The sequence below is a fragment of the Oncorhynchus clarkii genome, chromosome 12, assembly GCF_045791955.1.
Source record: "Oncorhynchus clarkii lewisi isolate Uvic-CL-2024 chromosome 12, UVic_Ocla_1.0, whole genome shotgun sequence".
Taxonomy (NCBI): Eukaryota; Metazoa; Chordata; class Actinopteri; order Salmoniformes; family Salmonidae; genus Oncorhynchus; species Oncorhynchus clarkii.
Genome location: NC_092158.1, coordinates 76,349,513 through 76,491,427, shown reverse-complemented (window position 1 = coordinate 76,491,427; position 141,915 = coordinate 76,349,513). Strand labels below are relative to the sequence as shown.

The 141,915-nt window shown below is 41.9% G+C and overlaps 10 protein-coding genes, 1 non-coding gene and 3 pseudogenes across 18 annotated transcripts in view; 8 read left to right on the top strand and 6 right to left on the bottom strand.

Annotated features, from left to right (window-relative positions):
- LOC139421330 (caspase recruitment domain-containing protein 10-like) overlaps positions 1 to 5,305 on the bottom strand; it is a 13,773-nt gene extending 8,468 nt beyond the window's left edge. Inside the window, exons 1-2 of the mRNA XM_071172101.1 lie at positions 5,193 to 5,305; positions 1,761 to 2,003 (exon numbers count right to left, since the gene is read on the bottom strand). Of these exons, the coding sequence (XP_071028202.1) occupies positions 1,761 to 2,003; positions 5,193 to 5,199 (250 nt within the window). The 5' untranslated portion in view covers positions 5,200 to 5,305. The remainder of the gene's footprint in view (positions 1 to 1,760; positions 2,004 to 5,192) is intronic.
- A 17,194-nt stretch (positions 5,306 to 22,499) lies between these two features.
- LOC139421329 (cdc42 effector protein 1-like) lies at positions 22,500 to 32,385 on the top strand. The gene is made up of 3 exons (XM_071172100.1): positions 22,500 to 22,762; positions 26,636 to 29,347; positions 30,438 to 32,385. The coding sequence occupies exons 2-3, from the start codon at positions 28,894 to 28,896 to the stop codon at positions 31,076 to 31,078; spliced, it is 1,095 nt and encodes a 364-aa protein (XP_071028201.1). The 5' UTR covers positions 22,500 to 22,762; positions 26,636 to 28,893; the 3' UTR covers positions 31,079 to 32,385.
- Positions 32,386 to 34,841: 2,456 nt separating this feature from the next.
- On the top strand, positions 34,842 to 40,918 carry LOC139422542 (GTPase IMAP family member 4-like; annotated as a pseudogene).
- Positions 40,919 to 42,929: 2,011 nt separating this feature from the next.
- Positions 42,930 to 43,742, top strand: LOC139421327 (interferon-induced very large GTPase 1-like; annotated as a pseudogene).
- A 106-nt stretch (positions 43,743 to 43,848) lies between these two features.
- Positions 43,849 to 51,730, bottom strand: LOC139421328 (galectin-2-like). 3 transcript variants are annotated; one of them, XM_071172097.1, is made up of 6 exons: positions 51,560 to 51,730; positions 51,251 to 51,346; positions 45,498 to 45,597; positions 45,012 to 45,091; positions 44,400 to 44,571; positions 43,849 to 44,134 (listed from the first exon to the last, which is right to left on the bottom strand). In XM_071172097.1, exons 3-6 carry the CDS (start codon positions 45,510 to 45,512, stop codon positions 43,988 to 43,990), a joined length of 414 nt encoding a protein of 137 aa, XP_071028198.1. In that variant the 5' UTR covers positions 45,513 to 45,597; positions 51,251 to 51,346; positions 51,560 to 51,730; the 3' UTR covers positions 43,849 to 43,987. The 3 variants fall into 3 exon arrangements, with proteins under 3 accessions (XP_071028198.1, XP_071028199.1, XP_071028200.1); XM_071172098.1 differs by having other exon boundaries at positions 45,498 to 45,569; XM_071172099.1 differs by having other exon boundaries at positions 45,498 to 45,537.
- Positions 46,930 to 59,815, top strand: LOC139421325 (PRKCA-binding protein-like). Of its 4 annotated transcripts, none has more exons than XM_071172092.1 (13): positions 46,930 to 47,129; positions 47,809 to 47,878; positions 50,933 to 51,044; positions 51,271 to 51,399; positions 52,405 to 52,471; positions 53,120 to 53,209; positions 54,614 to 54,667; positions 54,760 to 54,822; positions 55,024 to 55,157; positions 56,973 to 57,065; positions 57,193 to 57,243; positions 57,374 to 57,518; positions 58,077 to 59,815. In XM_071172092.1, exons 2-13 carry the CDS (start codon positions 47,838 to 47,840, stop codon positions 58,334 to 58,336), a joined length of 1,239 nt encoding a protein of 412 aa, XP_071028193.1. In that variant the 5' UTR covers positions 46,930 to 47,129; positions 47,809 to 47,837; the 3' UTR covers positions 58,337 to 59,815. The 4 variants fall into 4 exon arrangements, with proteins under 4 accessions (XP_071028193.1, XP_071028196.1, XP_071028195.1 ...); XM_071172095.1 differs by having other exon boundaries at positions 46,947 to 47,129; positions 47,813 to 47,878; XM_071172094.1 differs by having other exon boundaries at positions 46,952 to 47,113; positions 47,813 to 47,878.
- A 648-nt stretch (positions 59,816 to 60,463) lies between these two features.
- On the top strand, positions 60,464 to 69,774 carry LOC139422541 (phospholipase B-like 1; annotated as a pseudogene).
- trnar-ccu (transfer RNA arginine (anticodon CCU)) lies at positions 63,378 to 63,450 on the top strand. The gene has a single exon. It is a non-coding gene; the product is annotated as a tRNA-Arg (tRNA).
- Positions 69,775 to 73,461: 3,687 nt separating the features above from the next.
- LOC139421324 (guanylyl cyclase C-like) lies at positions 73,462 to 90,998 on the bottom strand. The gene is made up of 27 exons (XM_071172091.1): positions 90,245 to 90,998; positions 89,970 to 90,082; positions 86,069 to 86,136; positions 85,620 to 85,838; positions 85,293 to 85,411; positions 85,005 to 85,101; positions 84,802 to 84,907; positions 84,525 to 84,681; positions 83,812 to 83,897; positions 83,578 to 83,695; positions 81,810 to 81,891; positions 81,291 to 81,393; positions 80,962 to 81,024; positions 79,786 to 79,857; positions 79,276 to 79,380; positions 78,933 to 79,019; positions 78,492 to 78,624; positions 78,221 to 78,358; positions 77,875 to 77,963; positions 77,694 to 77,785; positions 76,711 to 76,869; positions 76,048 to 76,240; positions 74,887 to 75,061; positions 74,639 to 74,737; positions 74,400 to 74,494; positions 74,235 to 74,311; positions 73,462 to 74,123 (listed from the first exon to the last, which is right to left on the bottom strand). The coding sequence occupies exons 1-27, from the start codon at positions 90,453 to 90,455 to the stop codon at positions 73,919 to 73,921; spliced, it is 3,261 nt and encodes a 1,086-aa protein (XP_071028192.1). The 5' UTR covers positions 90,456 to 90,998; the 3' UTR covers positions 73,462 to 73,918.
- A 4,223-nt stretch (positions 90,999 to 95,221) lies between these two features.
- LOC139421321 (phosphomannomutase 1-like) lies at positions 95,222 to 108,129 on the top strand. The gene is made up of 8 exons (XM_071172086.1): positions 95,222 to 95,650; positions 97,732 to 97,849; positions 98,667 to 98,743; positions 98,972 to 99,063; positions 102,103 to 102,202; positions 102,591 to 102,666; positions 104,880 to 104,995; positions 105,341 to 108,129. Exons 1-8 carry the CDS (start codon positions 95,570 to 95,572, stop codon positions 105,461 to 105,463), a joined length of 783 nt encoding a protein of 260 aa, XP_071028187.1. The 5' UTR covers positions 95,222 to 95,569; the 3' UTR covers positions 105,464 to 108,129.
- Positions 107,913 to 112,117, bottom strand: LOC139421323 (cold shock domain-containing protein C2-like). Of its 2 annotated transcripts, none has more exons than XM_071172089.1 (4): positions 111,971 to 112,117; positions 110,230 to 110,578; positions 109,894 to 110,016; positions 107,913 to 109,676 (listed from the first exon to the last, which is right to left on the bottom strand). In XM_071172089.1, exons 2-4 carry the CDS (start codon positions 110,409 to 110,411, stop codon positions 109,502 to 109,504), a joined length of 480 nt encoding a protein of 159 aa, XP_071028190.1. In that variant the 5' UTR covers positions 110,412 to 110,578; positions 111,971 to 112,117; the 3' UTR covers positions 107,913 to 109,501. The 2 variants fall into 2 exon arrangements, with proteins under 2 accessions (XP_071028190.1, XP_071028191.1); XM_071172090.1 differs by having other exon boundaries at positions 110,230 to 110,581; positions 111,971 to 112,095.
- Positions 112,118 to 112,464: 347 nt separating this feature from the next.
- On the bottom strand, positions 112,465 to 121,434 carry LOC139421322 (DNA-directed RNA polymerase III subunit RPC8-like). 2 transcript variants are annotated; one of them, XM_071172087.1, is made up of 7 exons: positions 121,239 to 121,434; positions 120,852 to 120,966; positions 120,563 to 120,659; positions 118,412 to 118,498; positions 116,359 to 116,422; positions 115,931 to 116,147; positions 112,465 to 113,417 (listed from the first exon to the last, which is right to left on the bottom strand). In XM_071172087.1, exons 2-7 carry the CDS (start codon positions 120,960 to 120,962, stop codon positions 113,367 to 113,369), a joined length of 627 nt encoding a protein of 208 aa, XP_071028188.1. In that variant the 5' UTR covers positions 120,963 to 120,966; positions 121,239 to 121,434; the 3' UTR covers positions 112,465 to 113,366. The 2 variants fall into 2 exon arrangements, with proteins under 2 accessions (XP_071028188.1, XP_071028189.1); XM_071172088.1 differs by having other exon boundaries at positions 121,244 to 121,429.
- Positions 121,435 to 122,924: 1,490 nt separating this feature from the next.
- Positions 122,925 to 133,264, bottom strand: LOC139421320 (aconitate hydratase, mitochondrial-like). The gene is made up of 16 exons (XM_071172084.1): positions 132,943 to 133,264; positions 131,273 to 131,415; positions 130,753 to 131,011; positions 130,146 to 130,238; positions 129,741 to 129,899; positions 129,458 to 129,608; positions 129,189 to 129,293; positions 128,953 to 129,044; positions 128,736 to 128,841; positions 128,359 to 128,516; positions 128,076 to 128,261; positions 127,700 to 127,978; positions 127,252 to 127,443; positions 127,002 to 127,134; positions 126,471 to 126,592; positions 122,925 to 126,351 (listed from the first exon to the last, which is right to left on the bottom strand). Exons 1-16 carry the CDS (start codon positions 132,976 to 132,978, stop codon positions 126,220 to 126,222), a joined length of 2,346 nt encoding a protein of 781 aa, XP_071028185.1. The 5' UTR covers positions 132,979 to 133,264; the 3' UTR covers positions 122,925 to 126,219.
- A 1,308-nt stretch (positions 133,265 to 134,572) lies between these two features.
- Positions 134,573 to 141,438, top strand: LOC139421319 (protein Tob2-like). The gene is made up of 2 exons (XM_071172083.1): positions 134,573 to 134,787; positions 136,443 to 141,438. The coding sequence occupies exon 2, from the start codon at positions 136,720 to 136,722 to the stop codon at positions 137,932 to 137,934; it is 1,215 nt and encodes a 404-aa protein (XP_071028184.1). The 5' UTR covers positions 134,573 to 134,787; positions 136,443 to 136,719; the 3' UTR covers positions 137,935 to 141,438.
- Positions 141,439 to 141,915: the final 477 nt, after the last annotated feature.

Here is a 141,915-nt window from a genome sequence, read left to right as displayed (position 1 = left end):
TGAAAGCTGCTCATGTTCCAGGTAATCCCTTTGTCATCTTTTCCTCTCTAACCTCATCTCTCTGTATCTTCCTCTCTCCCCGTCTTTTTCACTCCCCATCTGTCTACCTCCTCCTTTATCTCTCCCTCGCCTTTACCTAGCTAGTGCCCACTCCTTCAATCCTTTTATCTTGATCTCCTGCCTCGTTACTCATACCTGTCTCCCCTCCCTCTGTCTCTCACTCTCACTCCTTAAAACTAGTTTTTCAACCACTCCACACATTTCTTGTTAACAAACTATAGGTTTGGCAAGTCGGTTAAAATTCCAGAAAATGTCATGGCTTTAGAAGCTTCTGATAGGCTAATTGACATCATTTGAGTCAATTGGAGGTGTACCTGTGGATGTATTTCAAGGCCTACCTTCAAACTCAGTGCTTCTTTGCTAGACATCATGGGAAAATCTAAAGAAATCAGCCTAAAGACCTCAGAAAATAAATTGTAGACCTCCACAAGTCTGGTTCATCCTTGGGAGCAATTTCCAAACGCCTGAAGGTACCACGTTCATCTGTACAAACAATAGTACTCAAGTATAAACACCATGGGACCACGCAGCCGTCATACCACTCAGGAAGTAGACACGTTCTGTCTCATAGGGATGAATGGAGAGAAAAGTACAAATCAATCCCAGAACAACAGCAAAGGACCTTGTGAAGATGCTGGAGGAAACAGGTACAAAACTATCTATATCCACAGTAAAACGAGTCCTATATCGACATAACCTGAAAGGCCACTCATCAAGGAAGAAGCCACTGCTCCAAAACCGCCATAAAAAAGCCAGACTACGGTTCGCAACTGCACATGGGGACAAAGATCGTACTTTTTGGAGAAATGTTCTCTGGTCTGATGAAACAAAAATAGAACTGTTTGGCCATAATGACCATCATTATGTTTGGAGGAACAAGGGGAAGGCTTGCAAGCCGAAGAACAACATCCCAACCTTGAAGCACTGGGGTGGCAGCATCATGTTGTGGGGGTGCTCTGCGGCAGGAGGGACTGGTGCACTTCACAAAATAGATGGCATCACATGGAAGGAAAAGTATGTGGATATATTGAAGCAACATCTGAAGACATCAGTTAAAGTTAAAGCTTGGTCAAAAATGGGTCTTCCAAATGAACAATGACCCCAAGCATACTTCCAAAGTTGTAGCAAAATGGCTTAAGGACAACAAAGTCAAGGTATTGGAGTGGCCATCCAAAGCCCTGACCTCAATCCTATAGAACATTTGTGGGCAGAACTGAAAAAGCGTGTGCGAGCAAGGAGGCCTACAAACTTGACTCAGTTACGCCAGCTCTGTCAGGAGGAATGGGACCAAATTCACCCAACTTATTGTGGGAAACTTGTGGAAGGCTACCCGAAACGTTGGACCCATGTTAAACAATTTAAAGGCAATGCTACCAAATACTAATTGAGTGTATGTAAACTTTTGACCAACTGGGAATGTGATGAAAGAAATAAAAGCTTAAATAAATAATTCTCTCTACTATTATTCTGACATTTCACTCTTAAAATAAAGTGGGGATCCCAATTTATCGAAGACAGTACATTTTTACTAGGATTAAATGTCAGGAATTGTGAAACTTAAATGTATTTGGTTAAGGTGTATGTAAACTTCCAACTTCAACTGTACCTTTTACACTCTTCTCATTCACTTCCATAATTTTTCTCTCATTCTCCCTCTCTTTTTTGCTCCCACACAATCCCTCTCCCTCCCTCTCTCTCACCAGCCTTGCTGATACGTAGTGGGTACTGGATGGAGTTGAGGACCTCATCCTCATCCTGCTCGTCGATGACCTTGCACTGCCTCAGGTAGGGGGTGAGCTTGGCTGGGTTCAGGATGCGGGTCAGCTTGTGCCTCACCCCCTCCACCCTGTCCCACAGCTCCTCACAGCACTCCTCAGAGAACGGGGACACCGGCCGCCCCTCTTCCTGTCCCGTGTCATAATCCTTCACCCATACTGTGATGCCTGGTACAGAGAAAGTAAGTTAATACAGGACTGGTTTGAAAGAGGAGCCAACATTCTGTGTTATAAAGAGAACAGGCTCAAACTATGTTGATAATACAGTTTATGGCCATTGTCTGCTGCATTGTGAGAAGTAGCAAAAGGAGGTGCTTTTCTGGCTGTGCTCCAAGGAAAGCTGGAGGGGATTATTTTGCAATTAACATACAGAGCATTCGGAAAGTATTCAGACCGCTTGACTTTTTCCACATTTTATTACGTTACAGCCTTGTTCAAAAATTGATTTTCCTCATCAATCTACACACAATACCCCATAATGACAACGCGAAAACAGAGTTTAAGAAATGTTTGCTAAAAAACAGAAATACCTTATGTTTGATTTGACATTTTGAACATTGAGATATTAAATAAATGATGGAGAAGAAGCATAGAATAGTGAAAGAGACTGGGTTTTATGTCAGAAGTTAATGGTTCTCTGTAGAAAGACATATGGCTTTGGAATGTGTTGGGTGGATGGGAGGAGAGCAACATGTTGATATAGGGGAGAAAGATAGACATCTGTGGATTAGGTGAAGGAGGGGTTGAGGTCAGGAGGTGAGGTCAGATCCCCTGAAGGGAGTAATAAGGGTTTAGTATCCTGTTACTCTTTTCCTGTAGAACCATAAGATGTAAGGATTGGAGAGAAGGAGGAGTGTCTTAAGTGGGATATATATATCTGTGATGGGATAAATGTTGGGTTGTCTGAATTACAGCTGTACAGAACCTTTGGGAAGAATTAAACTTGGTTAAAGCTTATCTAGTGTCCTTGAGTTATTTACTCTCAAAAATAAGAACCTAACACTTATTTACATAAGTATTCAGAACCTTTGCCATGAGACTCGAAATTGAGCTCAGGTGCATCCTGTTTCCATTGATCATCCTTGAGATGTTTCTACAACTTGATTGAAGTCCACCTGTGGTAAATTCAATTGATTGGACATGATTCGGAAAGAAGCAACTGTCTATATAAGGTCCCACAGTTGAAAGTGCATGTCAGAGCAAAAACCAAGCCATGACATCAAAGGAATTGTCTGTAGAGCTCCGAGACAGGATTGTGTCGAGGCACAGATCTGGGGAAGGGTTCCAAAAAAAATCTGTAGCATTGAAGGTCCCCAAGATTGCAGTGGCCTCCATCATTCTTATATGGAAGAAGTTTGGAGCCACCGAGACTCTTCCTAGAGCTGGCCTCACGGCCAGCAATCAGGGGAGAAGGGCCTTGGTCAGGGGGGTGACCAAGAACCCGATGGTCACCCTGACAGAGCTCCAGAGATCCTCTGTGGAGATGGGAGAACCTTCAAGAAGGACAATCATCTCCGCAGCACTCCACCAATCCGGCATTTATGGTAGAATAGCCAGATGGAAGCCACTCCTCAGTAAAAGGCACATGACAGCCTGCTTAGAATTTGCCAAAAGGCACCTAAAGGACTCTGACCATGGGAAACTAGGTTCTCTGGTTTAATGAAACCAAGATTGAATTGTTTGGCCTGAATGCCAAGTTTCACGTCGGAGGAAAACTGGCACTATTCCTACGGTGAAGCACAGTGGTGGCACCACCATGCTGTGGGTTTTTCTGCAGCAGGGACTGGAAGGCTGGTCAGGATGGAGGGAAAGATGAACGAAGCAAAGTACAGAGAGATCCTTGATGAAAACCTGCTCCAGAGCGCTTAGGACCTCAGACTGGGTTGAAGGTTCACCTTCCAACAGGACAACGACCCTAAGCACACAGCCAAGATAACACCGGAGTGGCTTCGGGAGAAGTCTCTGAATGTCCTTGAGTGGCCCAGCCAGAGCCCAGACTTGAACCCGATCTAACATCTCTGGAGAGACCTGAAAATAGCTGTGCAGTGACGCTCCCCATCCAACCTGACAGAGCTTGAGAGGATCTCCAGAGAAGACTGGGAGAAACTCCCCAAATGCAGGAGTGCCAAGCTTGTAGCATCATACCCAAGAAGACTCCAGGCTGTAATCACTGCCAAAGGTGCTTCAACAAAGTACTCTGAATACTTATGTCTGAATACTTGAAAATGTGATAGTTCAGTTTATTTTTTTAATACATTTGCAAAAAAATCTAAAAACCTGTTTTTGCTTTGTCATTATGGGGTAGTGTGTGCAGGTTGATGAGGGGGAAAAAATATTTAATTGATTTTAGAATAACGCTATAATGTAACAAAATGTGGAAAAGGTCAAGGGGTCTGAATACTTTCCGAATGCACTGTATAACAGGCTGTAGGATTAACTTCCAGTACTATGAACACATTTGATGGTGCATTTATCTGCACCAATGATTTACTCAAGTTTCTCCTGGTGTTGCACAAGGTTGGTTGGTGGGTTGTAAACAATGATAGGGACGACATTAAATCTGTCTCAGAGTTCAAGAATGCAAACACTGATGTGATTCATATCACACACTTAAAAACCTACTGTGATAGCAAACAAAGACCTCAACTACTGAGGAGCAGTTGTGCCATCTCCCTGGACTAAGAAAAAACACGTTCAAATAAGACTCTCTACGCGTTTAGTAGCACAGATCAGATCATAATCTAATTCCGTAATTGGGTGTAAATCCACTTCCCTTACTGTAGTTCAATAACCAAAATAGATTTTTTCCAACTCAAGGCGCCGTGTCACAGCTGACACCCCATTTTTCCTGAATAAGTCTAAAGCAACATAGTATATGTTTTAAAGTTAGCTATTTACCAGCAATGAGGGGTAAGTAAGTGCTCCATAACCACACCCCCCTTGCTCACATATAGGCTAACAGACAGACAGGTCGAGACACATCTGTGTCCTGTGGAATCTTTTCCTGACATCTCTCTTTTTCCCATGTAGGCTACTCATGTAGTCCATAGAAAACATGAGATACTTTTTATCAAGAACAACTTTTTCCCAGAGCAGTGTCAACATCTCAAAATAAAAATAAACACCCCTCAGACTACTTGGCAACATGAATATTTACTACATTAATTGACTGGAGCTTACAATACTAAAAATAACTGTGACTGACAAGACAATAAGGAGGGCGAAGTGTCATTCAGTGCCGCAACTTTTCACCCCCGATTGACTCATCTAACTTTATCTGATAAAGTCAGGTAAGAAATCTTTAAAAAAATACATTTAAATAAACATGACAAGAAGAAATCTTAATTTCCCACTTACCACTCATTGTCAAGGATTGATCGTGTTGTAAGCAAACTCCTCAGACAGATATTCCACTTTTCGTTTTGATCAATCATAAAAGGATGAATGAGTCCATAGAAACGTAAACTACTATTCCACTATGGCTATGCTATTGCATTGAGAAGCTAGTTGTGTTGTACCTGGGACACAGTATCACACCCCTCCCCAACTTTGCAGTCCCGCCTCCTCACAATTGTCTGCACATCCCATATTCCACCAATCAGCAATTGTTCACAACTGTCCTGATCATTCCAGATGACCAAACCAGGATAAATTTCCAACAACCGGATGTATCCGGTTTTCAGGGATACAGCTAATTCAACATAGGCTTCCTTTTCTGCTGAAAACCGGATGTGGTACTCCTCTCAGGCATTTTCTTTTAAGCCTGCTACTTTAGGTTAAGGCCAGGTTAACCCAAATACTGTATCTCTGGTTAACCCAAGGGAAACATTTTCTGTTTGAAGAATGAGAAAGTGGAGGAGTTGGACCGTTTTTGTGCCCAAAGTCAACTGTTAAAGCTAATTTCCTGCAATAAAGTGGCCTTGGTCTTTGGAAATGTACATTCCTGTGCACACAGTGTATGGTTAACTTTAAACAAATCTTGTTAAAAAGGAAAGCCTACCATAGTTCAAATGTAACCAGCCATCAGTAGGCTAGAGCACAACTTCCATTTCAACAGGCCATACAGATCTAAGATCATGAAGATCAGTCATTTTTGCTGTTGAACTTTTAGAGTTTACTCCCTTCAACTCAATTAGGTATTAAAGCTGCTTTGAAGAGGGGCTAGAGAAGGGCTTTCCCACAAGGTGGAGCAATCCACCCAGTGCTTTACAAAGTTTCTCAGTTTAATTCACCTTTCTTTCTTTCGTCAATGTCTTTGGAAGTTCCATTGCTCACACCAATAACACCAGTTGTTTTTATTACATCTTTGATTAATTCTATTGAATATATAAGACAGTTTAGTCCTATGTTATGTTTTGTTAGATAGCTATACCCTGGGGCTCTTGCCCGGCATGTGACTCACCCTGGCCTGGTCCACTGAGCACTGACTTATTCATGGTCTCTCTTTTACTACAAGATCTTGAATCATGGTGAAAACCTATTACCTATAACTGCTGTAGCAGTCTACAATAGAGGGACCACGCCTTACACACACAATGACCAATCATTTCAATATTATGTAATTGCTTTTGAAAGGCTGCTGCTACCTTAGAAATTATATTTAGATAAGCCCACTTAACGCGTACAGTTAAGTGTGTTAGCGCTTACAATTCGACAGATACTGTGTTACTACAACAGAAGTCAGCAGTGACATTGCAGAGGCATTCAGGCTGGTGCGTCTGGCCTGGGCACAGTAGGGGGGTTTAAACTGGGAAGGTGTTAACTCCCTGTACTCTATCTGTGTGGAGCACTTTGTTGTCTGTGTAAACCCTGATCAAAATTGTTTATACAATTCTAATAAAAAAGATCATTACAAAAAAAGGCTAAAAAATAACATTTAATAATAATAAATTAACTGGGAATGTGTCTCTCAGTTACAGTGCAATGTGAGACAGGAAATGTGGGGTGCCTGACAAACGAATGTGTCTTTCTCTTGACACACTGAAAGGAAATGTCAACCTACCCTCGGTTCCTGGGCCTCCCCTGAATAAACAAGCAGACCAGTGTCTCAGAGCTGCTGGACTGAAGCAGGGCCTACAGCACAGAAGCCAAAGCACTGGGGCCTACAAACAAACAAAAACATACGTTACTTTGTTTTTAGATATCCATAGGCACTTTAATGTTCAGAAATAGATGTTTGAAACAACTTTAGCACGTCTTCTCCCCATCTCTCTTTCATTTTCATATTTTCTCAAAGCCCTCCCCTGCTTCTCACATTCAGAAGCACTACGGCCACAGGCCAGGCCCAGAGGGGACATCATTCTTCTCATTTCTGAGGTGACAGAAACAGAGAGGGCATTGAGAGAGCCCCAGAGCCCAGTGCTGCAGTGGTGGAATACGTTGTCCCAGTCCAGCACAACCACACTGGCCTTCACCCAGTAGACCCACAGCCCCATCTCTGACTCGGGCCTCACTGTCGGCTCTGCTGCAGCAGAATCAACCCTTTGTCCCCACAAAGAATGTGTCTTTCCTCACTTTTTTGGGGATAACAGAGAACAAAAGAGGGATGGGTGGCATGAGTAAATTCAAATCTTGCTCTGTAATTTATTCTCCTCTAATTGTCCCCATATGATGTGGAAGAGATTATGCATTTTCCTGTTTTAGATTCAGATCAACACAAAAGATGCAACAACACCAAGGAGGATCCAGAGTGTCAGAGTGTAAGGAATTGTTTATTTAAACAAACAGAAGTCTGAGGAAAAACAAAGAAGAGAGAAAAATAGGAATGCTTCTGTACAGAGAGAAAATTCCTCAGCCCATCAGAGGAGGCTCTCTTTGGGCATTATGCACTGTTTTCAAAAGTTGGAGGGGCTCTCTTTCAATGGATTCACCCCGAGTGATTTGTGATTCAAATAAGTCAGCTGGGTAGTGACATCTTTCAAAAGCCATTAACTCTCAGATAGAGGCTGATGATGAGGGCAGGGCCCACTGTGATGGTCAGGTGTCTCAGCAGCCGCTCACTCCAGTCCAGATAACACAGCAGCTTCTAGCATTCTGGCTGTCGCCAAGCTCAGTCAGTCAGAAAAATAACGATTTCCTGGAGACACAGTGACTGCTCCTCAAAAAACGCCAATGCACTTCACTAAGGCATGCGTGCCTAACTGTGGAAGCACTGAGAGTAAACAGGAAAGGAGCAGGCGTTTCTCAAGATCCCGTGCTGACCCCCCTGCATTTCTTGATGTCTATACAAAGTTGGAGTGAGAGAACACAGCACTGTGAAATAGGTTAGCACTCTCACTTAACCCACATTATTTCCTAAGTCCTATAATTAGTAACAATTATAGTCTGTATAGTTTTTTTTATGATTGGGTAGGTCTCACAAGCTCAGAGGAAACAGGATGTTTGCTGAGGGGTGAGTGACTGTCACTGGCAGCTTCTTTGTTTTGCTTTGTCAACGGCTGCTCAGCCAGCAATTACGAAACACAGATATACTTCACACAAATGAGTTCAGTCCACTTTCTTGCCAACAAGTTCAAACCCTGTGGTGAATAATAAAAAATAAAAATACAGGGTTACACACTTAGAAACTAGGTTTCCTCAAGGATTATTTGGTAAGGGTTTGTGCCCTTTAATGGTTCTTTGCAGTTCAGGAAAGGGTTAGTTTATCTTTTTGTGATAATTAAAATGTAGTGGCGGCAGTTCATTTGAATATTTTGGGGTGTGGTTTTACCGTGAGTGAGAGTGTCATTCCAGTTGATCTAACCTGTTGTGTTTATGTTTATTATGACTATGGCCAATAACGGTGTCTTGTGAAAGACTCACTCACGTATGGCCTTGTGCCAATTGAGAACTGTTGACTAAATCAGTTGTTCTCAATTCTTCCAAAGCTGGCATGCCTGATCCAACTGGTCAAACAACACAATAATAACACCTATGGAATTTTAGCAATATAACATGCCTAATCAGAATTTTAAAAACGTGCATGGTTATCCAAAAGGTTCTTTGTAGAGCCTCTGAGATTGAGAAATGTTCTTTATTTAACTGTTCTCCATAAAGGTTTCGCTATGGTTCTTTATAGAACCATTAAAAAGGGTTCTATCTAGCACCCAAAAGGGTTATAACCATAGCTAAACTCTGCTGTATGTATATGAGTATGGTTCTTTATAGAACCTTAAAAAAAAGGTTCTATATACCACCAAAAAGGGATCCACTTTGGTTAAAAGCCAAAGAACCCTTATTTTGCACTATATATATATACTTTTTTTTGTGTGTGTAGGTCATAGAACTTCCATTAGAACAGGGGCTTCTTTGGAACAGTGTGTGAATGAACTCTGTCAATCACCAAAGCACCATTAAGAAGCTGATAGCTGCCAACTGAAATATAAAGGAACTGGCCACGGATCAGAGACTTTGAGCCAGCCAATGTCAAATTGTTAAAAAATCTAAAATGGATGAAAGGATGCAATTAATTTAAAACATTTCAGTGAAGACCAAAGGTATCTGTACATGTCCCACTACTGGCAACTGAGTGAGAGATGAAAGGTTTGAGAAAGGTTCTTTATATAAGAACAACTTCTCTCCCTCTCCTTCCATGGTTCTCCTCACTATAAATGTATTTTTCAGTCAGAAAAACCATCCAACACCATTAAACTCAGCCCTTTGTGTTTTGTAGATCTAGTAACCATTCCAGGACATTCCCTCTCTCCTAACCACAGAACACTATACTGGGATCTGGGCACAGAGCCATGGGTAGCAGAGCAGCCACATCCACAGACCTGTCTGTGTTTTCCATCAGGCCCTGTGTAGCGCAGGACGCAGACTGTAACATAAAGCCCAGTTAAAAATGGAGCATATTGGCATTAGTGGTTCAGTTTGTATAGTTAGAGAATTTGCGGAGGGATCATGGGTTGAAATTCGAGGCCTTATTTGTCTTAATAACTCCCTCACTCACACTTAGAGACACACCTAAAAGAAAACATCCCTCTACCCAAAATGTACACACCTTGCACATGCACACAAATGCACCACCCAACATCACCTTATTCAATATTAGCCTCATGCCAGCTATATCTTTATCACTTTCTTTCCAAAAACATGTGGTTGTCATTAACCTTTAAATTATAGGATGTACAGTGGGGGTAATTTTCATCATAGGTACACTTCAACTATGACAGACAAAATGAGAAAAAAAATCCCAGAACCACACGGGGGGACCTAGTGAATGACCTGCAGAGAGCTGGGACCAAAGTAGCAAAGCCTACCATCAGTAACACACTACGCCGCCAGGGACTCAAATCCTGCAGTGCCAGACATGTCCCCCTGCTTAAGCCAGTACATGTCCAGGCCCGTCTGAAGTTTGCTAGAGAGCATTTGGATGATCCAGAAGAAGATTGGGAGAATGTCATATGGTCAGATGAAACCAAAATATAACTTTTTGGTAAAAACTCAACTCGTTGTGTTTGGAGGACAAAGAATGCTGAGTTGCATCCAAAGAACATTATACTTACTGTGAAGCATGGGGTGGAAACATCATGCTTTGGGGCTGTTTTTCTGCAAAGGGACCAGGATGACTGATCCGTGTAAAGGAAAGAATGAATGGGGCCATGTATCGTGAGATTTTGAGTGAAAACTTCCTTCCATCAGCAAGGACATTGAAGATGAAATGTGGCTGGGTCTTTCAGCATGACAATGATCCCAAACACACCGCCCGGGCAACGAAGGAGTGGCTTCGTAAGAAGCATTTCAAGGTCCTGGAGTGGCCTAGCCAGTCTCCAGATCTCAACCCCATAGAAAATCTTTGGAGGGAGTTGAAAGTCTGTGTTGCCCAGCAACAGCCCCAAAACATCACTTCTCTAGAGGAGATCTGCATGGAGGAATGGGCCAAAATACCAGCAACAGTGTGTGGAGACTTACAGAAAACGTTTGTCATTGCCAACAAAGGGTATATAACAAAGTATTGAGAAACTTTTGTTATTGACCAAATACTTTATTTTCCACCATAATTTGCAAATAAATTCATAAAAAATCATACAATCTCATCTCATTTTGTCTGTCATAGTTGAAGTGTACCTATGATGAAAATTACAGGTCTCTCTTATCTTTTTAAGTGTGAGAACTTGCACAATTGGTGGCTGACTAAATACTTTTTTGCCCCACTGTATGTAGCATGCATGGCTATCTAAATGTAAGCACTGCCACACATATGAACTGCATTTATAGACAGCTTTGTTGACCACTCAGACTTCATAAAACATTTTGATTTTATAATGTGCCTTTTCATGTTTTCATGTTTAGTGTTGTGTTAAATGGGTTTAGACACATTTTCGAAAAAGCACTCAAACAGAAATGGAAAGTTGTGGCAAGGCCACACAATAAATACTGACGTTTTTCTCTTTCCTATTAGAGGGACTCCCAGTAACGTGGAAAATGGAACAGCAATACTTGGCTGACCAGTTACAGTCGCATCTGAAATTATTGGCACATTTGATAAAGATGAGCAAAAAAAGACTATATTATAAATTATACATATACTGACCTATATTGTATGCTCCAAAAAAATGTTTTTTATTTTTATTTGGTACTTATACAATTGAGAAAAATATTTTGTTTAAAGGCCCAGTACAGTCAAAAACACGATTTCCCAGGTTTTATATATATCTCCACACTGAGGTTGGCAGTGTAAGAGCTGTTTGAAAAGACCGCTTGAAAATTTCCCCTGTTTTGGTGGGATGGAGTTTTGGTGACATCATCATTAATAGACCATTAAGAAAGAGAGTTCCAAACCTCTACCAATGACAGCTAGTTTTCAGTTTCCCCCAAAAAGAGAAGTGTCAAAATTATTAGCACCCTTGTTTTCAATACTTTGTGCCCCCCCTCCCCTTGCGAGGACAACTGCACTTAGCCTTTTTCAAATAAATTGCATGAGATTGAAGAACACATTGGGAGGAATCTTAGACCATTCCTCCATACAGAATCTTTCCAGATCTTTGATATCCAACAGTTTGCACTTATGGACTGACCTCTTCAATTCAAACCACAGGGTTGGTGTTCAAGTCCAGAGACTGAGATGGCCATTGCAAAATGTGGATTTTGTGGTCAATTAATAATTTCTTTGTGGATTTTGATATGTGCTTATGGTCATTGTCTTGCTGGAAGATCCACTTGTAGCCAGGTTTTGCCTCGTGGCAGAGGCAACCGGGTTCTTTGGCTAAAATGTCCGGGTACTTGGTATAGTTTATGATGCCATTGACCTTAAAAAACTCCACAGGACCAGTTGAAACAAAACAGCCCCATAACATCAAACATCTACAACCATATTTTACAGTAGGTATGAGGTTCTTTCCTGCATATGCATCCTTCTTCGGCATGGCCAAAGAGCTCTGTTTTCATCTCATCTGGCCATAGCACCCAATTCCAATCCAAGTACCAATGCTGTTTAGAAAACTCCAGTTGTTCACATTTGTGTGTGTGTGTGTGTGTGTGTGTGTGTGTGTGTGTGTGTGTGTGTGTGTGTGTGTGTGTGTGTCAATAAAGTATTTTTATGGCAACCCTTCCAAATAGCCTATTGGCATGAAGATGGTGTCTAATTGTAGATTTGGAGAATTGGCGACCCCAAAATGCGACCAAGTTCTGTAATTCTCCAACTGTGGCTCTCGGACATTTCTTTTCTTCCTGAACCATCTTCCTCACTGTGCATGGGGACAAGATACACTTGGGTCCAATACCAGGCAAGTTCACCACTGTTCCAGTAGTTTTAAACTTAATGTTGCCCTAATTGTGGTAAGTGGTATACAGTGCCTTCAGAAAGTATTCATACCCCTTGACTTATTCCACATTTTGTTGTGTTACAACCTGAATTCAAAATTGATTAAATAGATTTTGACAAAGTTAACATATTTTTTGACATTTTAGCAAATATAAAATAAATAAAAAATACAGACATATCTTATTTTCATAAGTATTCACACCCCTGTGTCAATACATGTTAGAATCATCTTTGGCAGCCATTACAGCTGTGGGTCTTTCTGGGTAATTCTCTAAGACCTTTGCACACCTGGATTGCACAATTTTTGCACATTATTCTTTAAAAATTCTTCAAGCTCAGTCAAGTTGGTTGTTGGTCATTGCTAAAACCGCCATAAAAAAAGCCAGACTAAGGTTCGCAACTGCACATGGGGACAAAGATTGTACTTTTTGGAGAAATTTCCTCTGGTCTGATGAAACAAAAATAGAACTGTTTGGCCATATTGACCATCATTATGTTTGGAGGAAAAAGGGGGAGGCTTGCAAGCCGAAGAACACCATCCCAACCGTGAAGCACGGGGGTGGCAGCATCATGTTGTAAGGGTGCTTTGCTACAGGAGGGACTGGTGCACTTCACAAAATAGATGGCATCATGAGGACAGAAAATTATGTGGATATATTGAAGCAACATCTCAAGACATCAGTCAGGAAGTTAAAGCTTGGTCGCAAATGGGTCTTCCAAATGTAGAATGACCCCAAGCATACTTCCAAAGTTGTGGAAAAATGGCTCATGGACAACAAAGTCAAGGTATTGGACTGGCCATCACAAAGCCCTGACCTCAATCCTATAGAACATTTGTGGGCAGAACTGAAAAAGCGTGTGCGAGCAAGGAGGCCTACAAACCTGACTCAGTTACACCAGCTCTGTCAGAAGGAATGGGCCAAAATTCACACAACTTATTGTGGGAAGTTTGTGGAAGGCTACCCGAAACGTTTGACCCAAGTGACCCAAGACCCGAATGTGATGAATGAAATAAACTCTGAAAAAATAATTCTCTTTACTATTATTCTGACATTTCACATTCTTAAAATAAAGTGGTGATCTTAACTGAGCTAAGACAGGGAATTTGTACTGGGATTAAATGTCAGAAATTGTGAAAAACTGAGTTTCAATGTATTTGTCTAAGGTGTATGTAAACTTCCGACTTCAACTGTATATATTTCTTTGGAGTATACAATATTGCTCAGTATTTGTATTATTTATTTTATATAGTCTTTTTCTGCTCATCTTTATCTACGGGGGCAATCTCTTTATCAGAGATAATATGCCAATGAGTGTGTGTCTGTTACTGTGTGTGAGCACGGGCATGCAAATGCATTTGCATGTGCGTATTAGAGAAGCAAGACATAGAAATGTCTCCGAGTGGTCTAGACCCTCAGTCACAGGTCAACAGTTAAAGGTCACACAGGGACATTTTTCATGACTCTTGACGGCAAACATCCCACTCCTCACATTCCCTTGGCCCAAGAGAATCCCCCTAAATCTGTAATAAAGTCAGCAAGCAGGCACAGAAGTGTCATCTCTCATGAGGATCATGACAATGGGAAGAGTGTAGTGGTGACGGGATGGGAGGTTGCAGGGTAACAGCAGGATATGCTGTTGTATTAGTGTGTGTGCATTTTATCTGTTATAATTAGGTGAGTGACACTATTTAGGAATTGTGTTTGTACGTTAATGTTTTAGACAGACATATTTTCATACTTCAGTATACTGTGTAGGGGAACGTCTCACACAATGAACCACAGTGCACTAATGCATCCAGCACAACCGTTGAAGGACTGTTTTGATGTGTGCGTGTCTGGACCATGAATGTGTGCATGTTTAGGCGCACAATGGGCTGTTTCATGCAATGGACTGTCTCGACCAGACATCCAAATACAGAGAAAGGGAGAGGGTATGAACCCCTGTGTCTCTATGACTCACCCATGACTCAAACTGGAAGACTCCACTCCACTATTGTCCCCTCTTTTCAACTGGGTTCCTCTGACCCCGTCCGCTCAATCCCCCCCTCTTCTTACACCTTTGACTGGTGAAACCTGGTTCTATAGTTTCTTTGGTGTGTCAGTAAAATTTACAGTACCACTCAAAAGTTTGGGGTCCTCTAGAAATGCCCTTGCCACATTGAGCCTGTAATCGAACCCACAAATGCTGATGCTCCAGATACTCAACTAGTCTAAAGAAGGCCAGTTTTATTGCTTCTTTAATTAGAACAACAGTTTTCAGCTGTGCTAACATAATTGCAAAAGGGTTTTTATAATAATCAATTAGCCTTTTAAAATGATAAACTTGGATTAGATAACACAATGTGCCATTGGAACACAGGAGTGATGGTTGCTGATAATGGGCCTCTGTACACCTATGTAGATATCCCATTAAAAATCAGCCGTTTCCAGCTACAATAGTCATTTACAACATTAACAATGTCTACACTACATTTCTGATCAATTTGATGTTATTTTAATTGACAAAAAAAAAAGCTTTTCTTTCAAAAACAAGGACATTTCTAAGTGACCCCAAACTTTTGAACGGTAGTGTATCTGTTGATTGGTGTGTTAAAGTGAGCATCTCATACTATAAGTGCATATGAGACTATTTACCTTTGATAGAGAATATGTCTTTGAAAGAGTTCTAACTTTTAGAATCCCCCTGTTTGGTTCTTTGAGGAGCTCTGACTGCAAGATATGCCTAAATTATGCTTGAATTTCCTTGGAAAAATTGTACGGAAAAAGACGTACTGGAAGAAGGAAAAGTAGTGGAAGGGGAAGGATTGCAGGATACCTTAAGGGCTCGATACTGTGCCGGATCATCTGTCAAGTCATGTTCAGTGTATCATCTGACCCCGGAGACACACAGGGCTATATATAGCCTGGCTCGTAAAAACACAGAGGTGAATTTCAGAGTCTCACAGCCTCTCAGTGTGTGTGATTGAATTTTTCAATGTGTGTCTCTGCATGAGTGTGCATGTCTGAGTATATGTGTATTTGTGCACACTCAAGTCAGTCTTCCTGTTTTAGCCTGACAGGAGCGGTGGCTGGACAGCACAATGATCCATTGTCTCTGAGCCAAGCATGGCATCCTGACCGGTCAGAATTCACGGAAATAGGGGTGCAGTCTAAACAAAAACAAAGGCCGGAGACTTTGACCCACAGTTTCTTAGTATGTACCCCTAACCCAACCTTTACATACATGACCCTTTCAACCACAGACACACAGACACACAGACACACAGACACACACACACACACATACACACACACACACACATGCACACACACACATTTGTTTTACTATCCTTGCGGGGACCAAACAATTAATTCCCTTTCAAAATGATATTTTCCCTAACCCCTAAACCTAATCCTAAACCGTAGCCTTAACCCTAACCCTAACCCCTAACACTAAACCTATCCCTAACCCCTCAACCTAATCCTAAACCGTAGCCTTAACCCTAATCCTAACCCCTAACACTAAACCTATCCCTAACCCCTCAACCTAATCCTAAACCGTAGCCTTAACCCTAACCCTGACCCCTAACACTAAACCTATCCCTAACCCCTAAACCTAATCCTAAACCGTAGCCTTAACCCTAACCCTGACCCCTAACACTAAACCTATCCCTAACCCTAAACCTAATCCTAAACCGTAGCCTTAACCCTAACCCTGACCCCTAACACTAAACCTAATCCTAAACCGTAGCCTTAACCCTAACCCTGACCCCTAACACTAAACCTAATCCTAAACCGTAGCCTTAACCCTAACCCTGACCCCTAACACTAAACCTAATCCTAAACCGTAGCCTTAACCCTAACCCTGACCCCTAACACTAAACCTAATCCTAAACCGTAGCCTTAACCCTAACCCTGACCCCTAACACTAAACCTATCCCTAACCCCTCAACCTAATCCTAAACCGTAGCCTTAACCCTAACCCTAACCCCTAACACTAAACCTATCCCTAACCATAAACCTAATCCTAAACCGTAGCCTTAACCCTAACCCTAACCCCTAACACTAAACCTATCCCTAACCCCTAAACCTAATCCTAAACCGTAGCCTTAACCCTAACCCTAACCCCTAACACTAAACCTATCCCTAACCCCTAAACCTAATCCTAAACCGTAGCCTTAACCCTAACCCTGACCCCTAACACTAAACTTAACCCTAAACCTAAGCCTATACCCTAACCCTAATTCTAACTTTAATTCTAACCTTAACTCTAACCCTAACCCCTGAGCCTAAAATAGCCTTGTCCTTTTGGGGACTGGTGAAATACCCCCATAATTTTCCTTGTTTTACTATCCTTGTGTGGACTTCTGGTCCCCACAAAGATAGTAAAACCAAACACATGCACACACACACATGCACACACACTGTCTCTGTCTGGATTGGAGTCAAACTGAGGAGATCCTCTTCCTCCTACACAAAGAGGACAAATAAATCTGAAGGGGAAATGTATGTGACACAGTGAATGGGTTCATATACGCTAGTACTAGGAACCTTCAGTGTACCAGAGACCAATTGAGTCTGTCAGAGCTATGATCCCCCTCTTCCTATTTTACCACAGACTGTGCAATGCCATCCCATCCATAGTGTGGTTATGACAGAGCGGTAGCTGCATAATTCTCAGACCCTGCAGGGAAACCCTTGACTCTGGGTCCGAAGAGACGTTGCCCCAATGGCACCACCATGGTCTCCCTGAATCCCCCTCGTACATCCCTCCCCTCCCCTCCCTGGCTGTCCCCTACGTTCCAGGAGAACATCTGGGTTTCATAAGGGATTCTAACTCCAGCCCTGCTCTCCACAGCTCTCCTAATGCACTTTAATAGCACGCCTGGCAAGGTAGCGCTGGAAGAGAGGCAGAGGAAAATACAGAAATGAACCATTTGTATTTGAAAAATATGTTGATGTATTTTTCCATATCCCACCAGCTTTGTACTGTATGTTTGATTGACTGTTCTAGATACAGGTTAGTGGCTAGTTTTAGTAAGGGCTGAAGAGGCTTTGAACAGACCAGTAGGGGACTGGAAAGCATTCATAGACACACATTATGCCCCCTGCCCTTGGTCATGCTGCTCTTGGCTCATGCTGTACTAAAGTATATTCTTGGTATTGTTTTGTTTGGCCGGCTAAAGAGATGGTCGATGCAACATAATTCAAAACTGTTTTCATTCCGGTGATCACACACAAATAATTCATCTTAACTGAGGGATGTGGTCTGCGGAGTGGTGACTGATGCATACTGGTCTGCCACTTCGATTTATGCTCTGGGTGCAGTGGATAGATGATTGTATGAACATAGTGCAGCATCAGCACCACTACTCTACACTATGACTTTATTAAAGATAACCCACTATACATAGACATCAGTTCAAAGTTTAGTTTTGATGAACATTTCATTGAATTGTCATCTAATGTGAATTCAACGTGATATCAACAAAAATGTTAAATATGTAATTGGATTTAGGTTAAAAGTTTTGGTAAAAAAGACAAACATTCCCAAAATGTCTTTGCGTTTATGACTCTTTGCAAATTCAATTAGTTTTATCCGTTTTACATGTTGATTCAACGTCACTGCATTGAATTTCGTTGAAATGATGTGGAAACAATGTGGATTCAACCAGTTTGTGCCTATTGGGAAAGCACGTTTAATGCCCACAAGTATTTTGATGTACTTGCAACAGTGAGCACTCAATTGGAAACATGTGTGGTAGAAATGAGCAATACAGCATCACACATTAAACAATAACTTTAGTATGACAAACCAAATTAAGTAGTTGTTCCTATTACAATCAACTAACAAAACGCTCATATCTTACAATTTAGCGTATTTCTACTGTAGTTAAACCATATACAGTAAGTTAGTGAAAGTGTTTCTTGGCAGACTGTAAAAACTGTGTGAAAGTAATTTCCTGAGGAGAAATCCCTTTTCTGTCTGAGAGACTTCTCATCCTGTTTTACTAGCCCTCCTTCCCCTCTACCTCCCTCACTTTCCTCCTCTCATGCATACCCAAGGCCTCCGCTCCTCCCTGCTCTATCTTCCTTCATCTTTTGCTCTCCACGCCTCTATGTCCGTTCATCCTCTTTTTATGCATGTCTCTTGGCTCTTCTTGTTTCTCTCTCATCTTTTTCTCCCTCTCCCTCCCTTGTTTCCCTCATTTTATTTAGCTCATGTGGCTCCCCTTAAAAGAAATGGAACACTGGTTGACAGAATTCCGAGCTTTCTTTTGGATGTGAAATTTCTGCTCAGCTCCAGCTCTCTCTCTCTCTCTTTCTGTCTGTGTGACTGGCATGGGTCCAGCTCTAAACCCCCTCTAGTTTCAATCTAAAATGTCTAAATCTCAACAGGAAAACAACAACAGTGTCAGCCTGAGGCCATCAAAGCAAATCACTCTTACAAACAGAGATACTCAACACTGTGTACATTCCCATGTGTGAGTGCTGTGTACGCAGCGGCGACTGTGGGTGTATATGACTACAAGAGGATCCTATAATAATAAGCAGTTGTGACTGTTCCCAGGCCAGTGTGTGTGCGTGTATATGCTAGCGCATTTGTGCATTTGTGCGCATGTGTGTATATTTTATCAGCATATGAAAGTGAAAAGCCCTCCAGTTTCTGAACTCGGCAGATTCCCGTCTTAACCTCGGGGCTTCTGGTGTGAAGAGGGCCTGCTGTTCCCAGGCTGCATTTGTACTCTCTGCATCAGGGTGTCAGATGACATCACATTGCTCATTTGTCACCAGCAATCCCCTTCAATCCCTTCGATTCTAGGGTCTGCATGATTCCCGTCTTAACCTCCGGGCTTCTGGTGTGAAGAGGGCCTGCTGTTCCCAGGCTGCATCTGTACTCTCTGCATCAGGGTGTCAGATGACATCACATTGCTCATTTGTCACCAGCAATCCCCTTCAATCCCTTCGATTCTAGGGTCTGTCACACTTCAGGTGGTTTGTTTTGGGGATGCATGCGAATGCACACTCATCTCATTACTGTAAATCATGACAAGACAACTGGTATTGCATAGATACCTCATCAAAACATATTTTGCACAGTAAAACATATTGGCACAGAACTCACGTACAATTGAAAGGAAACACATGCATCCATGCATGCACATGTAACAGTATAACTTTAGACCGTCCTCTCGCCCATACACGGGCGCGATCCAGGGACCCTCTGCACACATCAACAACAGTCACCCTCGAAGCATCGTTACCCATCGCTCCACAAAAGCCGCGGCTCTTGCAGAACAAGGGGAACTACTACTTCAAGGTTTCAGAGCAAGTGACGTCACCGATTGAAACACTATTTAACGCGCACCGCGAACTAAGATAGCCGTTTCACATCCGTTACACTCACAAACAAGCACACACACACATTCACACACTCAAAAGCCGCCTGTGGAGCTTAAAAATATATGATCCCCTAAGTGGTCACAAAGGAGCCATCAGTCCTTTTCAACTCCTCTCTCATTCCCACTCTGTAAACAGTGTGTGTGTGTGTGTCTGTGTGAGTGCGAGTGTGAACTGTGGAGATCATACTCCATTAGTACCCAGCCACTGTAGGCTACTATGAGGCAGATCTAATGAGCCACAACATCACACAGGAGTGTATGAAGAAAAGCATAGACGTATGGATAAATGACTAAACAAGAAGTCCAAGAGAATAGCACTTCCTAAAACAGGAAAATGAAGGAATAGATAGAAATGCAAAAAGAATGCATAGACATGCAGACCAAGACCCTTTATTCTGTATAATTTGACTGATCTATGTATCCATTTACCATGTGTTACTACTGTATGTGTTATGCATTATTAACTTGACTGACCCTTGACTGACTTCAGTTGCTTCAGTAAGTGGTTGATTGGATTCTGGCCTGCTGACTGGTTTATGAGTGAAGTGGGTCAAGTGGGAGCACCGATATCATCATGAGGGATCAGGACCTGAAGAACATGGGGACAGAAACTTCACAGCCACCAAAAACTACGCAGAATCAGTCAGAACTCACTCTGTGACAGTCAAGTCTACACTAAAAACATTAGAACAACAGTGCTGTACGTGCCAATGCCTCAACCAGCATAAAGGGTATCCCATAAAAACAGTCCTATAAGTTTGTCAGACTTTGCCACTGTACAAAGATATCCTGAGTGATTCTGAACATCCCAACGATGTGGATATTGTTTGTTCTCACCCTCAGATCATCAGTTCATATTTTACTTCAACTTTGCACCAAGGCTTCTGGGGTTCGTGGATGTGCCTGTGGTTTCACTGACGCCCACTTCAGGAAGGCCTGGCAGCTGGAGAATTGAACAAATAGAGACTAATGGCAGGAGAGGCTTTCATAGTTGCCTGGGAAATAAGTGATCAGTGGAGAAATCCATTTCCCATGAAGGGGAATGTGCCGGAACCTCAGAAGCCAATAGGGAGGGATGGAGAGAGGGAGGGAGGGAAGGAGGAGTGGGTGTAAAGGATGGATTTGGGGGCTGATGAGGTCAGAAAGACTTCTGTAAATGTATGAGGACTACCAGATCCTGTTGACAACAGCTGCAGAACATAAGTATCTCTAATTCTGAATGAGAGCATGGAGGGGAGAACATGAGAATAGGTGATTAAAAAGGTGAGGATTAGAAAGTTGAGAGGGTACAAAAAGAGAGGAGAGCGATGGAAAATGGCAAATAGTGTGTGAGGAATTAATTCTATGTATGAGAAAGTGTGAGAGGGAGAAAGAGTAAAAGAGGGGGTTGTAATCTTGCCATCCTTTAGGGACCAATGTCTGTCCAGGGTCCAAAACTGTCATGCTCTTTTTTGTTGAAGAACCGGCATACTCAGCCCAAGACTGTTTTCCTTGGGATAGAGTGGAGTGGGAAATTGTGAGGGAGAAAAATAAGGAAAAGAGGGAGGGAGGGAGCTGGGAGGGTTGTATGAGTAAGGGAAATCAAGGTTCCAAACTATGCCTCATCGTTCTGGTCTCAGAGTGTCTTCGGTGTCTGACATCCTTACACCCCCTCTTCTTTCTGCCTTCTAACTTCAGCCCAGTGGTATGTGGTTTTGTGTTTTGGGGACAGACATGAAATGTAGCACTTTGACCCCCAGACACTCCAGAGCTGCCTGCCTTCCTGCTGATCGCCTGATGTTTTGAGAAACAGCCAACAGCCCAGGTCACCAAGGCTCAAGGAGTTTTACAAGATTAGCCCAATCACTAACCACTTTGGAATTTGGAAACTATTTGTTGGCACATCAAGGCTTTGTCGATTCTTGGGCATTCCTGACGAGGCTGTATCCTTTTGGAGTGTCCAGCAGTGCCCCCCCTAACCCCCTCCATCTAACTCCCTGTTCCAAACTCTTGCTGGCTGGGATGGATGGCAATGCTTTGTAGACATCAAGACCTACAATCTAGGGAAAAAAGGGTTCCAAAATGGTTCTTTGGGTGTCCTCATAGGAGAACCCTTTTTGGTTCCAGGAAGAACCCTTTATGATTCCATGTAGATACCTCTATGGAAAGAGTTCTACATGGAACCCAAAAGTGTTCTACCTGGAACCGAAAAAGGTTCTTCAAAGGTTTCTCTTATGGGGAGAGTCAAATAACCATTGTAGGTTCTAGATAGCACGTTTTTCAAGAGTGTACAAATAATTAGTGTCACGTTTTTGTATTGGACTAAAAAACATCCTTCAGGAACTAAAATAAAGAGAACGTATCAATTGAATTTAAAAGGCGGAGTTGATTAACAACCACATTGTATTTGTTAATGAGAAAAGAAAACACAATTAATTTATGCATCATAAAGGCGCTTGCTGCTGCAACAGTACAGCGATTACTGTGCATAAATGTTACAAGACTTCCAAGTCCCCTCCCAATTTATTTTTTACGGTGAACGTTTGTTGAAGGCGTCATTCAAATCCTGATTTTACAACTGTTTGTCACTCACGTTCCTGCGGCGCAAACATGTATCTCCTTCCCATCTTCCAGCGAAACAATTTCTAAGCAGCATCGCAACACCTCTGCACAGCACATTATGGACTTTACTGGAAACCTTTTAATACACCGAAGCATATCAAAGAAGACAAGGGTGGCACACATTGAAAATACTATTTTCTATATACCTTTTCCCTTTATAGTGTATGGAGCGATAGCGAACTTTCAGCGGATTTTATGGTAAGATTACATCGGAATAAATGATTACACTGTCTGTACTTCGTATGGAAATGACTTTATTAACATATATGTATCCTAACTGCTGATACATTATTATAGGCTAATGCATAAATAAACTGTAAAGTAAAGACACATTGAAACAATTTGTTTTCAATTTAGTTGCTGATGGTGGGGGTAATGTACTGGTATAAATCACGTTGATCGGTTCCTTAAATTTTGTATCAAATCTGTAACGTATAGTAATTTTCTACATCGAGACAAGGTAGACTGTCGGATATTCTAGACGGGAGTTGGGATCCGTTGTGTGCCTGGAGCGCATAATTGTGTGTGTAGAGAGAGAGAGAGAGAGCTGACAGTGGCGCATAGCTGGGGACAGAGGGACCAGTACACAAGGTGACAGCAACCGCCACTTAGTGAATGTTCTCAGTCCAAAATATCATTAGAAATTCACATTGTTATTGTGTTTCAGTGATTATAATTTCAAGTAGGCTACAGGAAGGTAGGCTAATTATTTTGGAGTCTGGGACTATCATCTCTTATGCATTAATGTTTTATTGTGAGTGTCTGTGTGCGCGTGTGTGTCACCAACAAGGGAAGCTCTGGAAATCCAATCTCTGTGGGAGATAAAGTTGTCTTTGTGTTTTGATATTTTCTTTCTGGCCCATTACATACTTACATTCTCAACATCCCCAGGTGCATACTGTAGAATGAACCTAAAACCAGACCACTCATCTTGGCTGCATGTACATGTTTAAGAAACTGTAAATAAGGGTTAACTTACAAAATGAGGTCCAAGTTGATTAACATTGATTGATTTCCTCTGAATGTGTGCACCCCTACATCAGGGAATTACTACCCACTGTCAGTATTCAGCATGATGTGTAAATAGAACAAGGGTAACCAAAAGCCTAATTCATTGTCCTGTAACACTTTGAATATGTAATTCTAACTCAATGCTCTCTCATATAAATTCTATAGGGGTTAATTATTTCACAAACAGGTGTCTTAAAATCTCTGTGGCTTTCAATTGGACCCCAAGAAACCCAATACTTTGAAACAGTGAAATCAATTGGCTACTGCTGGTGTGTCATGGCACAACTGTACTCAGATCCTGCCAGCATCACAGGCCAGTGAATAGTGAGGCTTACCTCACACAATCACTCTGCTAATAACTGATCTGAGAGCAGCAAGAAGGGAGCAACATTTCTGATGGTATTTCTGTAAATGGCCTCTACTGATGTTTGCTATGTGGAAGTTTAGAGAGCAAACACTCTCTGGTCTGGTGGTCTAACATGCTATTGAAATGGAATAGGAATGTATTTACACTCCACTGTTGTTCTGACTTATTGCCCTTCTGTTGTGTTAACATACAGTAAGTATGGTCAAGAAGACACTGGTTAATGACGAGAGAAAGTGTTGGCAAATGAACATCTTTGGAGATTTATTTGAGCATTAGGCAATGCAGTGTTGAAATGTTGCAATCTACTGCATCAAGGGAATTATGGGGAGGGAGGACTATGTACACACACACACACACACACACACACACACACACACACACACACACACACACACCACTAGGGGACCTGGCAGACCTTCTATAGCCACGTCGCAAAAGTAGATCCTCGTAAACTAAGTGACAGTATTTGGAGTCATGCGTCTTAACCCACAGCCTGGTGGTGCAATACTCTAAAACCGGGATAATCAACTAGATTCTGCTGTGGGACGATTTTTTTCTTGAGCAGAAGTATATTTTTAGAATAAAACAAAATAATTTCAAACATTGCTTACATTTTGTATATGGTCATGTTTCTCTCTATAATGTGTGGGAATACCTGCAAACAGATTTACCAAATTAAAATCACTAGGAGCTGATTTCCTCCATCAATTATTTATTTTTTTCATAAATCTTGGGGGGGGGGGGGGGGGGGGGCCCGCGGGTGCGGTTGAAAGGGACCAGGACTATCCAGTGGAAGCAGCCTCAGAGCTGACCCACTGTGGCAGGACCGTCCCAGTGCAGAGCTCAGTTCTGCAATTTGCAGGCTTTGTGGTACCAGCTGTTCCTCTGAAAACTAAACCCATTTACTGGGCAAGCAGGAGGACACCGAGAGAGAAAAGAAGAACATTTACAAGAAAGGGAGATTAAAAGTGTTTCCATTCAGAGCTTTAGGTCCTTTATTTGACGGCCATAATGAAGCGCGCCCGGCTGTCTTCCCCTCACACACTGCTCCCATTACAGTTTCAGATCGCCATGTCTCCCATAGTTTAGATACAATCAGACAGGCTGCCCTCGCCAGCCTTGCGGCATAACTCATCTTGTTTACGGATGTGTGCCGGTACAATTAAATAATAAATATAATGTTTAGCAGAGCCCTGTGAGTCTTTAACCAGTCCATGTACTGTATAAAGAGCCTGCAGTGGATTCCTGATTTGCAGTATAGGGTTTATGAGCACAGGGGCATCTAAAAGCTCACAGAAAGTTGTGGAAGTACTGATAAAGAGAGGGAGAGATGGGACCGTGTAAAATGTCAGGGTAGGAGAAGGAGGGAGCCATTTAGTGTGAGATTAGAAGAGCTTGCAGAGGTGCTATAAGAGACAGAGACACCCACTGTGAACGATAGGAGTGGCAACTAGCCAAGGACAGGCATCCCTTACAACAGATTGGTTTTGACGCACCAGGCAACCAGCCAGCATCGACCGTCCCTCCTCCCTGTCACTCGCACGCTACCGTAGCATGACGACTAATCAGCCTCTTAATTGAATTGCAGCTAATCGTTAATGAGAAGACGAAACAGTACAGGCGCCAACGACAAACATCCTCAGTCCTCCTTCCCCCTTTCCTTCCCTCACTATCCTAAGCCCGAGTAGCAGCAGCCACAGGTGCCTCTACTCTAACTCCTGTACTCCAACTGAGACACCATGTCACACTGACAGGCCGTGACACTAATCCTCAGAGACGCTGTGGAGCAGTCAGCCAAAGCCACATGGGGCTAAGTTAGGTGTTCACTTCCTCAGCATGCAGGAAGAACATGGCAGACTAGAGTAGACCTACATAAACATGGCTACCTTGTACCTACACAGTCCGGAAGTGCCTTAAATACAGTTAGTGGTGTAAAATTGGAGGTATATTGTAACTCTAGAATACAGAATTATGTCATTCCGCATTGTTCCTAGGGTGTCAATTTAGTTAAGAGGGTTTGAGACAAACCTGACAATTAAATTAAGATTCTATAAAGCAGGGATCACCAACTAGATTCAGCCGCGGACTGATTTATTTTCTCGAGCGGATGGTCAGGGTCCCGGAACATAATTACAAATAATTTGTAGACTGCAAATTGACCGCAAGAAGCCTGAAAAACTATAATGTTTGACCAAAACATAATCACATTACATTTGAATTAAATCACACATCTCTCTATTGTACTTGGGAATAGTTTGGAACAGACTTCCAAAATCACTTAGAGCTGATTTTCTGGTGTTTTTACAGTCTTTTATGCTTTCTTTTGCTCAGAAAACGGGAGGACGAATAAAATCACCTGACCTGCAAGTTGAACCCTGCTGTAAAGACCTCTGTGTGAAGTGGTCTTGTTGAAATGGATATATTGCATTTGGAGACTGGCAATGACATGCAAGGCTCTCTAAAATGTGTTGTGGTGCTCTCTTATTTTGGAAAACAACTCACATACCAAAAAAACAAACATTTTATGACCTGTTGGCCGTAAGAAGTGACTCATGAGCCAAAACTGGGTGAAAAGAAGCATTCCCAAAATAAGTCAATGTAGATGTTCAGCAACCGGACACATTTATGTGACCCCATTTATGTGAGTGCTATTAATGGTTGCATTTTCTCTAACTCTGTAACTCTCTGTGAAGTCTTCTCCAGGCAGCCCTGACGTGGTCTGAATGAAGAAAAAGAGAGGAGCCACTTACCTGTATCTCAAAACACTATCTGGATTGTGGGAGGCAGAGAACGAGAGAGGAGAGGGAGGAATGGAGGGAGGGATTAGAAGCTAATCCAGGACACAGCCAATCCCAGAGGAGCTCATTTTCTTCCAAGACGCAGACAAAACAGTCGCACGGATTACTGCACTTTAGTGTATTGCCTTTTTTTAAAGCATTATCCCTTTTTGTATGGTGTTTCATTGTCCCTAAATGCCTGGTGTCCCGGGCCTGTGGTAAATTTGCTGAACTGTACAACAAAGGATAAAAGAGAACAACAGTCCCGGTGAGAGGGGAGCGAAGTGACAGGATGTCCCATGGACTGTGTGGTGCCACACGCAGATAAAGCGCTTTAGTGGAGACGACATGTGTGAACGGACCCCCTGCTCTTTCTGCTGGGTCTCAGAGGGACTGAAAGCTGAACACCCCTGTGGACGGTACATTCAAGATTACATTTCTATGAGGGAATACTAAAACGACTGAGCGGCTAGTGAGTGACAGGTTGGAGATATTTTAGTTGTTGATTACAGGGGAGTATAAGGTGAGGTTGCTTTCAAAGCAGGATTACAAATTCGTTTCTGGAAACACTTACTGTATCTGAAGGGAAGAAGGACTTGATTGAGGAGACCTGCGGCAGCCTAGAAACCTCCATCACTAACGGGCAGGACCTGAGTTGTCAGTTAAGTGACTAAGTATCAAGTGTGTGTTTTGGTATTTGAGTGCAGTGTGTTCATGTGTGTAGGTGCATTAGAGAAGATTATTAGCTGACAATCAAAGGTGTCAGCCTATTGAGTCACTCCTCAATAAGCCACATCTAAAGTGACCTGGTTGGTGAGAGTTGTTGTCTTGGTGTTGTGTTGGTGTTGAAACCTGTAGTGGTGAGAAGAGAAAGCACTGGGTGATTGTGAAGTGGTAATAGAGGTTGTTTTAAAGCTGACACAATCCCATTACAGTTCCTTAACAAGTTATTTATAATCTCCAACAACTTTATTGGACAGAGCACACAGGGCCAAGCAGCTTAAACATAACCACTTTCAGATTTATAACACAGCCTGACTCCTATCTACTGTAGTGTGCCAAGTCGAGAAGGAATTTTAACTAGGTTTACAGAAAACATAAATATTTCTTCTCATTTTACGAGGATCTCGTAAACCTCTGGCAAGGTGATTAGTGTCTAGACGGGTGGGATGTTCGTTAATTGTTTGTAAACAAGACCTTGGATGGTTTTCACAGAAAGGGGTCTCTAGGTAACAGTGCTGGCTGTCCAGCCTTGACAGAAGCCATTGGTGCTCATTTTAAATGAGGTAGGTATAGACTTCAGTTTGGACTGATCCTAAAAAGAGAAGAACAAAAATATTTTTAAGTTTAAGGACCTGTATATTTTTGTTGCTGAAGGGAAAGGTGCATTTAAGTGACCTAATTATAGAAATTGTTGTGCACGTCTAATATTGATTTAGCTCTAGAAACGTTCACAGGTATGAGCTTGCCAACAGAGAGAGCATCATAGTTATACTGTTAGTGTTCACAAGCAGAAACACAAGTTCAAAAGAGTGAAATGTATTTTGTCTGATGGACAGAATATGAGCATATCTTGGTATTCTCTCAATCTTTCACTGCACAAATACTGGATGAGTTATGTTTCACTGTCAGTATATATTTGATAGCCGCAACTGGATATATTTTCTGAACTGATATTCAAAAACCCACCGTCTGGAAAAAGCCTAGTGGATCACAAGCTCTCAGACCACATAGGCTGTGGTTATTCCAGAATCCCTGGGATGTGTCATTCCTCCTCTTTTTATTCCTCATGACTGAAAGCTACTGGGAAGGAGGACAGGCCTCTTTGAGGCTGGAGTCATTCTAAAGCACGGAATTGGCCCTGAGAGAGAAAGCTTTGAATGTTGACTGACTCCAATAGATAACCATCATTCAGCTGAAAACTTCAGTGGGACTTCCTAAAGCCAAACTGCAGGCTTTACGCTCGATGAATAGCTGGCACTTGCTGCCGTGTGGAGAATGTATTCTACACACATTCTCAGCACACAATTTGTGTTTTTCTTTTTTTTAAGGATCCAGAAAGTTGTTTAAGTGTCTTTTAACACTCCTTTTACATTGGAAAAGTTGACAGATTTCTTACTGGATTTATTATCCCTGCGATTAATTATATTTAAAGGGTAATCATCTCTGCTACCATGAGTCTGGGAAAACTGCCAGGGATTAAAGGCCTAGGGTCGGGCTCTCAGGGGAAGAGGCGCTTTAAGAGCGAACTCTCCGTGGAAATGATCAGCCCACCGCTCCCAGACTTTCGCCACACCATGCACGTGGGCCGTGGTGGCGATGTGTTCGGAGACACCTCCTTCCTTAGCAACCATGGGGGCAAAGGGGAATCAGTGAGCCCCGATTCACCCACCAGCAGCACAAAGACCACCAGCTTCTTCTCCCGCACCCTGAGGCATGTACGCCGGTCCCCTGTGCCCCGTGCCAGGATCGGTTCCCGTGATCTTTCACCCCCACCGCCTCCTGTCTCACCCATCATCAAGAACGCCATCTCACTGCCCCAGCTGAACATTGACATGCCCAACGGCTACCAGAGGGTGCTGTTCCCCAGCTCAGAGAGCTCCCCAGATACCTCCCTCTACAGCTACGGTAAGAACATCTGTAAAGGGAAAAAGCACATATTGCACGCACGCACACACACACACACACACACACACACACACACACACACACACACACACACACACACACACACACACACACACACACACACACACACACACACACACAGGTTGCCATTTCCCCTTCTCAAATCACCAAACAGTCAACAAACAGATTATTTTTTTCTGAGTCATCTGCAATTACCTTGGTTACACCTGTGCACAATTACACCTATAAACACAAACAAACACAGCTGGGGAGAGAAAGATACCGAGAGGGCATTTCCTGTCATCTTTAGTGTTTGTGTGCTGCTTGACTGCACCGCATAAACCCAACACTCATTTCCCTTTTAAATCACTGCTGGTACAGCAAAACTGTGTGTGTGTGTTAAGGGGTAGGGTTTTTTAGAATAGTATGTGGGATGTCTGGAATTCCCCCCAGCCACTGGAATAGTTACCCAACTCAGATGGAATGTACCCAAATAAAGAGCACCAACAGAGGGCACAGAGAGCTTGATGATCTGGGGGATCTGTGATGTACATGTTAATTTGTATATTCTGGTCATTTCTTTAGCTCTTCTTTCTTTCCTCTCCTGTCCTATTTTCCTCTCATTCTTTTTCTAGTCCCCACATCATCAACTTTTTTTTAAACTTTAAGTTCCTTTCTCTTTCCCTCTCTGTTATCCTCTTTATATATCTTTCTGGGTCCTCCCCTCACTTCTCTTTCAGTAGCGGCTGAGAACTGTTCACTATGCATAAAACCAAGCCCCCCCCCCCCCCCCAGGGAGCATTCAGAACCAGGAACCAGTGAAGTCATGGCACTGTGGAATGTGTGTGGGTTGGGCTGGTGCTCTGAAAACACTACCTTGCTTGTTTTATACTGTCACCCTCTGGCGATTGTGGCAAACTGCAAGGCTCCCTGACATGATTTTCAATGCACTTATTTGATATTTGGTTTCTCTGTCTAATGAAAGTAATTGGATATTATTCTGTAGATGCATTAATAGAATAGACAATGGCCTTTTTCAAGTTATGAACTGTTTTACATTTGAATATGTTTGTCTCCTTCCTGTCTGAAGGTCTGCAGTCTGGTTTCGTCACACTACCCCGCCACTCCCGCCTTGATAAACAGCTGCAGGACGGCACCGGTCTGTTCGCTCAGAACTTTAGCTGTGGCTCGCTCCCAGACAACAACAGCTTCGCGCTAACGCGCTCCGACTCCTTCACTTCATTCACAGTGGACCTTGGTCCCTCCCTCATGAGTGAGGTTCTGGGAATGATTGACATCCCCGGTTGCCTCACTATGCCCAATCACAACTGGGAGTTGGGGGAAGAGGAGGAAGAGGAGGAGCAGAGCTCTGTGTTTGAGCTGGCTGTGCAGAGCCCCATGCTAAGCTCATCAAACCCTTCCATGTCAAGCACTCCGCTCAAAGTGAATGTGAACAACAGTGGGCGCTCTTGCAGCTCAGTGTGGGCAGAGGGAGAAGAGGAGGATGAGAGGGCTCTTAAGACGCCAGATGCATCTATGGGGTCTCCTACACAGGTAGAACCAGTTATGGAAGCTGAGAGGTTCCAGAGAGCAGCTGACATGCTGGCGCGTCACTACGGGGGAGGCTCCTTCTCCAGGAGTCATCGCAGCGATTCTGCCTCCTCCTCCTCACCCCTCAGCCAGCCTAAAGTCCCCTACGCCTTCCCTGAGGAAGAGGAGATCAAAGTCTGAAACATTTACCAAATGTCTACCATTGTGAGGAGAAGAACCCATTTGATCATTAGACTACTTACTAGGTGACCTTGGTTCTGAATCCTTGCACTCAAGACCTTCAGAGGGATCCATGTTTTTCTATAAACCTTTTACATGAATGATTTGAATTGGAAAGCTCCTCCTCATAATGATAAGAGCTCTCTTGTCTACCATCTAACAACTGGATCAATACTGTCTCTTGTTCAGTTCTAGAGAAGCTTGTGTAGAGTTTCTCAGACATGATCTGACAGCAACATTGGACAGGGTACATATAAAAACAACCTTTAAAACATGACAGGTTTCATTATATCGTCATAAGAAATATACCTTATACTAAGCAGATTCCATTAAACTGTCATTCAATTCTGGGATGGAACAATCTCTTGATATTGCGCAACTCTGTGCTATAGCAGCTGCAGTACAACAGTCACACAAGATCCCGTACAACAACCAGAAGGAAGGACACAGTGATGAGCCGAGGCTGTGTCTGTCAAAAGCACTCATAGTGGTCATTCACAAAAGTAAGGAACATAATACGTTTTATTTTTAGAAGACAAAGGTAGGATTTCCAGCCTAATGACACACTCCTTCTGTGAAAAGGATTGAAAAGGGAAATAAAACATAACTGTCTGCAAAACTATTTGTCACAGTATGTGGATACTAAAGGGACAATACATTTTGTTTTGTTTGATTGTGTTTCTATCCACCTGACCTAAATTGACATATCTTCAGTGAGTTCGGTGGTCACAGTTTTTACTTTCATTTAGACCTAACACAAAGCCAGTTTCATCATTTATAATTTCCTGAGAAAAGTTTGAAAGGAATAAAGCTTTTCTCACTAATATCTGGAATAATATCTGAGAGTGTACTGCATGCTAAGGTGGAAATGAAGGGTGTGCCCTGTAAAATGTATCAAACTAATTTGGGTTACACAGCCCTATAATCGTTTAAACCTATAGCTGCCTTACAGTGATAGTTATTGTCAAGTACTTTTTCCAAGTATGTTTGTTCTCAGTGTTATGTTCATACATGTGAGTATACATTTTTTTTTAATAACAAGGAAATGAATGCATTGTCATACATGAAGGTAATCAAATTAAGTTGAATATTAGCTATGTTCATAAGACTACAGGCACTCTACTTAAAATTACCAGTACAGACTTGTATGTGATGTCACATATGAATACAGTATGTATACGGAATAAAAAATATGACTGTATAATTTGATCCATTTATCAGTAGCTGTCATAGCAGTCATATTCTTAATAAATACGTTTTTTTAATAAGCATTGGTTCTGTCCTTTTTGACACATTGAGGGGATAAAGAAAATATACAGAAACAAGCAGTGATTTTCAAGCAGGAATGGATATTCACTATAGACCAGAGGTAACTTGATTCAGCCGTGGGACGATTTATTTCAGAGTGAATAGGGGGCCGGAATATAATGATAATCATTTGTACACTGCAAATTGACCACAAGTAAGACCAGATAGATATTGTATTTGGAAATAACATTATCATTTCATACCATACATTTAGACACTATCACATGTCTCTCTCCTTATTCAAGGGATATAATAAATAAATAAATAATTTGTACTAAAAACTACATTAGACATACAAATAAGGCAATACTATATTGTCCCTTCATTCAGATGTAGAAGCTAAACACTCAAATTCCACTTTCTGAGATCCCAATGACTAAGAATGAGGACTCCATGGCACCTGTTGTATAGGACTGGGCAGAGCTGATTTTAGTTCAGAGCAGAGGCACTGCATCTCTTCCTCTCTCTCTGTCAACTACTACCTGCACACACACACACTTGAGGTTATCTTGGTGCAAGTAAGATGACATTTCACAAAAGCATTCACAGACAAGCACATGTATGAACACAAATGCACTTTTACATCTGCCCACCACAGCCACACACACACAATGCTATGCAATTTCTCGGAGCAAACAAAACTCATTATCCTTGTAAACCTGCTTTATAAAGGTGAGTCATTCAGAACAAACTCTGTCTTCATCATGTGACAGGGTGGGGGTATGCATTCTCAAAGGTCTACAGTTGAAGTCGGAAGTTTACATACACCTTAACCAAATACATTTAAACTCCGTTTTTCACAATTCCTGACATTTAATCCTAGTAAAAATTCCCTGTCTTAGGTCAGTTAGGATCACCCCTTTATTTTAAGAACGTGAAATGTCAGAATAATAGTAGAGAGAATGATTTACTTCAGCTTTTATTTCTTTCATCACATTCCCAGTGGGTCAGAAGTTTACATACACTCAATTAGTATTTGGTAGCATTGCCTTTGAAATTGTTTAACTTAGGTCAAACGTTTCAGGTAGCCTTCCACAAGCTTCCTACAATAAGTTGGGGGAATTTTGCCCACTCCTCCTGACAGAGCTGGTGTAACTGAGTCAGGTTTGTAGGCCTCCTAGCTCATACACGCTTTTTTAGTTCTGCCCACAAATTTTCTATAGGATTGAGGACAGGGCTTTGTGATGGCCAATCCAATAGCTTGACTTTGTTGTCCATGAGCCATTTTGCCACAACTTTGGAAGTATGCTTGGGGTCATTGTCCATTTGGAAGACCCATTTGCGACCAAGCTTTGACCTCCTGACTGACGTCTTGAGATGTTGCTTCAATATATCCACATAATTTTCTGTCCTCGTGATGCCATCTATTTTGTGAAGTGGACCAGTCCCTCCTGTAGCAAAGCACCCTCACAACATGATGCTGCCACCTCCGTGCTTCACGGTTGGGATGGTGTTCTTCGGCTTGCAAGCCTCCCCCTTTTTCCTCCAAACATAATGATGGTCATTATGGCCAAACAGTTCTATTTTTGTTTCATCAGAGCAGAGGAAATTTCTCCAAAATGTACGATCTTTGTCCCCATGTGCAGTTTCAAACCGTAGTCTGGCTTTTCTATGGCGGTTTTGGAGCCAGTGGCTTCTTCCTTGCTGAGTGGCCTTTCAGGTTATGTCGATGTAGGACTTGTTTTACTGTGGAAAAAAAATAATTTTGTACCTGTTACCTCCAGCATTTTCTCAAGGTCATTTGCTGTTGTTCTGGGATTGATTTGCACTTTTCGCACCAAAGTACGTTCATCTCTAGGAGACAAAACACGTCTCCTTCCTGAGTGGTACGACAGCTGCGTGGTCCCATGGTGTTTATACTTGAGTACTATTGTTTGTACAATGAACGTGGTACCTTCAGGCATTTGGAAATTGCTCCAGACTTGTGGAGGTCTACAATTTATTTTCTGAGGTCTTGGCTGATTTCTTTTTATTTTCCCAGAATGTCAAGCAAAGAGGCACTGAGTTTGAAGGTAGGCCTTGAAATACATCCACAGGTACACCTCCAATTGACTCAAATGATGTCAATTAGCCAGTCAATCAGAAGCTTCTAAAGCCAAGACATAATTTTCTGGAATTTTCCAAGCTGTTTCAAGGCACAGTCAACTTAGTGCATGTAAACTTCTGACCCACTGGAATTGTGATACAGTGAGTTACAAGTGAAATAATCTGTCTGTAAACAAATGTTGGAAAAATTACTTGTGTCATGCACAAAGAAGATGTCCTAACCGACTTGCCAAAACTATAGTTTGTTAACAAGAAATTTGTGGAGTGGTTGAAAAAACAGTTTTAATGACTCCAACCTAAGTGTATGTAAACTTCCGACTTCAACTGTATACAACTTTTAAATTAGGTCAAATGTATACTGCATCGCACAATGAATGAGTTTTGTTTCCCTGCGTTTGTAAGTGCCATTGCATTGAGCGCAGCTTGTAGTTTCCATCCGGTAGAGGTGTTGTGCGGTGGTAAATGTTGGTACATTTTGTCAATTTAAATTTTGGGGTGGTAAATCAGAGTTTAACAATTGTGCTCTGAGATTTCTGTCCCGTGAGAATATGTCAGAATGTACCAATATTTGCAAACGATGTCCCTTAATTTGTTCAGAGCTCTTGATTTTTTTTATTTTATTTTTAATTTTACCCCCTTTTTCTCCCCAATTTCGTAGTATCCAATTGTTGTAGTAGCTACTATCTTGTCTCATCGCTACAACTCCCGTACGGGCTCGGGAGAGACGAAGGTTGAAAGTCATGCGTCCTCCGATACACAACCAACCAAGCCGCTGCTTCTTTAACACAGCGCACATCCAACCCGGAAGCCAGCCGCACCAATGCGCCGGAGGAAACACCGTGCACCCGGCCACCTTGGCTAGCGTACACTGCGCCCAGCCCGCCACAGGAGTCGCTGGTGCGCGATGAGACAAGGACACCCCTACCGACCAAGCCCTCCCTAACCCGGGCGACGCTAGGCCAATTGTGCGTCGCCCCACGGACCTCCCGGTTGCGGCCGGTTACGACAGAGCCTGGGCGCGAACCCAGGACTCTGATGGCACAGCTGGCAGCTCTTGATTTTAACCTTCATTTACCTAGGCAAGTCAGTTATGAACAAATTTTTATTTTCATTGGCGGTCTTGTTCAGGGGCAGAATAACAGATTTTTTTACCTTGTCAGTTCGTGACTAGATCATGTCACGTTTCGGTTACAAGGCCAATGCGCTAACCACTAGGCTACCCGCCGCCCCACTCTAAATAGCAGGTAGTAAAAATGCTTATTTTCTTCTTTCCTTTTTTATCTGACCATTTGTGTACCCACTCTCCTTGAATTTACTTTGCATCTCAGCCATATTTCTGTCGAAATCTGATTGTTTTTTGCAAATTCTTTTGATTCGACAGAATTGGTTGTAGGGAAAACTGTTTTTCAAGGGAACAGCTATCAGCCCTCAACAAACTGTTACGGTCAGTAGGTTTCCTGTATAGATCAGAGTACAGAACATTATCCTCACACAAAATCAGAAGATCAGGGAAACGGATTTGGCGTGTGCCAGACTGCATATTAAATCTCAGGTGCTCAGAACAAGAGTTAAGAAAAGCATGGAATGCCTGGAGCTGTTTTTCATCACCCCTCCATAGAACAAAAATATCAATGATCCGTTTCCATATAATAATGTTAGGCAATACATATTTTTTTGAGTATTGAGTACTGTTTCATATACAAATTAGCATAGTTAGGAGCCAATGGATGATCCCATAGCAGTACTCTTGGTCTGAATGAAGAAATAATTTATAAACATTGAATAGTTTCTAAACATGTGTGAGTACTATTTCAGTAAATGTTATAATGCATGCACTGGAAGGTAGTTCGTTAGGGTAAGGTTGCAGAAGAATATGTTACATGGTTTCAATACCGCCCTCGTGTGGAATATTAGTGTATAACGATTCAACATCAAAAGTAACTAAGTATTCACAGGGAGAGAATCAAGAGATTCAATAATAGAGATCATACTGCTGGTGTCCTAAGGAGGGGAGCTGTTCTGCGAGTGGTCTAATAAAAAATGCCCGCTACAATAGCATGCTCTGGAGGTTTAGTAACATTCTTGTATAATGTCGACAAAGTATAGAAAGTGGCAATTTTAGGGTGATGAATAGCCCAAAAGTCGTGTTATTTTTTTTGGTGAAACCTTGGGTTTGAAGTAAATGTAATCTGATCACTACCTTTTAATTTACACAGTAACTATAACAAAATACTTGTAGAAATGTTTGTACTCAAATGATGTAATCCAAATATGTATTTTGATACTCCCATGATAATGATTCATCCACTACAACTATTTCTATAGTTGGAACCTGAGGGCATTGACATCACAGACAAAGATGAAGAAAAGACAGACTTCACAACAATTTCTTCTAATTTCCCACAAAGCAGTAAGATAGGTGGGAGCGTTTTAGTTAACCATAATTTAATACTCACAGTATATCTTTGATTTAGAGATACTTCTCTAAATTGCTCTTATTATTATGCACTATATTTTTGTGACACACCTGATAATTGCATTGATTGGTGACATTGATTCTGTTGGCTCTATTCTCAGCTGGTGCCAAGGCGGTTATTGTCAAACAGTTAGTTAGTCAGTTAGTTAGTTAGTAATTTTGGCTTGTAAAAACTGGCGCTCTGGCATTTTCCACCTTTTGCACCAGGGTTGGCAATTTACCTGTCTAACATCAGCTCGTTTGCGCAGGGGTGGGAGGGGTGGCAGGTGGGGACATTTGAGAACCACTCAAATCACCTCTTTCCCCAAACGCAGATGATTACAGCATGGATTTAGTCAGCGGTGGCCATAAGGTGCAATGCCCATGTAAATATATATTTTTTTGTACATCTTAATCACCAAAGATTTATCAAAACCATGTTTGTGAGCAGCAAAACAGTGAGCGGACATTCCCTTTTTATCTATGTATTGGACATTATTTTATCCAGTTCCTGTTATTATTTTGGATGTGCGTAAAACCCCCTCCATGGACATGTGCCCACCATGGATCGAGAGATGCGATGATGCCGGTGACCCTAGTATTTAGAAACGTTTAAGTTATTTTCCTGTACAATTTTTTGTTTTACGCTTCATTGCATTCAAAATCAGGCCATCAATAGGCTATCCTACTACAACAAAGTCTGGTTCATCTGCGTCTGTGCATATTTTAATGGCCATGCATTAGTCAAGCAACCTATCAATAAAATGTTTTAAAATTGGTTTTAAAATGGTCTACTCATCAGTGCCAGAGGTTTTTGCCCGCATGCTTTTGTATAATTCACACACTGTACCTGCGCCGTTACACTCAAAAGCCACTGAATTGGTGGAACTTTTGATTTCACCTAATTTTAACATTGTCATAAGAAGCACATGTTGAACTTAATAAAAAAACTAGTTTTTCCATCTCAAGAGGTGACAGGGTGAATGAAAGCTTGTTGTGTGTAACAGGGAGTGGCAATTGAATGCTAGCTTATATCTTTTTTTAGTTAACAATTCTAACCTGTCTATCAATGGGTAAAGGGTTGACGTGTTATGCTCGACCTGCTCAGTTTGACCACAAAACACCAGAAAATTACCAAAAAGAGTAGAACCAGTTCGTTCAACTGCTTTTACACTATGATTTGACTATGATTTTCAATGTCTCTTTTGAAAGGAATTATATTGAAAAAGGAATAATTTCATCATTTTAATATAAGAGTTAAGTTCATGTAACAGGGACCTAAATGAATCACTAATCACATGAAATAAATAATTATATTCCCGAAATGACTTTGTCAAAGCTACAAAATAACTAGGGCTTTACAATGATGGTGAACACTTTGAGACATGTTGGGGTTAAGTGGATTCAAATCTTCCTAGAAGTCACAGAGCGTGCATGGAGGGACATGTCAAAATGCAGAATTTTGGCACTTTAGCAAATCTTTATTAATATTCAAAAAAATATGATTTATTGCATTCTCCATGTGGTCTATATGAAAGGGCACTTAAATTTAATATAAACGGCTTATAAAATGCAACATTAGTGTACAATATCAAAGGGTTATGGCTCTTTTTGTAGAATGACCCACCTGCATACTTCATTTCGCGTGTTCAAATATCCATCCACATTTTCAAAGAACGCGTCTGGTCCGATTACCAAAGCCATGCTCCTTCAAATGTATTTAAATGTTTCAGTCCTATAACGCCATATCAACGGCAAAATTATCTTGCCTATTGAGAACCTTCCTCGCACATGAAATATTTCTGGAGAAGTGCGACTGTGATGTGTAAAGACATGTATACCTACCTACATGTTGAAGCCAACTAGAACAATGTGGATTGCAAATAACATTTTTAGCTAAACTGGATGCATTTTATTGTTGCTATTATTCGTTACTGTATGCTATTTAATAATTGTATCAATCCAGAATATTGCGTGCCTTCCAGACGAATAGGAGTTGATTATAATGCAAAGACGGTTAATAATCTACACAATTTGAGACAACGCATGCAGTATAAAGCCATGAAGAACGTTGATTGGCCTGCGAGTGGTCAAGCCCTTGTCACACCTACAATTTATTTATTCATCCAAACCCTGCCCTTTTGCGTCACCAGCTATTGAAATATTTCTGCCACACCCACAACTTGACAGCACTGCGTGATTGCACTAAAAGTTACCATTGTTCGATTTGTTAAAATAGAACCATGTGAATATGAAATATTGAAATGTCGTAACAAAAAACAACTCTCCTGTCTCCGTCCATACCTAACAGACGTTGAAAACGAAAGTAATGATTTGGTGGATCGTTGTGATGAAAGTTTAATCCCCACTTGCACAATTCCTTCGGCTCATCAAGATCAAGATACCATGGTTCACCTGGATCACATTACTGACACCCATATTTAAAGAAATGTGGATAATGTTGACACAGTGAGCAAAAAAGCTGTCAGAAATATTGCAACAGCAGTGTTTATACTATTGTTAAACCATTGGGGGGGGTCATTGAATGTTGAAGATAAGTGATATTGCCTGTACAAGTAAGGTTAAACCTCTTTCAAGAAGACTTGGCAATTTGGACCAACATCTCTCAGTAGTTAGAGCTTTTGTTTTAAAGCACTGCAACTATTTCTACAGTTGGAGCCTGAGGCCCTTGACATCACAGACATTGAGAGTGAACACAGCAGAGACAATCAAGACTGATAAAGAAAAGAAAGAAATCATGACATCTTCTAATTTCCCAGAAAGTAGTAAGAAATGTAGTCATTTAGTAGATGCTCTTATCCAGAGCAACTTACAATTAGAAGTAAGACAGGTGAGATTGTTTTGGTCAACCATCATGTCATAGCATTGTAAGTGATTTACAGCTACTAACTTACAGTATGTATATTTAATTGTTCTTAATCCTTTTTCAGTGACACCTGTTCTGACAATTGCATCGATTGGTGGCACTGATTCTATGGAGATTGAATCTGGAAATCTCCTTCTTGGTCAAGATGATCTACCAGCAGCAGAACTCTCACAGATAGCACCCAGGATGCACCGAGGATGTATGATTTGTCCCGTCGTAGTGTTTCTGTCATCAACATGCTGGGCTTGCAGAGTTCTGAACTTACCCAGGAGAATCACAAAGGTCCACTTGTGCATAAGCAGGGTATCAATGCTGTCCTCTTACTTCTACCATTGGGTCAGCATATTTATGAATTCAAAATGGGAGTGGGGTGGCTGGAAAGAATGCTTGGAGAGGGAGCCCTTGCCTTTACAATAATCGTCTTTACCCACAAGAATGAGCAAGACTTTGGGTTGGGTGATCTAAAGGACAACAATGATCTGTTGAACCTCATAGAGATGTGTGGAAATAGGTATCTCACCTGCAAAAAGAGTATGAATGATCCAATCGAGATTTCAACATTACTTGAACAGACCGACCTCATGGTGTCTGAAAAGGATCCATGCTGCTACACAGGATACATGTATGATGAAGAGATCAGGAAACGGCAACCAAACAGATTGGGGTGACTGATCACAAAGCGAGGAGAAAACTTTTTTCAGAGAGCACAGTGTGCTGTGCACTGTGCGCACTGTGCACTCACACCAGTTGATGAATGGAAAGAGACATTTGTTACAAAACACCAAAAAGTGTAATGACATTTGGCGATTGTCATTGACCACGTTTACATGCAAATCAAATCAAATCCAGCTTTATACAGCACATTTCAGAAATGGAATGAAACGCAATGCGCTTGACAGGAAAAAACTGAAAATTAAAGCTGCAATATTTACTACACAACAAACATAAGGTAAAAAACTAAAGAATGACACAAACTGAACAACTAAAAAGCACCCTAAGGAAAAGCAAAGCTAAAAACATATGTTTTAAGATCTATTTGAAATATGTCCACAGTTTCGGCCCCCCTCAGGTTCTATGGGAGGCGCTCCATGCCTCTTGGTCCTAGATTTGGGGATAGTTAAAAGGACAGTGCCAGAGGACCTGAGGGACCTACTGGGTACATAACTTAAAAACATGTCTGACATGTATTGGGGTGAACAATCGTGGATTGATTTAAAAACCAAGAGAAGAATCTTAAAATGAATTGTAAAACTCACAGGCAGCCAGTGGAGAGACCTTTAAACCGGTGTAATGTGTGCTCTCTGTCTGGTCTTGGTCAGTACCCGTGCTGCAGCATTCTGTATGTTTTGCAGTTGACCAATGGCTTTCTTGGGTAGACCAGACAGGAGAGCATTACAGTAGTCAAGCCTACTTGTAATAAAAGCATGGATGAGTCTCTCTGTGTCAGCCTGAGAGAGAAACGGCCGTACCTTGGCAATGTTCCTCAGGTGGTAAAAAGCTCTTTTGGTCACATTCCTAATGTGTGACTCAATGTAGTCCAGAATCGAAAATAACACCAAGGTTTTTTACCTGATGTTTTATCTTTATTGCCGGTGAATTCAAATGTGCGGCTAGATCCTCTCTCTGTGCTTTGGCTCCAACAATAAGTACCTTGGTCTTTAACTGAAGGAAGTTATGAGCCAACCAAGTATTTAAATCACTAATACAGTCTAATAATTTATCCATGGAGCTAAAAAATCCTCTGTTGACACAGAAATGTAAGGTTGTGTATCGTCTGCGTAGTAGTGAAAATCAATGCTGTGCTTTCTGATAACACTGCCAAGGGGTAACATATATAAACTGAACAGTACCGGACCCAAACTTCGAAACTTGTGGAACACCACATGTGATATGTATTTTCTCTGAGTTATGTTCACCAAGGGTCACAAAAAACTCTTGACCGGTTAAATAGGTATAAAAACCAATTTAGAACCGGAGAGGCCAACCCACCTCTCCAGTCTGTCCAGAAGGACATCATGGTCAACAGCATCAAATAGTGTACAAGGACAGAAAGCTGTTTGGCATCTGTGTTGTCTCTATAATAATTTACTGCCTTAACTAAGTCTCTGTGCTGGGCACAATAACCACATTGGATTTTTTAAATGTTTAAATACAGTTGGAACGTAAAAAATAATTTAGCTGTTTGAACACCAATTTCTCCAGAATTCTGCTTAAGAATTGAAGGTTGGAGATTGGCCAAAAATGGCTAAAAGCTGAAGTATCTAGATGATCTTTCTTCAGAAGGGCTTTCACCATAGCAGTTTTTAGTGCACACCAATATCCCGTTATTATTCTGGATACTTAACTATTCTGTTTTTGAGTTGAGGCATATGAACATCATATCCTGTTTCCAATAACCCAAAAAGCTTGTATCCCGTTTATGAGAAACCTGGATAAAATGCCTGGGATATGATCATCTTAGACGGAATACTGTGGCATGTAAACATCTTATCCCGTTTACTGTTATTTTTCACAGTCTGTGCAGGCTCAGTTTCACATTAAATGGGTGTTGTGTGATGTTTTCATCTGATTGTCAAACAAATCACTTCAAAAAGTAGGTTTGATCCACCATACTCAATTCATAATCATTTATTTTGCTGATACTCATACTGCACCGTATTGCCTACTGGCTATTTTCACCCTTAATTTAGACAAGTTTCAATGACAATGACAGTTACGTGCAAGAAATAGCAACTCATGTCAAAGAAAGCATAAAGGAATTTGAATCTAAGATAAGAAAATATGCATTCAAAAAGGAATTTACAATTGATCTTTCACTTCATGTGTGTGAGCTTGCAGGAAGTAAGTTAGCAGATTCACATAACAAATTCAGAAGCAACAATGATGCCCTTACTTACCTGGAGCAGAAGAGAACACAATACAACAAGATTTCCAAGAGACACTGCAAAGGTTCCTCATCTGCAGCTGTGATTGGTGAGGGAATTTGCAACACACTGAAATAATCTATTGTACAGGCGGTTTATGACCAGACGGCCATTGACTTGGCTGGAGAAACGCAATTAAGCCACCCACCATTCAGTGGAAACAGGCCTAACACAGAGAAACACATCCTGACATCACTGGCGGAGGAGAACTTTGACAAGTTCATGACCTACATTCACAACCCAAGGAAACACTTTGAGAAATTTATGAGAGAGAATGTAGAGAAATATATGCTCACAGAAAGGTCCAAAGTCCTTGCCTTGATTGAAGGGAACATAACAGCTAAAGAGCAGCGTGTGAGCCATGCATTGCATACAGCAACAAGACGGTCAAAAACAGGAATGGAGACAACAATGTGGCTTAGAGAGCTTTCCAGGGCTCTAAAAGATGATCTGAAATTAGCAGAAAATCATTTCAGGGATTTCTGTGACATAACCGACTTTGACTTCTTCGAAGAAGAGGTAAGGGAAGGTCTTGCCAACAGAATCATGGAGATCAACAGAAGCCTCAGCAATGTGTCACTCCTGGGCATGAAGCAGTTCAGGGAGAGGCCAGGTGAGATTCTGATCAAACATTTTTGTGATTGCTGCTGGGTACGGTGTCCCTTCTGTAAAGCCATCTCCACAAACACCAAGTGGCATCCAAACCGAAGGATCACAATGTCCCTTTTCATCGCCCTAAACTAATCAATGGATGCCACTTCAAGGACACAGTAGAATTTTGGATAGATTTTTGTACAACTTCAGTAACAAGTAATGGCCGGTTTTACCCATCCCATGAATCAGAAGATAAATATATTTTGAAAGAATACTGAAAAAAATGGCCCAGGATTTGCTGATTGGAGCATCACACCAGACCTCTCTGAACTTCCATACTGGAAGTGGTTTGTTTGTCGATTTCAAGAAGATCTGGAAAGGTATTATGACCTAAAATTCCAGGGCAAATAGTTCCATAACCTCATCTTCATATTACCCTTGAGTTTAGTGTACGTGAGATTGTGAATATTATTGCAACAAATATACCATACTATAGGGAAAAAAAGATAAACAGTGATAGACTGTGGTCAACCCAGATACATATTTAATATGCCAAACAGTTCACTAATACATATATTAGAACAATGATTTGATGAGTGTCATTGCTCCTGTCCTAACCCATTGATCTAACTAAATCACCCCTCATATATTGGGGTCTAGTAGATTTTGAAAGAAGTAAGTTTGAGGTCTCCTTTGATACGAATGTAGGTAATGACATGTAGGCCTTCACGATTGGGGAACTGGATCTCCTGTCCATCAGGCATCTCCACTTCAAACATGTCGCCTGTCAGCTTCAGCACAATCTTGAGAGGGAGAAACCCCATTTGTTTACATCATTAGTGTTGTAGCACATTCACCCTTACACCCACATGGCCAATTGCAACGAACAAGCTGGACTAAGCATTAGCGCTAGTTTCCTTAAAACGATACTAGCGGGAGATTACATGGACATAGGCCCTAATTGTTTCTGTTATATTGAACACCTGAAACATTATGCCCAAGATTCTAAATGTTTGTAGTCAGGACCAAACCCCCCTCCCTCCATATTTTCAACCTCCATTTTCACACCTTGAATGTAGAACCCCTTTGGAGTGGATTGTGGATCTCTCTCTTCTCATCACCCCAGCAGCCGGCAATCTTTGAGTTGCACACGAGCACAGTACCATCAGTGTCATCATTGAAGCGTGGGTTAAAGTGCAGTGCCAGGTCATCTTCATCACAGCCCAGGTCGATCTGGAACCTGGATATGAGAAATCCAGAAACCCTAATACATGTCTGTCTAACATGAATTGATTTCACACATACAGTATACCAAAACAAAACCCTTCTCTGGTCCGTCCTCTCCTCTTTCGAGCAATAATTTGTGAAACTGGTCGTTTTATTTTTATTTTTATGCAAAAGATTAATTTATGGGTCCCTCTGTGTGATAAACACACAGAAAAACAGTTAAATGCAGCTCCCAAGTGGTGCAGACACTGCATCTCAGTGCAAGAGGCGTCACTGCAGTACCTGGTTCGAATCCAGGCTGCATCACATCCGGCTGTGATTGGGAGTTCCATAGGGCGGCTCACAATTGGCCCAGCATCGTCCAGGTTTGGCCGGGGTAGGCCGTCATTGTAAACAAGAATTTGTTCTTAACTGACTTGCCTAGTTAAATAAAATGAAAATGTTTAAATGTACCTCTCAGCCTCATCCATAATCCTCCCCTGTACTTTGAACTGGTCTCCAGCTCTCAGCTCCACATGCTTCAGCTCAAGTTCCTATGAAGAACAATATAATTAAATGGAGTGCTTTTGAACATAAGGTAAAAGTGATTTTGTATTTTAATATGACATGTTGGGTTATAAAATATTTAATGACTGACTTTTAATAATCATTGGAATCACAATGTACGGTGCATGCATATATTTCTTTTTCAACAATTACCATGTTGTCAAAACATAATCAAGACTCAAGGGCCTGACCTTTTAAATGAATTCACTCAGCAACACATATCTGAGTGCAGTAAGCATGTAGGCCACTATGGCTGCGTTTACACAGGCAGCCCAATTCTGATCTTTTCCCACAAAAGATAAGATTTGGACTGCCTGTATAAACACAGCCTCCTCAGTAAGTAACTATGTGGAATAAAAGTATCAGCCATGCATGAAAGTTAATGAGACTTACCATTGGCATTGCCATGTTGTCACTGGTGGCGAAAGGGGCCCTGAATGTGGTTTGAGTTGCAAGACGGACGGACTGGGATCAGACAAGATAGCCTTATTTACTGAGATACAGAGAGTAAAATGTTAGTTGGAAGTTTGAACTATCCTTTTATGTGCGCAACCCTCTTCGCACAGGTCACTCACTGATCAGCATGATAATGAGGCATGATTAATGATGATTCAATAAATAAATAAAAATGATTCTCACTCATTCCCTAATACTAGGTTATTAGAAGAAGCTTGGTGGCAGACTGGCAGTGAAGATAGTTGCCTACTAAACTGATGCTTTTACTCACATGGAAAAGCTTGATCTTTGATCAAAGTCAATCTGATCAGTAATCAACTGTGTAGTGCTGCACTGTATATTATTATCTGGGTGATTTGAGCCCTGAATGCTAATTGGTTGACAGCCTCTAGTGGTGCTGTAATGACATTAAAGTAAATGACTGTCCAGTGAAAAATCTCACTTTTAAAAGCTCATGCTGTGTTAACTCATACCCAAATAATGTTATCAACTCATATTTTACTCTTATTTTGTGGCCAAAGCATACATTTCAGAAGAAAACACACTTCAAACCCCACCTTAAAGTTGAATCTCAAACAGACCGTTAAAAAAAATGCTTGCTATTTCCTCATATGACGTGATGTCACGTTTTTGACCCAGACGTCTCATTGGCTCATTGGCTGAGCTGGCTATTAAGTCGTTTACTTGTCATTAATATTTTTAATGACTGGTATACGCCCACAGCGTTCTGTTGTTTCAAACACAGAAAATATGCTTTTAAACATAATTTTAAAAATGAAGGAAATAACTATACAACTAATATTGTAATTAATTATAGGTCATATTTAATAGAAATCTGGAACCACTGGACAGTTAAAGTGCATGATCTGCCCTTAACAAATACAACAGTGAATAGATTTTATGAATCAACAGTATATTCAGATATATGTGCTGTGAAAGTGTGACCACGTCCCTACCCTATCAACCTTTTAGTCTTTGAATGGTCTTCCAAGTGCAAAAAAACACAAAAACGCATTTTAGAAAAGGCATCAGGTAGAATAAGTAGATGAATCCACAAATACAATTTTATACATATCTTAAATTACAGCGTGTTCATGAATTTTATGATATAATATTGAAATCCAGTCCAAAACAGTATGGTCCTATCTGGAATTCTGGAATTCTTGGGACCTCCCTACCCCATTGAAGTAGAAACGTTAAATGGTTAAGGTAAGGGTTAAGGTTAGGTAAGGATTATGGTTAGGGTAGGGGTTAAGGTAAGGGTGGGACGTCCCAAGGGTTCAGGATAGCGTTGTTTTGCATGTCACTGTTAAATAAATAAAAATATCTTTGGGGAAAGAGGAAAAGGGAATCAGTGACAGTTTCCGCTAAATTCCCGGAAGTGACGAGAACAAGTAAACAGAATCCTCTTTTTGACAGATGAATAACCCGTGAAGTGGTCCGAAGAAATAGAAAATAATCTAAAATAAAATGTACATTTAAAGAAACATTCCCCAGGGGCATGAGATAAACGTTTGTGTTAAGATAACAACGCGCGTCATCAACTGTCGGAGGTATCAACTGTCGGAGGTAAATAGCTGGCCAGTGGCCACCTTTCTTTTTAATCATGCTCATTTGCAATATACATACTGCTGACATCTGCCAACATTGGGTAGCCTAGCTAGCATGTAGGCTAACCAGAATTTAGGGAAGTGGCTAGCTACGGTGCAGCGGTCCAAGGCACTGCATCGCTGTGCTAGAAGCGTCACTACAGACCCTGGTTCGATTCCAGGCTGTATCACAACCGGCCGTGATTGGGAGTCCAATAGGGTGGCGCGCAATGGTCCCAGCGTCGTTAGGGTTTGGCTGGGGTAGGCCGTCAGTGTAAATAAGAACTTGTTCTTAACTGACTTGCCTGGTTAAATAAAAGCCTAGCTAGGCTTGAACCAGGACCGACTAACTGTGCTTGTGGAGACGACGATCTCGTCATATTCGTCGTCTACTAAAGCCCAGGTACTGGTTCAAGCTAGGCTCAGCTATTTACCGTTGGCTTCATCATTAACTGATAAACTAATTCCAATTTCTTGCCAGCAAATAAAAGGAAAGATTTCTAGTTATATTTGTTGCCCACATATTCTGTTACACTTACTGTGTCAGCATTGGCAACCTTAACCCTTGATGGAATTTTGTTTGACATAACTAGTTAACTTATTTTTTTAATGTCTTTATAGACTAAGATTAATCAATGCCATTCTTGTTTTCCTCTTAGCCAGATTATACAGGATAAACAGTCCTGGAATGTTCACAGACATGGACTATGAGTTGGAGGAGGACAAACTGTAAGTAAATATGATTTGCATCCTTTTCAAAAAGTGAAAACAGGTTTTTAGAAATGTGTGTGTGTGTGTGTATATATATATATATACTGCTCAAAAAGATAAAGGGAACACTTAAACAACACAATGTAAGTCAATCACACTTCTGTGAAATCAAACTATCCACTCAGGAAGCAACACTGATTGACAATACATTTCACATGCTGTTGTGCAAATCGAATAGACAACAGGTGGAAATTATAGGCATTTAGCAAGACACCCCCAATAAAGGAGTGGTTCTGCAGGTGGTAACCAGGCCACTTCTTAGTTCCTATGCTTCCTGGCTGATGTTTTGGTCACTTTTGAATGCTGGCGGTGCTTTCACTCTAGTAGTAGCATGAGACGGAGTCTACAACCCACACAAGTGGCTCAGGTAGTGCAGCTCATCCAGGATGGCACATCAATGCGAGCTGTGGCAAGAAGGTTTGCTGTGTCTGTCAGCGTAGTGTCCAGAGCGCTACCAGGAGACAGGCCAGTACATCAGGAGACGTGGAGGAGGCCGTAGGAAGGCAACAACCCAGCAGCAGGACCGCTACCTCCGCCTTTGTGCAAGGAGGAGCAGGAGGAGCACTGCCAGAGCCCTACAAAATGACCTCGAACAGGCCACAAATGTGCATGTGTCTGCTCAAACGGTCAGAAACAGACTCCATGAGGGTGGTATGAGGGCCCGACATCCACAGGTGGGGTTGTGCTTACAGCCCAACACCGTGCAGGACGTTTGGCATTTGCCAGAGAACACCAAGATTGGCAAATTCGCCACTGGCGCCCTGTGCTCTTCACAGATGAAAGCAGGTTCACACTGAGCACGTGACAGTCTGGAGACGCCGTGGAGAACTTTCTGCTGCCTGCAACATCCTCCAGCATGACCGGTTTGGCGGGGTGTCAGTCATGGTGTGGGGTGGAATTTCTTTGGGGGGCCGCACAGCCCTCCATGTGCTCGCCAGAGGTAGCCTGACTGCCATTAGGTACTGAGATGAGATCCTCAGACCCCTTGTGAGACCATATGCTGGTGCGGTTGGCCCTGGGTTCCTCCTAATGCAAGACGATGCTAGACCTCATGTGGCTGGAGTGTGGCAGCAGTTCCTGCAAGAGGAAGGCATTGATGCTATGGACTGGCCCGCCCGTTCTCCAGACCTAAATCCAATTGAGCACATCTGGGACATCATGTCTCGCTCCATCCACCAACGCCGCGTTGCACCACAGACTGTCCAGGAGTTGGCGGATGCTTTAGTCCAGGTCTGGGAGGAGATCCCTCAGGAGACCTTCCGCCACCTCATCAGGAGCATGCCCAGGCGTTGTAGGGAGATCATACAGGCACGTGGAGGCCACACACACTACTGAGCCTCATTTTGACTTGTTTTAAGGACATTACATCAAAGTTGGTTTTCCACTTTAATTTTGTGTGACTCCAAATCCAGACCTCCATGGGTTGATAAACTTGATTTCCATTGATCATTTTTGTGATTTTGTTGTTAGCACATTCAACTATGTAAAGAAAAAAGGATTTAATAAGAATATTTATTTCATTCAGATCTAGGATGTGTTATTTTAGTGTTCCTTTTATTTTTTTGAGCAGTGTGTTTGTGTGTGTGTGTGTGTGTGTGTGTGAACAGAAATACCTTATTTACATAAGTATTCAGACCCTTTGCCATGAGACTCGAAATTGAGCTCAGTTGCATCCTATTTCCCATGATCATCCTTGAGATGTTTCTACAACTTGGAGTCTACCTGTGTTAAATTCAATTGATTGGACATCATTTGGAAAGGCATACACTTGTCTATATAAGGTCCCACAATTGACAGTGCATGGCTGAGCAAAAACCAAGCCATGAGGTTGAAGGAATTGTCTGTAGACCTTTGAGACAGGATTGTGTCAAGACAGAGATCTGGGGAAGGGTACCAAAAAATGTCTGCAGTATTGAAGGTCCACAACAACAGTTGTCCCCATAATTCTTATATGGAAGAAGTTTGGAACCACCAAGACTCTTCCTAGAGCTGGCCGCCAGGCCAAACTGACCAAGAACCCGACGGTCACGCTGACAGAGATCCAAAGTTCCTCTGTGGAGATGGGAAAACCTTCCAGAAGGACAACCATCTCTGCAGCACTCCACCAATCAGGCAGTTATGCTAGAGTGGCTTGACTGAAGCCATTCCTCCAGTAAAAGGCACAAAACAGTCCACTTGGAGTTTGCCAAAAGGCACCTAAAGGAATCTGATCATGAGAAACAAGATTCTCTAGTCTGATGAAACCAAGATTGAACTCTTTGGCCTGAATGCCTAGCATCACATCTGGGGGGAACCAGACACCGCTCATCACCTGGCCAATACCATCCCTACGGTGAAGCATGGTGGTGGCAGCATCATGGTTTGGGGATGTTTTTCAGTAGCAGGGACTCGGAGACTAGTCAGGATCAAGGGAAAGATGCGCAAAGTACAGAGGGATCATTGATGAAAACCTGCTCAGGACCTCAGACTCGGGCGAAGGTTCACCTTGACAACAATGACCCAAACCACACAGTCAAAGACAATGCAGGAGTGGCTTCGGGACAAGTCTCTGAATGTCCTTGAGTGGCCCAGCCAGAGCCCGGACTTGAACCTGATCAAACATCTCTTGAGACCTGAAAATATTGGGAGAAACTCCCCAAATACAGGTGTGCCAAACTTGTAGCATCATACCCAAGAAGACTTGAGGCTGTAATCGCTGCCAAAGGTGCTTCATCAAAGTACTGAGTAAAGGGTCTGGGGTATTATACATTTGCCAAAATGTCTAATAACCTGTTTTTGTTTTGCCATTATGGGGGTATTGTGTGTAGATTGATGAAGGAAATAAAACATTTAATACATTTTAGAATAAGGCTGTAACGTACCAAAATGTGGAAAAATTGAAGGGGTCTGAATACTTTACAAATGCACTGTACATCTAATCTAATTGGCTTTGACAGCGCTTGCTTTCCCAAATCATATTGTAGACACTAGACAGACAATGTATTAACAAGATCTCCGATTATTCTTCAACAGGGGGATCCCTACAGTCCCTGGGACTATATCCCTGAAGAAGGATGCTCGGAACCTGATAGGGATCAGCATCGGGGGTGGGGCGCAGTACTGTCCCTGTCTCTACATTGTACAGGTATTATGTACCTCTATACTGTACCTCAGTCCATTAGAGCAGTTGTTTGGTTCAGTAGCTATGTTTCCAGAGTGTTAACTAAATCAGGAACATTAGATTATAGATGCATTGCATAAACCATTATCTTGAACTTTCTTAAAGCAGTTTGTTTTAAGGCTCTGTGCTCTTATGGCTTGGTTTTTGTCATTTTTGGATATATTCTTTACCTGTAACTGGGATCTCTCAGGTCTTTGACAACACCCCTGCTGCTCTGGAGGGGACACTGGCGGCTGGCGATGAGATCACAGGAGTGAACGGCAAACCTGTGAAGGGCAAGACAAAGGTGGAGGTGGCAAAGATGATTCAGGCTGTCCAGGTACATTAAGAGGGCTTGGAATCAGCTTTTCAATCAATTTTTGTTTGATACTGCAAAAGACTACAAACCAGTTAGTGTATTTCCTATAGTTAGTTTTTTGTTAGCCACACAACCCAAACCTTGTACCAACACTGACAAAACTAACAAGACTAACACTTACCAGTAGATAAAAATAGAAAGTCCAAAGCCACAGTATTTAATTCTGGATTCTGTGTTTTTTAGCAGTAAATTACCAGTCAGTCTGAAAAGGACTGTGGTCACTATTCGATGTTAAATAATAGGGACACCTCCGATCGCTCAGCGGAGCAAGTGAGAACAGGACAATAGCCAGGAGTTTGGACCCTCACGTCACCAGTGTGGAGTGGCAATGTTGTTTTTAAATCCATTGTGACGACACAGGAAGCTATGCGAGTTCAATGACTACCCCACCATGGTCTGTGCTCAGGATTAGAGAGATGGGGAGAGACGCTCCACTGTCTGTATAAAGGATTAGTATGTGCCATTGTAGCCCTTAGGCTTTGCTGACTCTTTCATTTTTTTTGCATGCTATGCCCACTGAGTTGAAATTGTCACAGTGGTATTTATTGATATTACTTGCAAACGTTGTGCAGTTTTATCAGAGAATCTGTCATTCATATGTTTCTACACTTGCAGAAGCACCTTTGTTTAGCTTAAAGACTGCTATATTGTGCAGTCTTGTCCTTCATGATTTTCAGTTGAAATTAGTTGCAGACACACTTTGTACACATGGATTGTTTGGCAATACCTTGTTGACTATAACCTGCATGTAACGCGAATCCCCAGACTAACTAGGGGAGAAAGCCAATGTTGGGTAGATCTAGCAATACTGTATTGCCTGGGGAACTCCATAGGCTATATATTTTAGTTTGAGTAATATGATCCCTGGGGGAAGTGTCTGTGGATTTGCATAATGGTTTTTATTATACTGAGATGGTGTTTGAGTGACTGTCTTATCTCTTCCATTCATTCCTCTTGTCTTTGCAGGGAGAAGCAACAATCCACTACAACAAGCTGCAGGCTGACCCCAAACAGGGGAAGTCGCTGGACATAGGTAACAGTTGCAGAATACATCTCTAAAATATACAGGTAATTTACAAAATAAAGGAAACACCAACATAGTGTCTTAATAGGACGTTGGGCCATCACAAGCCGCTAGAGCAGATTGAATTCTCCTTGGCATAGATTCTACAAGTGTCTGGAACTCTACTGGAGGGATGTGACACCATTCTTCCACAAGAAATTCCATAATTTGTTGTTTTGTTGATGGTGGTGGAAAAGGCTGTCTCAGGCGCCGCTCCAGAATCTGTTCTGGGGTTGAGATCGGGTGACTGGCAGGGCCGTGGTATATCATGAAACATCAACAAATTGAGCAGTCTTTTTCACTGAAGCTCTTGTCAAACTTGCCCCAACAATCATCCCTCTTGCAAAGTCACTAAGATCTTTTCTAGCGATGGTAGCCAAAATATTGGGGAACTGGGCCTGCCCAGCATTTTTATACATGACCCTGCATATGACGGGATATTAATTCCACAACTGTGTGGAAGCACCTGCTTTCAATATACAGTACATTGTATCCCACATCTACTCAAGTGTTTCCTTTATTTTGGCAGTTTCCTATATATGGGTAGAGTACCATTCTTACCCACCAGACCGACAGATGCTACCATCATAGTATGTTTCTACATCTGGTGTGTTTTAGTGCTGAAGAAGGTGAAGCACCGCCTGGTGGAGAACATGAGCTCTGGTACAGCCGACGCTCTGGGGCTCAGCAGAGCCATACTCTGCAATGGTGAGACTGGGACAAAACACACTGTCCATCCGTCTGGCCATGTTATACATTTCTATTATTTCTGACTTTACTTTCCTCATTGCATACACTTGAAGCCAATTACAGTCAATTGAAGCCAATTTAGTTGATATCAAATCAAATGTATTTATATAGCCCTTCGTACATCAGCTGATATCTCAAAGTGCTGTACAGAAACCCAGCCTAAAACCCCAAACAGCAAGCAATGCAGGTATAGAAGCACAGTGGCTAGGAAAAACTCCCTAGAAAGGCCAAAACCTAGGAAGAAACCTAGAGAGGAACCAGGCTATGTGGGGTGGCCAGTCCTCTTCTGGCTGGCCACCCCACATAGCCTGGTTCCCCCCCCCCCCCCCCTTGGGTTGTGCCGTGTGCCGTTGTGCCGTCATCTTCAAATAATATTTTTGCAGGAATCTCCTTGCGAATGATTTTGCCGAAGATTGTATCACTCCCGGGCTGGGCAACCTGAGCATTTGCTATCTCCCCCCCCCCCCCCCCCTTGGGTTGTGCCTGAAGTTTATTTAGTGCTTTATCCGGGTAGCCGGAAAGTAGAGCATTGCAGTAGTCTAACCTAGAAGTGACAAAAGCATGGATTAATTTTTCTGCATCATTTTTGGACAGAAAGTTTCTGATTTTTGCAATGTTACGTAGATGGAAAAAAGCTGTCCTTGAAATGGTCTTGATATGTTCTTCAAAAGAGAGATCAGGGTCCAGAGTAACGCTGAGGTCCTTCAGTTTTATTTGAGACGACTATACAACCATTAAGATTAATTGTCAGATTCAACAGAAGATCTCTTTGTTTCTTGGGACCTAGAACAAGCATCTCTGTTTTGTCCGAGTTTAAAAGTAGAAAGTTTGCAGCCATCCACTTCCTTATGTCTGAAACGCATGCTTCTAGCAAGGGCAATTTTGGGGCTTCACCATGTTTCATTGAAATGTACAGCTGTGTGTCATCCGCATAGCAGTGAAAGTTAACATTATGTTTTCGAATAACATCACCCTTAAGATACTGGCCCTGTCCGAATAACTGTACTAGCGTACTACATACTTAAACTATATACTAATTTCGGCATTTGATCTCGTAGAATTCACTTGCCTTTTCTGACTCGCGTGTTTAACAAAAGCTGATAATCAGATAAATTGATGCGCAGTACCAAAATGAACGAATGGCAGGAGTCAACGCAATCACGTATTAGATGACTCATTCGGAGTACTATTTAAAATATGTCAACTTTTTTCAGATACTATCTAGTATGCTAGTATGGGTATTCGGACACGGCCACTGCATAAGCTCTGTGCAATCTCATGATGACTGATATCATCTGGACCGGAGAGGGGCACTATGCTACTACTGTAAGTGTCCTCATACTAGGCCCTTTTCGTTTTCAGATGGTCTGGTGAAGAGACTGGAGGAGTTGGAGAAAACAGCAGAGCTGTACAAAGGTATTTTTTAAATGATTAATGTTATTATGTGTGACATTCTCCATACGTTCTCCCCTCTTCATGCACCACAGTCCTTGTTTGTCTCTTTACAGGCCTGATGGAGCACACGAAAAGACTGCTCAGAGCCTTCTTTGAACTCTCTCAGACACACAGAGGTGAGTTGCCATGCCTTGAAACTACACAAACATTATGTTAAACTACAGATCTAGACACAATATAACCATGTACTATGATCATACTCAAGCTCCCTCACACTGAAAGCGAACAGGTTTGTATTTACAGTAATGTGTTGCATGCCATGAGACTGGCTGATGTTTGATTGTTCCACTCTCTCCCTCTGCCTGGACGACCCTCAGCGTTTGGGGATGTGTTCTCTGTGATCGGGGTACGGGAGCCTCAGGCTGCAGCCAGTGAGGCCTTTGTGAAGTTTGCTGAGGCCCATCGCAACATGGAGAAGTACGGTATCCAGCTGCTAAAGACCATCAAACCTGTGAGTAGTAGAATAAATTAACAAACAGTCAAATCAATACACAAACCATTAACAGGATTCATATGCCAACACCCAACAAGCTTGCATTCACTCCTGCATATACCTAGATTAGATCACTTCCATCCCCACACATCCATATACAGTGCCTTGCGAAAGTATTCGGCCCCCTTGAACTTTGCGATCTTTTGCCACATTTCAGGCTTCAAACATAAAGATATAAAACTGTATTTTTTTGTGAAGAATCAACAACAAGTGGGACACAATCATGAAGTGGAACGACATTTATTGGATATTTCAAACTTTTTTAACAAATCAAAAACTGAAGAATTGGGCGTGCAAAATTATTCAGCCCCTTAAGTTAATACTTTGTAGCGCCACCTTTTGCTGCGATTACAGCTGTAAGTCGCTTGGGGTATGTCTCTATCAGTTTTGCACATCGAGAGACTGAAATTTTTTCCCATTCCTCCTTGCAAAACAGCTCGAGCTCAGTGAGTTTGGATGGAGAGCATTTGTGAACAGCAGTTTTCAGTTCTTTCCACAGATTCTCGATTGGATTCAGGTCTGGACTTTGACTTGGCCATTCTAACACCTGGATATGTTTATCTTTGAACCATTCCATTGTAGATTTTGCTTTATGTTTTGGATCATTGTCTTGTTGGAAGACAAATCTCCGTCCCAGTCTCAGGTCTTTTGCAGACTCCATCAGGTTTTCTTCCAGAATGGTCCTGTATTTGGCTCCATCCATCTTCCCATCAATTTTAACCATCTTCCCTGTCCCTGCTGAAGAAAATCAGGCCCAAACCATGATGCTGCCACCACCATGTTTGACAGTGGGGATGGTGTGTTCAGCTGTGTTGCTTTTACGCCAAACATAACGTTTTGCATTGTTGCCAAAAAGTTCAATTTTGGTTTCATCTGACCAGAGCACCTTCTTCCACATGTTTGGTGTGTCTTCCAGGTGGCTTGTGGCAAACTTTAAACAACACTTTTTATGGATATCTTTAAGAAATGGCTTTCTTCTTGCCACTCTTCCATAAAGGCCAGAATTGTGTAATATACGACTGATTGTTGTCCTATGGACAGAGTCTCCCACCTCAGCTGTAGATCTCTGCAGTTCATCCAGAGGTATCATGGGCCTCTTGGCTGCAACTCTGATCAGTCTTCTCCTTGTATGAGCTGAAAGTTTAGAGGGACGGCCAGGTCTTGGTAGATTTGCAGTGGTCTGATACTCCTTCCATTTCAATATTATCGCTTGCACAGTGCTCCTTGGGATGTTTAAAGCTTGGGAAATCTTTTTGTATCCAAATACGGCTTTAAACTTCTTCACAACAGTATCTCGGACCTGCCTAGTGTGTTCCTTGTTCTTCATGATGCTCTCTGCGCTTTTAACGGTCCTCTGAGACTATCACAGTGCAGGTGCATTTATACGGAGACTTGATTACACACAGGTGGATTGTATTTATCATCATTAGTCATTTAGGTCAACATTGGATCATTCAGAGATCCTCACTGAACTTCTGGAGAGAGTTTGCTGCACTAAAAGTAAAGGGGCTGAATAATTTTGCACGCCCAATTTTTCAGTTTTTGATTTGTTAAAAAAGTTTGAAATATCCAATAAATGTCGTTCCACTTCATGATTGTGTCCCACTTGTTGTTGATTCTTCACAAAAAAATACAGTTTTATATCTTTATGTTTGAAGCCTGAAATGTGGCAAAAGGGGGCTGAATACTTTCGCAAGGCACTGTATGTGTATATATATATATATATTAGTGAATCAATGAATCATGTTCCTCTCTCTGTCTCCTGTTTTGTAGATGCTCCATGACCTGAACACCTACCTTCATAAGGCTATACCAGACACCAAGCTCACCATCCGCAAATACCTGGATGTCAAATTTGAGTACTTGGTGAGAGCAGACCCCTTATTCAAAATGTCAACATTGATCAACTAAAAACTGGGCCTAAACTGTACTGACGCGTTTATTTCTAATGTGTTAGTCATTGGCTTAAAGGTTAATCCATTTTGTGTTCCAGTCTTACTGTCTGAAAGTGAAGGAGATGGACGATGAAGAGTACAGCTGCATTGTGGGTACCTTACCTTACTTCCTATGCCTGTAGTCCACACAGAAATACTGATATATCAATGAGTAACAAAGTGGATCTCTGTAGCGTGTTTGTGATTTAGTTTTTCTTATATACCTGTGTGTTTCCTTAGGCGATGGGAGAGCCCATGTATCGCGTCGGCACCGGGAACTACGAGTACCGGCTTGTGCTGCGGTGTCGACAGGAGGCCCGTGCTCGGTTCGCCAAGATGAGAAAGGATGTGCTGGAGAAGATTGAGCTACTGGACCAGAAACATGGTTTGTTCTCTCTGTTTGTCTACCTAGGAGAATCATGCTCTCCATTAACGCTCTGTCCAGCTACCTGTAATAAGTGGACAGAGTATCTCTCCAAACAGTATCTCTCTGTTTGCCCATTACTAATGGATATAAAAGCCTTTCCACAGGGCAAAAACTGGGTATAGCAACGTTGTTTCCACGTGGAAAACTGATTGGATTTGCAAAATCATCAACGCAAGGGAATTCAAATAAAATAAAAATTCACCCAACTTTATAATAATTATTTTAGATTGTTGGATTCAAGTTAGTTGCAACCTCAATCAAATGTAAATCAAAACTAGATGTTAAACTGACATCTGTGAACATTGTGGGTAAATTTTATCCAATGTATGATCAGTCCCTCTCTCCCTGCTTCACGATATACTAATGTATCAGGCTGAGCGTTTCTCGGCACAGATGGCCTACTAATTGTAAACAACTCTTTCTTTGACCTCTGCACTGCTAGGAAAAACCAGATCTGTCTAAAGTATGGTATAAAGGTAGGGTGCGTGTTAACATCTTTCTCCCTTCCTGCTTCAGTCCAGGACATCGTGTTCCAGCTGCAGCGTTTTGTGTCAGGCATGTCGCGCTACTACGACGAGTGCTACGCCGTGCTGAAGGATGCTGACGTTTTCCCCATCGAGGTGGACCTCTCCCGCACAATGATCAACTACGGCAGCCAGTCACGCTCCTTCACAGAAGAAGAGGAAGAGGAGGGGGGGGGAGGAAGTGAAGAACAGGATGGGGGTGCTGGCAAGCAGGCTGAGAACGGTGCTGAAAAACTGATTGATGATTATTGAGAGTTAATATGATTGTTTTCTGGAGCAAAATTCCACCTACGTCTATCAACTGCCACTCTGCATTTATTTAGCAATGATTAGTTATATGTGGAAATGGTCAGCAAAGTCATCACACTGGAAAACACTACTGTAAATTGCTGCTATTCAACTGTACTGGAACTAACTATTGCAACCTACTGTAACCAATACCATTTCCACAACTGACAGCCATCACTGTAACTAACTTTTTGGGGCTTGAATTGATTCAACAGGTTTTTTCTGGGTCAATTTATTCTGCAAGTTTATTTCTAGTTCCTACCAAACACGCATATCATCGTGTTCCAGCTGCAGCGTTTTGTGTCAAGCATGATATTTCCTTAAAAAAATGTTATATCGTTGCTAAATGAGTGCAGCATAGTATGTTACAGAATGATTGGGCAAAGAGTATTTTTATCTACAGGTTTTAAGAGGTGCTGATGCTTCAGTTTAGGAGTGTTTATATGTTTGGGGTGCCTTCAGTCTCATTTGAATCATATGTGAATAGACGAGTCTATTCTCAACAAGTGGCCAGTCCTGTCTTGATGAGATGACAGTGGTTAAATGCTGTTCCCAATAAAATTATGTAGTCATTTGGGGCGAGCACATGACTAAGAGTGATCATTAACCAGGGCTGGCCACAGACCAAAATAGGACTCATTTTCCATTGACACAAGCCCTGATGTTACAAGTTTAACAGTCCCACTCAATATTTTGCATTGTATCTGCACTAAACCACATGAAATTTTAATGAACATAATGAGGTACAAATCACTTGTAAAGGATGAGTGTGCAAGGGCAAGGTTCAGCCCAAACCGCATTTTAAACTAGATGAAGGAACCTCGGTCAAATTAAATGTTATAATTCCAGTGTGTTTTTTGTTACTTGACATTTTCTGTCATTGTTAAGGATTTCTCTGCCTCGCTGCTGCACCCAATGCTAGATTCTCATCCCCACTACAGTTTAATAATCATAAAACAAGTGCAGTAGAGGGCTGTGTTCTTTCAAATTGGAATGTATTTAATCAAAGGGACCTTTGTTGTCTTTATGTTTTGATTTGTCAACTACTGAACTGTATTGATTTTGTGCTGAAGCTTTAATCTGGTTACATTGCTACTCTCGCTCAGTTCCACAAACAAAGTGAACCTTGAACATTATACCAATTTGATATTTTTGTGGAAATTGTTTATATTTTGCTCTGTGCTTCATATATTATTCAAATACAGTATGTATTCATTGTGAAAACCATGGGCTCATAAAGGATTTACAATATTAAGAATATATCAGAATTTACATTGCTGGAGCTTCCAGAATGTCTTATTTTATGAAGATATTGAATATTTTTTATTTCTTATGGGTGTTTTAATCTTGTGTTGAGCTCTTCTGTCTTTGTTTATGTACATGTTGTGTGGCAGAAGGATACATTCATTATTCTGATTGAATTAAAGTTTCTGCAAAAAAAGATTTGGTAAACATTCTGTGTGTAAAGATAAAAAATATAACTGGATTGTTTGGATCACATGTTTACATGTGACCTTCTTCGCACGCTTTGAGGATAACACAGAGCCCCCGACGCAGCCCGCTACGAAGGACTGTGTGCTCTCCTTCTCCGTGGCCGACGTGAGTAAAACATTTACAGTGGCTTGCGAAAGTATTCACCCCCTTGGCATTTATCCTATTTTGTTACCTTACAACCTGGAATTAAAATAGATTTTTTGGGAGTTTATCATTTGATTTACACAACATGCCTACCACTTTGAAGATGCTAAATATTTTTTATTGTGAAACAAAATAAATACGTTATTTTTTTTAAACTGAACTTTTCACCCTCCCCAAAGTCAATACTTTGTAGAGCCACCTTTTGCAGCAATTACAGCTGTAAGTCTCTTGAGGTATGTCTCTATAAGCTTGGCACATCTAGCCACTAGGGTTTTTGCCTATTCTTCAAGGCAAAACTGTTCCAGTTCCTTCAAGGTGGATGGGTTCCGCTGGTGTACAGCAATCTAAATCATACCACAGATTCTCAATTGGGTTGAGGTCTGGGCTTTGACTAGGCCATTCCAAGACATTTAAATGTTTCCCCTTAAACCACTCGAATGTTGCTTTAACAGTATGCTTAGGGTCATTGTCCTGCTGGAAGGTGAACCTCTGTCCCAGTCTCAAATCTCTGAAAGACTAAAACATGTTTCCCTCAAGAATTTCCCTGTATTTATCGCCATCCATTATTCTTTCAATTCTGACCAGTTTGCCAGTCCCTGCTGATGAAAAACATCTCCACAGCATGATGCTGCCACCACCATGCTTCACTGTGGGGATGGTATTCTCAGGGTGATGAGAGGTGTTGGGTTTGCGTCAGACATAGTGTTTTGCTTGATGGCCAAAAAGCTCAATTTTAGTCTCATCTGACCAGAGTACCTTCTTCCATATGTTTGGAGAGTCTCCCACATGCCTTTTGGCGAACACCAAACGTGGTTGTTTATTTTTTACTTTAAACAATGGCTTTTTTCTGGTCACTCTTCCATAAAGCCCAGCTCTGTGGAGTGTGCTGCTTAAAGTCGTCCTATGGACAGATACTCCAATCTTCGCTGTGGAGCTTTGCAGCTCCTTCAGGGTTATCTTTGGTCTCATTGTTGCCTCTCTGATTAATGCCCTCCTTGCCTGGTCCATGAGTTTTGGTGGGCGGCCCTCTCTTGGCAGGTTTGTTGTGATGCCATATTCTTTCCATTTTTTAATAATGGATTTAATGATTCTCCGTGGAATGTTCAAAATGTCAGATATTTTTTTATAATCCAACCCTGATCTGTACTTCTCCACAACTTTTTCCCTGACCTGTTTGGAGAGCTCTTTGGTCTTCATTGTGCCCCTTGCTTAGTGGTGTTGCAGACTCTGGGGTCTTTCAGAACAGGTGTATAGATACTGAGATTATGTGACAGATCATGTGGCACTTAGATTGCGAACAGGTGGACTTTATTTAACTAATTATGTAACTTCTGAAGATAATTGGTTGCACCAGATCTTATTTAGGGGCTTCATAGCAAAGGGGGTGAAAACATCTGCACGCTCCACTTTTTTTTTTTTTTTCATTTCACTTCACCAATTTGGACTGTTTTGTGTATGTCCATTACATGAAATCCAAATAAAAATCCATTTAAATTACAGATAGTAATGCAACAAAATAGGGAAAACTTCAAGGGGGATGAATACTTTTGCAAGGCACTGTAAAAGTGTTAACCCTCGCAAGGCTGCCGGCTCAGACGTCATCCCTAACCGTGCCCTCAGAGCATGCGCAGACCAATTGGCTGGTGTGCTCACGGGCATATTCAATCTTCCTATCCCAGTCTGCTGTCCCCACAGGCTTCAAAATGGCCACCATTGTTCCTGTACCCAAGAAAGCAAAGGTAACTGAACTTAATGACTATCGCCCCGAAGCACTCAACTCTGTCATCATGAAGTGCTTTGAGAGACTAGTCATAGTCACTAGTCATATATCACCTCTACCTTACCTGCCACCATAGACCCACTTCAATTTGCTTACCGCCCCAATATATCCACAGTCGATGCAATCGCCATCACTCTGCACACTGCTCTATCCCATCTGGACAAGAGGAATACCTATGTAAGAATGTTGTTTATTGATTATAGCTCAACATTCAACACCATAGTACCCTCCAAGCTCATCATTAAGCTCGAGGCCCTGGGTCTGGACTTCCTGAGGGGCCGCCCCAGGTGGTGAAGGTAGGAAACATCACCTCCACTCTGCTGATCCTCAACACAGGGGCCCAAAAATGGTGCGTGCTCAGCCCCCTCCTGTACTCCCTGTTCACCCATGACTGTGTTGCCAAGCACCCCTCAAACTCAATCATCAAGTCTGCAGACGACACAACATTAGTAGGATTTATTACCAATGATGACGAGACAGCCTACAGGGAGGAGGTGAGGGCTCTGGGAGTGTGATGCCTGGAAAACAACCTCTCACTCAATGTCAACAAAACAAAGGAGATGATCGTGGACTTCAGGAAACAGCAGAGGGTGCACCCCCTATCTACATCGACAGGACTGCAGTGGTGAAGGCGGCACAACAGAGCCTCTTCAACCTCAGGAGGCTAAAGAAATTTGACTTGTCACCTAAAACCCTCACAAAAGTTTACAGATGCACAATTGAAAGCATCCTGTCGGGCTGTATCACCGCCTGGTATGGAAACTGCACCGCCTGCAACCGCAAGGCTCTCCAGAGGGTGGGGCTGTGCTTTGGCAAAGTGGGTGGGGTTATATCCCGCCTGTTTGGCCCTGCCCCCAGACCCCTCCTGTCTCAGCCTCCAGTATTTATGCTGCAGTAGTTTGTGTCGGAGGGCTAGGGTGTTCTTCTCCTGGCTTATCCGGTGTCCTGTGTGAATTTAAGTATGAGCTCTCTCTAATTCTCTCTCTCCTTTATTTCTTTCTTTCTCTCGGAGGACCTGAGCCCTAGGACCATGCCTCAGGACTACATGGCCTGATGACTCCTTGCTGTCCCCAGTCCCCAACAGCCATCAGACTGTTAAACAGCCATCACTAGCACATTAGAGGCTGCTGCCTATAGGCATAGACTAGAAAACACTAGTCACTTTAATAATGTTTACATGTCTTGCATTACTTATCTCATATGTACTGTGTTCTATGTTATCTTAGTCACTTAATAATGTTTACATATCTGGCATTACTCATCTGATATGTATATACTGTGTTCTATACTATTCTAATGTATTTTAGTCCATTCTGCTCTGACATTGCTCGACCATATATGTATATAGTCTTAATTCCTACTTAGATTTGTGTGTATTGGGTATATGTTGTGTAACTTGTTAGATATTACTGCACTGTTGGAGCTAGAAGCACAAGCACTTCGCTACACCCACAATAACATCTGTTAAACACGTGTATGTGACCAATACATTTTGATTTTATATGATGCTATGCTTGTTAGGAAAATGAACGTTAACGAATTACTCTAAATCTAAAATGACACGCCCCCGCGTATTTGCTCGCACTCGCCCCAGTGGCCTAATGGATAAGGCACTGGCCTCCTAAGCCAGGGATTGTGGGTTCGAGTCCCATCTGGGGTGTACTGTTCTTTTGCGTCAAATTTCCTTTTCCTTCATTGGAATTAGGGTTCGATCGTTAATCGTATTCTGGATGATGTATTTGGTAACGTATGTACATATAATGTAATGACTTTAGTGGAGTATACTTGTTTCACATTGTAGGCTGATACAATGGGATCTTGCTTCTGGTGAGAAATCCAAGATGGAGTGTAACCAATCGAGATAAATTGTGTGTCATGAACAACATTCCCGAGAGCAACAATAGTGGAATCGGCAGGTTCGTATTTGAAATAAAAATCCGTCATTGTAACGGATGTAAACTGATACAAATTGTGAAAATATGCCATAATTGGACTAGATAATGCTACACAAGGTTGCTACACATGTTGTTATATAAATTCAACAAAAAAAGGATTTGTTTATTTGAAGAATATATATATTTTTAATGTGGATATATTTTAATTTAGAATTGCATTGGGCGCATAATTACAGTTTATGCACTGTACAGCCTAACCTATGGATTGTGCACCCAGACATGGGGTATCAGCCTACTCAGTGACACTCACAGAACACAACTGTGAAGAGTTTACACACCAAAAATCTACACAGTAGGCTGAATAGCGTGGTGAATTCCCACAGTCAAAGTCCTGCAATAAGAGTTAAGATGCTAATATTTGTGTAAACTCATTTTAACATTTTTAATTTGTTGTTTTTATTTAACCTTTATTTAACTATAGTTGTGTTCTGTGCGTGACACTGAGTAGGCTGATACCCCATTTCATGGGTGCACAATCCATGGGTGCACAATCCATAGATTAGTAAATACATTATTTTCTTTAGGAATGTAGTGAAGTAAAAGTAAACGTTAAAAAAATATTAATAGTGAAGTAAAGTACAGATACCCACAAAACGATTTAAGACGTACTTTAAAGTATTTTTACTTAAGTACTTTACACCACTGCTGTACAGTGCATATAAGTATGTCCCCAATGCAATTCTGAATTGAAAGACATCTGCAGTGCAATTTCAACTAACTTTTTAGTCAAATTAACGAATAATTGTTTTTTTGTTGAATTTATATAACAACATTCCAAACTTGTTTAGCACTATCTAATCCAATTGTGGTATAATTCCACTATTTTTATCAGTTTGCGTCAGTTTCAATTAGGAACTTTTATTTTGAAGGCAAATAACTGATTCCACTATCGTTGCTTATGCTAATATTGTTCAAAACACGTTTGTGATAAATTCCCCACCGGCTCCAACATTAAGGAAACTATAAACTAGAACCAGACTTTCAGTTCCCCACTGTTTTTATTTTGTGAATAGTGTGATTTATTCAGGTAACATTCATCTGTAAATCACGCATTTAAAATCTGTATTTTCTTCGAACAGAAATGAAGAGGCTGTGTCTTTTGTTTTCTTTCTATGTTGCTGCGACTTTGTGCTGACAGTAAAAGTGAAACATTGTAGCCGAAGTTATTTTGTGAGCTGTATTTGATTACACACTGCGAATGCGTGTATACGTGTAGGCTAGACGAAATAGGCCGACATCTCAGATAGTGAAACTTACAGTGAAACGTAAAGGGTTGTACTGTGGTCGAGACAATTTGTTCCATTAAGTGCAGAAATGAATCCATTTAAATCAATGATAAACCCAGGAGTTTCCAAAGCTTGTGTTTCTGTAATGATTAATTTCATTTTATTTTTTCATGAAAAAAAACTAACTTTTTGGCTATCCTGCACAAATGGAGCTAGAAACATAAGTATTTCGCTGCACCTGCGATAACATCTGTAAATCTGTGTACACGACCAATACATTTTTACTTGATAATGTCAATAGAAAGAAATACTCTAATGTTTCTGTTGAAAGTTGACATGTGTATATTGCCTGCTTTACAGAGTTGAAAGCAGCCACAGTGTACTGGGATGCTACACATAAGACTGTCCAACTGAAAGAAGGAGTGATAGAAAAAGAGGGGGATGCATATGGATACCTCAATGACAGCCTCTCAGCCTCTGTTATAACATGCTTCAGAATTCATCAGTACAGAAACAGATACTGTGAGACCACCCTCTACTCAGGCTTCCTGGTGTCTCTGGATGACTTCTACCTCCTGGGCAGTGGCCTGATGATGACCCAGACCACCAACAACGTCTTCAACACGTCCCTCTTCTCCCAGGTCCCGCCCCACAGCCTGCTGGCCTGGCAGAGGGTGCGTCTGGCCCACACCCTGTCACACACTGGGGAGCAGTGGGCCAATACCTTCTCCCAGGTCACGCCCCAAAGCCTGCTGGCCTGGCAGAGGGTGCGTCTGGCCCACTCCCTGTCACACACTGGGGAGCAGTGGGCCAATACCTTCTCCCAGGTCACGCCCCAAAGCCTGCTGGCCTGGCAGAGGGTGCGTCTGGCCCACTCCCTGTCACACACTGGGGAGCAGTGGGCCAATACCTTCTCCAGATACAACTCTGGTGAGGGAGGTGGATGGCACAAATGGTATATGTTTCGCACTGCGTCCAACAACAACATTGACGAATACGCTGATTCGGTGAGCGAGTTCATTAGGAAGTGCATTGAAGATGTCGTTCCCATAGCAACGATTAAAACATTCCCAAACCAGAAACCGTGGATTGATGGCAGCATTCGCGTGAAACTGAAAGCACGAACCACTGCTTTTAACCAGGGCAAGGTGACCGGAAACATGACCGAATACAAACAGTGTAGCTATTCCCTCCGCAAGGCAATCAAACAAGCTAAGCGTCAGTATAGAGACAAAGTAGAGTCGTAATTCAACGGCTCAGACACAAGAGGTATGTGGCAGGGTCTACAGTCAATCACGGATTACAAAAAGAAAACCAGCCCCGTCACGGACCAGGATGTCTTGCTCCCAGGCAGACTAAATAACTTTTTTGCCCTCTTTGAGGACAATATAGTGCCACTGACACGGCCCGCAACCAAAACATGCGGACTCTCCTTCACTGCAGCCGAAGTGAGTAAAACATTTAAACGTGTTAACCCTCGCAAGGCTGCAGGCCCAGACGGCATCCCCAGCCGCGTCCTCAGAGCATGCGCAGACCAGCTGGCTGGTGTGTTTACGGACATATTCAATCAATCCTTATCCCAGTCTGCTGTTCCCACATGCTTCAAGAGGGTCACCATTGTTCCTATTCCCGTAGCACTCACTTCCGTCATCATGAAGTGCTTTGAGAGACTAGTCAAGGACCAAATCACCTCCACCCTACCTGACATCCTAGACCCACTCCAATTTGCTTACCGCCCAAATAGGTCCACAGACGATGCAATCTCAACCACACTGCACACTGCCCTAACCCATCTGGACAAGAGGAATACCTATGAGAGAATGCTGTTCATCGACTACAGCTCAGCACCATAGTACCCTCCAAACTCGTCATCAAGCTCGAGACCCTGGGTCTCGACCCCGCCCTGTGCAACTGGGTACTGGACTTCCTGACGGGCCGCCCCCAGGTGGTGAGGGTAGGTAACAACATCTCCACCCCGCTGATCCTCAACACTGGGGCCCCACAAGGGTGCGTTCCAAGCCCTCTCCTGTACTCCCTGTTCACCCACGACTGCGTGGCCATGCACGCCTCCAACTCAATCATCAAGTTTGCGGACGACACTACAGTGGTAGGCTTGATTACCAACAACGACGAGACGGCCTACAGGGAGGAGGTGAGGGCCCTCGGAGTGTGGTGTCAGGAAAATAACCTCACACTCAACGTCAACAAAACTAAGGAGATGATTGTGGACTTCAGGAAACAGCAGAGGGAACACCCCCCTATCCACATCGATGGGACAGTAGTGGAGAGGGTAGTAAGTTTTAAGTTCCTCGGCGTACACATCACAGACAAACTGAATTGGTCCACCCACACAGACAGCATCGTGAAGAAGGCGCAGCAGCGCCTCTTCAACCTCAGGAGGCTGAAGAAATTCGTCTTGTCACCAAAAGCACTCACAAACTTCTACAGATGCACAATCGAAAGCATCCTGTCATCCTCCGCCCACAACCGTAAGGCTCTCCAGAGGGTAGTGAGGTCTGCACAACGCATCACCGGGGGCAAACTACCTGCCCTCCAGGACACCTACACCACCCAATGTCACAGGAAGTCCATAAAGATCATCAAGGACAATAACCACCCGAGCCACTGCCTGTTCACTCCGCTATCATCCAGAAGGCGAGGTCAGTACAGGTACATCAAAGCAGGGACCGAGAGACTGAAAATCAGCTTCTATCTCAAGGCCATCAGACTGTTAAACAGCCACCACTAACATTGAGTGGCTGCTGCCAATACACTGACTCAACTCCAGCACAAGCATTTCGCTACACTTGCATTAACATCTGCTAACCATGTGTATGTGACAAATAAATTTGATTTAAAATCTTGTCCTGGTTTATCCCTCTGATAATGGTCTACAGTACAGTAGTTTCCAATGCATTTTTTCACACATTTCTTCACTCTCCCTCTCTCTCTATGCACCTATAACAACCAGTACATAATAGTGGACATGAGAAAAGTGACCCTGGGCCACAGTATAGAGGATGGGGCTCTGACAGTGGTGGAGCAGATTCCTGGCCTTGTGGAGTTCTCTGACCAAACTCGGGCCCTGCGCAGGGGTGTGGAACACGGATATGGATATAGTACTGCCAATAGATGTACATCTTAAGCATAAACTTAGCAGGGATAAAATCCATGGGGGAGTTGGTAATTGAGCAAGATCTTCCTCTCCCAGGTTACTGGTCCTCCTATAACGTGCCTTTCCACCCAAAGATCTACACCCTGAGTGGCTATGGGAATATGTGTGAGGAGTACGGGGAGGACTTCTTCAATGACCTCTGCCCCCGGGCCAAGATATTTCCTCAAACACATCATGAGATACAACGGTGCGCCTACGTTCCTTGCCTTTACCTGTGGCCATTTCTTATTACTCTGGTTAGCTTTTAGTTATTTCCTTTAGTTCATTTCCTCCCGACATTCTCTCAGCTCTCACTTTCAGTAGCTGTTAGCCGTGTTCCTTTCTCTTCCAGACTACAAAAATGACCCCTACTCCAAGGGTAGGTCCATCTGTTGCCGTAATGACCTGAGGAAGAAAGACCCCAGCCCAGGAGGATGCTATGACACCAAGGAAGAACTTTAACTAGCGTTCATTCAGTTCGATCTCTAAATATTTTACGATAATATAATAAACATCTGTCTCTGTCTCTCTCTGTAGGTGACTGATTTCCACATGGCGCAGGAGTTCAGAACGGAGGCGGGGACCGTCACGACACAGGGCGACCTCCCTCCCTTCTCCTGGGAGAACTTCAATAGCACGGCTCACCAGGGTCTGCCAGACCACTACGACTTCCCCTTCATCAGCATGCAGCCTGCACTCTTCATGCCCTGAGAGAGGTGCCATAGAGGAGGTCAATAGCCTACCTACTTTTTTCTTCATGCACTCAGTTGGCCTATGTCTTGGACGTTGACTAAGAGTTGCTTCTGTACTTCCCGTCATTTAGACATATTTTGAAACACGCTGAATCAATGTAGAAAATGACTGAAGCCTGCTTTGTTCGGTGCCAAATACTATATTTTTTAATTCAGGTCAATGGCCTAAACCTAGATTCAAATTCAGTACCATTTGTATTATAATCAAATCCTGACCTTGAAACTAATTACAGTTCATGTTGTCATATGTTGAATTCACTATATGATAATATCAATGCTATTCTCAGGGCTCTTAATCTCATGTTTCATGTATGTTGCATGGCCTGCTGCTACGGTGGGGGTTTCTATTTTTATACATGGAAGAATATCTTTCAACTTTGTACTTGTTTGATATCTTGGAAAGCTGCTCTTCAGAAATGTATTTTCTATGATCGTTGTTAATAGATTTGAACAGTGCCCATAACTTTCATATCTTTATTCACTTTTATGTGCACCCTCAGCTGAACACATCTTATCCAGTCAAATATGACTTTTTCTGGTTTAAATTTGATCTCTCTCGGGACACATTGGTGATTCATCCTTTCCTACAAAAGGAAGAACTGAAACATCTGTTGAGGGACTCTTCCCCCCATTGCCCTTTCTTTCCCCTCAAGCCTTTCTCTCTGTCTGGTCCAAATGGTTTCACTGTATGTTATTCTCTTGCTCGCTCTTACTCGCTCTTGCACGCATGCACGCACGCACGCGCGCGCACGCACACACAGCTCCATGAGGACAGAGTGAGGCAGCAGGTTTCTCTAGTGTGGGCATTAATTACATGACCAGGCATCAACATGGCAAAGAAGACCTGTAATCCGGGCACAACCTGCTCGTCAGCTGGACAAGTCCTCAGCCAAAGCCAGACACAGGTGAGTTTCACTGCTCTGGTTTGTCTAAGGGCTCTATTCAATCAGTATCGCAGAAATTCAACATTACAGCATGGAATTTAAAGACAATGTACCCACTTTAGCAGAGACTGCATTCAAGGTAAACGCTGCAGATGTCGGCGCAATAGGAAATGACCTTTACATTTCTACAGCGATACAGATTGAATAGAGCCCTGATCTTGGTTGTCCTCACTTTTTGTCTGCAAGTGCTTCTTTTAGGAAAAATATTTATTTCACTGGCTTCTCTATAGTATGGCATTGATATGGCGCTATATATCCTCCCCATTGTCTTAGCGATGGATGCAGCATAGTCACTGGTAAGCAGCATTGATACAGTATTATGGGGACTTTGTCATCCTTTTCCACCAGAATCCCAACCTGTAAAATGGAGTAGCGATGTTCCTCCCCAGTACTACCTGTCTGGATATCAGTGGTAGTCGTAGTGAACGGCTCCATCCTGGCAATGTTTCTAAGGTTCATCATATACAAAATGCAGGCAAGGCACAATCACACTGCAGGTAAGGAATGCCATTTGGGCTAATGGAGAATATGTGTATTTTTATGTGTGTTTCACAGCAAGTGTTTTGTTCCGTGCTTTCATTTGAGTGAAGTGGGGTTGAAGACAAATTAAGCATGAAGCTCCTCTAGTTTCTGTTCCCCTCTGATAGGCTCTCTGGGGACTGCCCTACTGTCTATTTAACTATTAACACATATCCGTTGGTTTTTGAGGACCAAAAAAGTATTCTTCACACCCAACACACACAACACACACACACACACACACCCAAATGGCAGCAGTTTCAACTACATGCGAGTACACCACTGAATGGTAATGAGATTACTAGGTTAGCTCCATTACATTCAGGGATACATGCCCTGAATACCAGCCCTCATTTACATCCCTCCTGCTCACATTTCGCTCTGTGTTGAGCTGGATAGAAGACATAGAACAACCATTTAACTTAACAATGTTTGGAATTGGGTGTCAGGTAGAGGGCCGGCATTTAATTTTTTTTTTTTTTACCTTTTATTTAACTAGGCAAGTCAGTTAAGAACAACTTTTTATTTCAAATGACGCCCTAGGAACAGTGGGTTAACTGTCTTGTTCATGGGCAGAACAACATATTTTTACATTGTCAGCTTGGGGATTTGATTTTGCAACCTTTCGGTTACTAGTCCAACGTTCTAACCACTAGGCTACCTGCTGCACTATTGTTTGGGGCCACCTAGAAATGTTGTTTTTTGAAAGAAAAGCACTTTTTTGTCCATTTTTAAAATAACATCAAATTGATCAGAAATATAGTGTAGAAATTGTTAATTTTGTAAATTACAATTGTAGGTGGAAACGGCAGATTTGTATTTTAATGGAATATCTACATAGGTGTACAGCAGAGCATTATCAGCAACCATCACTCCTGTGTTCAAATGGCACGTTGTGTTAGCTAATCCAAGTTTATCATTTTAAAAGGCTAACTGATCATTATAAAACCCTTTTGCAATTATTTTAGCACAGCTGAAAACTGTTGTGCTGATTAAAGAACCAATAAAACTGGCCTTCTTTAGACTAGTTGAGTATCTGGAGCATCAGCATTTGTGGGTTTTATTACAGGCTCAAAATGGCCAGAAACAAAGAACTTTCTTCTGAAACTCGTCAGTCTATTCTTGTTCTGAGAAATGAAGGGTATTCCATGTGAGAAATTGCCAAGAAACGTACAACGCTTTGTACTACTCCCTTCACATAACAGTGCAAACTGGCTCTAACCAGAATATAAAGAGGAGTGGGAGGCCCCGGGGCACAATTGAGCAAGAGGACAAGTACATTAGAGTGTCTAGTTTGAGAAACAGACGCCTCACAAGTCCTCAACTGGCAGCTTCATTAAATAGTACCCGCATAAACACCAGACTCAACGTCAACAGTAAAGAGGCGACACCGGGATGCTGGCCTTCGAGGAAGAACAGCTGTGCTAACATAATTGCAAAAGGGTTTTCTAATGATCAATTAGCCTTTTAAAATGATAAACTTGGTTTAGCTAACACAATGTGCCATTGGAACACAGGAGTGATGGTTGCTGATAATGGGCCTCTGTACGCCTATGTAGATATTCCAGAAAAAAATATGCTGTTTTCAGCTACAATAGTCATTTACAACATTAACAATGTCTACACTGTATTTCTGGTCAATTTGATGTTATTTTTATGGACAAAAGCTTTGCTTTTCTTTAAAAAACAAGGACATTTCAAAGTGACCCCAAACTTTTGAAAGGTAGTGTATATATTAATTTAGCTTTTCCAAGAGAACATTCTTCTTAACTCTATCCAATTGCTGCCAATTATTCTGTGATTCAGATTAGAAGTATAGGCCTTCTTTATCATGTTGATGTATATTTCTCTTCAGGAAGGATAATGCTGGGTAATGCTTGTTTCTGCTCCAGGTGAACCAGAGGCAGGACTTATAACCCTCCAGCTAAAGCCCTGCCACCTGTGGAGGGAGACTGTACAGCAGCTGTGGTACAGAGCGAGGAGGAGGCCCCTCCATCCTGTCCTCAGCTGAACAGTGGGCCCCAAACATGCTTCAGGCAGGAGGTGTCCACCTACAGCGGTGCTTCGGGGTGTGGCTCTCTTGGGGAGGTCGGTGGCATGTTCATGTGCAATGGTCTGAGGGAGCATTGGATCCCACTTCCTGCCACTGAGCTGGGGGATGCTGCTTTGGTGACCACCAAGACTGTGCAATGCTCCGACTGAGAGGACATCATTTTGACATATAAAACCACATGGCCATTGTTAAGCAAAAGGACTTGTTCTTTACAGTATTGTTGGTACAGTATAATCATTTAGATGTAAAAATACACATTTGTGATGGTGTAGGCATAAAGACAAACCTGTAAGCCTATACTGTGGGAGACAACTATGTACTTGTGTTTTTATACTCAGATTTGTCTTATTGTCTTTGAAAATATTTGAGTAGATTGGGTTAACTCCAATAATAACAGGGCTGTTATAAGATATTTCTATTTGAACTCTTATTCTGTGTAGATTTTCCTGGTAGTTTTAGAATGAAGGTATTATCTGGACAATTATATGGCTATATATTGTGCATGATGTGGAAAAACAATAACATGGAATTCATCAAATGCTGCGAAATGATTTGATGCAATTTGCCGATATGTCAATGTAAAACCGGTTTTAAATATTACTTTAAAATGAGCAAAAATGAGGTATAACATTTACATGAACTTTATAATTGACTTTTAGATAATGTAGAAGTAAAGGTGGTAACTGCTATTAACTTGGGGATATATTTGACACAACAGTCAACAAAACAAAAAAACGCATCATGTAGAAATTTTACCCCGACTCATATATAGTACATTTTGATAAGAAAGAGGAAAGGTTTTTGGTTAAACAAAAGTATACTCATCTTTTACAGAAAGTTGTTTTGTTCCAATTCAGTGGACACACTTTACTAACAAAGGTTGGAAAACCTATAAAGAAAATCGTGGGCCTTTAAAATGATGACGTATTAGTGTTTCAGACTACTATCAAATTTGAGGATAAAAACACATTTCGTACTATGAACAAATATACTGCGTAGAGATTACGATGATAAACTATGAACCAATAAAATGCACTGAGATTACAATGAGAAACTATGAACCAACACTGTGTGTATACATCATTTATAAGATGTAATCATCACGTTATTGATGGCAATATTAAGCTTTAGTATTATTATTATGCTTCGGTGATAATCAGTGATATTATTTTGAACAATTGTTCATTGTTGATCGCTGGGAAAATGCAACAATACTCATATTTGTCTTTTCTTCAGGGGCTTCTTGGTTTACTGGTTCAGGTTTTCCTAAAGCATCTCCGTTACAGACTATTTATGGAACGTCCCCACACATTTTGCTAATGTGACCCAAAATAACCTTTAGCTCAAACCAGAAAGCCATGTCTTTTACCCAGAAATTCATTGGAAAATAGTCAGGTTTCCTATGTATAAGGCATTACTGTAACTATTGTATCAGGTGAATATAAGGCTACTTGACTTCACTGTCACCATTTGACAGCATGTAGTAGCCCTGTATCTCCACAGGAGGCAGTCTGGTCCTGGGTGGCTACAGGTAGGTGCTGGGAATGTCTGTGATGGCCAGGTGCAGGTACTCTGGCAGGCCGTCCTCCTGGCTCCCATTGGTCTCCCTCCTCCTGACTCTGGTGGAGAGGGTCTTCCTCTTCTCCATGCCGTTGGTCCCCGGCCCTCTGTTCTCCAGGCTGGACACGATCATCTCAGACAGATCCTGCTGTAGCCTCTGGAAGTTCTCCCTGAGGAGACAACCAGGGACAAGATGTTTGAATTATTTGACATACATAATGCTGCATTTAGATATGGTTGATAGATACAGTATACGATCAGGATGGGTGGTTTCTACTCACGCTGTCGGGGGCGTTGGCAGGTTGTATTCTGTCCCTGTCACCCCTGTTAACCAGTATGTCATCTCATTGCCTTTACCCTATAATACATATACAAGCATACAAATTGTTGGCATAATCTGAACTCTACTCACAAAACCATCGCATAGCTTTATGAACCCAGCTTACCTTCAGAAAGGTCTCTCCTCTCTGCTCATACTCAAACTTGCAGTCTGTCCGTTGGAGGATGTTTATGGTGGACTGGCTGACATGGATTCTTAGTGCTGGAGAGGAAGCATGAGAGGTGTCATCCTATGGTGAACATATGCTGCTAGAATGGAGCTGTGCTTGTGATAGCTGAGGAGAATGTATGTATGAATGTATGACACATGTTTGATGTGTCGGTGTCTATGTGTGCTGTCTCTTACGCAGGCCTGTGGACTCCATGCGTGAGGCAGTGTTGACCGTGTCTCCAAACAGACAGTAACGTGGCATCTTGTTCCCCACCACACCCGCCGCACACGGCCCTGTAAATACACCAGACACAGTGAAAGTGTTGATAACAGGACTGTATTGGCCCAATATTATGAACTTAAAATAAAACTAAATTGTGTGAAAATGAAAGCTCCATACACACTACTGTATGGGCCAGTGATATTGTGCTGAGATGGGGTACCTGAGTGCACCCCGATGCGGATCCACAGGGGTATGCCCGGTAGGTGATGGAGCTGGAAGGTCCCTACGAAAGCTAGGATGTCCAGGGCCATGTGGGCGATGTCTACTGCGTGCCGGTTGCCATTGCGCCGCGGCAACCCCGACGCCACCATGTACGCATCACCGATCGTCTCCACCTGGCAGAGAGAGAAGAAGAGACGATATCCCTCTGAAATGTCATCTGAATACAATAATAACATTCATATGAAAACTGTTTTCCTCACTCAACTATTCCATCTCAAATGGTATGAATGCTTTCAATTCCATAATACTACAGTAACAACAGTACTGTAGATTCTTCTTTAGTACAGTGGCTTGCAAAAGTATACACCCCCCTTGGCATTTATCCTATTTTGTTGCCTTACAACCTGGAATGAAAAAATATTTTTTGGGGGGGTTGTATCACTTGATTTACACAACATGCCTACCACTTTGAAGATGCGAAATATTTTTTACTGTGAAACAAACAAGAAATAAGACAAAAAAAAACAGAACATTTGAGCATGCATAACTAAGAGTCTCCCACATGCCTTTTGGCGAACACCAAACGTGGTTGTTTATTTTTTACTTTAAGCAATGGCTTTTTTCTGGTCACTCTTCCATAAAGCCCAGCTCTGTGGAGTGTGCTGCTTAAAGTCGTCCTATGGACAGATACTCCAATCTCCGCTGTGGAGCTTTGCAGCTCCTTCAGAGCTCCTTGGTCTTAATGGTGCCCTTGCTTAGTGGTGTTGCAGACTCTGGGACCTTTTGGAACTGGTGTATATATACTGAGATCATGTGACACTTAGATCGCACACAGGTGGACTTTATTCAACTAATTATGTAACTTCTGAAGGTAATTGGTATCACCAGATCTTATTTAGGGGCTTCATAGCAAAGGGGGTGAAAACATCTGCACGCTCCACTTATCTGTATTTACATTTTTTACATTTTTTGAAACAAGTTCTTTTTTTCATTTCACTTCACCAATTTGGACTATTTTGTGTATGTCCATTATACAAAATCCAAATAAAAATCGATTTAAATTACAGGTTGCAATGCAACAAAACAGGAAAAACGCCAAGGGGGTGAATACTTTTACAAGGCACTGTTTGTGAACATGTCAAGCCTCAGTCCCAACTACCTTGTATACATCATGGTGGTCCAGGATCCTGTCAAAGTTCTTGTAGATGTCGTTGAGCATATCCACCACCTCCATGGGCGTGCTGTACTGGCACAGGGTGGTGAAGCCCACGATGTCGCTGAAGTAGACCGTCACCTCATCAAACAGCTCTGGCTCCACACTGCCCGTCTCCTTCAGGGAACGCACCACTGGGCTGAGGAAGGAAGCAGGGGGACGGGAGGTTAGGCTGAGCGACTCCTTATTGTTCTGTTGGCTTCCAAAAGCTAAATAGGCTGGCAGGTGTGTTAAGGTTAAGCGTTACGAGTATTAGGGTTGTTAGGGTTGAACCAGGATGTGGACATAACGCTCAGTTTAGGGTTAAGGTTAGGGTGATAGCTAGGGTTAGGGTTGAACCAGGATGTGGACGTAAGGCTCAGTTTAGGGTTAAGGTTAGGGTGATAGATAGGGTTAGGGTTGAACCAGGATGTGAACATAAAGCTCAGTTTAGGGTTGAGGTTAGGGTGATAGCTAGGGTTAGGGTTGAACCAGGATGTGGACATAAAGCTCAGGTTAGGGTTAAGGTTAGGATGATAGATAGGGTTAGAGTTGAGCCAGGATGTGGACATGAAGCTAGTGTTAGAGTTAGGGTTAAGGGTTAAGGTTGAGCAGGGATGCATGACATACGCTGGCAGGAGCAGGAAGTTGAGCCTGTCAGCCCTGTCCCTCTCAGCCTTGTACAGAGAGGTCCTCTCCTCCACCAGGTGCTCCAGGTTCCTGGAGTACATCTGCAGCCTACGGATCAGGTTGTCCATGTAGCTCTCATTAGCCTGGTTGTGCAGGTTGCTGAATGATTGTGGAACATGGAAAAAAATGACCAAATCTCTGTAATGGTAAAAGCCCAATAGCTCAGAAAATCTTTAACAAGAGAAAAATCCTAATTGGAGATTGTCTATCACTCCAACGTTTGCATTGATAGAACTCTACATTTCTAAGACGTCTGTATGTTAAACACAAATCAGCTGTTGACATGCCATGGCTTTTGGTTTGTAAAAAGGGTTTTGATTGACTGAATGTACTGAGTGTACAAAACATTAATAACACCCGCCTTTTCCATGACATAGGCTGACCAGGTGAATCCAGGTGAGAGCAATGATCCCTTATTGATGTCACTTGTTAAATCGACTTCAGTCAGTGTAGATGAAGGGGAAGAGACATTTTTTTTGAAGAGAAGAGAATTTTAAAAATATATATTTTTAAGCCTTGAGACAACTGAGACATGAATTGTGTATGTGTTCCATTCAGTAAAGTGCTTTGAATGGGGTATGGTAATAGTAATAGGTGCATGGCGCACTGGTTTGTGTCAAGAACTGCAACGCTGCTGTTGTTTTCACAGTCAACAGTTTCCTGTGTGTATCAAGAATGGTCCACCACCCAAAGGACATCCAGCCAACTTGGCACAACTGTGGGAAGCATTGGAGTCAACATGGGCCAGCATCCCTGTGGAATGCTTTCAACACCTTGTAGAGTCCATGTGAGGTGCAACTCAATATTAGGAAGGTGTTTTGTACATTCAGTGTAGATTTGGAATATCAGGCATTTTGTAAACACACAAACAAACTCACACATCATGCACTCACACTCTCCCTCTCATAAAGCACTGGGCTTACCTGAATATCTTACCCAGAGATCCCTCTATCTTCTTGAAGTCTGGCCTCCTCTCTGGGTCCTCTTCCCAGCAGTTCTTTATCAGCATGTGAAGCTGCAGGAGACAAGTACAATGACAACCATACATACAAACTAACACAGATATGCATGCGTATGTGAGGAATGCTATGAGGGGCCTTGTACCTCCGCCTCGTTTTCTGCTGCTGTCTCAAAGTTCAGATCTGGCCTGAAGAAGCCAGTTTGACTTGGGTACTGCACCATGTACAGCTTCTCTGGGGAGGAAGGAAAGGGGAATTCAGTTGACAGACATTTACAGTAAAATAATATGAATTTCACTCTCCTTTTGCAAAATCCCTAGAATAGTAATTGACAACAGTGAGCAGAAGTTGTATTTACATGTAATGGCCAGCAGGAGCCGCTGTTAAATTACCAGTGTGAGATGCATAGACATAAAAAACTTGATAACTTTTACTATTGCTGAAAACTGTTCTGCATGACTCTCTGACTCTAGCCGCCAGACCGTTGTTACCTGCGATGTCGGAGCAGGCCTGGGTGAAGAAGGGGTTCTTCCTCAGTATGATCTCCTGAGCGATGATGGCAAAGCTGTAGACGTCCCCCTTCTGGGAGATCCCCTGCTTCCGGAGGTGTTCTGGAGCCGTCCACAAGTCTGACAGAAAGGAGAGGGACCAGAATGGGATATCAAATCACTCTCCTGCTTGAGTTTTTTACTAACTTCATGGCATAATACTTTCAGGTTGAATCATTTACTTGTGAAGGAAATAGTGGGCAGAGGGCTTCACCTTTGCAGGGGTTGAGGATGGTGTTGCAGCCAAAGTCTGTGATTTTGACCACCATTCGGTTGTCCACCACACAGTTTGAGGACTTCAGTCGGCCATGGGCCTCAATGTTGCTGGAGTGGAGGTAGGACATGCCCTGAAACCGCCACCAGGGTGAGCCCCACACAGCTACAGCATGCAACACCAGTGGTTCCCAACCAGGGGTACTAGGACAACTGGGGGAACTTGGCCTATCCATAGGGGATACTTGAGAACTCATGAGACCATAGGGTTACTGGTTCAATGCACATGAGGGGGTACTTAAGGGGTACCGCGGCCAGAGCAAAATTCAGTTGGTGGTAAAGTAAGCAAAAAAGGTTGGGAGGCACTAGATTACACCATATTACAATGTCAGTGCATTTACCTACAGTAAACACATAGTACAACCAAACTACCTAAGCATACCTTAGCTATGTCATACATGACTGATATCTTGAATTCCAAGTCCATGAAGGTCTTTTCAGGATAGGAGATTGTGTCATTAAGGACATACTGTAAAGACAGTGAATTACAGAGTTTACTGCAGTTCAGTTTATGCTTGAGTGTTTTTGTTTCTGCCTGGTAGGGTATTTGAAAACTGAGTGAATGTAACTGTGATTGTGACCAAGGCACTGTCGGTAAAGGAGTCCTGTAATTAACATGTGTGTAAATGTCATTTGCTTATCATCATTGCACAATGAAGATATATGGGTGGAAAGTAGGCCACTGATTCCCACCATAAAGTCATGTTCTCTGCCAATCCTCTTACCCTCAGGGATCCCCTCTCACAGAATTCAAACACTCCAAACAGACCATACTCAAACTTCACTGTGCCATAGAACTTGGTCAGGTTGTAGTAGTCAATACGCAGGAGCTGAGAGAGGCAGAAAGAGAGAGAGGAAGCAGGAGAGAGAGAGAGAGTCAGTGTGAAAGACATCCTCTCATGGGTGATCATGACTTCCTCACACTTATCTACCTTTATCACCTAATTGCTCACATAAGGTTACATAGTCTATCTCCTCTGATTGACAAGGAGATGAAAGATTCCTCCATAGGGCCACAAAGCCACAAAACATACATACACAAATCCGCAAACCTCTGTTGTTCACATCCCATCAAGATAAGCAAATATATGGTTGACCTTGAGCTTGGGCCATATAGCCACTCAAAATGGACACTAGATCAGTGGATAGCTGACTGGACTAGTGTTTGAATCGGCAGGTTAGGAGGAACTACGATAGCGGGGGAGAGGAAGTGACATCACTAGCAAGAACCTTACAGTGTTGAGCTCAATCCTCTGGATCTCACTGAAGTTGCCATCTGTGTGTTGCAGCTCCTTCAGGATCACGGGCTGAAAATAACAGATCCATAATAATAGAGTAGAAGTTATGCCCATTTCAGCCTTTGAGAGTAGTTACTGGTGGGTCGTTCCTTCAATTCAGTGCCTTTCAAGAAGTGTAACTGTCACAAAGAGCACATGTTCAACTTCATGAAAAACACTTTTTCCCCATCTCAAGGGGTTAAATAAAAATATTACTATAGTAAGTGCCTATTAAGTGTCAAATAAAGTAACAGGGTTGACAATTTCATCTTAAATCAGCCTTAATCCCCGTGTGACAGGGGAAATGGAATCTTGTTGTGTGCAACAGGGGATTGCAATTGAATGCAACCGTCACAATATTTTTAAAATTGTTCTATCATTTCTAGCCTGTCTATCTATGGGTAACCTGGTTGACGTGTTATGCTCGAACCGCTCAGTTTTCCACCACAAACACCAGAAAATTGCCACAAAGACTAGAACCAGCTCACTTGCCTTTTACACTATGATTTGACTATTAAGGGAAAGGGAAAGGGGATATCTAGTCAGTTGCACATCTGAATGCATTCAACTGAAATTCTTCTTCCGCATTTAACCCAACCTCTCTGAATAAAGATGTTTATTTTGAGAAAAAAAATTCTCTCTGAATAAAGATGTCTATTTTGAAAAACATATTTAAAAGGAATATTACTAATACCATATTAACGAGAGTTCAGTTCAAGTAACAGAGTTGACCTTAAAATGAGGAACGAACGTAAATGAACCACTAATCACATGAAATAAATAATAACCTTCAGAAACAACTTTGTCAAAGCAACAAAATAACTAGGGCTTTACAATGATGGTGAAATTCGGGGGCTAAGTGGGTTATAATCTTCCTAGACGTCAGAGAGGGGGCACAGAGGGACATGTCACAATGCTGAATGTTTGCACTTCAGCAAGTCTTAATTAATTGATTGAATTCTCCATGTGGCCTACATTAAAGGGCAATTCATTTAATATAACAGGCTTTTAAAATGTTATATTGGTGCACAAATCAAAGGGATACAAAAGGAAATTTTTTCGCGGAACGACCCTGGTATGACAACTCACACCACGTCTTTAAGTCAGTTTATGGACCAAAGAGTGTAATGGCACCTTTTTGTCATAGCGAGCCCTGTGAATCTGGTAACAGCTGTCCTTCCTGTTGTCTTCATCGATCTGATATATAGAAAGAAAAAGGGATAAATAATGTGGAATTAACCATCAACATTAATAAAATATCACAAGACTATAGGCATCCAATTAGATCCCTGGGTATTAGAGAACACAGGGAGTATCAGCATGTAAATGAAAGAATTGAAACCAGCATCAGTGTAACACCAGCTTGTGTTGGCCATGCATTATGGGAGGTTGAGAGATGACATACTAGAAATAGAAACAGACAGGCAAAAACATCATGACAAGGAGGAGGTGAGGGAGCTCACCTTCAGTGAGACCAGGCTTAACTCTTTCCCATCCAGCGGACTAATCAGGTCTTGGCTGATGTGGGACCACCTCTTTTGGTTTTGACGTTCCTTCATGTTCTGCCTATCGGCCATAAATCAAATCAAATCAGAGTTTCTTTGTCACGTGCACAGGATACAGCAAGTGTAAACAGTACAGGGAAATGCTTGCTTGCCAGCTCTTCCTCAACAATGCAGTAATGCTAAGTAACATAAAAGAAAAATAGACACGAGAATAAACACTATATACAAGATCAATATCAGTTCCAATCAATGAAATGGATTCTGGTGACAGTTGTGTAATCAGGTTTAAAGTGACTGAGCAGAAGGGTAAATATAATAATAATAATAAGGTTAATAATAATAATAATAGGTTTAATAATAATAATAATAATAATAATAATAATTAGACAAACACAGAGGTGAGTGAGACATGTCATCAAGTAACAATGTGATTGGACAGAAGTGAGAACACAGAGGTTGGTGTGGTGCATATTTGACCTGTAGAAGATCAGAGCGATGGCAGTCACCACCACAACACTGACACTTAGGACGATCACAATGATATCCTTTGTCTTCAGATCTGGAATCACAAACATAGAATAGGTATTCCCCCCACCAATACTGTATCTTCGTAACAGAAACTTCAAAAGAGCTTGTGTACTAGAATAAACTTTGTACTGTTACTAGTAGCACTAGTGTTTATAAATAAAATAAAATAAGTGTTTGTCACATGTGTCGAATACAGCAGATGTAGACCTTGCCATGAAATGCTTACTTACAAGCCCTTAAACAACAATGAAGAGTCTTTAAAAAGTAAGACAAATTTGCTAAATAAACTAAGGGGAAAATAGTAACACAATAAAAAAACTATAACGAGGTAATGTACAAGGGGTAACGGTAGCGAATAAATGTGAAGGGGTGTGGCTTAGTCGAGGTAATTGAGATAATATGTAGGTAGGGCTAAAGTGACTATGCATAGATAATAAACAGAGAGTAGCAGCAGTGTATTGGAAGAGTGTGAACAAATGTGCATGTGTGTGTGTGTGAGTATCCAGTGAGTGTACATTGAAATGTATGCACTCACTACTGTAAGTCACTTTGGATAAGAGTGTCTGCTGAATGACAAAAATTGAAATATAATAAGGGGGTCAATGCAAATAGTCCAGGTAGCCACTGTTCAGCCATCTTATCGCTTGGGGGTAGAAACGTCTACTGGCCTGTATTCAGATCCCTTGACTTTTTCCACATTTTGTTACATTACAGCCTTATTCTAAAATGGATTAAATTGTTTTTGTTTTCCTCATCAATCTACACACAATACCCCATAATGACAAAGCAAAAACAGATTTTAGACATTTTTGAAAATGTATATTTACGTAAGTATTCAGACCCTTTACTCAGTACTTGGTTGAAGCATCTTTGGCAAAGATTACAACCTCAAGTCTTCTTGGGTATGACACTACAAGCTTGGCACACCTGTATTTGGAAAGTTTCTCCCATTCTTCTCTGCAGATCCTCTCAAGCCCTGTCAGGTTGGATGGGGAGCGTCGCTGCACAGCTATTTTCAAGTCTTTCCGGAGATGTTCGATCAGGTTCAAGTCCGGGCTCTGGCTGGGCCACTCAAAGACATTCAGAGACTTGTCCCGAAGACACTCCTGCAATTGCCTTGGCTGTGTTTTTTAGGGTCGTTGTCCTGGTGTAAGGTGAACCTTCGCCCCAGTCTGAGGTCCTGAGCGCTCTGGAGCAGGTTTTCATCAAGGATTTCTCTGTACTTTGCGCCGTTCATCTTTCCCTCGATCCTGACTCATCTCCCAGGCCCTGCCGCTGAAAAACATCCCCAGATCTGTGCATCGACACAATCCTGTCTCGGAGCTCTACGGACAATTCCTTCGGCCTCATGGATTGGTTTTTGCTCTGACATGCACTGTCAACTGTGGGACCTTTTATAGACAGGTGTGTGCCTTTCCAAGTCATGTCCAATCAATTGAATTTACCACAGGTGGAAATTGAAGTTGTAGAAACATCTCAAGGATGATCATGGGAAATAGGATGCACCTGAGCTCAATTTCGAGTCTCATAGCAAAGGGTCTGAATACTTAAGTAAATAAGGTAAACTTGCTTTCGCTTTGTCACTATGGGGTATTGTGTGTAGATTGATGAGGGAAAAAAGCAAATGTAATACATTTTAGAATACGGCTGTAACGTAACAAAATGTGGAAAAAGTAAAGTGGTCTGAATACATTCCAAATACACTGTATGCCATTACCGTTAGGGTTGATTGGCTTGTCATCTGGCAGTTGGGACCCGGGCCAGGGCAGTGAGGGGGTGTTGTCCTCCACTCTGGTCTCATTTATGGACGTATCAAACACAAACAGGGTTTTGTACTGGAGGGGAGGTGCAATGACAGCGTTATTAAGTGATCATTAAATGATGTCCTGCTGCTGTTTAACAGGGGACGGACATGGTGACCATTCCAACAGTTATGTTGGATGAAGCCTACCTGTTTATCGATGGTGGATGTGTAAATCACAGAGAAGTTCACGTCCCTGTCCCCATTCTCATCCAGCACGTAGTGTCCCCCCATACCTACACACAGACACTATTATGTCTAACCCTTTAAGAGTATCACCATTTATCCTCCTGAGCAGAAAACTGTTGACTGAAACACCTTCCCTTAAGAACCATTTGCTCCCTTATTATAGCACCAATAATCACACCACTGTGAGAAACAATTCCAAAGAAATTGAGGCTATGACCTAGTGCTATACTCAAGGTTCAGGTTGGGAAATGTTATCTAATACAAGAGGTTGCAGAAGACATATAACCAGCTGAATTACTATGGTCCTCAGTTTTAAATGGACAAAATGTGAAATATTGTCCATAAAAGTCAGCAAAGAGAGTACACTCCAATTAGCCATGTACTGCACTGTAAAATAAATCTAAGTGAATGGGTTTCTGCATAATGTGTGGCTTTTTGTTCCTGTGTGGAGAATGACGGTGGTGTGACAAAAATGAAACATTTACTGTTCTGGTTTGCGCAAGTTCCCATTGGACAAGAGTCAAAGATCAGATGCTAAAGGTTGCTGCCGAGCAGCTTTGCCAAGTCCAACAAGTATAGTTTCTCACCATTGCCTGACGTAAAATGTTATGGTGTTTAAATGGAGGACTGAGGACAGGATGGACCATGGCCCTGGCCATTAGGCCCTCCTATACCTTGAAAAGAGACATTCCTGAAGGGGTTTACATCGGTGAGCTCTGTGGTGGTGGGCTGTGTTGCTCTGCCTCTCAGCTCACTGGTCAACCTCTGCCTCAGCACATGGCCAAAGAGCAACACACCGTCATGGTACCCCGCCACATAGTCATTTAACTTCTGCAACAGGAGAGGAGAAGCAGTCAGGAAGACAGAGAGAGAGAGGTGTTATCTCTGTTTAGACTTTAGGAAGTCAGACGGACTGAGGAATGAAGACAGATGAGTGGAGCAGGGACTAACCGTGCTGTTGTAAACTACTGTGTTGTTGTATTGTCTCTCAGGCAAGGTGAGCACCAGAACATTGTCCATGCTTGGGTTGGCAGTCATGTTAGTGTGATACCCATGGCTAGAAGATAGAAAAGTTACATGGTTTCAACTTCCAATCAGTGTCCTCAAAAAAAACAATGTAATGTAGTGTAACAAACTACCAAAACCAGTCTCACTTATAGATATCGATGAGGATGAAGACAATTTCTGGGGGAATCGTTGTTTCGTTCTTTATAGTGGTGATGTCATCTGGGGTTCCACAGAGAATAAATACTGGAAAATATTGTGCAGGGGCTATAAATCTGTGTGATGAAATAACATCTAAAAGATTGTAGCTAGGTTCCAAAAGTTTAGTTTTAAGTATCCATTGATTTACTTCCTATTCGTGGTGGAAACAGTGGCTGGTGTGTAAGGCATGGATAAGACTTGAGAAGGTATTGAAGAAGACAGAGGGAGATACACACCGTTGCTGTGTCTGTTTTCAGACTGAATAGCTTTCTTTAGCTCTTTATTGCTGCGTAGCATCTCTCTTGAGATTGACATAGCAAACTGGACCGAGGGTGCCTCCAGAGCATTGATGTACCTATGACGATGGCAAAAGGGAAGTGATGTAACGGTGCACCATGGAGCACCCAACAATAAACGCTTCTCTCCCAGACATCAAACTTACTCTAGATATGTATGTTACAGTGTTACAATCTACCATACACATGCAATGAGCATCTCTGTACTGTCTGTATGTATGGACGTGGCAGAAATCCCCTTTCAAATGCACAGGTGTTCCATCTCACCAGAAACAGTCTTCAGTTTGGTCTGCCTTCTTGTAGACATAAGCCCTCCCCCAGTGCATCTTCAGACCATGTCTGGTGAAGTTCCAGAAGTGGACAAAGAAGTTGGAGATCTTGCGTGCCGGGGGCAGCAGGCGGGACAGGTTGGCCTTGTAGTCACAGGACAGACCGAAGCTCCCGGCGGAGATGATGGGGATAGTCAGGGTCAGGCCTATCTCCACGCTGAGACACACAGACCGGGGGTCACAATCTGTCCTTATCTTACAGGACAGCATATTATAAACCAGCATAGCAATAAACACTGTTATCATAATCACCTAGTGGGTCATTTACCACACATACACATCATCAACTACTAATAATCAGGCAAAACAAATACTTGTTCAATGGGGATGACAGAGACAGGAATCATTAACATGCGTGTGTGCGTGCAAGACAGAGAGAGTACTTACTCCACCATAAAGAAAGTGGCAAATGTACAGGAGGGTCCCAGCATGGCACATCCCACCTCACCTTTAGTCTGCAGCACAAACAAATATGTACATAAACATAGGCACTCATGTTGTTGAGTAATGGGGAAGGGCTTGTCCCTGTCTCGTTTCTCTTACTATGTCATCTTTATTAATCTTATAGGCCCTCTTCTTCAGCCCAATTTTAATCTGACTGAAATTACTGCTTAGTTTCAGTATAGTAATTGCAGTATACATCAGTAGGAATGGAGACTTCTCCACCTGATGTCTTAGAACAGTTTTACTAGCCAAGCGGATCCGCCAACAGTGAATGGTTGAAATTACACTTCAATGGCAATTCATCTTCTCATCTGCACATCAAAATCAGTCTGTCAGTCAACATATAGAGTTGAAGTCTAAAGTTTACATACACCTTAGCCAAGTACATTTACATTCAGTTTTTCACAATTCCTGACATTTAATCCTAGTAAAAATTCCCTGTCTTAGGTCAGTTAGGATTACCACTTTATTTTAAGAATGTGAAATGGCAGAATAATAGTAGAGAGAATGATTTATTTCAGCATTTCTTTCTTTCTTCACATTCCCAGTGGGTCAGAAGTTACATACACTCAAATAGCATTTGGTAGCATTGCCTTTAAATTGTTTAACTTGGGTCAAATGTTTAGGGTAGCCTTCCACAAGCTTCCCACAATAAGTTGGGTGATTTTTGTCCCATTCCTCCTGACAGAGCTGGTGTAACTGAGTCAGGTTTGTAGGCCTCCTTGCTCGCACACGCTTTTTCAGTTCTGCCCACTAATGTTCTATAGGATTGAGGTCAGGGCTTTGTGATGGCCACTCCAATACCTTGACTTTGTTGTCCTTAAGCCATTTTGCCACAACTTTGGAAGTATGCTTGGGGTCATTGTCCATTTGGAAGACCCATTTGTGACCAAGCTTTAACTTCCTGACTTATGTCTTCAGATGTTGCTTCAATATATCCACATCATTTTCCATCCTCATGATGCCATCTAAATTGTGATGGCAAAGCACCCCCACAACATGATGCTGCCACCCCGTGCTTCACGGTTGGGATGGTGTTCTTCGGCTTGCAAGCCTCCCCATTTTTCCTCCAAACATAATGATGGTCATTATGGCCAAACAGTTCTATTTTTGTTTAATCAGACCAGAGGACCTCGATCAGAAACTATGTCTTCAGGCACCCCGTAGTGCCCGAAGACGTGTGTAAACAGGGCCTCTACAGTCTGCAGGGCCGTAGGGAGACCGGGCAAAGGGAGGAGACGACAGGACTTAGAAAACCGATACACAACAACCAGGATCGTGGTGTTGCCCTGTGAGAGAGGAAGATCGGTCAGGAAGTCCACCGACAGATGTGACCAAGGCCGCTGTGGAACGGGAAGAGGGTGTAATTTCCCCCGGGGCAGGTGCCTAGGAGCCTTGCACTCAGCGCACACCGAGCAGGAGGAAACATAAACCCTCACGTCATTGGCCAAAGTGGACCACCAGTACTTCCCACTAAGGCTTCACACCGTCCTACCGATGCCCGGATGACCAAAGGAGGGGGACGTGTGAGCCCACCAGATCAATCTGTCACGAACATCAAACGGAACGTACACCCGTCCAGCTGGACACTGAGGTGGAGTAGGAACGTGAACATGACGCCCGCTCGATGTCCGCGTCAACCTCCCATACCACCGGTGCCACCAGACAAGAGGACGGAAGTATGGGAGTGGGATAGATGGACCGCTCCTCTGCATCATACAATCGTGACAGTGCGTCCGCCTTAGTGTTCTGGGAACCCGGTCTATATGACATCGTAAACTGAAACTGGGTAAAAAAAACATAGCCCACCTTGCCTGGCGAGGGTTCAATCTCCTCGCCGCCCAGATGTACTCTAGATTACGGTGGTCAGTCCAGATGAGAAAAGGGTGTTTAGCCCCCTCAAGCCAATGTCTCCACACCTTCAGAGCCATAACGACAGCCAACAACCCACGTCATAGTTTTGCTCCGCCGGGCTGAGCTTCCTCGAAAAGAAAGCACAGGTGCGGAGCTTCGGTGGCATACCCGAGCGCTGTGAGAGCATGGCTCCAATCCCAGCCTCGGACGTGTCCTCCCTCCTCCTTCTTCACAAAAAAGAAACTTGAGGAGGCAGGTGACGTGGAGTGCCGAATGTACCCTTGCCCCAGAGATTCAGAGACACATGTCACCATATCCAAGTCTCGTCCTGTGACAGGTGTGACACGTGATTCCTGGGAAGTGCCGCGTCTACCAGGAGATTTATCGCACAATCCCCTCGTCGATGAAGTGGTAATTGAGTCACCTTCTTTTTATGGAAGGCGAGAGCCAAATAGGCATATTCTGAGGGAATGCGCACGGTGGAGACTTGGTCTGGACTCTCCACCATAGTAGCACCTATGGAAACTCCTAGTGTTCAGAGGACGCATGACTTTCAACCTTCGTGCTCATGAGCACTCTTCTTTTTTTATATTTTTTATATTTTTTTTACCCCTTTTTCTCCCCAATTTCGTGGTATCCAATTGTTTAGTAGCTACTATCTTATCTCATCGCTACAACTCCCGTACGGGCTCGGGAGAGACGAAGGTTGAAAGTCATGCGTCCTCCGATACACAACCCAACCAAGCCGCACTGCTTCTTAACACAGCGCGCATCCAACCCGGAAGCCAGTCGCACCAATGTGTTGGAGGAAACACTGTGCACCTGGCAACCTTGGTTAGGGCGCAATCCGCCCGGCCCACCACAGGAGTCGCTCGTGCGCGATGAGACAAGGATATCCCTACCGGCCAACCCCTCCCTAACCCGGACAACACTAGGCCAATTGTGCGTTGTCCCACGGACCTCCCGGTCGCGTCCGGATACGACAGAGCCTGGGAGCGAACCCAGAGTCTCTGGTGGCACAGCTGGCACTGCATTACAGCTCCCTTAACCACTGCGCCACCCGGGAGGCCTGAGCACTCTTCTGACCACCCCTTCAGAGTCCTCTGTTGCCACGAGATCTTGGGGTTGTGACGGGCCAACCAGGGTATCCCTAGCACCACGGGTAACACTGGTGAATCAATAAGAAAGAGCACCGCCCGAACAGGGAGAGGAGCCACCTTTGGTGGAAGTTGTGACAGATATAGATACTTTTGTACCTGTTTCCTCCAGCATCTTGACAAGGTCCTTTGCTATTGTTCTGGGATGGATTTGTACTTTTCGCACCAAAGTACATTCATCTCTATGAGACAGAACGTGTCTACTTCCTGAGCGGCATGATGGCTGCGTGGTCCCATGGTGTTTATACTTGCGTACTATTGTTTGTACAGATGAACGTGGTACCTTCAGGCGTTTGGAAATTTCTCCCAAGGATGAACCAGACTTGTGGAAGTCTACAATTTAGGTCTTCGCTGATTTCTTTCGATTTTCCCATGATTTTTCCACAAGCAAAGAGGCACTTGAAGGTAGGCCTTGCAATCCATCCAAACGTACGCCTCCAATTGACTCAAATTATGTCAATTAGCCTATCAGAAGCTTCTAAAGCCATGTAATCATTTTATTGAATTTTCCAAGCTGTTTAAAGGCACAGTCAAGTTAGTGTATTCCAATGGAATTGTGATACAGTGAGTTATAAGTGAAATAATCTGTCTGTAAACAATTGTTGGAAAAATTACTTGTGTCATGCACAAAGTTGATGTCCTAACTGACTTGCCAAAACTATAGCGAACAGGAAATAGAAATTTGTGGAGTGGGTGAAAAACTAGTTTTAATGACTCCAACCTAAGTGTATGTAAACTTCCGACTTCAACTGTAATTCAAGTAGCAATGGTCTCCTGGAAGAGATGGTATCAAGATGGGAATGGACATTACTGTCTAAAAAAGACTGGCTCACATGCAGGGACTTGAGTATCTCCACTCCCTCACAGGTGCTGCTCCCACAGCCCCTTCGTTTGTACAGCGTGGTGTTAAACCCATTGAAATTGGCCGTTAAATTGGTGTTCAAACCTTGGCAAGGGAGAGAGTGTTATAGGAGGATGAGATAATAACTGTTATCGAGCATAATGAAATGTCCAATAGGTTTGTGTGGTAGGATACAGCTGAATTTTGTTTAATCACTGACATGTTTGTTTTATGTTGAAATGAAAAAATAAATGCATGTTTCTGTACCTGCTGCCATGTTCAGTTGCCTGTCCGCTTCAATTGCTTGCAACACTGCAACCTTTACAAACCTGAGGCTCCAGTCTGAGGTTTGATCCTCCAAAAGTACAACGTTCATGGTGTATTTGGGTTTGGATTTCATGCACTTGTCCAGCATACGGCTCTCAACAAGAGCCACAAATAAGACTCCCACGCAAAGAAAACAATGTGAATTCAGCATTTTGATGCTGTATAGAACAGGATTTTTTTAAATACTGTAAAAAAGACTCCACTATCTAAATCCCGATGTAGAAATTCTTAACATCTTTAAAGACACACCCTTAAGGGTTACAGGCCACTCCAATCCAAAAAGGTAGAAAAGTTAGAAATAGAAATAAGAAAAAAGGTTGTTTTAAAAAGCGGGACTGTAAAAATAAAAATATATATTTGAGTAAACTACTTCAATTCTTAGACAGGCTAAATATAAAATGAAAAACAATGGACAGACCATCAAATACAAAAACAAATGAAGACTAAGTTAGTTGCAATCACAGGAGACACACCTACCAGAGCTAAGGTAGAACAAGAACAAATGGGATAGAAATAAGTTGTTTATGTCAGCTCAACCAACTCTCTGGATAAAGTAATGGTAAATTAACAAAAAAGTAGACAACCCTCTGATATTAAAAGTAGAAAGGTTTGAAGGAGTAGCAAAGGCAATAGATCCACCAGTGAGCGCTTCAGTGAGATAGTACCTGCCAGTCACTCTGTCCCACGCGTTAATGAACAACCACCAGTTGTGCACACAGAAGAGGGAGGGCAGCTATGCCTGACACCTACAGTTAATTTATTTATATATCTCAATATGAAACTGAATGATTTAATTATGTTTATAAACATGCTATTTGTCGACCCTGTTAATTTATGGGAATAATCCTGTAGTATGCAGAATACCCTATAGAAACATTGTAATTGCCTTTATTAACTTATTGTAGGCCCTACAATAATCTACTTGCCTCTGAGAATGTATCTCTTTAAGCATGGCCTTTATTGAGTCTCTATTGTTTCCTTGTATAGGATACAGGTGAGTAGGCCCAAATCCAATGTTCAACTGACTAGAAGAAGGAATTGGAGGAAACAATGTGTTTCTCCTAATGAGAATTAGGAGAAACGAATATACAAGAAAGGAAAACAAAGACAAAGGAATGTTGACCAGTTCACAAGGAGGTATGTGAAAATCAAACAGGTAGATGTCAAATCGTATTGAGGACAAACAGATGTGAAATCAATGGAAATTACAGAATTATTATACAGCAACACAGTCTAGAATGCCACAGAAACTACATGTTCAGTAGAAGGGATAATTTTTGCAGGGAGAGGGGCGAAGGTCACAAAAGGCCATAAAATGGATACCTTGTGTGCTACAGATAAATGTGTCGGTTATAAAAGCAGGTAGAATGCAAGCCTATAAAACTGTTTGCTAGACCTTTAAAGGGTCAATCCGCAGTTGTAACAATAACAAAGTGCTTCCCCGCCACTGTTTTGGTAAAAAGCTGAGTAACGTGGCTGGAGAAATGTAACCACTCTCAAATTCATAGATAGAGCTATGAATGCAAGGTCTGACTATCCAGGCTGCATCACATCTGGCCATGATTGGGAGTCCTATAAGGCGGCGCACAATTGGCCCAGCGTCGTCTGGGTTTGGGCGGGGTAGGCCATCATTGTAAATAAGAATTTTTCTTAACTGACTTGTCTAGTTAAATGAAGGTTAAATAAAAAATTAATTAAATATCCATGATATCAAAACGATGCAATTTATGTTAACATTTACACTGTTTACAAACATTGGAATAAAACAATCAGATATTTTATGGTTCTGATGGGGTATGACAGTTGAACTAAGCTCATGAGTTATTTATGAGTTATATTCTTCAAGAACCAATGGGTACATACTACTAATTTATAGGTCCAAAAAATGGATGTAACAACTGCGGATTGCCCCTTTAAAGCACACACACTACAACATTTTGTGAAATATACACATTTTGGAGAGACATATCAACTAAAGATTTTCATACATTTATAGGCTATTACACAGTTTTATTTTCAATTATCCAAAACATGTATAGTTCATGTAAAATCAAGAGAACTGGTTGCAGAAACAAATATGCCTTCTCTGTGGCAGAACCTGTGTGTACTGTAGTCTAGACTATAATACATTTTCCAGACTGGCATATGTGTTTGAGTTGTTATATTCCACCCCTCCTTACTGCCCTCCTTCCAAGATTGTGCCCAGTCTCCATGTGTATCATTCATTATCGTGCTCATTATTGTTCATGTTCTCACATTGCTGTTGTTTTGCTCCTCAATGAATAGAACATCATGACTTGCCGTGTGTGTGTATTGTTAGGGTTGCCATGTCAACACCTTAGCGTATTTACTCTGAGTATGCATCTCTTTCTGGCATAAAAACATCTTCGCCCCAATACCTTGAACTCTGACAGTAACTCTGTCACGTTAACACAGAGAGAGAGAGAGAGAGAGAGAGAGCTGATAATGCTTCCGTCTTCAAACACCCCAGTTGATTAGCAAATGGAGTAATAATGTGTTAAAGGAACAAGAGATTGTTTTTATAGTGACTGTAAAGCTCTCTGATTGCCACTGGACAGAGTGGCAGGACGCATGCCTGTTATGGATGTTTTTGTTTCCCTCAGAAATATGGACTTTGCTGAACACTTCAGTGCATCTATAAAAAGATACATGTAGAAAGGCTGTCTATGTAAATGCTTCCTCACACACACAAACACAGACAAAACCTGTAGGCATACTATAAATAAGAAATAAGTCATTTTTAATATAAGTACTACTACTTAAAACATGAACACATTTTCAAATATAAATCATAAATTGTGTAAAAAGTTCAATCTTGCCTACTGCATAGAGTGATTTGTTATGCATCACAAAGTGTTTATGAGCAATTACCGCCCACACTTCCAAGCAGAGGATTTCCTGTTCCGCTGAAGGGTCTCTCAGTGTTTTTTTTCTCAGTGACTGAGGCTCATGATGGGATACCTATGGCCTGAGTGATCATCTGTCTCCTTTAGCCAACCCTATTTATCTCTGTCCGTCCTGTAAATAAAATATTTAGCAAAAACACAGATAATACAAAGCTCTGGATACTGCAGAAGCAGAATGTCACCCCGACTAGGACCCTGACACATTTTTAATGAAGGGGAAAGTGAGAGTTGAGTAATGGTAAACTCACTGAGGCATGCTGTAAGTTGTGTGTTGTGACTTGTGGCTGTAAGTAATCCTGTCTCTGCTTCACAGTATCTGCTCTGTTATCTCCTTCCTCATAGGGCAGCCCCTTATCTATTCATGGCTTTGGTATTCATGTGGCCTTTTAAAATACAGACTTAGTGACTGGCCTCAATATTCATCACGTTAATTGATATTATGTTACTAAGGCCAACTGAAGCGTGTCTTTAAAGTCAAACATAGATGGCTTTTTCTTTAACATCATTCTTATATTCACTATACATATACATATGCACAGAAATAATATCTTGTTACAAATTAAAGGCACAAATAGATTCCAGGCCAAATCAATGATGTGATTTATTGTTGTTGTGAAATGTGAGAGGTATATTGGTCATTAATGGTGGCTATGCAAAACCATTCATCACCTGCTGCAATTCAGCGTTGTATGATCTCCATTTCTGACCTCAGTTCATTGTCCATTAATCACATTGCAACAATCTTTTTGACTAAAAAAGACACACACACAAAAAACAAAGTCTACCTAACCTAGTTTTAAATGTTGGTTAATGGACAACCCTTTGTGAATTGATCAGATAGCCCTTATACCTAGTATCTCCTTAGAGTAGTCTAGTGATGGGCCTATTAATAGAAAATACTATCCCGACCGATGCTGTTAGTCTTATTGTGTTCATGATTATGTAGCCATTCTCTTGAAAGTGGTGAATGAGGTTATACAAAACCATCGAATTCTATAAAATATGCCTCTGATATTGATTCCTAGATGAAGGTGCCTTGTGCGTACCAGCTAAATATAGAGCAAGGGTATACCAAGATAACTGCTAGATAACTGGCAGAAGGATAAAAGACACACAACATAAGTTTTAATTAATTTAGTTGCAAGTTATATTAGTGGTATGTACAGGATACACGTGGTCCAACGAAATGCGTATTTGTAGGTTCCTTCTCGACAATGCAACAATAAGAAATATTTTCGAAATCTATTTGAAATGCATGGTTTTCATGTCCATTCATGATGTTAGAATATCAAAATATGGACTGTTTATTAAGGAGTGACGCAGAACAAATGGCCATCTGTGCTAATAGGGACCAGGACTATAATCATGTCTTCATGTAAACAGATACCAGATATCAGATACCCTTAACAGACAAATCCATCTAACAGCCCTCAGAACCTCCTTCGCGATATAGCTGTTCTGCACTATGCCATTTGGCTTCCATAGTGCACCGGCATGTATATTGTTTTAGCCTGCCCTCTTGTGGGCAACTAACTTACTGATAATAAAAGCGACCACACACAAACGTCCTGGTAATCCTGAACAACAACTCTATCCAGACGGAGCCAAGTGTGAGTGTGTATCTTGGAAGTTGGATCTATTTGACATTTTACAGAGGTAATTAAAGCAACACTTGATGGATCTATCACCTAAACGTTATTCATCATACATGTCTCATTGACTTGGCTGGCCTGATTAATGCCCTGGCTGGCCTGACATGCAGTAAGGAATCATTCCATTGCTTGGGCTGTGAATTTATTATACGATAGCATATCTAGGCACAGTCTGAGCACTGTCCTCCCCTCTAGGTGAATGGTCGAATGACTGTTGAGATGGGTCTTAATCAGTCTTGATTTGACATGGGGGGCAATGGACTTCTATGTTTATATATCTTTGCCAACGCCCACCTCGCGTCATCAAACATAGAAGCTGCGATTGGCTGTTTGCATGTAGTTTACGAGAGTCGAGACACTGTTGCAAAATAAACCTGAGACGTGTCGAGCTGCATGTGATGATTCTCTGAATTCGATCGAAAACGGTGGCAGAACTATTCTTCAGTCTGAGGATAAACTACAGTTCAACAACTATTGGATATGGTTTGTCGTTATCTACTAGACCGCGTGGCATAAATTATTAATCCAACTAGTGGTAGGCAATACATTTTACAGTGTACTGTATTGTAGCCTATACAGTAGTCTTTGTTTTGCATAAGAGGCTAGATCAGAAAATCGTCACTCTTACATATTAGTAACATTATCATTACTTACACATTCGTAGCACTATCATTGAAAAATAAGAAATGGATGAATCAAACGGTTCTTCAAAAAGGACTATTTTGTGTTTATTTGACGTGGACGGCACTCTTACCCCACCGAGAGAGGTAGGCTAAATAACATTTTTCATTATCCCATTGTGTTTTGTTTGTCATTTTCTTTCTTCTAATGTTGCTGTCGAACTTGTCAAGGCTTTCTATTTTTAAAGAATTATACGGCGCTTTGTCAATTGCCGTGCCATCTTGATAGCGCAAAACTGTTGCAATAATGTCAATGTCTTATCTGCTGCAAGGTCTGGAATGTTCCTGCACGCTATGTAATGATTTACTATTTTCTGTCGATATACTTCCTGATAATGTAGGCAAACAGCATCATTTTCTGTCCTTCCAAGTTCTTGCTTTCATATATTATTTCATCCCGTGGTTGTAGCCTACAAATGCAGTCGTCCGTCAACTCTTTTGAATGAAACTGAAATGTCTTCGTTTGCATCTGAAGTTTGTATTTCGCTAAAAGTAGCGTGCGCCCCATGGAGCAGAGATATAATTAATTTGGAAGAACGTTATGTCCCCCGTCCGTACGAGAACACGACTGTAGGCCTACTTGCACAACACGTATGATGTCAAGTTTCATATAGCATCCTGCTGATGGTCAACCCTAGACCTCTGTTACACTGCTTATGCTTATTCAAATTACCCTATAACTGCTGTTTCCTGAAAGTTTCAAGTCCGTCCATATGAAGTATCAATTACCTTGCAGCTGTTCGCGCCAATTCTTAAAAGCACAGTGTTTTATTTATATATTGCCACACTATTAGGTTGGAATAATACTGTGAAATTGTGAAAATTATAATAATACCCTTTTAGTGTAAGAGCTGTTTGAAAAGACAGCTGTTTGAATTTCAACCTGTTTTGGTGGGATGGAGTTTTGGCATGCCTGGTGATATCACAAGGCAGGAAATTAGTTAATAGACCAATGAGAAAGAGACTTCCAGACCTTTCTGCCAATAACAGCACAATTTTTCGTTTTCCCCTCCCCACTCAGACCACTCTCAGACAGTCCTAGCTAAATTCTTGCTTGACAAATTGCTCTTTGCTCTGAAGCTATTTTTTTTGTTTCTTTTTGACAATTAAGGTACTTCATTTTTACCCAGATTTTGAGATAACAACAGCTGCATTGGAACTTTAACAGACAGATAACTGATAGTAAACAACTTAAATTGGGAACATGGGGTAAAGAGTCACATGAAGTTCCTACCCTAAAAACGTGGACTACTTTGATCAAGGATGTTGACATTCATAATGGGGGTAGCCTATTAGTTATGTCCTTAGCCTCTTTTGACCCTCAGACTTGAAATGCAAGATAATCAATTAATAATCAGTGAAACGGCTCTCTAGTGCTTTTCATAATGATTTCAGTAGTTTAACAAAAATGACTCATTCATATGTTGATAAATGGTTAACTCGGTTGCACAACGCTGCATCCAATGAATGTCTTTGCAATTGTCATGTGTGAAAATAGGCAGTTCTCCATGTCTTCAAATAATTCAATTAAACAGGAGGATAAAAATGTTGATTATCCCTCTTATCTCTGCCCATCATCACAAGATGATGTCTTTGTTGTAACAGCCTACAATATGATCGTTTTTTTGTCTATCTGTATTCTTGTCTCAGTGTCTGGACCGGTGATGTACAGAAATGTTCAATGACCGTTGTGTAGGCAGTGTCCAGTTCAGCAGGCGTTGGTCGGTCACAGAGACATATGTGTGCAGAATAAACCCACTGCCCTTATATTATGTAATGCAGTTTCCTTATGTGAGCATGAAGCGGTCCCTTCCTGATCCATCTGCCCAAGTCTCTCTGGCAAGATGGAAAGCTAGTTTAATAGGATTATTTCTGAAGAGGATGAATAAACCACTATCAAAGTTGCTCCTCCTTCAGAGACAGATGCCAATCTCACTCTGTCTATGCTACCTAACCTCACAAACAAAAGCATTCTCCTGCTTTGTGGTCAGACAACAAAAGCAGTTTTCAGGACTGTAAATGCCTGTCTTGTCACAGTTTATATTATGAGTCCCTAAAACGGTGTTTTCAATGATAGACAACACAAACAGGTACAGACTGTGTGTGTGTGTGTGTGTGTGTCCACTTGTTGTGTGTACACGTCATGCATGTGTGCTTACATCCTGCAGAAAATTGACCCTACGCTGGATGAGTTTTTCCAGTCTCTGCGCAGGAAAGTGAAGATCGGCATAGTGGGTGGATCAGACTACTCAAAGATCGCAGAGCAGCTGGGTGAGGGAGATGAAGGTGAGCGCTCCTCATACTCACTTTGGTCTCATTTCAGTGTCACATATTCACCCTCAAACCCACATTATTGCCTTTCTCTCACAGGGCTTTGCAAACCCCAAAAGGATGTTGCTTTCATGGTAATGAAATTATTTCAGGGAAATTCACCAGAGAGACAGTTTAGGGGTTTTCACGTTGGCAGCCCACTCTCATTTGACATCAGTCCATAAATAACAGACATAGACGAAAGCAGCTACATCATAACTGAAGTCTCCGCTCCGGGTCGCACATGGACCCAGGTGGAGTTACATGTTTGCTCATGTACCTGTGTTACCTTGACACACTGACCCTGTGGTGGAGTTTACACACAGCAGTGGAGACTGGCCACCAATACACTGACAACTGACAGTTATCACTCAGAGCAGCAACAAAAGTAAAGCAATGAACGATAGGGTAATTATAAGTGGGAGTGCTACTAGTGCATTCAAGGTTTTGTTTTCAGTGCATTTTTTGCATCAACAGTTCTCTATCCTGATCATCCCCAGACTGCATTATGCAAGACTGATTGAGATGCTCAGTACTTTGATACTCTAGCCATGTGAGATATGTGTACAGTGAATGGACAGGACAGAGATTAAACTGGACTGTTCCAGGTAGTGTTACATAGGTGGTAATCTGCAATGACCAATAATCCCACTGCACAAGGTACAACATGCCTGTGTTCCAGTTGGGGGAGGATTTTTTTAGGCTATGTGCTGGTAGCTTGTGTTATCTATTTACTATGAATGTTCTCACAGTAACACACTTTTACCTAATGTGCCCTCTTTTTCTCTTATAGTGATACAGAAGTTTGACTATGTGTTTGCTGAGAATGGCACGGTGCAGTACAAAGATGGGAAGCTCCTTTCCAAACAGGTGGGTGTGACTGAGGTGAGGGAAGGAGTAAAATATATTTTGGCTCACTAACAAGCTATTTAAACCTGATTCCATGTAAACAACATGCAGGGACAACCTTTTTTCTTGTAAACTGTACTCCGCTAAGAAGATTGGAAGGGAAAGTTATGATCGGGTCTTTAAGAGAACTGCACTGTGTTAATAAGAAAAGACAGTTCAAATATTTGAACTATGTCCTCTGTCCTACAGGCCATCCAGAACCAGATAGGAGAGGAACTACTGCAGGACCTCATTAACTTCTGTCTCAGCTACATGGGGCTGATCAAGCTGCCCAAGAAAAGGTGAGACTCCCTCCCTCTGACCTACTTCCAGCTCCTTTTCCTTTCAGCTCCTTTTCCATCCTAGTCATTCTGAGGCCCCATGGCCACTACAACCTGTCTATCACAGCTGCAGGCATTGGAGAAAGGAATTTATTCTTTTTTATTTTACCTTTATTTATCCAGGTTTTTCTCATTGAGATAACATCTCTTTTCCAAGAAAGACCTGGTCCAATAGCAGCAGGGTGAACAACGTTTCAGACAAAACAACCTACATACACTAACACAACATTAAACAAAACTATAAACACACATACAGTACAACAATTACATATTACATTAAAAACACAAACATCTTGACTAAAAACAGCTGGCCTACAAACAATTACACTCTTCTATGATATATATACATCGATCAAGTGTTTAAACTCCACCAACGAAACTAGATCATCACATTTTAAAATGTTCAGGAGAGAATTCCAGGACCACGGTGCTAAGTAACTAAAACTATTTCTACCATGACCTGTTCTAATTTTTGGTACTGTTAGAAGCAAATCAGAATGGGACCGTAATTTATATTTATTTACTGACCTGACTAAAAAAGAACAGAGATAAAATGGCATTTTACCCAATATGGCCTTATAAATCAGTGTATACCAGTGTTTAAGCCTACGCAAGGTCAATGACGACCAGCCAACAGCGCTGTAGAGATCCCAATGATGTGTTAGACGTTTCTGATTTGTAATGAACCTAAGGGCTGCATGATACACTGAATCAAGTGCTCTCGGGGTAGTGGCTGAGGCCTGTGTATATATATATATATATATATATATATATATATATATATATCATCACTAAAATCTAAAACCGACAGTAATGTACATCGTACCAGCTCCTTCCTGGCCTCCAAAGAAAAACAAGCCTTATGCCGGTAATAAAATCCTATTTTCAGCTTGAGCTTCCTTATCATGTTCTCTACATGCACAGTAAATCTCAGCTGATCATCAACCCACACACCCAAATATTTGTACACTTTAACTTGCTCTATAGTATGTCCAGCCAATGTAGCAATGACATGATTTGTAACATGCCTGGCATTTGAAAATACCATGCATTTTGTTTTACCCAAATTTAGAATCAGCTTTAAATCATACAGATTCTGTTGTATGATGTTACATGCTCTTTGGGCATTTTCAAAAGCTAAAGACAAACTACTACCACTTGAGTAAAGAACAGTATAATCTGCATAAAAATGAACATCTGCTGTTTCAATAAGATCCCCAATGTTGTTTATATACAAAATGAACAACAGTGGGCCAAAAATAGAACCTTGCGGAACACCTGAGCACACCTCTATGGACTCAGATTTACAACCATCCGCCATTACACATTGTGTACGATTTGATCGGTAATTTATAAACCAATCTAGAGCTTGACCAGTAATTCCACAACATTTTAAACTTTGCACTAACACAGCATGGTCCACGGTGTCAAAAGCCTTCGACAAATCAATAAAAACAGACACACAATGTAACTTCTAATCAAGAGCACAGTGGATGTCATTTAAAACATTCAATGTTGCTGAAACAGTGCTGTGGCCAGACCTAAAACCTGATTGCATTCCATTTAAGATGTTGTTTTCTTGGAAGTAGGTCTTTAGCTGCCAACTAACTAAGGACTCCAGTACATTTGACAGTACAGACCATTTTGATTTGGGTCGATAGTTGTCAAGTAGCGAGGGATCGCCACCTTTCAGGAGAGGCAGTACCAAAGCAGATTTCCATAACTTGGGGATTTCCTTAACATCAAGCGTAAGTGTAACGGATTATGTAAAAAAAAACTTGAATGTCAAACCGCTTCCAGTTTCTTTTCGTAATAACACGTGGAGATTTCTTAGGAATTTTACCATCTCTCACACAGGGAATAGCACCGTGATCACTTATGTCATTTGCAAAAATACCAGAAGCATTAAAACGATGAGGAGTAATGGTTAAGATCAAATCAATCAAAGAGGATTTCAGAGGATATTTTATATTCAACCTAGTTACACTGTTGACAATCTGAGTGAGATTGTAGGTACTGCACAGAATTTTAAGTTGATCAGAACTAGATGTTAGCCAGTCCTGATTCAGATCACCCATCAGGACAAACTCTGTGATAACAATTTGAAAATACAATCCAAAGAGCCAACAGTAGCAGATGGAGGTCTATAACAGCAAGATACAACAATATTTAAAGATGAGCCAAGGTTCAAAGACAAATATTCAAATTGCTTAGGTTTAGTAACCGAAGTCAGAACGACCACCGAGAACTTGTCTTTTACATTTACAGCAACACCACCACCCTTAGATTTACGATCTGTACGAAAAACAATGTAACCATTTATGCCAATATTTTTGTCTGTAATAGATTTTTTTAAGCCAAGTTTCAGAAAGCATAAATACATCCGGGTCGGCAGTTTTTATCCATATATTCACAAAATCAAGCTTCGGCAGAAGACATCTTACATTTATATGCAAAAACTTCAGGCCACTCTGACTACTTAATTCGACAGGGGTAAGAATGTCAGGACCTGGATTAGACTGGACATTTCCAGACAAAAGAAGCAGCAAGATAATGGCAAGTCTAGATCGAGGGTTACAACATTTGGAGTTACAGACAACACTTGGACGAGAATCCATAGTCACCAGAGTCTTTAACGCCACATATTTCAGGAGATGTATGAAGTCCAGAGACATGGTTAAGTACCAAGAGAACAGTCCTGACATGTAAGCGCAAGAGTCAGATTTCTCCCATATTGTTCGGGAGAAATGTGCATAGTTCTCATGTACATTTCCGGAGCAAGCGTGGGGTTTCTCATTAACTTCTAATGATGGCTCTGTCAGCATTCCTAAGGGAGAGACTAAGACAGAAGGATTGATCTGTATCTGGGTGGAAATACTTATTTCCTTAAGTCCAATTCTGACTTTTAACGCTAGAATCTCTAGAATTTTTGTATGATGGTTGGCAACAAAGCCAGACTAAATTCTCTTCTTACAGATTAATGCCTTATTCTGCCCTCAGGGGCACCTTTATCGAATTCCGCAACGGAATGCTGAACATCTCCCCCATTGGCCGGAGCTGCACACTTGAGGAGCGAATCGAATTCTCTGAAATTGACAAGGTATTACACAGTATAAGTGCCTAAATAATGATCCAAACAGCAGTCATTATCTTCTAAGGAAAACACCTAAACATCTCAACTTTTTAAAATGAATAGTAAACAAACAAAGCTCGTGTTATTGATTGAGTCATGCTTTCAACCTCTTATAACCTCAAATCACTGCACAGTGCAAGCAGGCATGATTTCTTCTTATACTGTTATGTTGGCTCCTATTAAAAGAGGAAGAGAGTAAACAAGTCAAAACAATGCTGAGCTTTCAAGATGGCTGAACAGACATTGATGTTTCACAGCCACACATTATGGAGGGTCTAGTGGTCTGATGGGTGATGTGGAGAGGCTTAACCCTTAGTGGCCTGAAGCCTGACCCCTTTCCTTAACCTCTTCACAGAGAGAGAAAATCCGGGAGAAGTTTGTTGCGGCCCTGCAGGAGGAGTTTGCTGGGAAGGGTCTAAGATTTACTAGAGGTAAGCCAACTGGCACAGGATGTGAGCTGGGAATTAATATCAGTGTAACTATTAGCACCTCTAGTCTTGTATTTCAGTATTATTTTGTATGTCATCTGTGCATGATGTGATATCTACACTTGAATACTAATTTATCTCTCAGATAGAACCCTGTTATGATTTGAATATACTTTCTCCTTTGCTGTATTTTCCTTGCTGTTGCTTCCTATCTGCCAGTTCACAAAGACGATCTGCCATGCGTAGTCAATCTCCTGGACACATTGTGCCCAACTTCATTAAACATTACTCTCCCCTGCTCCACTCTGAGGTTCAGAGATGTTTTCCTCTGGTTAGTCAGACTAGGTGTTTGCTGACTGTAACGAGGTGTGGGGCTTACTTAATGGCCTGTGAAACTGTACACAATTCAGGCAGCTGCACAAACAGCTGCAGATACGGCTGTTGTCTTCATAAGGCACTCTGTTAAAGCCTTGGGCCAGTAGCAGCAGTCGTTACAAACACACACATTCATCCTTACTTCATCCTAACGGCCTTACTTCACCCTAACTGAGTGACTGCCCTGGGAATCCCTCTGATTGCTGATATTAACTGGGAATCCTGCTGGTTGCTGATGTGGAAGCTGATGCTAATAGCACTGGCAGCAGAGCAAGTTGGAGGGCTGTTTGTACTGCAGCCGCAGAGCCTGATAAAACGAGCCAATGAGAAGGCTAGTGGATAAGATTTATGTGTTTTGCTCATTGCAGTCTGTATCTGCACGTCTACCCTGCCTTGGTTTGTTCACATTTCACATATGCAATGCTGTTTATGCCTATGCAGCACTGTCTGTTCTTATGCCATAGATGTTTGCCCGTGTCACTCAGCTCAAAAGGCGACATTGCAGCGTCACTTCAGATACAGGCACCTTTGTCCTGGCTATGTTTTCTTTCACCTTTATGGTGCATGGCCAGGGGCGGGGAAGAACTGTGTGGGGGATGGGCTGAGGATGTGGGCGTTTGTGGCTAATACACCCTCTGATTGGCTGAAACCTCCCTAGCTGTTGCACTTGTGAGCTTTCCCTTAGGGTCAAGCAGCAGTTGCTACATCCATTTCTGGACTGATAAATTAATGATATGTAACCATTGATTCTTGAAGGATATAACTTATAAATGCCATATGATCTTAGTTCAACTGTCGTACCCAATCAGAAAACAAAATATAAGCTAGTTTTACTCCCAAAGTATGTAAACAAAGTAAATGTAAACAAACACTGTATAGCCTGAAAACATGGTTAAAGTTATACTTTTGATAACATGGATGGTCAGTCCTTGCATTCATAGCTCTGCCTTTGAATTTGAGAGTGCTTACATTTCTCCAGTCCCATCGCCACACCTTTTACTGAAACAGTGGTGAGGAGGGCGCTTTGTTATTGCTTCAACTGCTGATTGCCGCTTTAAACACTGGGGGGTAATGAAGTAGAATCTGAAGGCAGGGGGGATGGGCAAGAAGCAGAATTGTAACTTTGCTGAGGGCTTTTCGTGCACATTCACGGCTCGTTGACCTGAATATGTAACAGAATGTAAAGACTAACTGCTCTGGTTGTAGAATGAAAAGGAAAGAGCGATTTAAAAGAAAGGAGTCAGCCACAGGCTGTGTTTGTGGAACTGAGTCCACCTCATGGGGCAGCCTGATGGCTGTCACATACTGTTAGGGACCTCATGGAGGTCAGCCAAGTAGTGAATAATCACCAATAATAAGACTGTCCTCCCTGGACACAGACTGTATGTCAAAGCCATCATCACACAGTCGATGCACAGGGCATAAATAAAGTCTGTTCTGCTGAACTGAGCACAATGATTGGGGCTTTTAATAACCTTCATGCTTTTCGAGGGGAGAAAGTGTTGGGCTCCAAGTCTGTTGCAGAGAAATGTGCAGCATTAACCGGTTGAAGTTGCAGTCTTAAAAATATCTTAAAGCTGCTGTTCCTGTAATGGGGGAAATATCACACCTATTTTACATGCATTGGGCATCCTCGCTAATCAGTGCATTGACCAACCAAAACCAATATCCCTGACATGGCATGAGAGAGCTGGTTGTAGTGCGTTAATAATCATCACTAAAACATGACAGGGTTTATTTTATGGGGGGGACTAATATTCTGTTCAGTAACATGATGTTAAATTGTAATGTATCAATTGAATTTGACTGAATTATTCCCCCTTTTGTGCCTCCCTATTCAGGCGGTCTCATCAGTTTTGACGTGTTCCCTGAAGGCTGGGACAAGAGGCTCTGTCTGGACGTGCTGGAGGGGGAGGGCCTGGACGCTATCTACTTCTTTGGCAACGAGACGTCGTCTGTAAGTGAAGGGGAGGACCTTGTGGAAGTGTCAGTGGTGGGGAATGCTCTGAGGCTAAAGATAGCAATGAGAGTAGGATTGTGCTGTGGCTTGAATGTTAAAGGTTAAAGTTCAGATATCATTGTTGTTGTCAATCTAAGTGGAGTTGACCCCTGCCTGAAACAATGTTGCATGAGCTTTGTGATGGTTGTGTTTATTTAACTTATTTTACGGAGACATAGAGAGAGATAAAGAGTGAGTGAGGAAACAAGGAAAGAGGTCGACAAGAGGGAAAAGGGCAGTCGGTGCAAACCTATTTGTGAACAAGCAGATTCTAAAGCCGTATCTACATTCCTCTCTGTTCAGGGGGGAAATGACTATGAGATCTTCAACGACCCGCGGACCATTGGTTTCACAGTATACTCACCAGAGGACACAGCCAGGCACTGTCGAGAGATTTTCTTCAAAGCTCCCGCCAATGAGTCGTGATAAATCATGCAGCAGGCACTCTCGCAGTCAGCTTCCCCTGGGCTCCCCCTGCTGTTCAGGGCAGGTACTAAGAGCACCTGAAGGAGAAGAGGTGGAGATGGGAGGTAAACCACTACAGATTTGTTAAGTAATCAATGCATTGTTGTTGTATAATATTATTCTAACTAGCACTGGACATATAAAGGGATCATCAGTAATTCACATTGGCTGGACTCCCATGGAAAGTACTGTGAGATGTGGACAGATCTGCTTTTTTAAAGGGATGGTAGCTCAAACAATGTGAGGAAGTTTACTAATGTTTTCAGTTTTTTATCATGACTAAGTGTTTCTCTAAGGTTTTAATGTAATATCTGACTGTTTAACATCTATCAACCCAATGGTTTCTGTAGCGTGTCCCTGTATTTGTATGTAACATCAAATGAACCATAATGTCTTATAGGCCCTCCTGTAAGACAATCCTCTTTTGTGGATATCATGTGAAGAATTCTATACATTTTGAGTATATAATGTAAATACCCACTTGTGTTTTGCACTAATATTGATACAGTTATCTGACTAACTGGGTTTTGGATCATTTGTTTTCTTTGTAAATGTAGGAAGTGACTAGTGTTGTCTTTGAACAAAATGGAGCAAAACAGAAGAGAGAGTTTTTTTTTGCTCTGTGCCAGTCCACTTTCAGATTAATCGCCTATAGAAAATCTGCACCCCCTTGAATTTGTTTCACATTTTGTTGCGTTACAAAGTGGGATTGAAATAGATTTAATTGTAATTGTTTGTCAAGATTTTTACAAATGTAAAAACAAATTTTAACTCAAATATAATTGTTCCTTAAGTATTCCCTACCTTTGTTTAGCAAGCCTAAATTAGTTCAGAAGTCAAATGTGGCTTAACAAATCACATAATAATTTATATGGACTCACTCTGTGTGAAATAATGGGGGTTGATATTATATTTTTTTATGACCACCTCTTGCTCTGTCCTCCCAGGCTCCCAGGCTTTTCCGAAAGCTTCAGAAATAAAGGGCAGTGATTGGTAGATAGATAACAATAACATATCAGACATTGAATATATCTTTAAGCACGGTAAAGTTAATAATTAAGTTGTGGATGATGCATTAAACCACCCAGACACATCAAAGATGCAGTCGTTCTTCTGAACTGAGCTGCAGGACAGGAAGGAAACTGCTTAGGGATGAGGCCATTGGGGATTTTAAAACAACTACAGAGTTCAGTGGCTTAGATGGGAGAAAACTGAGGATGGATCAACAACATTGTAGTGACTCCACAATAATGACCTAAATGACAGAGTGATAAAAAATAATAAAAACACACAGAATTAAAATGTTCCAAAACATGCAACAAGGCACGAAAGTAATACTGCAAAAAAAAAACACAGCAAAGGAATGTATTTTTTGGCCTAAATGCAAAGCCTTATGTTTGGGGCAAATTCAACACAACGCATCACCGAGTAGTTGCCTTCATGGTATGGGTATGCTTGACATCGGCAAAGACGGGAGCTTTTCAGGATGAAAACCAATGGGATGGAGCTAAGCACAGGCAAAATTCTATAGGAAAATCTGCTTCAGTCTGCTTTACATCAGACTCTTGGAGAGGAATTCATCTTTCAGCAGGACAATAACCTACAACACAAAGCTGAAAATACACTGGAGTAGCTTACCAAGGAGACAATGAATGTTCTGGAGTGGCCAAGTTACAGTTTTGACTTAAATCTGCTTGGAAATCTATGGCAAGACTTGAAAATTGCTATCTAGCCATGATCTCCAACACCTTGACAGAGCTTGAATAATGGGAAAATATTGCATAATACAGGTGTGCAAAGCTCTTATGAAACTTACCCAAGATGACTCAAAGCTGTAATCGCTGTCAAATGTGTTTCTAACGTATGAACTCAGGGGGGGTGAATACTTCTCTAATCAAGGTATATAAAAACAAATGTTCACATTTTTTCTTCCACTTTAACAGAGTATATTGTGTAGATTGTTGACAAAAAAATATATAATATTATAATGAAATCAATTTTAATTCCACTTTGTTACACAAACATGTGAAGAAATCCAAGGGGGGTGTAGATGTTCTACACAAAATGGTTATTCAGCTATCCTCATAGGAGAACCTGTTTCGGTTCCAGGTTGAACCCTTTTTTATTCCAGCTAGAACTCTTTTGGGTTCGATGTAGAACCCTCTTTGGAAAGGGTTCAACCTGGAACCAAAAAGGGTTATTCAATGGGGACAGCCGAAAAACCCTTAGTACCTTTTTTTCTATCTAGATCCTAAGTGTTTAGGTACTGTAGGGAGAAGTCTTACCTCATCTATGCAATTACATATAAATTATTCCTACTACTTCAGTCTGCACCACTATAAGAAATGGATCTCACAGATGGCTTATACAGCCTTTACATTACCTACCCAGTATTCACAGGTACACATCCTTTAGTTGTATCAAATCAAATTTTATTAAAAGGTTAATGCCGTCTGCTACAAATATAATAATCTCGATGTCTTCACCCTTCCTGAATGACAAAGGTCCAGTGGATTCACTTGTACAGTTTGATCGACATACACAAATTGTGAAATCATCATGTGATTGTTGAGTACTGTATTAATTTGAACTATGTTCATTGTAATAAATTATTTTATATCATTGTGCCAAGTGTGACTTGTTATTTTTTTGTACAACAGATGGAAATTATAACTAAGGCATAGGCATGGCATTCTAATGTGTGCCTACACCCTTATCTCCGAAGATAAATACTAAAAAAAGATAAGCCATCATAATTGTGAATCATAAAATGTTATTAGTGCTCTTTCAAGGCTCACATAGAAATAAATGAGGGTAAACTATAGCCACAGTGGCTTATGTAACAGAAAATGCTCTGAACTGTGACCAATGGAAAACCTAGCATTTTAACTAAAACTAAAATATGAAATAAAACAACCCAAAACATTAAGAATGAAGGATATAAATATGCATAGAAATTTCCTAAATATGGAGAAATGCTAAACATAATAGGCAGACATGAAACAAATATGAATAATGGTTCAGTAACAATCAAATGATCATATCAAAACTTAAACAAAAACATTAAAATGTATTTCAATTCCATTGACAGTGTGTTACAGTGTCTCTCAGACAATAGAAAAGTTTCAAATAGTTTCAAAAACCTTACAGTAATTTTCTCATACCATCATGGTGAGTTACAATTTGCAAACAGAACTACATATTGCCACATGATAAAGCCTAATAGGAGTTGTAGTCGGTTCGGCAGTATTTCAGAATGGAAGTTCAAGTTTTTAAGTGCATTTGTTTGACTACAATACCCAAAACTTAAATCCAGTAACCTCAAAACTAACGGATACAAAAAAATCCAAATAAATATATATAAATACAAAGATGGTTGTGTACCTCGAGAAAATATTAATAGTGGCTTTTCCATTCACAGTAAAATATAAATCATTCTTCCAAGCTTGTTTTTGTCTCCCATGACATCATCTCTCCCTCCCTTCTCGATTGCTCTCTCAATCAGACGTTTTTTGTCTCCCATGACATCCATCTCTCCCTCCCTTCTCGATTGCTCTCTCAATCAGACGTTTCCAATTCTGTACCTCTAAACCTTCGTCAGTTATTTTCTCTCCAACCTCATTTTGATTTCATACCAATAGTAATGCTTCTCCTCAAAATGGTGTCGGATTTCTCATTCTATTTCCTCCACCACTCTGCTCTGTCCCCTCACCCATTTTCAGTACCTTCAGGTTGAACATATTCTCCTCCCTTACTTGCTTTTATGACTTATCAATCCAGTCTGTACCAACCACATCCTAGTTCACAGATGGCCAACTTGTGTCCTGGGGAGCCAGTCAGTGTATCTAGAGTTTTGTTTCAGCCCAGCTCTAGCACACCTGATTTAGACAGACTCTCCAGCACCAGTTGGCCGTCCCTGCCTGCCCTAGCCAGACCCCTCAACCTCCCACCCTAGCCCTCCCTGTAGCCAAGTGTAGATAAACAGGCCAGCGCTGAAGCCTAGCTCTCGTCTAGCTGGCTGATGATCTGGCCAGACCAGGTCTCATGCTTCGTCCCTGGGTTCAGATGAACAATCTTCACCTCCACGGCCTGGATCTTCAGGTTTTTGGGTGGGATCCGGGAGACTTTGTATGTGACCTCATCTCCTTCTACTGGGACATACTCGCCCTCGATACTGAAATAGATTGAATTAATGATTTAGATGTTCATTTACTGCTCAATATGAATATGCAGTCAGTTCTTGCTCTGAACCTTGACACATTTTATCTGACACTGAACACTGATGTTACATTGCTGCTCTGAGATAGAAAGCTGTGCAAAACAGGGCATTCTGTTCATTTTAGCAATTTGCCAAGCTAAAGAAGGCTGTTGTAGTGATGAAGGCCACTCACTCCGAGATGTGAACAAAGATGTCATCTCCGCCATTGGAGGGATGGATGAAGCCATGACCTTGTGACCTGCAGAAGCTCTTGCACACGCCCTTAAACGCTGGCCCTGAGGTGGCCCGCACCGTGCTGATGAGAGACAGAGGAGAGAGCATCATGTCCGCTCTCAACAAAACATTACATCAACACACCATATCCCTTCTGCTACTGCTTGTGGAAATAAGTTATTCTCTAAGTTAAGGAATGTATATATAAACGTCATAAATAAGGATAATAAACATGCACTATCAAACCAATTATAATACAGAAACGCATTCATGAGCAGCATATCTAGATGCTTACGCTGAATAGGTGCGGTTGCGTTTGGTGGGCAGTGGGCTGGGCAGTGACCGGGGCAGGGGTGGTACTCCTCTTTCCCACACACGGCTGCCCTCCCTCAAAAAGGGGAAGGAGAGGGAAACGGGTGCAGCCCGGGGGGAGCGCAGAGGGGCCTCTGAGGGGGACGTCAGGCTGGGGTCTGCCATGGATGAGTCACAGGCCAGGTCGTTCTTCTTACCACTCTACTGGTTCTTCACCACCTGGCCTTATGCTGACACTCCAGTTATGTGTTTTTCTGCTCACTGTCGCTGCTTTAATATATCTTGCTATTGAGTACACAGGTCAGTTTGTTTCAGCAAGTTTCTTAAGGGGCCTGCTGTGAAGAAAGAAAGAGAAGAAAACAAACAAAAGTAAAAGGCAAAAGTGGAACCAGAAGGAACAACTGAAACAAAGACAGAGTTAATTAAGTTCATCCCTACCGCAGAGAACATTATGTATCATTCATAACAGCTTCATATTAAGATGGATGTTTGGATTTACATTACTGGACACTTATGAAGCCATTTAGTCGAACACCCTGGTTAAGAGTATCAGCCTAGTGGCAATGTTTTACCAAAAAATGACACTGGCTGCCTTTCAATTCATTACAGACTATTTTTACTTTCAAATCCCATACATTTAAACTGCAAACCATTCCCAAGTCTGCCCACAAACAATAACAGGCTCAACTTAGATATATGACTGTTCTTTACATTATGTATCAAGTCCTTCAAGCTCAAGAAAAGCACAGCTTTAGGAATAGCTGCAACAAAAGCAGTTAAATAAATGGTTAAATTAAATAAATAAATAAATAAAGCAGCCATTGTGTGCCAAGACATGGTGGAGCATATTGATGGCATGTGCACACAATAAGATAGGACACAGCACACACTCCACACTCTAAGGCCAAGATGGCTTTGCATGGTTTAAGATTGTTACATGCTTTCGCTCTGCCTGCATCATCAAGGTTACAGTAAATCAGAGTTCTCTTGACAGCTCGCACGCTTTCGACAGAGCTGCTGGCAAAACGCTAGCCGTGTGTTTCTGACGTCAGCATGCAATACTGGAAAGCGTTGGATAATGACGACAAACCAAAACATTAGGGCTGCTGCATTGTAACACCAAAATGGTCAAATTAGAAAAGTAGATGATCCTTTCACGCGAATGAAAAATGACTGTTTAAAGAACGAGAGGAATCCGTTTTTATAAAGTAAAAATGAAAAAAGAGAAACAGTGAAGTCTATCTCTCTAGATTCTTTCTCTGGTCTACATCAGAATTAAATATCTGAAATAGTCAGTTGACTCGGCTCAACGTGTCTAAATATCGCAAGAAAAATCCCTCTACGTGAGACATTGATAACATTGTATGATTCGTCATGTTGCGGAGGCGTGCATTTCGGGCTAAGTGAATGACCAGTTTGCATTGCCAAATTATTCTGTAATAAACACGCATATCATCCGACGTTTTCCTCATTTCCAGAACATTCGAAAAGTCCGAGCGCACAAACAGAGACGGTATAGGGATGAGTAGCCTCGTCAAAGGTATTCTATACCCAACAGTTGTCATTATCATACATTTCCTTTAGCCTATACTTTGGTCAAAAAGGCGGTCACACGTTAATGAATAGGCGACACAGATTTCCTACAATCCAAACAATAGCAGGCATACCCATACTTGAATATTCGTACAATTATAAAAAATAAAAAAAAACATGGGCCTACTTACTGCATTGCTAGAGTCCGTTTTGTCGGTAGAGGACGGGTGTGTGCCTTGTCAGTTACTATTATATAACATCAATTAAATAAATAACTCCAGTAAATACGCGTAGTCGCGGAATACCCTGATCTGCAGTGTTGTTGAGGCTGCGCAGCTGCGGCTGGCTGAGATCACACCGTAGTTGAGAGAATGGGCGTGATGCTTGTTTGCCGGAAAATTTGTAGGCATAACAAGACTGCTATGCTCATACGTGTCAAATCAGTTATTACATTAAACATTTAGGTATTCGTATTGTAAACCATACTGATGTATTCCTTCATGTAATGGTTTAAGTAAAAAATAGCCAAAATCAAAATCAGAATATGATACATTCATTTGGCCTGGAAGACACTGGCTTCTATGGTTTATCAAAAATGTTGTAAGGCGCTTTAGAGGACCAACTCCACACCCACTAAAATAAACAAAATACAGTGAGGTGTAGTGCTTGTGGGTTCATGACAGCATTTCCTAAGGACTGTACTTTTTTAATTATATTTTTGGGATACATGTCCTATACACAATTATAAACTGGGTGGTTCGAGCCAGAACATATACCACAGGTATGACAAAACATGTATTTGTATTGCTCTAATTACTGTTGGTAACCAGTTTATAACAGCAATAAGAAACCTCAGGGGTTTGTGATATATGGCCAATATACCACGGCTAAGGGCTGTGTCCAGGCACTCTGCGATGCGTTGTGCCTAAAAACAGCCCTTAGCCGTGGTATACTAGCCATATACCATCACGTCCTTGGGCCTTATTGCTTAAATAACCCAACTCTAAATTATGCAAACAAAAATGATCACTGAGGAAACATTATATTGGTTACAAAGACAACACACAACTGTATATTTAGGCACACTCACTCCATTATTTGTTCAACTGAACACTCAGACTTACATTGTGACACTAAATAGGCCAATTGGGGACCTTTAATCAGTCTTTCTTACAGTCATGTGCACCGGGTGTAACTGCTGGTACATTAACAGTTATGGTGGTAGTATTTACAATATACAGGGGGAAGTGGATCTACAGCTTTGCAAGTGAGACAGTTCTCCAAGTCCCCGGCCTGTGTGCTCTATTAGAAATCCTTGCTACTAGTCCCTTGTCCTTGGGTCTGCCATAATGAAGGCAGATAGGGCAGTTCCTGTTATGGGAATCCTGGCTCCTCTACTTGAGCCCACAGTTCTGTGTCTATTAGCCTTGAGGACACTTAACAGAGGCATGTTTCTCCAGTGTTAAAGTCACAACCTGGGAGGAGTGACTGAGAAGAGTCCAAAAAGAAGGTGTATGTCCAGCAGCTGGGATGAATACTTGACAGCAGTCTCCCCTGTTTTCTCTACTGTAATGGTCTCTCCTTTCGCTAGCTGTTCCACCAGGACAGGAGGCCCAAGCCTGGCTCGCTAATGGTACCCTGATACACAAGAAAGGGAGGGAAGGGGTGGAATTAATCAAGGCCATTATTAGAAGAAAAAAAACTGACATATAGTATTGAAAAAGACCTTAAAATAGTAATTTGTAATAAGGATGTATGATGTTGGCCTCCCGGGGGCGCAGTGGTTAAGGGCGCTGTACTGCAGCGCCAGCTGTGCCATCAGAGTCCCTGGGTTCGCGCCCAGGCTCTGTCGTAACCGGCCGCGACCGGGAGGTCCGTGGGGCGATGCACAATTGGCCTAGCGTCGTCCGGGTTAGGGAGGGCTTGGTCGGTAGGGATGTCCTTGTCTCATCGCGCACCAGCGACTCCTGTGGCGGGCCGGGCCCAGTGCGTGCTAACCAAGGTTGCCAGGTGCACGGTGTAGCCTCCGACACATTGGTGTCGGCTGGCTTCCAGGTTGGATGCGCGCTGTGTTAAGAAGCAGTGCGGCTGGTTGGGTTGTGTATCGGAGGACGCATGACTTTCAACCTTCGTCTCTCCCGAGCCCGTACGGGAGTTGTAGCGATGAGACAAGATAGTAGCTACTAAACAATTGGATACCACGAAATTGGGGAGAAAAAGGGGGTAAAAATTCACTAAAAAAAGAATAATAATTTTAAAAAAAAGGATGTGTGATGTAAACCAAAAGTACACCTATGTGACGGACATCACTGTGCTGCTAACAGTTGCCTTCTCAAACAAGTGGTCCTTTGCTTCACACGCACAAGTGCTTGACAAAGTACTAACCAGTTGCACTACCCAAAAGGTACCAATTCGGCAGCACCATCACCATAGACTTAGATAGACAGCTCCAGTGCCCCAAAGCTTGTTTTAGCATGGGCAGCGTCATTGAGGACTGTCAAAATGTTGAAGTAGTCAACTGGGTGGGACTTCCATCCAGGTCATCAGGAGAATTCACGTTTTGAGTGAGCTTACCGGTACCATTTAACTCAGTCACATATACTGTACAGTGGGGCAAAGAAGTATTTAGTCAGCCACCAATTGTGCAAGTTCTCCCACTTAAAAAGATGAGAGGCCTGTAATTTTCATCATAGGTACACTTCAACTATGACAGACAAAATGAGAAGAAAAAAAATCCAGAAAATCACATTGTAGGATTTTTTTATGAATTTATTTGCTAATTATGGTTGAAAATAAGTATTTGGTCACCTACAAACAAGCAAGATTTCTGGCTCTCACAGACCTGTAACTTCTTCTTTAAGAGGCTCCTCAGTCCTCCACTCATTACCTGTTTTAATGACACCTGTTTGACAACCTCAAACAGTCACACTCCAAACTCCACTATGGCCAAGACCAAAGAGCTGTCAAAGGACACCAGAAACAAAATTGTAGGCCTGCACCAGGCTGGGAAGACTGAATCTGCAGTAGGTAAGCAGCTTGGTTTGAAGAAATCAACTGTGGGAGCAATTATTAGGAAATGGAAGACATACAAGACCACTGATAATCTCCCTCGATCTGAGGCTCCACGCAAGATCTCACCCCGTGGGGTCAAAATGATCACAAGAACGGTGAGCAAAAATCCCAGAACCACACGGGGGGACCTAGTGAATGACCTGCAGAGAGCTGGGACCAAAGTAACAAAGCCTACCATCAGTAACACACTACGCCGCCAGGGACTCAAATCCTGCAGTGCCAGACGTGTCCCCCTGCTTAAGCCAGTACATGTCCAGGCCCGTCTGAAGTTTGCTAGAGAGCATTTGGATGATCCAGAAGAAGATTGGGAGAATGTCATATGGTCAGATGAAACCAAAATATAACTTTTTGGTCAACTCAACTCGTCGTGTTTGGAGGACAAAGAATGCTGAGTCGCATCCAAAGAACACCATACCTACTGTGGAGCATGGGGGTGGAAACATCATGCTTTGGGGCTATTTTTCTGCAAAGGGACCAGGACGACTGATCCGTGTAAAGGAATGAATGGGGCCATGTATCGTGAGATTTTGAGTGAAAACCTCCTTCCATCAGCAAGGGCCTTGAAGATGAAACGTGGCTGGGTCTTTCAGCATGACTATGATCCCAAACACACCGCCCGGGCAATGAAGGAGTGGCTTCGTAAGAAGCATTTCAAGGTCCTGGAGTGGCCTAGCCAGTCTCCAGATCTCAACCCCATTGAAAATCTTTGGAGGGAGTTGAAAGTCCGTGTTGCCCAGCAACAGCCCCAAAACATCACTGCTCTAGAGGAGATCTGCATGGAGGAATGGGCCAAAATACCAGCAACAGTGTGTGAAAACCTTGTGAAGACTTAGAGGTCAAATGTTTTCTGTGTTATATACCCTTTGTTGGCAATGACAAAGTATTGAGATAAACTTTTGTTATTGACCAAATACTTATTTTCCACCATAATTTGCAAATAAATTCATAAAGAATCCTACAATGTGTGATTTTCTGGATTTTTTTTTCTCATTTTGTCTGTCATAGTTGGATACTGAAATTATTAAATTCACAACAATAGTAAAAATAAGTCTGTGTTATATCAGTGAGCGCCTTCTTACTAGCAGTGTGTAAGGGGCCTCTTTCTTCTGGCCACCCTCCTCTGCTCCTGGAGCTGCAGGGGTGTTGGTTGCTGCGGCAGAAGGGCCTGTGGGCGACGTGTCCAAGAAGACTTCATCTGTGATCCGGAAGCGGATGTCCTCACCTTGGTCCATGTAGAGGTCATGGGCCCCTTCGTCCGTCTCATACTCCCACACCCACACCTGCTCCGCTTCGTCGCTGAGGCAGCAGTCAAGGAGTGCTTGCTGGATTGCTTTATTTTCAGCAGCTTTTACAGGTAAACTAAAATGTCTATCAGATAGCTTCAACATGAGTTGAATTAACATTTACATTATTGTATTCCAGAGCCATCAACTCAGCTTTAAGCAACAAATTGTCAAATGTGCACATTGGTAAGAAATACACAAAAACACATCACTGGGCAGGATACAATTTTGCAGGCTGCTGTAGGGACTCTGGGGGAATGACGATGTCATCAAAGAATCCTAGGCTGACTGTGAAACAAAATATGGCATTGTGAACAAATCTATACAGACAGACTGCCACATCAATGTTATACTTCATACTGAGACATTCTCCCTGTTGATCCACTTTATGCATTGAGAGACAGGGTCAGTAGAAATCACACTGCAGTGTGTACAGACTCCTCTGGGGCTGTGACGGCGGTGTATAAAAAGCATCTGACCCAAATTAGTGTATCAGCAAATCACAGCATGTTCAAGTGTTCTTATTTTGACACGATGAGGTCTATTAGTCAAGAATAGACATAGGTACAGTTGAAGTCAGAAGTTAACAAACACTTAGGTTGGAGTCATTAAAACTTGTTTTTCAACCACTCCACAAATGTATTTAGAACAAACTATAGTTCTGGAAAGTGGGTTAGGAAATCTACTTTGCGCATGACAAGAATCTTTCCAACAATTGTTTACAGACAGATTATTTCACTGTATCACAAGTCCAGTGGGACAGAAATGTACATACACTAAGTTGACTGTGCCATTAAACAGCTTGGAAAATTCCAGAAAATTATGTCATGGCTTTAGAAGCTTCTGATTGACTCAAATTATGTAAATTAGCCTTATTGGAGGTGTACCTGTGGATGTATTTCAAGGTCTACCTTCAAACTCAGTGCCTCTTCGCTTGACATCATGGGAAAATCAAAAGAAATCAGCCAAAACCTCAGAAAAAGAATTGTAGACTTTCACAAGTCTGGTTCAGCCTTCGGAGCAAATTTCAAACACCTGAAGGTACCACATTCATCTGTTCAAACAATAGTACGCAAGTATAAACCTCTTGGGACCATGCAGCTGTCATACCGCTCAGGAAGGAGACGCGTTCTGTCTCCTAGAGATGAACGTACTTTGGTGCAAAAAGTGCAAATCAATCCCAGAACAACAGCAAAGGACCTTGAGAAAATGCTGGAGGAAACAGGTACAAAAGATTCTATAGCCACAGTAAAACGAGTCCTATATCGACATAACCTAAAAGGCCACTAAGCAAGGAAGAAGACACTGCTCCAAAACCACCATATAAATGCCAGGCTATGGTTTGCAACTGCACATGGGGACAAAGACTGTACCTTTTGGAGAAATGTCCTCTGGTCTGATGAAACAAAAATAGAACTGTTTGGCCATAATGACCATTGTTATGTTTGGAGGGAAAAGGGGGAGACTTGCAAGCCGAAGAACAACATCCCAACCGTGAAGCACGGGGGTAGCAGCATTGTGTTGTGGGGGTGCTTGCTGCAGGAGGGACTGGTGCACTTCACAAAATAGATGGCTTCATGAGGATGGAAAATTATGTGGATATATTGAAGCAATATCTCAAGACATCAGCCAGGAAGTTAAAGCTTGGTCGCAAATGGGTCTTCCAAACGGACAATAACCCCAAGCATTCTTCCAAAGTTGTGGCAAAATGGCTTAAGGACAACAATGTCAAGGTATTGGAGTGGCCATCACAAAGCCCTTACCTCAATCCCATAGAACATTAGTGGGCAGAACTGAAAAAGTGTGTGCGAGCAAGGAGGCCTATAAACCTGACTCAGTTACACCAGCTCTGTCAGGAGGAATGGGACAACATTCTTATTGTGAGAAGCTTGTGGAAGGCTACACGAAACGTTTGACCCAAGTTAAACAATTTAAAGGCAATGCTACAAAATACTAATTGAGTGTACGTAAACTTCTGACCCACTGGGAATGTGATGAAAGAAATAAAAGCTGAAATAAAATCACACTACTATTATTCTGACATTTCACATTCTTATAATAAAGTGGTGATCCTAATTGATCTTAGACAGGGAATTTTCACTAGGATTAAATGTCAGGAATTGTGAAAAACAGTTTAAATGTATTTTGATAAGGTGTATGTAAACTTCCGACTTCAACTGTATATGCGATATGGACATATAGGCTACTAGGACTTAACATTCAGGTGGGTGGGGAGAAAACTGGAAGGTGGGGGGAAAGATGAGGTGTTTCTCTCACCATGTACTCCTTCTTGACTGCAGTATTTGATCTTTCCAACAAGAATCTCATCCAAGAAAGGGTGGAACACAACATACCTGAAGTGGACTAACAGAGTAGGGAAAAGATAAGGTCACATCAAAATGGACAGTCAGTCCTAAGAGAAAGTCCCTGCCCAGAAACATCTCCTAGGCCGTGACCTCCAGGCACTTGTGTAGATCTGATAGTAATATGGTGCAATGTGGTGAAAGTTCCACCTAACCTATCAGAGGGCAAGGTGGAGCTACTTCTATAACATATGGAATGCCTTTTGGGTCTTTACGTGTCAGAAAAGATACGCGTCAATTAAGCTTTTAATTTGACGTGTCAAATAACAAAATTATATTCTAGAATGTTGTGTGAACTAAATGTGCATGCGCAAGCTCGAGCGCCACCACTATAGTCAGTAGCACGGTCAAAGCTGGGGAATAAAAGTCTGCAAACAATCACACACATCGGCCACAATGCGTTTACAATACCGCTTTGGTAATAAGCCATTATTTGTTAGACTGAATTGGAAAACGTCCGTGTGAGCATTTGGAATAAGATCAGGATCAAACGAGCAGGATCAAGAATGTTAGCTAGGAAGTCCAACATTCTCCCAGACTTCAACCATTCCAGAGGCAGGGGAGAAAGGATGGTGAACCTGCTGCTTCTGACACCTAGCTAGTAACTGATTATGTTGCTAGATCGAATCCCCGAGCCGACAAGGTAAAAATCTGTCATTCTGCCCCTGAACAAGGCAGTTAACCCACTGTTCCTAGGCAGTCATTGTAAATAAGAATTTTCTTAACTGACTTACCTAGTTAAATAAAAAAGGTAAAATAAAAAAGTAATGCAAATAAAATAAAAACGGCACTGGTCCAATGAATGTGATTATTTTCGAAAGGCTCCACATGGAATTATTACGTAGTCTGTCCTAACCTGTATTTGTTCTACCTTAGATAAGACAACGTAATAATCCATGCGGAGCGTTTGAAAATAAACACGTTTATTGGACCAGTGCCGTTTTGATTTAATTTGAATTATTTTGCTGCGTTTTGATCACGATTATTGCATGAATATTGATTTGCAGGTAACAAGTGAATACATTTGTGGGATCAATCCTAAAACAATGTATTCACTTGTTACCTGCAAATCAATATTCATATGAAACATGTAGGCCTATCAGCAACATTAAGCAGGTTTCCATCCAACCATTTCATGTAGATGAAATCCACATTAAAAAAAATAAACTCACAGCAGGCCTGATAGAAACAGCACATTTGAGGGCAAAATGTCAACACAAAATACACTAGACAAGGGTGGATAATTATTTTGCCTGTGAAAGATTATGCAATAATCATGGTCAAAACGCTGCAACTATTGATATATTAACCATCTTGTCAAGGTTAACTTCGAGTCACGCAATGATATGTTATGTTGCCATGCCATGGCCACCATGCCATGGAAAAGCATGTAGTTAATAGGCAGATTAAATAAATGGAGGTTAAAGGCCCAGTGCAGTCAAAACTGCAATTTCCCTGTGTTTTATATATATTTACATACTATAAGGTTGGAATAATACTGAAATTGAAAATAATGATAATGCCCTGTTATTGTAAGCGCTGTTTGAAAAGACAACCTGAAATTTCAGCCTGTTTTGGTGGGATGGATTTTTGGCCTGCCTGGTGAAATGATTTGATATTACGATACAAATGGCTGTACTGGCCCTTTAAGTACACTGTAAGCTTGCAAATGTCCAATAAATATTGAGGGTATTATTTGATTGCTAGTGACATGATCCGTGTTTAGCTTTATCCACATCTCATCATATAACCTACTCTGTCAACTTTATAAGTGAACTGTTGTCTAGAGAGCATGCGCCAAAACCAGATTGAGCACGTTTGCTATTAATTGTAACAGTTTGTAACAAAACCATCGGTCGAGTTGAAAATTAAAAAAAAATAATATTTGGTACAAAGAAATGTAAGCACAAAAGGGCTTTTAATGTGCACCGTCATCGCACAGCTTTTTATCTGCAACAAGTCCGTTTGATGGAAACCCACCTCTGCTGGGAAAATGTGCATAATATTTTTATGCTGATTTTTAAATATTCACATGAAAATCTGTCGCAAATTGTAATTTCCTTACCTTTGGTGTGGGAAGCTCCATCACCTGGGAAAATGTAGGAATCCTCCAGTTTTGTGATGTCATACAAACAGATACAGAGGCCAACCTGGTAAACCACCTGTCGAGATGCAGTTAAAGAACAGCCAAACATAAATAAAGCAGATAAGTTAACAAGACTACAATGTCACAATTGTGTTAGGCTAAACAAAGCAAACAATAAAAAATTCACTCAGCTGACAATATACAGAACCCCTGTCCACTGATGAATAGGGGAGTAGGTTACAGTGTCTTTGGTACTGCATCCTCTCACCTTATTGGCCAATTTCTTGTTGAGTTCTTCGGCTATGGCTTCATTGAACTGCCTCTGGAAATTCCATGGGGGGATTCTGACAGTGTCAACCATCTCCACTGCCACGAACATGATTCTGGTCCGAGGAAAAACAAGAAACAATATACAGTAGCTATGAAATCACAGAACAATTACCTTTCAGACAGGGTGGTATGACAGTAAGTCTGCAATATGTTAACGTACTATCGCACAGGTACATTTACCAGCTACTTTATCATATTCAATTCCATTGTTACAGTGTAATGAAACAATGTAGCTAGTAACGTATAACAATTTCACCAAGAAACATGTTATCTCCCTAGTTAGCTAACACAGCATCACTGTCCTGAAACTGTTAACGTTACCTACTTTACCTTTGAATCCTTTAAACTACTCAAATTATAAAAATTCTGACAATGTATCTTCAACTGCAAGGACCAACATCGTATTAGTTTGAATAAATACTGGTATCATAGATAAACTGACACCAAAATCCCCATCTTCGTGTCGCTAGCTTCATTAAATCTTCTCTTTTTTTTTTTTACACGTGTTATTGATTTACTACATTACCGTTTACGGCAGGTCGCAATCTTAAAGACACAGAACGCTTCTTTTTTTTGCTGACATTTTATTTGATTATTTTGTTCGTCAAAGTTCTTGGCTTCCTCCTCTGGTCTCCTTTCCTTATCTGGTCTACTGATCTGAGAACTCATACATTTGTTCTCACCTGCCCAGTTCTTCAACATAGTGTAGAAAAGGACACAGAAAGGAGGCCACTTATTAATTCTATTGAGATACACATTATTTGTCCTTATGCTCAGTCATGCAGTTTCCTCTGTATGTATGTATGTATGTATGTATGTAACACATGAATAGTGAGTTTCCCTTGAGGATTTACCCTGGTTGTTTACCCAAAAGACCCAGACTTGTCTGTTTTACATAACACTGACTGTGAACTTCAGCACCTTCTCACAAATCAACCATCTTGAATGACACAGAGGTTGTTGATTCTGCTCACCCCATCTTTAGTGTCACACTCCTGAAGGAATCACAATTACACTGGAGCTTACATTAAACATAAAACACTGGCAACCAACTGGTGTGGGGGTAGAGGTCTTCATGGGTTCGATTGAACCCGAAATTTGGCTCTAGGTCTGGTTGTCATCGGGCCCATTCAGGTTAAATTGTTCTCGGGTCCATTCAGGTGCGGGTCACCCTTTAAAAAAATGTGTTTGGGCATTCCGAGTGGTGCAGCGGTCTAAGGCACTGCACGGGCACAATTGGCCCAGCATCGTCCGGGTTCGGAGAGGGTTTGGCCGGCCGGGATTTCCTTGTCCCTTCGCACTCTAGCGACTCCTTGTGGCAGGTCAGGTGCCTGCAAGTTGACTACAATCGCCAGCTGAACTGTGTTCCGTCCGACACATTGGTGCGGCTGGCTTCCGAGTTAAGCGAGCAGTGTGTCAAGAGGGAGAGGGGTTTGGCAAGGTCGTGTTTTGGAGGACGCACGGCTCTCGACCTTCGCCTCTCCCAAGTCCATAATGTAGTTGCAGTGATGGAACAAGATTGGATTTCGCAAAATTGGGGAGAAAAGGGGGAAATTGGCCTTGGGTCCTAAAAGTTGGACCCAGACCCGTGAAGATCTCTAGTGTGGGGTTAAGTCTCATTTGAAAAGCACCATAATTGCATATTTCCACTCAAGACTTACCTCAGTTTTTTACCAAAAAGGCTCAGACTTGTGTTTCCAATTCCACAGCCCTGCTCGAAAAAAAACAACACTAGAGTCTACATTAACATATTCACTGGCAACACAATGGTGCTGTAATGGAAAAACCCAGACACAGGTTTAGCCTAGTCATGGACTGAAAATAGCCATTGAAAGTACTTCATCCAGGACTAGGCTCAATCTGTGTCCGGGAAACCGCCTCTATTATGACTAAGGGATACTATATTCACAGTGCTGAATTGTGTAGTATTTTAACTGTATTACTTGTACAGTAACTAAAAAAAATGCTGAATTAAATCTAATTCAACTTTCAAAAAATAAAAATTAGAACAAAGATTTTATTCATCTTTATTAAATATTAATTTACCACATGAAATATTCTAAAATCTCTTTTTAAATCTTGCACGCTATGAAACTGCAAGCATTCAAATCACCTAATACAAAACCAACTTTAAAATCAAAACAAATACAGAAAATCCGTGAAGTGGAATTCACCACTTGAGATTACATTAAATAAAACCTGTCAATGGGTTTCTACATTTAAATTGTTTGCAGTGTCTGAACAAAATTTGCATTCTTATGAAGTCAATCATTGACAGTGTTTCTAAATGGAAAATAAATAGCTAGGCCAATAAAACAAAGCAGTTCAGGATTTGGATTTCCTGAAGACAACTTAAAGAGTACAACTAAGCGTTTGCTTTGTCACAGTAGCATTTCAGAAACTCTGATTTAAACCAGGGATCAACATATTGTATACTGCTTCACGGGTGGCTGTTATTCTTATGAATTACAATGCAAAGGAACGGTTCCATTTAGAGACTGCATTAAATACTTGGGAATTTAAGACTGTATGAATTTCTTTTTAAAAGCCACACAACTAACAAACTTAAATGCTGCTGGCATTACACTGGTCATCTTCATACTCAAACATGGGGTTCATAGACATGAAGAAATTAAACAGAATGGCAAACCTTTGTAACAACACTTATGTTTGTTTTAGTATGTAATGGAGCATTTTCATGAGGCATCTTTGGCGATTAACTTCAGTAAACAGACCAGAGAATTCATCAGCAATATGTTAACTTTGCTAAGGTTAAGCAAATACCGAATTAGTATAACAAGTTGGTTAATGTGCTCTAAACCGCATACAACATGGGTTAAAGTTGCAACGGTCTGGAGCCAATCCTGTTTCAAATCAGGGGTTCCTTCATCTGCATCAAATAACTTTAAAACAAAACCTAGGCATGTCTCACCTGACCAGTCTCTCCCTTTACATTGACAACTCCCAACATTCACCTGGGTGCAACACAAAGACGGACCACTGTACAGCACAGGTCCAAGAGCGACAAAACATTGAGACGTACAACCCTACTTTAATGCTTCAACAATAATGTACCTTTCATTTAAAAACCTCCAACCACCTGTTAATTAGTTTGACTAGTTGTGATACCCTTAGATTGGAGAGGGGGGAATGGAAAAACTATTTTAGGCTTCAGATTAACAAAAGATAATTGATGGGAGATTAAATGATTAGTTTGATACAGTGGGTTTATCAGAGAACGAAAGGCTCTGCATTCAACCAGGCAGCTACTGCCCACCCTCTCTCCATTTTATAATATAGTGCATATGTACACCTCTATATCACATTTACACACAGGCCCAAAACAAGTTCCTTTAAATACATTTGGGTTTGACAGAGCTATTGCCATTCATCTGAATATATTGTCACTGAAGTCAATATGCTAGTGGACAAAAATAGGCATTGCATTTCTACTTTCATTACACCCTACTGCAACTACAAAAACTGAGACAGTTAGCTCTTCAGTTCATCACTGACATGCAAAATAAACTGACATGAAAATAAATGTTGATTTGATAGCAACATTAATCATCTTGGCTCCGTGACCAAAGGATTTAATGGAAGTAGCCAATCCAAAGTAATCCCATGAATACTTTGACTATAACTTACTTTAAATTAGTCCTTAGTGACAAGACAACAAATGCAATGAATAGGTGGTCATGGCCCCCCCAAAGCCAACTTAAAACAGTCACACTTAAAGACTTAGCTGCAATATCCTCAAACACACAATGTACCATTTAAGTGGCAAAATGTAGATACAAAATGGCAAGAGTTTTAGCCAAATGTAATAACTTGAATCAGATAATGGTATACATTTCTCAAATTACATTTGTCATTGTATCCTGTTATTTCAAATGAAAAATCACATCCTTGCTTGAAGATGCTATGGAGTGCAGCATTTGCGATGTATAAGTGAAAGCGTGGATGAGTGTCTACAATACTACTACATATAGCGCTAGTGTACAGCAGTCTGGAAACTAGATTGTGCGTTCATTTTGTAAGAAGAGGTCCCTCAAGCTGTGCGTGGAGCTCTGGTATTACCAAGGACAGAGGAGCAGCACAAAGCCAGACAGGGATATGGACAGGCAATGGTCTGATTAGCTAGCTAACATATATGGACACGCACATGGAAAGTAATGGCAAGACTAGTACAACACAGCAGTCTGTAGCATTTTGCTCCCACCTACAAAGACACACAGAAAAGGGCTGCTAGGATCTAATATAACTTCATGCAATAGCCCTCAAGTAGAAACAAATGGAGCATGTGGAGAAAACAGCAGTAGAGATTTAAAGTGTGGAATCCAAAGGAGTGACAAACGGTACCCCAAATTCCATGGGTTAAGAGAAACGCCAGAAAAGGAAAACCCTACAGTATATGATTACACTACACTCTGTAGAAGGATTGACCTTGTCACTACAACCTGGTCCTGGGGCCACATAATCTAATGGTTCCATTGATGCCTTTAATCTACTCTGTGAACAGTTATTAGGCCTGGGTAACCAGGTTAGGCTACTTGCTCTCTAATCAATGACTAAAACGGATCAATTCAGGTCAGTCACAGGAAAAATGTGCAGCCCCTGAGGCCCACTAGAACTATGGTGGACTTAACTAAACAAATATTCACATTCATCTTCACTAGCAGTAATATTGAACTAACAAGAGTTGCAAATCATGGGAATGAGAAGGATACATTCAGTGAATTAAAATGTGCAACTGGGTTAACCAGCTCTGTCTGTGTTGGAGGAAACAAGTGGAGGTCCAGGTGCACAGCATAACACAACAACTATGACAGGGAAAGGAATGTGAGCAGGATTCAAGCTAGAGACCAGATATGGAGAGCTAGCAGTGTGTTTGTGAGGTAAGAATGAATTGAATACTGCCGCACTACAGTCAATGGCAAAAAGCGTGACAAATGTGATTTCTACACAAACGGAGTACTGCCAACAAGAGCAGTGCTGCCTAGAACAGGAACACTTAAATGCTATGCTGAAACAAAAACAAGGGTTCTTGTGTGTGTTATGTCAGAGTTTGTGTGTGCGTATACAGCTCTACCTGTCTGTGGGGAGAGCTTTGACAGTAATCCTGTATGTGTGCGCGAGCATTTCATCTGTACAGCGGCATGGGGTGTGGTTACGCTAGGCAGGCTGCTACCGCCCATTTCCCACCTCTGTGCACCCCCCCCCGAGTATCTCCAGGCCCGCCTCTCTCTGTGCTCCTCCGCCCCTCTGCCCCTCCTCCCTCCCTCCTCCGCCCCTCCTCCCTTCAGTTACTGAAGCTCCTTCATCCTGTTGAGGGCGCTGCCGGCGTGGAACCACTCGACCTGGTTCTCGTTGAAGGTGTGGTTCAGGGTGATTATGTCCTGGCTGCCGTCACCGTGCTTCACCACTCCCTTCAGGGGCTAGAGGAGAAAGACAGCTGGCCTGTAAGGCATCTGTGGAAAATACACATACTACCAAGTCCCATCCCCATTATATGGAGGGAAGTAATTTGGGTAGCTGAATGGTCAATGACGCTCACCTTGCCGGGGGCAAAGGTTGCGAGGCCTGTGATGGAGAGCTTGTCATCGGGGCGGATTTTGTCATAGTCGGTGGGGTCGGCAAAGGTCAAGGGCAGCATGCCCTGCTTCTTCAGGTTGGTCTCTGAGAAGAGGACAGAATGGCAATGAGGAGAAAAGAAAGAAAACAAGACAGACAAAAAGAAAGTGGGGAACAAGAGGGAGCTTTGGGAATTGGCTCGTATCGAGCTCCATTGTGTAAACAGAGAGGCCTTCTACCACAGCGGGGCAGTTCCATTACATGCCAAGTCAAGGTCATAGAGAACAATGTGCACATTCAAAGTGTGTGGGTGATCTTGTTTCTAACCACGTTTCCCCTCTTGTGCAATGGGTCTCATGATAGCTACATGAGCTCTGTCTCAACACAAATAGTCTCAGATTGAGCAGGTTCCCACCAAAAGCTTTTCCTCTCATGCTACCCACCCACGTTCCCCACCACACCCCTATACCCTGTCCTCTCTCTTGATGACTCCACTTGTAACATCTAAGCGTACCGTGGATCCTGGCGAAGCTCTTGACAAGGATGACCCTGCCTCCCAGGTGTCTGGGCTCCAGGGCTGCATGCTCTCTGCTCGAGCCCTCCCCGTAGTTGTCATCCCCCACAACCACCCACGACAGACCGTTAGCCTGGCGGGAGCAGAAAGGGAATATTTCTTAAAATCAGATTCTAATTTAAATATTGTCATTCTGGGACAGCCCAACAGCCTCTATAGGTCCTCTCCTGACAGTTACTGTCTGTCACACCTTGTAGTGGCGAGCCACGTCAGGCACGCCCCCGTACTCTCCCGTCAGCCGGTTCTTGATCTTGTTGACCGCGTCGTTCTCAATGTTGATTGCTCCAATGAGCATGTTGTTGGAGATGTTGTCGAGGTGACCGCGAAACTTGAGCCAGGGGCCAGCAGCGCTGATGTGGTCTGTGGTGCACTTGCCTTTCACCTGCGGAACAGGAAGGAAGAAAAGAGACCGTAGGGTAAATGGCAATCCAAATGTGGCACCACATGCCTGAACAACCATCTGCCAACTCAGTGGTTTCTAAGTCTCTAATAATTAGAATGTAATGCCACTGTTGAAGGCCTCTCAATTCCAACCATGGTCCTTGGTGGAGGATAGAACTCAGCCAAACAGTGAGAAGAGGCCTTCCTCATCATATAGCTATCTTGACATCTCCTCTACACCTCTCCCCTTCCCTCACCTTGATCAGCACTTGCAGGTCCTCAAGGTCCTTGCCGTTCCACTTGTCAAAGGGCTCCAGCAGCTGCAGGCGGGTGCTGGTGGGGCTGACGTCCACCATAACGGAGCCGCTCTCGGCAGGGGGGTGTTGGTAGGTGTCCTGGCCAGGGTCAAAGTCACGGGCAGGCAGCTCGTCGCCATTGGGTGGCTCCAACTTGAATTTCTCACCATTGGCCGCGGTGAGGTAGTCAGTCTCAGGATCGAACTTCAGGGTACCAGCGATGGCCAAGGCTGTGACAATCTGTATAGGAAGAGAGAGGGTTATTAAGGCAGTTACAGGGGGACATAGTGTGGACGTCATTATATAAGAAGTGTGTGTGTGCTGTAATTATTGGTACCTCAGGAGATGTGACGAAAGCATGAGTGGCAGGGTTGGCATCATTCCTGGAAGTGAAGTTCCTGTTGTAGGAGGTGACGATAGTGTTCTTCTCCCCCATCTTCACATCCTTCCTGTCCCACTGGCCAATGCAGGGTCCACAAGCATTAGCAAGGACCACTCCACCCACATCCCTCAGGATCTTAGACTGAAGGAGAAAAAACAAACATAAGAATGTACCTACAAATCAAGTAAAGAGCAACTAGTTTGGCAATGGACATTTTTCCCAAAAGGTTTGAACTCACAAAGCCATCCCTCTCGATGGTGGCGCGGATCTGCTCAGAGCCGGGGGTGACTGTGAACGCAGCCTTGCACTTCAGGCCTTTGTCTAGGGCCTGCTTGGCCAGGGAAGCAGCGCGGCCCATGTCCTCATAGCTGGAGTTGGTGCAGCTGCCAATCAGACCTAGTGGGACCACAAGGGACCACCGGAAATCAGGTTAATAAAGACAGGAGAAACGCAGGGGATTTTAACAGTCATGTAAATCTGCCTGCAAATATATGATAATGAAATGTTACTGTACTTTCCTATTATAGGGCTTTCCTTTAATATTAACAGAGAGCAAAATGTATACTTTTAAGGGAGTGTTAAAGATACCGTGTGACTGCTGGTGCTGATACTGACCCACTTTGACCTCCAAGGGCCAGCCGTTCTTTTCAGCCACAGCACCAATCTCAGACACTGGGTGGGCCAGGTCAGGAGTGAAGGGCCCGTTGATATGGGGCTTCAGCTGCCAGGGACAGAAGACAGACAAACAGTTAGCATTGACAATGTGTGTTATTTCTTGAAAATATATTATATAGAAGTAATGGATGTCAGCCTAATAACAGAGTGGACTCACCTCACTCAAGTTGATCTCAATGACATGGTCGTACTTGCAGCCTTTGTCAGGGACCAAGTCATCCTTATGTTCGTCAGCCAGGGCAGCGATGTCTGAAAGTAGATGGAAAAAGTCCAAAAGAGAAAACAAAAATGCTAAGGCTTTATGTGTATCAGTGGCTGCGAAACTGACACAGAACATATTGTGCAATAACAGGCTTTACAAATATTCCAGAATGTCTTATTGTGAGTACTAACCTGCACGTCCAGTCTTATTCAGGTAAGTCTTCATGCGGTGGTTGTAGGGGAAAACAGAGGTGGTGGCCCCAATTTCAGCTCCCATGTTGCAGATAGTTGCCATACCTGCAACCAGGAGGTGGGAAAAGTCACTTCAAGTTTCTATGTAAACTAGCACCAAATCAAGACCAAACCACTGGACAAACAACTGAAACAAGCCGTGTTAAAACAAACAGCATAGAGTAGTTTACTCACTAGTTCAGGTAAACCTTACTATCTTTTGGCCTCACCGGTGCAGGAAATGGAGTCAACGCCTGGGCCATGGTACTCCACGATGGCTCCAGTGCCCCCTTTCACTGTCAGGATACCAGCCACCTTCAAGATAACATCCTTGGGAGAGGTCCAGCCCGATAGACTACCAGTCAGCTTTACTCCAATCACCTGATGGGGAGGATGGAGTTATTACTACATTTGTGAAAGGTCTGTTTTTTTTAAAAATACATGTAGGAAGGAGATAGATACATGAGTGGGTGAAGGGAATGTAGTGAGGTGGTTCACTGTCATGCAGCTCACATTGGGACACTTGAGCTCCCATGGGATACCAGCCATGACGTCGACAGCATCAGCGCCACCCACTCCGATGCAGATGGAGCCCAGGCCGCCCCCATTAGGTGTATGGGAGTCTGTGCCAATGAGCAGGACTCCTGGGTAGGCATAGTTCTCTAGAATTATCTGTCAAGGGTAAGTGAAATATGTTAGCCAATGCACAACAATCCTTTGAAGTATTGATCTCAATAACGTCGAGATCTGAATGTATAACAGGTTTGATATCACGAGTGAACAATATATTCTGCTACTCGTTTCACAGCAGTATTCCTGAGCTCCAATCTAGTTGTTAATCTAAGTTCAGAAGTGGATATTGTTCAAATACAAAATTAGTCTCATGGCAGCTCAATCTAACCAGTTTAGTTCCAGTACCTGGTGAATGATTCCAGAGCCTGGTTTCCAGAAGCCAACTCCATATTTGGCTCCAGCTGTCGCCAGGAAGTTGTAAACCTCCTGATTCACTTCCTGGATTAAAAAGGACCAGGGAGAAGAGTTTGGGGTGTCAGTTGAGGAGAATATATTTTTAGCCGGTAGTCCCCTTTATGTAACGTTCACAGCACATATTTGGCTGCAGACCTTAATTCCCCTTTAATCCCTGTCCCTCAATTTGACCTCTGGAATTGGATGTAGTAAGTGTCACCCATGCTAAATATTCCTCAGGGCTTCGCTTTGTCTAAAAAAATATGTGATGCTGTGTGTGTGTGTGTGTGTAGCAGTTAACCAACATTCCCTCTCATTTGGGTCATCTTGGCCCCAATGCAATACTTATGGTAGGCCGTCATTGTAAATAAGAATTTGTTCTTAACTGACTTGCCTAGTTAAATAAAGGTTAAATAAACTTTTGGTTACCCCTAGGAACTTGTGATACCATGGAAAAGATGATCCCTCTGAAGAACACCCTAAATCTCAGCCAACAGAAATCAGCTGGAGCCCAAAAACATCTGGACAGGCCCTTGAGTTTCCTCTGCTCCCTACTGACCTTGGCCCTCTTTAGATCCTCGACCCCTCCGATCTGCGCCTCAATCAGGTGGTCACAGTGGATGGTTGAGGGCACGGCCACCTTGGGCAGGCCGCTGCTGATGAACTGTAGCATGGCCATCTGGGCCGTGGCATCTTGCATGGCCACACGGTCCGGACGCAGGCGCAGGTAAGTGCGGCCCCTGGCAATGTCCTGTCCCACAGGGTCATCCAGGTGACCGTACACAATCTTCTCCGACAAGGTGAGGGGGCGATTGAGCCTGAGGTGAGAGGAGGGCGGGGATTGGAGGCCACTGTGGCTAGAATTTAACTTCTAAAATACATTTTAAAAAGGTTAACTCACTAGGAGGAATGCTTTGTAATCTAAAGTTGGCTCAGTGTCGCTGAACATGAGAAGTCTACACACTAACATGTCAAAGGATTTAGTGAGCAGTTGTAATGGGCATGTCATAGTAGTAGTGGTTATTAACAGAGGAACACTGAGGAGCGCTGGGTATGAGGTTGGAAAGGTAGCTACTGACCTCTTGCGCACAATGTCGATGTTCTCATGCAGCTTCTCATAGCTGATGCTGGTGCCAGGCTCAAAGCGGCTCATGGCCACCTTGGCTTTGGCATTGAAGGCTGCCGAAACATGGAGACGCCTTGCCCCTTCTCCAAGGACAAGCTAAAGGAAAGGGGGGTACATTTTTAGTAATGATACATCAAACTTGGAAACATGTTCATCATCATGGAAGAGGATAGAGGGGCTTTAAAGTTCCTAATCATTGCAAACATAGGACCTAGTCTCCTCAAACTCAACTCTGGACCTCAAAGCCAGTTCCACTGCGTTCTCATAACTGTACCATGTGGGTGCAATTATCAGGTAGATCAGAAAACCAGCAGGTTCCAGACCTTGTAGGGTAAGAGTTGAATTTCCCCGACCTAGTCTATAGCCTAATGACCAGAAAGTTTAAACAGAGACATATAGGATTCATACTCTCAGAGAACAAGATAAAGTTTCACTTGACTCATGTTCAAAGTGTTAGGCTCTGTTATTATGGGGGTCATTTCAAGTAAACATGTTGGCATTATCAACAGAGAGGCCCAGACAGACAACATTATGGATTTTCATGCTGGTTGAAGAATCCCAAAGCCAAATAAAATAAAATAGTTTTTTTTTTTTTAAACACAAAAAAACAAGGCCACCATAAAATTACTCATCTACAATCTGCATGATCTCCATGTGACTTATGTTCCATCACCTCTGACACAATGGAGACTGACAGCAAGACTAATAAAGTAAAAACTAGATCATTGCATTACACTAAGTAAATCTGTCAGCCAGCTAGCTACCTGTCACTCATTTTCCCAAATACACAGCACCTAAAGTTTAGAATGAGTAGCCTAACTGTTGGTTACACATTAGCTACACATTAGCTACACATTAGCACAACAGACAGCTCAAGTAGCCTAACCTAGTTATGATTTTCAACATTGCATCTTCAACACAGCCAATCGTCCTCAATAAGATGTTAATCAGCCTGTCTAACTTGAGTTATCTAGAGTAAAAAGACGTAAAGCAAATGGTATATCACATCCAACTGAGAAAAATCAGTAATGTTAATTTGCCGAATCAAATATAAATCTACCTCATATTAGCAGGCCCTTGGACAAATATCTTTACAGACGTAGCAGAACAGTATTAGACAGTGTCCATTCAGATAATTTCATTAGGTTTTTATAAGATCATATCATGTTCAATTACATTTCTAAATGTGGTGCCGCATTGTCCGACATCGTGATTTTACTAAATCTGTTATTAGGCGTGGAAATCAGACAAGTGCGCACTTAACTTCAGTAACCTTGAATCACCTTGCTAACAGCTGGACATTTGGTGCAATTTGAAGTATCCAATTTATTGCATTTCGACAACACATTGTATTGTAATCCAGCATTATAGATAAAGCATAATTATACACTTCCCAGACTAACTTTTAGCCGTTGCATGGAGCGCTAGTTAGTGACGTTAACAGTCTACTGGGACACCGCGACCAAACGACAAATCCGCTAAAATGGATTGTTTACAATATTGATTATTTAAAAAAAATATCGTTGTGGACAACAATATCTCGTAATTAATTTTTAACTGAGCATTTGTACTTAATGCATAGTGTTGAATATATTTATTAATATAAAATAAAGTTGTACTTACCCGAAGCCGAGTGACAGTCATACAGTAGGACGCCATTTTGTTCACTGACAAAGCTGTGTTGCTAATTTAAACGCGTCCATTTTTTTTGTCCTGACAGGTGTGTTAAAACTGCCTACAAGTGTATATCTCTGTGAATCCTTACGACTGACTCTAATAACGCAATGTCAAAATATAATATTTCCATACAATTATCAAAGTGGTTCCAATAATTAAAGTGATAACAATAATGATCAAAGTGGTTCCAATAATGTAAGTGTTTAGTGTTTAGTACTTATCTGTAAGGTTGTTGTCATCAGCTCCCTATAATAAACTATGCCTAGTTAGCGTACAGTTGATGCACTTTTACAGTTTAAAAGGGTCTATTTTACCTAACTAGGCAAGTCAGTTAAGAATAAATTATTATTTACAATGACGGCCTAAGAACAGTGGGTTAACTGCCTTGTTCATGGGCAGAACGAGAGATTTTTACCTTGTCAGCTCGGGGATTCGAGCTACCAACCTTTCGGTGACAAGCCACTAGGCTACCTGCCGCCCCATGAGAACACCAGCCGCACCATTAGGCTAACTGCCGGCTATGAGTTTTACTGATGCAAATTAATTGGACATATTTACATAGTACCACTGATGACAATGACTGATGTGGCACAGCAGTCATATAATTAAGTTCCTGAAGAAGGTATTTTGACAGAGAAATTGGAATCTATAAAACTAATTATAATAATTACTTTTAAGAATACTCATTACTCAGTATATTTCTTCCAGTACCTGTCCTGGTCCTGGACCAATGATGTGTCCAAATATTTTCCTTTTTAATCACTTTCCTTATATGGCTATAGATTGTTGTTGCATATTCAAAAATATAGCATATCAAATAAAAGAAAAATACATTAAAAATTATGTCAACAGTTAGAAAACAATTCTTAGTTTTTGAAAAGTAGGGTTCACTCTGGGGGAGAAAATAGAAAAAAAGTAGAAACCTTGCCAATCTTACATGGTAACTTTACAGCCTTATGTAATTTTATCTGCAGAATGATTTCCCAAAACAAGTTTCAGCGGGAAATTCAAGCAAATATTGTAAATAACGCAATATGTTTGGAACGACATTACCCACAACTCCTGCAAAACGTCATATCACTTACTTGCTGACTGGACACCCTTTTTGCAGCCCAATAAAATACGGGTCCTCCCCCTTCTCAGCCAATAGGGACTCTGTTGCTATCACCGCTTATATTTTTAGCAATGGCACAGTACTTACTTGGAGTTACAAATATCCGTTCGCCAACTAAACTAGGATTTCGCTTTCTGGTTTTGTAGAGCCATGGATGTAATTGTGTGGCTCATGGGTGGGGAAAAATAAAGAAAATGCATTTTGTTATTTAGCATCGTGGTTCATACCAATATGTTCAATCATAACTGCCATAATTTGCAATCCTCAATTACCCGTAACCTATTTCATATGATTTACTTATTCTTGAAACTATAGGCTTATTACTGAGGGTCGACTATTCTCTCCTAGGAGTGTATGAGTTTATTTGATAGTGTCCATTACAAAAGTATCAAGAAAGTAGTCCCTATTCAGACCAACGTCATAGAACAGGGGGTGTGGGCGAAATAGTCCTGTATAAATGCGCAAGGTTGTCAAACACTAAAGTTTTCTCGGGCAGTTTTTTGTCATCCTGTCGGTTGTGGAAATGGAGACCGTATGAAGAGAATACGTTTCAATACCCATTTAACACACCACATTATATCTGCCTCTAAACAACTACTTTGAAAAGCCACATCACCTTCAAATGCAATGTAAAATACGGGAATTAAAACCGCAGGAACTGAACACAAGCTGCATTAGTAAGTATACACAGCGTCCGCATATAAACATGTATGGCATTGACATACATTTTTATTTATCTGCCATAACCGTACATTTGGCTAGATGGTGCATCCTCATGATTTAATCAAAGAGGCTTTAGGACTCTCAAAATATACCCTGCCTTTTGAGAAACAGACTGTAATTGGTTCTGTCATCCATTTTAGATTCTGTTTATTTTTATTTTTAGACAGACCCACTCAAACTCGTATTTGAGATTCGAGTCGTGTTTATTCTTCTCATATACAGCTAATCCATTTCTTCCTGTTTTCGGGCAGGACCAATTTATGATTGAGCTATTGTAGTCCTGCTCATGTGTCGATATAATGACATGAGACTGCAACATTCACCACTTTATTAGTCTCCTTACAAATTGGCATTGTAAATAAATGAAGGTCTTCCAGTTTGTTAGAATAGTGTATGTGTCCTTATTAGGGAAATGTGTTCTGTTACTATATACAGCTATAGTTTTCACTTGAATAAGCTTGCCACGTCGTTACAGTGAGTGGACAGATGTGTGCTTTATGGTGGTGATGATGCACTGTAAACAATGTCAACTATCAGATTAGGTCATGTAGCTACTGTTGGCTTGTGTAGTCTACTTAGTAGTAGGACACAACCATGACAAACAAACATGTTCATGGTTGAGTAATGTTGCATTAACTAATACAGTGTATGCATTATAGGTCAATTGTCAAAATTAACTAGGATCCATTTTGATACATGACAGGTTTTACTTTGTACTGTACGTAAAGTCCCAGCTGCATATGAAAAGATGAAAAAACAGCTTTGTAGGGATGACATTGAATGACATTGGATATGGGAAATTACTATGGTGGTTAATGCTTTTTGAAGCTGTACTGTAAACTTAATTATCATTGATTTAAATGTAGTCATGAAAGTTTGTTTGCCGTCTGCCAAACATCTCCAATTGAATGGTTTCACACCTCTCCAAATTAGCTTCTTCATAGATTTAACACAAGTAAAATACTGTCTTAAATAAGAAGCGAAGTCAGGTTGTGTATTGTATCTTGTTCTTGCCCATCTTCTAGCCATCGATGCAATGTTCTGCCTGCAAACAGAGTAGCTATATCTCATATCAATAATTCTATTTTTTCTCAAGCTAATCTGATTCACAATATAAAATTCATCGTCCTTGATGCATACATTATAACCATGTTCTCGTAGATCTCAAGTATACAGTTGTTAAATTTAGCTTGCTGGGTAATCCTGCCTGCTGGGCAATGTTTATGGTGCGTAGGTGGACTATGTATTGCACGTGTTGTGATGACGTTAATAGTGCTGCATGTTGGGAAATGGTGTCTTTTATGCACTGTAGCCAGTACCTTGCCACTTACAGTATGCAAAACATGCCTACATGTGAACTGTACACCCACAGCCTTCTCTCGCACCTACACTGTTTGATTTTGAACTTTCTCTAATTGTGTAATCCTGAGTAGTGAAGCATCTGGCAGAAGCAGATGATCATGGTTTTCTGCCTTGATCACTGCAGCTGTTACTTCCCTCCATGTTGGCTGGCTAACCCATTCACTCTCTCATTATCCCTTCTGTTGAACCTATTTGGTCTGCCTTTTATCTTCCTAGAAATAACACCATGTTTTTATTTTTCCACCAGTTGGACTCCTCATCTCGTTACCTGTCAAGTCTTGTTACCTGGCAACTGAAAACAACTGGTTGGACTAGGTTTTGGCCTCCTGGCCACCAAGTCTGTCCATGTTGACCACCCAGGAAGAGGTTTACAGATTCTGCCGGATTTCAACTGACCTGCAGTACATGTAGTGGAGAAGAAAACATCAGACCTCTACAAGCCAGAGATAACTGTTCCAGTATAGTCTAATTTTGGGCTTGATTTGAATACCTGGCTATCCAGACTGCATTGGCCAGATACAGTCATGCAGCTAGAGGTAAAGGTAGCTCTGAATTTCATTGTGTCCTACCTGTACAACAAACTGCCCCGTCGTCGTGCTGACCTCTTCGGGGAGGAGTTGGAGCGGATACTGTTGTCGCGCTATGAAGGCCACTGGTACCCTGAAGCTCCTCTGCGGGGCTCTGCCTTCCGCTGCCTGCACCTAGGGGCCCCCAGGGACCCAGTGGTGGAGCTAGCTGCCAGGAGAAGTGGACTGGACACAGAGGAAGTGCGTGCCAATGTCCCCCCTGAGCTGAGTGTGTGGATCGACCCCTATGAGGTGTCCTACCAAATCGGGGAGAATGGAGCCGTTAAGGTCCTGTACTTGGAGGATCCATCTGGTTTAGGTGGGGAAGGCGAAATGGTGGAAGTAGTAAGTGGAGTGAGTAAAGGGGACATGGAGGTAGAGGAGGCCAAGAGCTTAGGTTTCAACCCTGAGGCCCAGGTGTTTGTTCCAATTGGAGCCCAGATATCTCCAGTTCTGCTTCCTTCCCTCTCCAGCTCACCCACACCTCTCTCAGCCTCATCATGCCCAGTGATTTTCAGCTATCCCAGCTCCAGCACACCCACGAACCCAACGGCCCACTCTAACACATCCACACCTTCCCCTCCAAGTGGGGCACTCCCTTACCTCCCCTCTCAGCAGCCAACAACCGCACTGCCCAGCACCCGTCTACCGCTGCAGCCCATCACCTTCACCACGGCCAGTTTTGCCGCCACAAAATTTGGCTCCACTAAGATGAAGAAGTGTGGTGGTTCCGGATCGGCTGGCGGCTCGGGTGTAGGCGTGCCCCCGCCACAGAGGATGCTCGCCCGTTCCCCTACCAACATCTCTCCCCCTGGGCTGCTGAAACACAAGCCCCTCTCAGTCTCCCTGCACTCCCTGGGGGCTCAGATCCCCAGCCAGCTCTCCCCTAATGCCAAAGAGTTTGTTTACCCGGCATCCCCAGGGCCCCTATACTTTGACAACGATGCTCTGCCCATACTACCACACTCAAGCCCCTTCCAGCACCCTCACCCCACCCTCTCCCACCCCTCATTTGAGCCATTCTCCAGCCCCCCACCTGGTCCAGCTGTTGGCATCATTGGTGGTAGCGGTGAGATTTCTTACATTGAGAAGCCCTCATTTGTGGAGGGTATAGGGGGGTATAACCTGCAATATCCCAGCCAGGCCTTCCAGCCGGTGGTGCTGGCCAACTAATCCTTTCTTATGAGTATTTCTGTTGCAGCAGTAGGGCAGTAATGCTCAAGTATTTTTTTTTTGAAAATTGTTCTTACTGATACTACAGCGTAGAATTCGTTTTATTACTACTACAACCTCCACTATATATTTCAATATGATTATTTCCATATCATTCATGATCTTTTTTTGTGGATTTTGATTTCAGTTTCTCTAACCAGAGGAGTAACCAGCCTCCTATTGCACATACATCATTTTCATTGAATGTTCAGCAGAGTAAAATGCCCTTCAGCTTTGGCCTATTGACAGCAGTATGGTAGTTATGCTGTGAAAAAGGACCAATGTCCTGTAAAATGGCTTTGGAAAGCTTAGCGCTTTGCAATCTGCTCGGCCTTAGTTACCAAAAATGCACAGAGGGGTTTGTGTGGGTTTGGTGATGTCTTATTCATGCTAACAAGTGTTAAATGTGCTCTTCTGTGGCTTATGGTCATTGTGAATATAGTGAGTCTGTTACTAGAGCCTTGAAACATGTCTGAATTGGTTTTGCGTGAGGTATCAGTATTTGCCATTCAACAGCTCTGAAATCTGGTCATGGACTTGTTTAGAAAGGGAGCCTGTGTGTAGTGTCTTGGGAAAGGGGAGGGTTTAATGTGCAGGGTATGAGGAAATGTATCTGTCATGACAGGAATAATTACTGCCAGGGAGGTCAGCGAACCTTGGTGAATGTGAGGAAAGTTGATCTTTGTCTTCGGATATAATGATGTACTAATCTCACACAGACACACACAGACCGGATCTGTCAGCTGTGTGTGAAGGTGAACGGGCGTTGTTGGAGGGGAATAGGATGCTGCTAAGCAATGGGGATTGTGATGAATGGCTTAGCGTGAATATGAAGGAGAGGTCTTACTCGTGAGAGAGTGAGGAGAGGAAAAAGGGATGGCAAGGCAGGGGCATCGATGACATTTAAACACTTTTTGGCATCTTGGGTGCAATGGCTTTAGACTGACGCTTTAAAACCCGGAGCACGTTTCTGTAGAACTTTAGTGGCGTTGCAGCCAAAGGCCCACGCTAGGTCCCCTGCTCTTTAACCCCTTAATTATCTCTGTTCCAGTTGCTGCTCCAGTGGGAGACCAGCATCATATAATGAAAGCTGTTTTCCTTTTCAATTTCCAGGACTATGAATGTTAACTAAACCTGTGTTTTTGTCACTTTATGATGCCATGTCAGATCATTCTCATGTAGGTGGTGGTGATACCCTGGCTCCATATAGGTAATCGAGGGGGCAGTAATTGTCACCAGGGTTCAGGCAGCCCCCACCTTTCCTTTTGAGCCATCCAGCACTTTATATTATTGGGCTATAGATGCCATGTGACCCCCCCCACCCCCACCAGTCATGTAAGGCGCTAAACATATTTTTTTTCTTCTTATTGGCCCATTATGTTCCAGCTGCATCTGCTAAGAAATGTTGGTTCTGTTCCAATGAGATTTGTATTTGGATAGAAGGGGGAGTGTCCCTATCCATCTGAATGTTTTCTAGATTGTGCCATGTTAACATCTGTGTATAAGCTAACATAAGTACACTGGTAATTGCTGTGATTGTTGGTCATATGCGTGTCATTCAAACTGTTTATTTATCTTTCCGTCCAGGGGTTGGGAGGGGATCTCTTTATAAATGTAATGGTTGTGAGGGAAGGGGTCATTTTTACATTTGTAATTTATTTTAAAATTTCTATATTTTTCCTATGTTTTTTTCAAAAGTAATTAAGTACATTTGTAAAGTTGAGAGCGAGATGTTATAACAGTAGGAATATGTATATATTATGTTCAGGTTTCCTTTGTTTAGTTATGTGGTGAAGTTATTTTTTACAAAAATAACTAAATATATATGCAAGTTGGGAATAAAAATAAAGATGTATAAAATAAAGTATTGAATGTGGATTGTACCTTGTACAGAATTTGTCCAATAAAAGACGGGTAAATGTAATTTGTTAAATTGGGGTTTTGAAGAGCTTCAGAGATGAATGTTTACAATGGGTGGAGAGTCTGACAGCATCATTTTCAGTCTGTTTCTAAGGGCAGTCTGATAACTTGTGTAAGATTTCTGTTCCTTCATAGTTTATACACTTAAACCAAAATCTCCATTTAAACCAAATCCCCTTAGTAGTGCTCATATGTTACTAATTTTGTCCCTTATTCATTCATATTCCATCTACATATTGTCCAGTGCCATACATCTTTGCTTTATACCACTAACCTTATTTGTGTGTTTGAACAGTCCTACTGTGACTGAATTGGCTGCCCATTTCATTCTCACACAGACTGAGGGAAAGCAAAAAACCCGTTCCTGCAGTCTAATCCTTGATGAGTATTCACCTCACGTCCATTTTGTGGTAACATTCCCCTGCTCCCGCTACTATAGCCATAACTAAGACTGTCTTTACTCACAGACACTGACCCTGGTCCAGTGCAATGTGTAACTAACGCCATATTTTAGACCACAATTGTGGGGTGGGGGGGGGGGGAGGGGGGTCTTAGCCCTTTTAAACCACAAATATTCCAATACATTTCTTCAAGTCAAGAGTTTCAAGTAGGTTTAGGAGGAGGATCGTCATTGAATGTGCTGTTTATTATGATCAGTGAGTGGTCAATCCTGGTGGACAGGCTCGTGATGGATAGAGCTATTTTTTATTTGTGCTTGTTGATTCAGTGAGATGTTTGGTTTCCAAAATCCCTACGAGCATCCCAAAGTGCTGCTGCCCCCCATTGCTTAAATAATGGTCAGATTACTCTTGGTAATCGGATGTGTGCTGTATATAATTCCCTGTGCCTGCAAAGCAGGTCTGGAGGTTTGAGTGGTGGCTTGGAGGCCATGTTGCGGTCACTGACTGCCAATGGGAAGGCCAGAGGACTGTGACGTTTGAGGGATGGGGGCTGCTCTACTTGGAAGCTCTGATGGATTACAGGAAGACTATAAATATTGTTTCACATTGGCTTTTTGGTCACAGGATGGACAGTGTTTTGTTGCAGTATAGTGGTTGGCTGTTGGCATACGTCTTGCATTTAAAAATGAGTAACAGATTACACTATCCTCTCCAAGTATTGTAATTAAAAATACTTGGTTTTTAAATCCACACTAAAAGCAGGCTGTTCTACCACCAGGATTGAATCAAAGTGAGAAACAGAGTTTTGTATTCTATCTACGTGTGTTTTATTTAACACTTTGGAATATTTTGTTGTAATAAAGAAGTATTTTCTATTTAACATTTAAGAATAAATGGATATAATTGAAAAGTAAGATATATTAATATAGTACTTTCTCTTGTGTGTATTTTGTTATAATTTTCCTATTTCGTATCTGATCTGTACACCCTGTAGATGTATATGAACCTTTCACTACTGAAATGCAATGACCTGTTTTCTGTGCTCCCCCATGGGAATGGGGACTTACTACTGCACTTTCTTATTGTATCAGATTATTTTTCAAGTTTGTAATAAAACAATTGCAAAAGTCAGCATGGAAAATAATACAGTTCTCTTGTCATTTTTGTCTTTCAGTTTGTCAAATGTGACAAATCCTGGCAAAATAATTATTACAAAATTATTTAGAATAGTGTCTGTTGGCCTTCTTGTGATCATGAATTCTTCTAGTATTAATGTTCCCCTGCGGTATAAAAAGCCCTCGCTAGGTTGTAGAAAATAAACATGTATTTCATAGCATTGCAATGCGTTCTAATATTGATGTAAACAAATTGAAGTCTGATTAATAATTCAACCCAGATATGAAAACCTCAAATAGCTCATCTCACAAACTCTTCTACTTAGACCCCAGACAAATATTGCCTAATCACCTAGAAATATGGCCGGTGGATTATTTTGATTGTGTTAGTATATCTGTCAGATGTTTGCATGACTCCCTGTTGTGACTCCACTCATCTCTGCTCCCCTATGGCGTGTCAATGTTTGGCATTAACATGCTTGGTCAGCTACTCCTTGGCTCCCTTT

What these genes read in the sequence shown, in the direction of transcription:
- LOC139421329 (XM_071172100.1), top strand. Translation starts at nt 28,894, where the DNA reads ATGAGTCTGGGAAAACTGCCAGGGATTAAAGGCCTAGGGTCGGGCTCT. An exon ending in TACCTCCCTCTACAGCTACG is followed by an intron (nt 29,348 to 30,437) that starts GTAAGAACATCT and finishes TCCTGTCTGAAG; the next exon opens with GTCTGCAGTCTGGTTTCGTC.
- LOC139421328 (XM_071172097.1), bottom strand. An exon ending in ATTATGGATGAGGCTGAGAG is followed by an intron (nt 44,572 to 45,011) that starts GTACATTTAAAC and finishes TCTCATATCCAG; the next exon opens with GTTCCAGATCGACCTGGGCT. An exon ending in AAAGGGGTTCTACATTCAAG is followed by an intron (nt 44,135 to 44,399) that starts GTGTGAAAATGG and finishes CTCCCTCTCAAG; the next exon opens with ATTGTGCTGAAGCTGACAGG.
- LOC139421325 (XM_071172092.1), top strand. Translation starts at nt 47,838, where the DNA reads ATGTTCACAGACATGGACTATGAGTTGGAGGAGGACAAACT. An exon ending in GAGTTGGAGGAGGACAAACT is followed by an intron (nt 47,879 to 50,932) that starts GTAAGTAAATAT and finishes ATTCTTCAACAG; the next exon opens with GGGGATCCCTACAGTCCCTG. An exon ending in AGATGATTCAGGCTGTCCAG is followed by an intron (nt 51,400 to 52,404) that starts GTACATTAAGAG and finishes TTGTCTTTGCAG; the next exon opens with GGAGAAGCAACAATCCACTA.
- LOC139421324 (XM_071172091.1), bottom strand. Translation starts at nt 90,455, where the DNA reads ATGCTGAATTCACATTGTTTTCTTTGCGTGGGAGTCTTATTTGTGGCT. An exon ending in TCTCTGGGTAAGATATTCAG is followed by an intron (nt 76,870 to 77,693) that starts GTAAGCCCAGTG and finishes ACAATCATTCAG; the next exon opens with CAACCTGCACAACCAGGCTA. An exon ending in AACTTCCTGCTCCTGCCAGC is followed by an intron (nt 76,241 to 76,710) that starts GTATGTCATGCA and finishes TTCCTTCCTCAG; the next exon opens with CCCAGTGGTGCGTTCCCTGA.
- LOC139421321 (XM_071172086.1), top strand. Translation starts at nt 95,570, where the DNA reads ATGGATGAATCAAACGGTTCTTCAAAAAGGACTATTTTGTGTTTATTT. An exon ending in ATCAAGCTGCCCAAGAAAAG is followed by an intron (nt 99,064 to 102,102) that starts GTGAGACTCCCT and finishes TTCTGCCCTCAG; the next exon opens with GGGCACCTTTATCGAATTCC. An exon ending in GGGTCTAAGATTTACTAGAG is followed by an intron (nt 102,667 to 104,879) that starts GTAAGCCAACTG and finishes CTCCCTATTCAG; the next exon opens with GCGGTCTCATCAGTTTTGAC.
- LOC139421323 (XM_071172089.1), bottom strand. Translation starts at nt 110,411, where the DNA reads ATGGCAGACCCCAGCCTGACGTCCCCCTCAGAGGCCCCTCTGCGCTCC. An exon ending in CGCAACCGCACCTATTCAGC is followed by an intron (nt 110,017 to 110,229) that starts GTAAGCATCTAG and finishes GTCTCTCATCAG; the next exon opens with CACGGTGCGGGCCACCTCAG. An exon ending in ATCTTTGTTCACATCTCGGA is followed by an intron (nt 109,677 to 109,893) that starts GTGAGTGGCCTT and finishes AATCTATTTCAG; the next exon opens with TATCGAGGGCGAGTATGTCC.
- LOC139421322 (XM_071172087.1), bottom strand. Translation starts at nt 120,962, where the DNA reads ATGTTCGTGGCAGTGGAGATGGTTGACACTGTCAGAATCCCCCCATGG. An exon ending in ACAAGAAATTGGCCAATAAG is followed by an intron (nt 120,660 to 120,851) that starts GTGAGAGGATGC and finishes GCATCTCGACAG; the next exon opens with GTGGTTTACCAGGTTGGCCT. An exon ending in CAGTCAAGAAGGAGTACATG is followed by an intron (nt 116,423 to 118,411) that starts GTGAGAGAAACA and finishes TTTGTTTCACAG; the next exon opens with TCAGCCTAGGATTCTTTGAT.
- LOC139421320 (XM_071172084.1), bottom strand. Translation starts at nt 132,978, where the DNA reads ATGGCGTCCTACTGTATGACTGTCACTCGGCTTCGG. An exon ending in AGGATCTAAAGAGGGCCAAG is followed by an intron (nt 130,239 to 130,752) that starts GTCAGTAGGGAG and finishes TTTTTAATCCAG; the next exon opens with GAAGTGAATCAGGAGGTTTA. An exon ending in GCTCTGGAATCATTCACCAG is followed by an intron (nt 129,900 to 130,145) that starts GTACTGGAACTA and finishes TACCCTTGACAG; the next exon opens with ATAATTCTAGAGAACTATGC.
- LOC139421319 (XM_071172083.1), top strand. Translation starts at nt 136,720, where the DNA reads ATGCAGCTAGAGGTAAAGGTAGCTCTGAATTTCATTGTGTCCTACCTG.